Genomic DNA, 144,179 nt, shown 5'->3' with positions numbered 1-144,179 from the left:
TTTAATTATATCTCCTCTCGTGCTTGTGCTTACCCTCTTGTCCACCATAGGACTCAGTGTTGTGACCACTACTCAAACCTTCAGGTGCTAGAGTCTTTTTAAGCACGCGAGGGCTTATTTTCCTTTGCAAAACCTCTGCGTCCTTGGTATTATTTTTTTGAACATGGAACCACCTTCGTGGTGCTCTTTACCTAGGGAAATAATCCTATGCTCCTTTATACTCCACCAGAGTCTTCCTTACGGGATGAGTTATCCTAATGGGGTCCTCCTACTATAGTAAGAGCCAATAGAAAATATCTCTGAGATAAGTTGTATTTGACATGCCCAGGTCATCCCTGATGCCCAATCATATCATTGATCTTCCTTTGAGACACTCCAAGACCTTTCGGGGTCTTATCAGTGGGATAACATCACTTTTTCTACGTGTTAGCATATGATTCATGACATGTGTCACCCAAAAATGGAACATTTAGGTACCTAAAAATATCGAATATGACTGCCACATGTCATGCTCCTATTCACTAGTGCTAACATCATCATCCTTCATCCTCTAGGCCAATAATATGTTGCCATGTGTCCCACTATCATAGAGGAGAGAGAAGGGTCCCACAACCTTCTTTTACACCATATTTCCTTTATAAAAATTTAATGACTCCTAGCCTATTACCTTGTATTCTTTTCGGACTAGCTTTAGTGGGCTTTGTTGTCAATGTGGGGGGCTCCCACTTAAGTCTTCCGCCAATGGTTAAGCCTGACGCTATTTTTTCAGGCCACCTCCACACTTCTATATCATCCCACTTAACTTCTTATGGTTCTCCTTTCTAATTTCTGGGATGTATCTGAGGGGGTAACTATTACAGGCTTACCTATCATATGGGCTTTGCCTGCACCAATAGAAATGCTCTCTATTGTGTTGTTGCTCCAATGTTTTCCTACCTATTTCATAATGGAACTTTAACTTTGTGTGCCCTTTTCTTTCTCAGGGTGTTATCTCCAGGCTACATCCATTGGGTGGGATCTGCCATCGTCCAATAAAAAATGATCCCGTTGTTACCCTTGGATTACCACATTTGCTTGATCCTTTTATTTTGTAGTGCCCCTAAGGACTATACTACATTTTCTTGTGTTTCAAACTAACCATGTGCTCCAAAGCACCTCCAACTAACTTTACATTTGCAGAGTTTGAACTTGGAATTACTTGACTTTGACTAGCTCTATATTTCAAACCACGAGGCCATTTATAGACTTCTCCATACCAATGGAAAGATCTTTCAGAGCTCTTACATCTAGGTGGGATCCATCTACATTTGAGATGATCTACTACATAATAAATAACCCCAAAGTTTGTGCACCTTCTTCATCCATGTTGATCTTCACCCTTCTTCTTGTGCCTAAAACCTAACCTTCTGAGGCATCCTTTTGACACCTTAGCCATATGTTTCCATTTGATGTCATTAATGATAAACCATCATCAAATGAATTTATATTTTCCATGCTTTTCCTTTTCCAATAATCTTTTCCTTTGCCGTCAATGACAACATATTTCCAACATGATCAATAATAAAGCTATTTTTTACAATGTATTTTATTTTTTTAGCTTAATTTGGTTTAACTTTTTGGGAAATTTAAGCTTGAACCAAGAATCTACTACAACTAAGAATTCATTGATTATAGACATTTCCTTCTTTGATGGATAAGGTTAGAAGGTGTTTACTCCCTTGAGTTGAGTTAGAGGTTTTTCTTGATAAGTTCCTTGACACATCTTTCCAAGAGGAGTAGTGGTTCACAAAGGGACAAGAAATATCATGTTTATAGTCATAAAATGATTGACAAAATATACTCACTCCATTTGAGTATCATGAAAAAGATAATTCCAGTTAAATTATGGACTCAAAATTCAGTAGAAACTTTTGAAAGGAATGGTTTTACTAAGTGGGAACTCGATTAAACATAAGTATCTCATACCATCCAATGACAAATGGATAAAGTGGTAAACAAATTCCTTGAAGGGTACTTGAATAACTTTGTAAATCATTATGAATAGCAGTGACATAGATGGTTACACCTTGCATAATGGTGACACAACACCACCTATCACACTTCAACAAAAATGACTCATTTTAACACTTCATATGAATATCCAACATTAACAATAAAAAAAGTTGCTTTTGTAAATTTCAAAGTTCCTAATGTAAAAAGACTATTTAACCACTTGTGGTGAGATCCTTGGTATCCTAACGAATCATCTTGAACAAGATGGTATATTCATGAAAATCATCTATGCGAATGAAAAATGCTTTATCTTAGAATGCTTTGCTTACACTCACACTAATTCTCAATATTTCAATATTTATTATAGTATTTACTTTCATAAATTATTATTTTTTGTAAACTAAAGAGAGAGATACAAAAGTTTCTCCAAATTTGTTAATCATAAGCACAAAATGTTAAAGAAAATCACTCATTATTTTTTTTCTTAAAATTGAAAATTGATATAAATAAATAATAATTATTTACATCATTAGTATTAATATAGGAAAAAAACATCCCCTGATCATGGTGCGGGCCAGGTCATTGTCCTACTAGGGACTCATGTAATGGTGATTAGATGGAAGGCGTGGAGGATGGGTGACAACGATAGGTGCGATTGAGTGGAGGCAATGGGAGGCGTGAGAGGTAGTATGACATGCATTAAATGTTGTTGCGTTATAACATTCGAGGTGGTGGTAGTGGGTATCACATTACATGCATTTGTGTTGTGGTACAGAGAGGTTTCGAGAGATGTGAGGAAGCACTGTGGTTCTCATCCAGTAGCAAGCTTGGAAGGGAGGAAACGCTTGTGGGAGTTCACTCGGGTCGGTTCTATGGTGAGGGTAACATGGTATGTAGCATTTCTATCCACCCATTGTTTCTCACGACATACTGGTTCTCTAAATGTCTGTCATATTTTCGCCCCTCCCTTCGAATGGGATACCATGGGTCTTGACAATGTTTGTTCGTCTAAAGAGCGTATCTGTGTGGCTGATCTGAAATGGGGCACTAAATGCTTCTTTTCAACTTACAAGAACCTCTCCCACTCCAAAGATTATATATTCCCAAGATCTATGCTTATGATTGATAATTTTTGGAATTAAAAAGAACTTGAAGTAGGTGTATGTCTTTGTTTCCTTTTAAACTGTTTGAGTGCTTATGTTCATTTGTTTAAACTAAAATAAAACACATAATAGTAAAATAGTGCAACAAATAAGCAACTCACAAGACAACAATATAATATGGAGTTCACCCTGATATCTTGGGCTACGTCTCCTTGAGCACTAATCAATTCGACTAGGCTCTTTGCGATTATGGCTGAATTCTTTTACAAGTTTATCAATCAACTCCAATGGTTTACAACTGAACCAATGGGCTTAGAATGCCATCTTACCCCTGGCTGTCCTTTATTTGTAGATAGATCTAGGCTTTCCTGGACTTGACTCCTTCAGTCAGTGCTCTGAGCTTCTTGAGCTTCTGGCTTCTATGACTCCCTCATAATTCTACATTTGTCTCTGGAACTCCTTCTCCTATCTTCAGCACACCTCAGACACCAGCCACAGATCGATCATTCGATCTCTTGCTGTGCTGCAACTTCACTCAGCCTCATGGCTCTTTAGAAGTCTATTGGATCTCTCTGGCTCTGCGACTCTACCTCCAACCTCTGGTGGCTCTGCCCCTATCAACCTTCTGGCTCTGAAGCTCTCTGGCTTTTTCGAGCTCTCTATGTTATCTCTCGACCTCTGTGAATCACTACTAATTGTGTTCTCTATGTTTTTATAACACATTAGCAACCTTCCAAAAGCATGAAAAATCGATCATTTCATTAAAGAATCAATTCATAATTGAAAGAAGCAGTGGGCACAAGTAACCCAACCATTCAGCCTTCCTACTGCATAAATCCCGAAACCAGAACGGAATACACAGGAATTACAATGAAAATACGTAGTCGAGCCAAAAGTCAGATTTCAAAATAAATAAAGCTGCACCTATAATAATTTCGAGTCCATCCCTTTATCACAATATCGCAATCACATTGCATAACGCTTAAAAACCCAATACATAGAAATACAAAGAAAATCTGCTATCGAGCGCCAAACCGAATCTCAAATGAAATTATGCCCGTGTTTATAAACTTTCGGATCCGCGCATATCCCAAGTCACAATATCATGGCCCCTTTGTATTTTTGCGATCCCATTCCCCAATCGCCGATCATCGATCGACGCTATCGCTTATAAGCACCATCGCATTAATCGCAAGTCGCATGTGCATTGGCCCTTTGTATTTGGGATTCACCGATCGCCAATTGTCGATTAGCGCTATCGGCCCCTTTGTATATCGCATATCGCATATGTAACGGCCCTGGGGTCCAACCACTATTCAATGGTGTTTCACGATGTGATATCGTGGCGATCACATATCACAATCGCTCGGGGCTGCGGTACTGCACACTCCGCCCTTTATATGATTGCGATGCGATATGTGACAATCGCATATCACCATTGCTTTAGGCTTGAGGTCTGCGTTTTTCAATATTTGCAATGGGATATCTATATCTATATATATATATATATATATATATATATATATATATATATATATATATATATATATATATATATATATATATAGATATATATATATATATATTTGACAAGCCCCTTTAACGCACTGTCGATTGGTCCGCTGCCTTTATTAAGGTTTGTGTATAAAGCGTCCATCTCCATGATCCTCCGCTTTCAACCCTTATGCTTATTCGAATCAGATTTTACATGCATTTGTGCCATTTTAGCACCTTTTAACTTTTTACCTCTATAAGAAGATTTTTCTTGGACTTAGAGGTTTATGCTAGATCCATTTTGGATCGCGCCTTCCCACTAAAAAGCTTTTGGAGTCAAAAAGACTGATATATTGATCTGAATAGTATAAGAGAGTACGTCACCCTCTTCTTTTAGCCTTCATACACTTGCCTTGCATAGTGCCTCTGAACCAAAGCCTTTTAACACTTTCCTTCCTCGATGTGCTTGCTCTCCTGGGAAGAACTGTCTTCCTCCTGTTAAACTTGTCCTCCTTGATTTCATGCAGAACTCCTGCTGAGAAGGTTACAGAAGGTAGTTTGAATCTCTCTTCCTTGATCATTGATCCAAGGTGCCTCAAACAAATGTGAAGTTACATCTGCTTCACAAAATTTGACATTTGTACCTGTTTGACATATTATCAACAACAACAGAAATATAGACAACAACTGGATGGCATAAACTCTTGCTTCAACAAGAGAAATAGATTTTCACATCTTGTGAAAACCTCCATGTCTTACATCTGCATACAAATGATTGACTAGATCACAAGCCAACAAAACATGCCTTTAAAACAATTGACCCTTCAAGTCAAGCATCTAGAAAAAGAACTATAGGATTCTTTTTCAAAGATGAAACACTTCATCATTATCTCCATCTTGGAGACCAAATCAACTTTTCCCAAGTCAATATTACATGCATGTTTAAAAGTAAAGTAATCAACCCTTCAAGTTAATCACAGATACATGTTCAAATACAAGGAAATCATCAACATCCCTGTGTTCATGCATATCATGCTTATGCATGTATTTCATCCTTCAACTTTCGCTCAAGCACACTGTACTTTCGAAGCTGAAATGAATATAATGTTGCAGCAATAAAGTGAGTATCCTACTCAACTTTTCCATTCACCTTCTTGGTAAAAACCTGCAACTTGCATCTCATTAACAAAGAAATGCAAATAGATGTGATACATTTCCTTTCACATCAAAAGATATGCAACTTTAATTAGATAAGAACTCTAACCATTTCTTACCAATCCATTTCAAAGGTGCTACCTTTATCTGCACATCAGCATGAACATGTGAATCATCCTGAACACATCAATCATGGAATATTTCTTTCCATTCCTGCCATTCTCTCTTTCCACCTTCTTCAATTTTTGTGGAAGCATTGTTGGATCCAAATTCCAACACTTCTCAACAATGTGTCCTTTCTTATGGCAGTAAGTGCAATGCATGTGCATCTTCTTGACAACATGTTTTGCCTTGTCCAGTGGAGCTTTGGCTTCTTGCTTCCTTTCCTTCAAAAGTTTCCTGTATGTGGCCATTCTCTTCCAACATCTAGAAACACTATAGTTATCCAAACCACAAAAGAAACATGCAATTCGTTTCCCATGCTTATATGGAAATTTACCATGCTTAACATAATCAAAAGGAATATGAGATTTATACCTTTCCTTTTCACCTTTATTACCTTCATGAGGAGGTGAATTGAATGAAGAAGTAGCTCCCTTTGGAACACCATCAATCTCTTCATTGCTTTCAAAGTTTCCACAACTCTTTGGTTCAAGTGCATGCTTATGAACACCTTCTTCCTAAAAATGATGTTTCAAACCATTGCATTTCCCAAGAATACAATATTTACACTCTTGAGGTAGAAGACCTGCAATGAAACTCCTTCTTGGAACTATTTCAATGGTCTTCATGGAAGCTTTGGAACTTTCTCCATAAGACTGTCCATAGCCAGGACCCAAATACTTAGGCCTTTCCTCAACCATTATTGGCTGAACAATACCTTGTGCATGTTTTCCCAAGCCTTTTCCTTCATAGCCCATCATGGACATTAATTTGGAACCTATGCCTCTTGTATGTTTTTCAAAAGAACCAACATAAACATTCCTAAAGGAAATTGAAGACAAACTGGAATTATTTACCTCTTCTTCAAGCTGATACTTGACTAAGGCTTCTTTGGCAACAAAGAGCTGTGTCTCCAACTCATGCATCCTTTCCAGGTTCACATTGGCAATATGGAGTTGTCTCTCCATTTCCTGCAATTTGTCAGAAAGCAACTGCTTCTCTTCCTTCATGGCATTCAACTTCTCTCGTAGTATGATGCTCTTCCTTCCATCCTCATACATTTCTCTCACCATACCCATCATGGTGAACAAGTCTTACTTCATGTCTTCATCAAAAAAGCTTGTGAAGAAAGAAGAATTTGAGGACTCACTTGTAGAAGTTGCCATTATCAAAATGAACAAAAGAACTTCAAACAAGATTAATCAAAGAGCTTATTCTAGCAACCTTTTGCAACAAACCTCTTGTGCTTCAAGGATTGCTTTGAGGTCCTTTGGGATAAGAAGAATGCCTTCAACCCTTCTTCCTTCTCGTCCTCTCCTGGACTTAGCTATCAATAGCTTTCCCTTCACCTCTGCAAAATCAAACAATACTCAATTTACAACAATCAAACACCTTTCAAGTCAAACAAGCATCCTGCTTTGGTATAACAAAGCTTTGATACCACCTGATCTGAAATGGGTCACTAAAGGCTTCTTGCCAACTTACAAGAACCTCTCCCACTCCAAAGCTTATATATTCCCAAGATCTATGCTTATGATTGATAATTTGCGGAATTAAAAAGAACTTGAAGTAGGTGTATGTCTTTGTTTGCTTTTAAACTGTTTGAGTGCTTATGTTCATTTGCTTAAACTGAAATAAAACACATAAAAGTAAAATAGTGCAGCAAATAAGAAAATCACAAGACAACAATATAATATGGAGTTCATCTTGATATCTTGGGATACGTCTCCTTGAGCACTAATCAACTTGACTAGGCTCTTTGGGATTATGGCTGAATTCTTTTCCAAGTTTATCACTTAACTCTAATGGTTTACAACTAAACCAATGGGTTTAGAATGCCATCTTACCCCTGGCTGTCCTTTATTTGCAGACAGATCTAGGCTTCTCTGGATTTGACTCCTTCAATCAGTGCTCTGATCTTCTTGAGCTTCTGGCTTCTCTGACTCCCTCAGAATTTTGCATTTGTCTCTGGAACTCCTTCTCCTGTCTTCAGCACACCTCAGACACCAACCACAGCTCGATTCAATCTCTTGCTGTGCTTTAACTTCATTGTAGCCTCATGGCTCTTTAGAAGTATATTGGGGTTCTCTGGCTCTGTGGCTCTGCCTCCAACCTCTGGTGGCTTTGCCTCTATCAACCTTCTGGCTCTGAAGCTCTCTGGCTTTCTCGAGTTCTCTGTGTTATCTCTCAGACTCTGCGAATCCTTGCTAATTGTGTTCTCTGTGTTTTTATAACACATTAGCGACCTTCCAAAAGCATGGAAGACTGATCATTTCATTAAATAATTAGTACATAATTGAAAGAAACGGTGGGCATGGGTAACCCAACCGTTCGGCCTTCCTCTTGCATAAATCTTGAAACCAGAACGGAATACACAGGAATTACAATAAAAATCTGTAGTCGAGTCAAAAGCCGGATTTCAAAATAAATAAAGCAACATCTATAATCCTTTTGGGTCCATCCCTTTATTGCAATATCGCAATCGCATTGCGTAACGCTTTAAAACCCAATACACGTAAATACAAAGAAAATTCGCTATCAAGCACCAAACCGGATCTCAAATGAAATTATGCCTGCGTTTACAAACTTTCGGGTCCACGCATATCACAAGTCACAATGGATGGCCCCTTTGTATTGTTGTGATCCCATTCCCTGATCGCCGGTCGCTGATCGGCGCCGTCGCATTAATCGCAAGTCACATGTGCATTGGCCCTTTGTATTTGGGATTCACCGATTTCTGATCATCGATTGGCACTATCGACCCCTTTGTATATCTCATATCACATATGTAATGGCCCCAGGGTCCAACCACTATTCAATGGTGTTTCACGATGTGATATAGCGGCGATCGCATATCGCCATTGCTTTAGGCCTGAGGTCCGCTTTAACGCACCGTTAATTGGTCTGTTGCCTTTATTAAGGTTTGCGTATAAAGCGTCCATCTCCATGATCCTCTGCTTTCAACCCTTATGCTTATCCAAATAAGATTTTACATGCATTTGTGCCATTTTAGCACCTTTTAACTTTTTACCTCTATAAGAAGATTTTTATTGGACTTAGAGGTTTATGCTAGATCCATTTTGGATCAGTGGCTCAATTCTATTTTGAAATTTTTATTTCCAGGTCAATATTTGTTTCCTATGGTATCTTATTGCTACGTATGGGAATGTATCGTTTAATTTGGGCTTCTCTGTGTGGAAAGAATATACTGCCCGGGTGGAATGGTTGTTTCCATGTTTGGTTGAATTTGTTTGTGATTACTCTCTACTTGTCATCAGTGTTGGTTTTAAAATGTATAGGTGTTTTTATACATGTGAAGGGGCTTGAGCCATTGGTGGGTGGTTATGTCATATGGCGGAGACATACCCTCTCTGGCTTTAATTTACTCTATGAGATGAATGAGCAAAGACTGTGGGTAATGAGAAGACAGAACTACTAGAGGATGGTCGACACATCCCATTCCACTTTCACTTTTCTTGGGTTTAATGTTTCTTGTTTCTTTCTCCTGTTATTTGTAATTAGTCATGCGGTTAATAATTGGAGTGACTACCTAGTCGACGAGCCGTGGGTATTCGTGCATTCGGTGGTCTGGGTAGTTGATTATAGTATATCTCAAACAAGGTTGACAAATATGGCAAGACCATCTAAGGGCACCACACAGTTTGGAAATGGGGGTTGCAGAGGCAGTCGGAAGAGAGAGTCTCAGGGAGGTCGAGGAGCATCCTCATCAAGGTCGCCAATGAGAAGTGGAAGAAAATTAGATGGCCATCACATCACTGATGTGGCCCATACGTATACAAAAAGTACTTCTAAGCATTAAGACAGATGATAACAAGTTGGCAGGCAGACCTTAACCAACAAGCTGAGAAGGAAATCGAGGTGGAATATTTCCACCTGCTGATACCTGATCCTGGCCATACTCGTGGGCATATTACCCAGTAAAAGTAGAAAATTTACGTCTATTAGATGATGAAGAGCATAGTATCCAGAGTTATCATGCATGCAACAAGGTCTATCAAATTTGATCCTATATTCCAAGAAATTCAGAAATAATTCTAACTTGTTCATTTCCAAATTCAGCAACAAAATGTTTCTCTAGGTTGTATTGAGAAGCACATTTCATGCCTTCCTCAATCCGAATTACCAGGTTCCAGTGCAAAGGACCCAACTCTCGTAGAGTCCTCTGATGAATAGTTTTATTTTTTCCTTTTGTTACATTTTGAGTATGTATATGTCGAGTAGCAGTACTTCTGTTCGCATGTTAAGGGTGAACTAGTTTTTAGACATTGAGGCCTATAAGGTTAATTTTGGCAGGCTTACAAACCTCAAATTTTGGATGGCTTATAATGCGTTCCAATGGCCAACAGACTTTGTTTCCTAATGGGCAAGTTAAGGCCACGAAATGTCTTTTTTGGTTGTAACCTACTTTGAAAATGAATGAATGAAAGGTCCTACTAAGCTTACAAAAAAAATATGATAAAAACAAAAACTAAAAATAAATTAACATATTTTTTAAATTTACAATTTATGAAATACGAAGATAAATTTCATTTATAAAATTATATCTAATTTTTGTCAATATTTAATAGACTCAAAGTTAAAATAACTCTATATTATTTAGATTTTAATAAGAATCTTTGGAAAGTAAACTAATTGGAATGTAAGCAAGTGATATATAGTAGCTAGTACCTACCGCTTATTTTAAATATAGCTAAATTAAAGTAAAAAAAAAAAAAAGAACTAAAATTGCATATACATAATCTTGTAACAATGAGATAATTACATTAAGAAAAATAATGTAATAGTCTTTGATTCATTAATTATTTATTATCTTAGTTCTTTTATGCTTGCTTGATGTTAGTAAATAAAATATTTTAATAAATATGTGCTAAAGCGATGCTACATTTCAGTTGGTACCTATGATTAGTTTAAATATACATAAATTAAAGTAAAAAATAATAAAGACATAAATATTTCATCGATAGTTTATATTCCATTATCTTTAAAGTTAACTCCACGTTCACTTGTTTCTAGAGTCTTCAGTTCATTGTTACTATTATTGGTAGTTTCTCTTGTACGAAAAAGAGGCTTTTTATAATATTCTTCCAAAAATAATATGTTAGAGTCACAAACCAAATGTTTTACTTGTCTAGAGACCAAACACATATTAGTTAGAAAATAGTATGATGTTCTTAATGTTGAGAAGTATAGCAAGAAAGACACAATTTGACTTTAGCCATAGTCAAATTGAGAAAATTCGAATTTCCACATCAGCAAACAACTTGGAGGCAGTTAACTGAGGTCACATGGTTCTTTTCACTCTAGTTATTACACTAAATTTTGAGTTAGTGGGCTTGGAGTTCAATTTGCATGTGTTGATTGCTAAATTATAGCAATCTAGTCCAGTTATTTTTAGTTGTACTCAGTTAAACTAGTTCTAATAGTTATTAGAGCTAGTTGGAGATCAGTTGTGAAGTGGGGCAATAATTTAACTCAAAGATCATCTTGTTAACTGATCAATCAACCAAATAATAGATCATGCATGCAAGGAATTAAATAATTTTTTTCTTTTGGTAGAGGAGGAACAACCTCATGATTGATGCCTTGTCTTCTTCACGACGCTGAAACATGTCTCCTTTTTGCCCTTTATAAATACTCACTTCTCCACTCATACACACACCCACTGCATTTCTCCCCTCCCCTCCCCTCCCCTCCCCTCCTCGGTTCCATTTTTCCACAGGTTGCGATTTCAACCACCATGCCATCTCTTTCTTTTTCTTTTCATCTGTTATTTCTCCTCGTCTTTTCTTTCCACAATGATCACCAATCCTTGGTGGCATTCAGGAACCTCATTCCCAGTGATCCAGAACATTCCCTCATAGATTGGACTCCCGCCAACCCCTTCTACAATTGGACCAGTGTTACCTACAACCACCGCCATCCATACAGAGTGGCCTCCCTCAACCTCACTCTGATGGATCTGAGCAGTTCCATTTCTCCATCGCTTGACAATTTTTCGTTTCTCTGCACGCTCTATCTCAGGGGAAATAAGATCACTGGTCATATCCCGCCTCAATTAAGACCCCCCTTTCGTTTGAGATGCCACTTGTTGGACCACAATGACTTGGACGAAAATATCCCAACTCAACTCGACAGTTGTAGAAATTTGACTCTTCTAGCGCTCTCCTTCAGCAACCTAACCGGAAATATCCTGAGTGAGTTGAGTTCCCTCCAGAAATTGCAACAGTCTCATCGGTTCCATTCCGAGTCAACTCATCAGCTGCAAAAAATTGACTATTATGTTTCTTATTAGCAACCATCTAACTGGAAATATCCTGAGGGAGTTGGGTTCCCTCCCGCAATTACAACGCCTTAACCTGGGAGACACCGAGTTTACAGGTACCATTCCCTCTTCCTTGGGTCACTTCACCCATTTACAAGAACTTTATCTTTCCCTAAATGACTTGTCAGGTCACATTCCCACATCTTTGTCAGATATGTTAAACTTGCAATTTCTCGATTTAACGTGAAATAAACTTAGTGGAGATATTTGAAAGTTTATTGGAAATTTCTCTAACATGGTATTACTCAGTTTAAGTTATAACAAGCTGAGTGGGACCATGCCAAAAGAGTTGGCTAAGTTATCTTTTCTTGAATTATTACTTTTGAATAACAATCAACTAAATAGTGGCAATGCTATAAACATGCCTTTTCTTACTACTCTTACTAATTGTTCTCACTTGAAGTACTTATGGTTGCACAACAATAAATTAAGTGGTGTTTTTCCACTTGCCATAGGTAGACTTTCTACTAATTTATCTATGTTACTATTATCAAATAATAAAATACAAGGAAAATATCTCCACGTATAGGTAATCTTAGTAGCCTAACCTTCTTAAATTTAAGTGAAAATTTTATAAATGGCAATGTTCCACCATTAAGAAAACTTGTAAAAATAGAAATATTCTATTTAAGTAATAATAATTTACAGGGAAACATACCTGACGATTTTGAAAGCTTAGAACACCTTGGTCTCTTGGACCTTAGTGGAAATAGTCTCTTAGGAAATATTCCAAATTCCTTTTTACTCCTTAAACAACTATGAAGACTCCATCTTCATCACAATAAGTTATCAGGGACCATACCTTCCAGCTTAGCAGATTGTATAAATTTGGAATTGCTTGACATATCTCACAATAGGCTCTTCGGAAGTATACCACATGAAATTGGGAAAATTTCTAATCTACAGTTCTATTTTGCCATGGAATTTATTAGAAGGTTCCTTGCCCACATATATTGGTAAAAATGCAATGGCTCAAGCTATAGACATTTCTTTCAATCAATTGACTAGGGAAATCCCCCCTACACTTGGAAGTTGCAATGAACTATAATTATTAAACTTATCTCACAATTCCTTCCAAGGGTCTATTCCGGAGTCACTTGGAAATTTACAAAGCCTTGCAAGTCTAGACCTCTCTCTGAACAACTTATCACATATAATACCAGTGGTCACACTCAAGAATCTAAAAATGCCTCAAAGCTTGAATTTGTCTTTCAACAAATTCACAGGGGAAATTCCAGATGGAGGGTTTTTTGCAAATAGAACAATTGTCATGTCCTTAATTGGAAATCCCGGCCTCTGTGGACCACAAGTATTTCAATTGCCTACATTTCAAACACCAAGACATCATTTTTCACTTGTGAAAAGACTGATATTGCGAGTGAGTGGAGTTGCTAGGTTTATATTATGTTCTTTACTTTTGGGATTCCTTTGGAAAAGAAATATGCCTATGCAAAAATTTGATTCCTCACAAGCCATTTTGAAAATGTTGGAGCACAAAAGGATCTCATATCAAGAGCTTCATATAGCAACTAATGAATTTTCCGAGGCCAACTTGTTGGGAACATGGCATTTTGGTTCAATTTATAATGGAATTTTGAGTGATGGAACACTTGTTGCTGTAAAAGTTTTCCAGATGCTAAAGGACAAGGTTGAAAAGTGTTTTAAAGTAGAATGTAGCATCTTGCAAAAAGTTCGACATTGAAATATGGTGAAAATCATAACCTCATGTTGCAACATTGATTTATGTCTAATTGAAGCTTGGAGAAGCATTTGTATCCTAGTACAAATGACAACAATGGTGAAGATGCATGCGAAATGGGACTAGAGACATGATTCAACATTGTAATAGATGTGGCCCATGCCATTGAATATCTCCATCATGATTCTTTTGTGTAGGTAATTCATTGTGATTTAAAACCCAATAATGTGCTTATTGATGAAGACATGTTGGGGAATGTAACTGATTTTGGTATTGCAAGATTAATTGATGAAAACTCCACCGAGTCACTTACTTCAACACTTTCTCTGAAAGGATCTATTGGCTATATTGCACCAGGTATGACATTTAGAATGTTAAATGTTTACTTGGATTTCTAAATGTCTCATCAACATTTTTGTTTGGGGCAATAGAGTAAAATTTGATGAATGTTAACATGAATGCAGAGTATGGATTTGGTGAGCCAATGTCTACCAAAGGAGATATTTATAGCTATGGTATTTTCTATTGGAAATGCTTACCAGGAAACAACCAACTAATGATATGTTTTCTGGAGACCTGAACTTGTACACATGGGTAAATTTGGCCATTCCAAGCAGAGTAAAGGAGGTAATTGATCACAACCTTCTTAGGGAGGTGGATGGAAATGAATTTGAAGAAATCAATGTATTCAATTGCATATATTCTCTTATACATGTTGGTTTGGTTTGTTCGAAAGATTCACCCAATGAACGACCAACTACGAGAGGTGTGGTAATGGTATTGGAGAACCTTAGAAATGATTTGGGGGCAAATGTAGTTGATTCTAGGAGATTATGGCAAAGCATATCTAATTTTCTTAGCAATACAAATCCAACAAGGAGTGATACACATGCATCAAATGCCCATAGTTTTTCTTCATTTTAGTTTGTGAAAATTGCAATACGTGAAGATTTCAATATTTCCATTGTGCATACAATGACACTTGTTTTTTTTTTTTTTAAGTTATAATCGTTGAAGTAAACTTCTATTAGTATTTATATTTATATGTCAGTATTATCAAAATAAAAAAGTACACTCTTTTGTGACATAATATTATGTGGATTGCAACTGTACATTGGTTTATTTTATTGACCATTCATAATGACAATGTTTTTAATTGTCTCAAATTAATTCCATTATTTATTTGTCTATAAATGAAAAGATATAATTAAAAAATAACAATCATCTATAACTTATAAACACATTTTTTAGCTCAGTGAATTGATTTTATGAATTATATTGGATTTTAATTACACTTTTGATATTATTTTTAATTATTTGACCAAGATTTTGTTCATATTTACTATCTATTTATGATTATTATTAATGTGAAAATTAAATGCTTTAATAACACTTTATTAACCAAATGAAGAAATTATATCTTAATGTGATTTATTACTATTATCCACGATGTTAATATTCATATCTACAAAAAAGAACCTCTCTCACAAAAGGTGATATGAAACTAATTGTATTATCTTTAGAGCGCAAATTAACGATTAATATTTTAGATTCAACCATAACTAATTTGTTTATGTCATTACCAATAGTTTAAATGTTGAATTCCCATTTAGATGTGATTTTTTAAATTGTCATGTAAATCAAATTGATGAAACATCAATAACAATTCTATTCTTTTAAATATATAATTTGATCCATTTAAATTTCAGTTATATATAATTTTTTATATTATCAATAAAAATTTAAAAGTTAAATTCTAATCTTAAATATGATTTTTTAATTTTCTTATGAATGAGATTAGTGAGCCATTAATGGAACTTGATGGTGAACTGTGTACAATGCATGAATCTTTAAGTATACAATTTTGATCTAAAAATCATGTTGAAAGACATGAAAATTTATGTTACAAAACTATGACTTATTATAATTTTTAACAATTTAGAACTTTTTTTAGTTATATTATAATTATATCATCTATAAATTTTATATCCCCATACATTGTTGGAGACATGTCTGAGAGATTTCCCTACCCTTTCAACCCTTCTTTTCTTCAAAGGACTCTTGTTGACCATGTAAATATTTGGCTTCTTGTAATAGGGCTTCTTATACTCTAACGAACACTTCAATTTGATAGTTAATGTTATTAACAAAACAATGGCATATGGAAGACGTTTTATTCTATGCTCCTATTAATAAAGTAGAGAGTGATGAAAGTTAAGGTTTTATGCTAAGTTGGACTCTCTAGCTTCAAATGGATAGAGGTTTCTTGAATATGGTATAAATATGTTATTATTTCAAAATCATAAATCACATTGATTCCATTTCACAAATTTCTAAGTGGTATATTCATTGAATTTATCTCAAAATACCTTATTAGGATCTACTCCAAATTTAATTGGAAATTTGCAGAGTCTTATGAACTTAGATCTTTCTTCCAACTCCCTATTAAGGACAATTCCAATTACTCTGGAATTTGAAAATTTCCTAGTATTTGAAATTATCTTTCAACAATCTCATAGGGGGAATTCCAAAAGGAGGTTTTCTTTATCCCAAAAAGAACAATTTTCATGTCCTTCATTGGAAACCCTAGTTTTTTCAAACCACAAGCATTCCAAATACCTATCTCTCAAACAAGAAGAGGTCATTTTGCAATTGTGAAAGAGTATTATTGCTAATGAATGGAGTTATTGTTGTTGTATTATGTTGTCTACTTTTGGGATTCATTTGGAATGGAAATAAGTGTATGCAAAATGTTGATTCCTTGCAACATATTGTCTAAAGGTTAGAGTAGAAAAGGATCTCATATGATGAGCTTTGCGTAGCAATTAAAATATTTACCAAAGCCAAATTGTTAGTAATGAGGAGTTTTATTTAATTTATAAAGGACTTTCAGTGATGACACAGTTGTGGCTACAAAAGTTTTCCAGTTGCAAAAGACAAGGTTTTCAAGAGTTCTAGATTAGAATGTAGTGTTCTACAAAAGGTTCAAAATTGAAATATGGTGAGAATCATAAATTCATGTTCCAATGTCAATTGTAAAGGATTAATGTTCCAATATATGTCTAACAAAATCTTGGAGAAGCATTTGTAGGGATGAAAATAATGGTGAAGATGTATGTGAATTGGCATTGAAAACACAATTGGATATTGCCATAGATGTGGCCCATGCGATTGAGTAATTTCATCATGATTCTTTTGTTCAAGTGGTGCTTTTTTATTTGAAGGACAATAATCTGTTTTTGGATGAAGACTTGATGGTCCATATAGTGGATTTTGGTATCGAAAAATTAATGAATGCAATCCCTACTAACTCACTTCAACATTTGGTTTGAAAGAATCCATGGGATAAATTGTCCCAAGTATGACATTTTAGAACATTAATTTTACTTGTTGTTCCTCATCAACAATTTTTGTATACATTGGTTAAGTAAAATATAATGAAGGTTGACATCAATGTGGAGTATGGATTAATTGAGATAGTGTTTACCAAAGTAGATATATATAGTTATGACATTTTCTTTTAGTGGAAATGCTTATTAGGAAGCAACCATTTTTTTTTAGATGACATGTTATTTTGGAGATGTAAACTTGCACAAGTGAGTGAAGCTAGTGTTTCCAAACATAGTGAAGGAAGTATTTCTCTTAAGTATTTTTAGCGAGGTGGATAGAGATGGATTTGTAGACAATCATGTATACAATTACTTTATGTGCTATGATTTAGTTTGATTTTATCAAAAGATTAACCCAATGAATGAACAACTATGAAAGATGTGGTAATGATATTGGAGAACCTTAGAAATGATTTGGAGGGATATGTAGTTGCTTCTAGGAGATTGAGACAAAGAATATCTAATTTCCTTAGAAATACAAATGGAATAAGGAGTAATACACATGAATCAAATGTCCATATCTCTTTTATATTTTAGTTTATGAAAATTACATTACCATAGTTCTTCATGCTATTATTCATACAATGGAATTTTCCATTTAGCTTATACTTGTTGACGTAAAACTTTATTAGTATTTATATCTATGCAATTTATTTATTTTCCTACAAACCTAGCACTCGACACTTAATTCCTAACAATGTTAATATATCTATTGATTAAATACAAAATTGGGTTCATAAACATAATAAAATTTAGTGCAACATACATGGTACCTTAAACTTTTTTTTCTTCACAAGCTTAACAATTTTCTCTGGTACTACTTTTTAACACACCCAATCATTAATCCCACATGAGGGCTATGGGGTATCACATCTTCTCTAAGAATTTCATCAAACAATTCCCACACATTATCTAATCACCATTGATAAAAACCACATTTTGAAGGGCCATTTCATTAAATAGTTTATGTGCACTATTTATTTCTCTAAAACCAAAATATTCCATATATTATATTTTATAAATTATAGAGGACCAAATTAAAAAATTTCCACCACATATACCTTGAGATATTTTCTCTAAATCCTCCTAGTTTTATAGTTTGGAACATCCAAGAAAGAAAATCATGGCAATAATAACACATTGACTAATTTTAAGGTTTGATTTCAGGAGAATTCAAGAGACCCAAATTCCTCAAGGAATATGTTTGAAAATATAGAGAAAAAAGATTTAAAATATGTTAGAAATTAATTAACGGAACAATGAAATACACAAAATATTTTGGAAACACAAAATATAGAAACACGTAAAACAAGACAGATACGGATATAGGTGGTTCACCCAATTTGGGCTACGTCCACGGAGAAACAACCAATCCTTCCTTTTATATTATCCAGCAAAATGAAGAGGTACAATCTAAAAAAGATCCACTATAATTTCCTCTTCTCTCTCACATAGTATCCTCTCTCTGCCTCACTCAAAATAATAATACACATTTGCAATACAATTCCTTCATATAAATTGATGGGTTTCCTTCTAGGACAAAAAAATCTAAATTAAACATAACTTCTACCATCAGATCATCTGCCTAATGAATGAACCAGATTGAGTATGAAATTACAATATTATACAAGGAAAATTTTCATCTATTTTTAGCTTCGGGGGCGCTGCCCCTGACCCCCCCCAGGGGGATACAAATACATAGGCACCCCCCTTGGACCCTCAAGGCAATAATAGTGGGAGGGGGGGGATCGCTCCCACACCCCACCATCGAGGATTGGGATCCAAACACCATTGAAACATGACCTTTGAATTAGGAAGATAATCAAGCTCGATATCCAACAATCTCCTAATTGGAGACTAATTATATCAACTCCATCGATGCTTCAATTGTTGGACAATTCTTCCACTTTCAACCTACTTGTTTCTCATCTTCACCATCATACTTGAAGACCAATTGAAACTGATTAGAATCTTAGTTTCTCCCTAGTTACAACTTTTGTTAACATATTTGTAGGATTCTGGCTAGTGTGTATCATTTCCAACTTCAATTTTCCATCTTCCAACACTAACCATATAAAAATGGTACTTGAATTGTATATGTTTATTCTTGGAATGAAATCTTGAGTTCTTTTCAAGATGAAGACACTTTGGTTTTTCCTGTATAACCTACCCATCTCCATATTCTTTCCCAATTCATCCATAAACCTTTGTAACCAAATAATTTATTTACTAACCTCTGTAGCAGCAACATACTCTGCTTCCATTGTTGAAATTACAACAATGTTTTGCAATTTTGAAACCCAACTGATAGTTATTCTACCTATAGTAAACACATACCTTATGGTGCTCCTCCTGTTATCTCTATCACCAGCCATATTTGCATCAACATATCCTTGTAGAGAAATGTTTAAACCACCAAATCATAATGCTTGATTTGTGGTACCTCTCCCATACTTGAGAATCCACTTTACCACCAGCTAATGATCTTTTCCTAGATTGTTCATATAGCTGCTTACAACTCCCATTGCATGTGCAATATCAGGTCTTGTGCAGACCATTTCATACATTAATCTTCCAACTGTTGATGCATATGAAAATTTACACATATAATCAATCTCTTCCCGAGTCCTGGAACACATCTCCTTACTTAGTTTTAAATGGCTAGCCACAGGTGTACTAACTGGTTTTGCATTCTGCATATTAAATATTCCCAATACCTTTTCTATATGCTCTCTCTGAGACAATGTTAATTTGCGATTTTTTCTGTCTCTAGTTATTCTCATACCAAGGATTTGTTTTGCAACACCCAAATCCTTCATTGCAAATGAATTTGACAATTTTCCATCGAGAAATTTTATTTCCTACATGTTAGACCCTGCACCAATCATGTCATCTACATATACTAAAAATATAATATAGCTACCATTATTTTCCTTTTTAAGATAAACACAATGGTCAAAGTGACATATAGTATAACCTTGTTCAAATATAAACCTTTCAAATTTTAGATACCACTACCTTGGAGCCTGTTTTAAGCCATACAATCTCTTCTTCAATTTTTATACTAACGTCTCCTTCCATTTGACCTCATACCCTTGTGGCTGATGCATTTATAATTCGTCCTCCAAATCCCCATAGATAAAGGTTGTCTTTTCTTCTAACTTCTCAATATGTAAATCTTCTTGTGCCACTAGACTTAAAATAGTTTTGATTGAAGTAATTTTAGCAACAGGAGAAAAGATCTCATCAAATTCTATACATTTCTTTTATGCGAACCCCTTCACTACAAGTCTATCCTTATACCTCTATTTACCTCCATCTTCATCCTTCAACTTGTAAACCCATTTATTCTGCAATGTTGTTTTACCTGCAGGCAACTTGACTAAGTCCAAGTCTGGATACGAATCAAGGAATCCATCTCTTCTTCCATGGCTTGCTCCCTCTTCTTCCTGGTTTCTACCTGCATTGTTTTTTCATATATTTCTGGTTCACTAGAATCAGTCAACAATACATAATATAATGAAGGATAGTATCTTTCAGTGGGTCTACTTATCATGGTATATCTTCTAACACCACTTTTAAGTGTTTGAGGTGTATGTTATTGTTGTGGTTGTTGATCATTATGATTTTCAGGCACCTTTAATCTTTGTGTGATCTCATCAAGAACTGCATATTCCTTGTTTTCATTTTCCTATTTCTTTCCTTGCATTTAATCCTTATATAATACCTTTTCATTGAATATGACATCTCTGCTTCTAATGATTTTGTGATTTTCATAATCAGAAAAGTGATAACGAAAATCATCTACACCATATCCAATAAAAGGTATGATTTCTTTGATTTCACCTCAAGCTTTGTTCTATTTTCTTTATTAATGTGGACAAAGGCTTCACAACCAAAATTATTTAAAAATTAGTAGTTTACCTTTTTACGTGTCCATGCCTCCTCTAGAATACCACCATCCAAGGAACTTGAAGGCCCTCTATTTATTATATAAACAAAAATATCTACAACATCTGCCCAAAATTGTAAGAGAAGTATTGCATGAAATCTCATGCACCTTGCACACTCCATGATTTCCCTATTCATCCTTTATGACACACCATTTTCCTGTGGTGTTCCTGGAACTGTCTTCTCTATGCGAATTCCATGCTCTAAACAATAGTTATCAAACTACTTGCTGCAATAATCACCATTGTCTAATATGAGACACTTAAACTTCTTTCCTAATTCATTCTCAACCAAATATTTCCATTTCTTGAAAGTATCAAATACATCATATTTATTTCGAATACAATAAATCAAGGTTATCCTAGTTGCATCATCGATAAAAGTAACAAAATAGCGAGAGCCACCGAGAGATGATACCTGAGCACGTCCCCATACATCTGTATGCACAAGATCCAATTTTTTTCTCTTCTTTTCCTTCCCAACTTTAATAAATATGACTCTCTTCTATTTTCTATAAACACAATTTTCACATAAATCCAAATCAACATGCTTCCTTGGAAACAAATTTCTTGAGTGAAGAATTTGCATCCCCTTCTCACTCATGTGCCCGAGCCTATGATGTTAGAGTCTCGTATATGCTCCTGTCGAGGTTAAAGAATTAACAGAAGTAGAAATATTATTGCATAAATACAATGTACCAACTTTTTCTCCTTTTTCCATTACCAGGGCTCCTTTAGTGACCTTCCAGGTTTTGTCTATAAAAGTGGTTACACAAACTTCACCTCCCAATTGCCCTCTTGAAATTAGATTTTTCTTCAGATATGGAACATGACTTAGCTTCTTCAATAGCCATTGGTTTCCATTTTATTTCTTTATAAAAACTTTACCCATTCCAAAGATTTTACAGGGTTTATCATCACCTAGACAAACTTGTCCAAAATATCCTTGAACATAGTCATGAAAATGTTTCCTATTAGGTGTTGCATGGAGTGAGGCCACTGAATCTATAGGCATGAATCAATAATATTCTCTAATGAAACAATCAAAGAATCTTGCAAGACATCACCTATCACATTCGCATAATGATTTTTCTCTTGTTGTCCATATCCTTCTTTTCCCTTCTGAGATTTATAGTCTTTCTTCAGGCGTCCTTTCTTCCCAAATTTACAACACATTATCTCTAATTTTGATTTGGATCTACCTTTTCTTGACTTACTGCTATTTCCAAGGTTCCTTCCTCTTTCCATTTTTCTTCCCCTAGTCTCTGTAGTCAAAGCATTACCTGATTTCTTACAGGGGATTTTCTGTTGCATTTCCTCGCTAAGGATGGCACCAACAACATCATCAAACTTTCAAGTGCTAGATATAGAGACAAAGTTACTAATAGTCATAACCAAGCCATTCCAACTTTTTGGAAATGAGCACAAAAATAAAATATCCCTAACTTCATCATCAAAATTTACCACTAGATAACTTAATTGACTCGTAACCATGTTAAATTCATTTAAATAATCAACAACATATCCACCTTCTTACATATCCATATTAAATAGATGCTTCATAAGAAATACCTTATTTGAGGCCAAGGTTTTTTCATATAGTTTGGCCAATTCCTTCATTAAACCTTTTGCTTTCATTTCCTTTGAAATGTTGAATGTCAACGACACTGCCAGAAACAACTGTATTATTCCTAGTGCCTTTCTGTCAGGAATCTCCCATTCTACTCCTGCCATACTCATCAGCTTCCTTGATTTTCCACTCAATGGTAGGTACAAATCTTTCTGATAAAGATAATCTTCCATCTTCATCTTCCACAGCTGGTAGTTTTGGCCATTAAATTTCTTGACCCCAAACCTACCATGTTTCACCATTGCTCCCACTCAAACCATCAACCCTTCTCTACTGCGATTTTATATCCAAATAAACCTTCATCTCTAATATCCATTTTTAGAAATTAAATAATGGATCAATGAAATACACAAAATATTGTGGAAACACAAAATAAAAAAGCGCATAAAACAAGAGAGACACTGATATACGTGGTTCACCCAATTTGGGCTACGTCCATTGAGAAACATCTAATCCTTCCTTTTATATTATCCAACAAAATGAAGAGATAAAACCTACAACAGATCTTTTGTAATTTCCTCTTCCCTCTCACACAGTCTCCTCTCTTTGCCTCGCTCAGAATAATAATACACATCCGCAATATAATTCCATCATATAAACCAAGGGGTTTGCTTCTAGGGTGAAAAAACCCTAAATGAAACATAATTAAAATATTTTGCAAGACAATTTTTCATCTATTTTTAGCTTTGGGTGCACTTTCCACGAGCCCCCACTAGGGGGCTCCAAACTTGTAGTCGCCCCCCTGGACCCCCCAGGCAACAATAGTGGTGGGGGGAGCCCCCCAACACCCCCTCGCCGAGGATTGGGATCCAAATGCAGCTAAAACAAGACCTCTAAATCAGGAAGATAATCAAGCTCCACATCCAACAAAACATCTATTAGAATTTCCTTACGATTTATCCTAAGTATGATCTAATTTTTATCCTTTGAAAGCACCGAGAAGAAAATTTATCAAGAAAATGTCAAATTGACCTTATTTTAGGAGCATTCATGAAGTTTGAATTTCCTAGAGAATTAACTATGAAAATATGATGAATCAATATCTGAAAATTGAACCAGATGATTAGTGGTATTTCTCCTCAACTATGATCCAAGTTTCAGTCTCTAGAATGTCCCAAAAGAAAATTTATGGAAAGAATGCCAAGATGACCTATTTGATGAAGCATTTAGGAAGCTCACTTCCTCATATCATGCATTGAAAATACGGCAAACCAAGGTTTGAAAATTGGACCAGTCAATCATCAAGATATCCCCTCACTATGATCCAAGTTTCATCCATTGGAATTTCCCAGAAGAAAAGTTATAGTGAAAATTCCAAGAAGAGTTGTTTACCCCATAAATCGCATTTTGGGTTTCCACCAGTAAACTCCATGAAATCACTTATAGCCTATAAAGGAAATTAAAGAAAACAGAATATGTAATTAACAAGTAAATCATGCAATTAACAGGGAAGACATGCAATGACCCAAAATTATCATGTATTTCCCATGCATCTAGATTCATTTTAACCCACTGCTCCAGAATTTTCTATCACAACCAACATTATAATCATGAATAAAATAAGATAAAAACAAAAAAGTTTCTTTCATATCCCTAAATCATTCATGTAAGAAATATCAATAACACAAAAATAAACATATATATTATAACCATAAAAGATTGGGACAAAAGTAGGGTGAGCCATGTTCCACCTCACCTTAGGGTTAGTTGTGCTACAATTTTTCTCATAGTTGGCCACCCCAATGCCAAATCTTGATGCCTTGAGGGAAAAACTAAACTCAGGGATTTAACACATAGCTTATAGAACAAATTTAATGCAAAAAGTGATGGCCACTCTCCTTCATACATAGAAAAAATTGAGTCTCTGTCACTCACACCTCTTAACTAGTCATAGGGTCTAAACCTCTTTGGGTTCTGCCACCATTTCTCTTTCCAAATAAAATTTATGAGTGAGATAATATGAGAGAAAAGCTAAGGAAAAAATAAGAACCATGAACTCCTTGATTATTTCTCACTATTTTTATAATCACGCCTTGACCCTCCATCTTCCCAATCTTTAACTAGAAGCTTCTTGGGAATACCAACCATCACATCAAGGGAAAATATTATTTATTCAAGCAATGCTAGGATTTCTCCCACCCAGATTAGATATTTTTCTCCCTAGTCAAGCTCCCCCCCCACCCCAAGCCATCATGATTTGTTGGATGCTCCCTTCCTTTAACTCTAGATTTGTTATTAATAAAATAGAACAATACATCACATAATAAAGTTAAGTACATAATATATTTTTTGGTAACCCAAAATTACAATCATTTCAATATATCACAAATTTTGGGGAAATGGAAAGGGGGTGTAACAATCCCCTATGTCTCAAAGGAAGACCATCCTTGGTGTTCTCATCAATAATGGACCTTATTTGGTTGTAGCAACACTAATCTTGTTGTTATATTTCATTGCAACAATGGTCTTCATCCCTTAACTAAATCAAATATTTGGTTCTCTTCAATTTTTCTCCTTTTATCATTGTGTATGTTATGTTCAATTAGGCTACCTTTGGACCTTATATAATTTCCTTGTATAAGACCAAAATTTCTTGCAAAAAAATATTACCCACATTTAGTATTGCAGGCTAAAATCATAAGTTTTATATGTGAAAGCCATTGTTCTATTACTTATAGTCTTAGGCACACAATGTCTCTCTTCTCTTGCATATCAACCTACATACTTCCAACAATGTTCCATTTAGTACCTACAACAAAATATCAAAATTTGTCACATGATACAATTAATTTTCTTTCAAGTTGAATCTCAGAGTATCCATAGTATTAATCATACTTGTCAATGTTTCAAATCCCAACATGGATCCATCATTAGGACAATTTCTGAATGATGACAGAAGAAGAGCTTAGTGAGAGGGTAAATAGTAAAAAGATAATTTGATTTTAAGGAGATGAGGTTAGCTTAGGTTAATTTTTAATAATTATTAATCATGTTTTAAAGTTTCATTTTTATTTTTATTTTTATTTTTATTTTTAATAATTATTAATCTTGTTTTAAAGTTTTATTATAATCTAAATTGTATTTTATATATTTTCATTATTATTAAAAGATCCTTTAATGAATAGTTTTTTAATTAATTATTAATAGATTTCTTATTATTCTAATGTTATTATAATGTGACTAATTTCTATTACGAAATTTTAATTCATTAGTATACCTTAAATTTCAATTAGTTAATTAACTAGTTGATTAAAGAATATTATAATGATAATAATTAAATTCATATTTAATAAAGATAATTAATTCTTTTTAATTTTCTTATTAATAAAAGATAAATTTATTTTATTTATTATAATAATATAACTATTTTTTATTGGATTTAATTAATTAATATATGTTATAATTAAATAATAATTTTTATTGTAAATACTATAACTAATCTCAATAGATTAATACACTTTTATTTAATTAGAATAGTTAATTGATTAATTAATTAATAGGTATTGTAATGACTGATTATTGTTATGTGTTAATTCTAATTTTTTTTTTAATAAACTAAATGATTAATAGAAATTATAATAAATAATTATTGTTGTAAATAATTAATGATACTAATAATAATAATAATAATTATTATAAATAATGTTTAATTAATTATTATTATACATACCTAATAATAATCATGATAATTATTATTAAGAATTATAATTAATAACTATTTTTATTAATTCTGTTCGGGAGTATTTTAATTTTAATTTTATTTTTAATATAAGATCAAAATGTTATAATAGGAGAGAAGCAGTTACTTGATTACCTGAGATGTGCTGGTGGTCCTAATCCCTTTGATTAAAGGAAGCCAACTTCCACTTATCTCTATACCATTGTCTCTGTTGAGATTCTGTGGATGTTTTATAATTTCAAGAGCCTTCCTAATCTTCCGTTTTTGATAATGTTCTTCTCTTGTGATAATTGAGGTGCTCTCCAAACAAGCTTGGTGTTTCGTCTTTGAGGAATGCTCCACAAGGGCTGACGTACAAGACCTTCCATTCTTAATATCTGCTCCATGTTCTTTTAGTATTTTCTGCAAAGAACGACCTGTTTCACCAATGTAACATTTTCCACATGAACACTCAATTTTGTAAACTCCTTGAGCTGATGTCTATCAATATCGTCCTTGACAGACCTCATACCTTGTTTAATTGTTCCAGGTGCTGAGAATTGTGTGACTATGTCTTTCCTTTTTAGCATTTTGGCAATCTTATCAGTCACCCCTTGAATATATGGTAGGAAAACTCTACCACACTGAGACCTTAGGTTCTTGAGATAACACCCTCCTTTCCGCTCTTTCTATAGCTTTCCTAATTTATTTTTCTCTATAGCCTATACCCTTAAATACCGAGGATAAGTGCTTTATCTCTTCCTCGAGATGCTCAGAGTTAGAAATTCGAAGGGCTCTAATGGCAAGAGTGTTAAGGACACCAAGCTTCTGGGATGGGTAATGGTAGGATTCAACGTGGAGGTAGCTTTCTGTGTGAGTTGAATTTCTAAAAACTTTATGTCCTAAAGATCCATCCTCCTTCCTCACGATAAGAATGTCTAAGAATGGGATACTATTGTTCTCCTCTGCCAAAATCCTGAAAAGGAAAGGCATAGTCACACAATTCTCAGCACCTGGAACAATTAAACAAGGCATGAGTTCTGTCAAGGACAATATTGATAGACATCATCTCAATGGAGTTTACAAAATTGATTGTTCCTGTGGAAAAAGTTACAATGGTGAAACAGGTCGTTCTCTGTAGAAAAGACTAAAAGAAAATGGAGCAGATATTAAAAATGGAAGGTCTCATACGTCGGCCCTTGCGGAGCATTCCTCAAAGACAAAACAACGGGTTTGTTTGGAGAGCGCCTCAATTATCGCAAGAGAAGAACATTATCAAAAACAGAAGATTAGGGAGGCTCTTGAAATTATAAAACATCCACAAAATCTCAACAGAGACAATGGTACAGAGATAAGTGGAAGTTGGCTTCCTTTAATCAAAGGGATTAGGACCACCAGCACATCTCAGGTAATCAGGTAAGTGCTCCTCTCCTATTATAACTTTCTGATCTTCTATTAAAAATAAAAATACCCCCGAACAGAATTAATAAAAATAGTTATTAATTATAATTCTTAATAATAATTATCATGATTATTATTAGGTATTTATAATAATAATAATTATTATTAGTATCATTAATTATTTATAACGATAATTATTTATTATAATTTCTATTAATCATTTAGTTTATTAACAATTTTTTTTAGAATTAACACATAACAATAATTAGTCATTACAATACCTATTAATTGATTTATTAATTAATCAATTAACTATTCTAATTAAATAAAAGTGTATTAATATAATGAAATTAGTTATAGAATTTACCTAGAATAAGCGATCCTCCAGTAGAGGCATTGGGGGTATAGCTTGTTACATTAAGAATAACATCTCTCCCCATGCTAGGATTTAATAAAACGACCCTTATAACCAATATAGTTGGATAGAAGACTTGAATTTTGACTACGGAGCAAAAAGCTAGGTTTTCAGATTGTTGCAGGGGTTGATCTCTATGGAAGGACGCAGAGGAGGGAGCTCCACTCCCTCCTATAAGGAGGTCGTGGCCAACAAGGGCAAAAAACCTTTAGAAAATGTCAGAGGTACTGTTGACGAAGGAAGAAGAAATATGGAAAAGGAGATAGATGGTACCAAAATGCAGGAGAATAATAGCACAAAAGACAAGGAGCAAGATGACAAAAAACAGGGAACAAAAGACAAAAGACAAAAGGGGCCTTGTAAACCCAAAGCTGAAATAACACCCAGAGTAGTTTTAAATGATCCTGCGCTGCAGGTCCACAGGGATCACATGCGGACTTATGCTATCATCTGTAAATTCATGGGATTATGGCCCACTGAAAAAGCTTTACAAACGTGGATCAAATACTACTCGAAACCTAAAGGGAGCACTGACCTACATCTTGGGTCAAAGGGATTCTTCATTGTGGTGTTCACAAATATTGAAGATAAAGACAGAGTGTTTGAAGGAGGGCCCTACTTCTACGCGGCAGCAGGTCTCTATATGCGACCATGGATGATGAACTTTGTCCCGGAGCGTGAGACTTTTACTTCAGTCCCAGTCTGGGTAAGACTCTATTCTCTACCTCTTGATTACTGGCAAATTGAATCGTTAGCTGCCATAGGCAATAAATTAGGTCGTTTTGTCAAAGCTTCTGAAGCCACAAGAAGGGGAAAATATACTTCCTTTGCAAGGATATGTGTGGAGATGGATCTATCCGTAGCTCTTCTGGATGAGGTGATCTTGGAAGTTTTTGATGAAGAATGGGTGCAAACAGTAGACTACGAGCATATTCCATTCAGATGTTGTAGATGCCATGAACATGGGCACCTACTCAGAGACTGCCCTCTCAGTAAAGTAGAGAACAAGAGAAAAACTAATACAATGAAAGACACTGACAGCTTTCACAAAGTGGTACATAGAGGAAAAGGCAGAAAAAGAGGGCCAAAGCAACACCAAAATGAAGGACAACAGGTCAGTCAGAACCAGTTCCAAGTTCTTGAAGAAGATGAAGAAATAACAACAGAAGATCAAGCAATGGGAGGAAGTCCTGGGGAGAAGGAGAAAGAAGAAAACCATGAACAAACATAGGATATTGATAAACAGAAAGAGATTATGATGAGTGATACAGAACCAGAGATGGATCAGGAAATGACCCAGAGTGAGATGGAACTGGAGGACCATGAGCTACAGGAGATTCTTGACAGAGAACACCTAGATCTGGAAGGGTTCTTGATTCAAGGAAATACGGGGGGGGGGGGGGGTAGAATCGTTACCTCAAGAAGAGTTCAATAGAATACAACAGTTGTTTTTATGGAAAACTCAGGCTAAGGGTTTGGAGGGGGAAAAAACATTGACAGGTAGAGTAATGAAGGTGTGAAAACGATGAAAACTACTCCATATTAGCACCTAGAAACCCAGGAAAGAAAAGAGGAAGGAAAAAGCAGAACGAGCTATTGATGGAATGTGGAAAGCTTATGATAGATTCAGGTAAGATGAAAGATCTAGCTAGCTACTCCTTTACAAATATTTAATTATGAATTTCACATCTTGGAATATCAGAGGTCTAGGCAGTAAAAGAAAACAGAGAATGCTTAGTAATAGACTAAAGCAAGCAGCTCCAGATATAATTTTTATCCAGGAAATGAAATGCTCCATTCAAAAGTTAAGACAAATACATAGCAAATGGCTCAGTAGATTTGAGTTTCTAGAAGTTAAAGTAGAGAATACAGCAAGGGGCATACTCACTCTTTGGAACCCACAAAGAATTGGCATAATAGATGCTGAGGAATCTAGGAATTATTTATCAATGGTTATTCAGCTTGTACAAGATAGGGATACCTATCTAGTCACAAATGTTTATGGCCCTCAAAGAATAGATGATAAACTCAGGTTTATAGATTCCCTTGTGGATCTCAGGGACAAACATGCAAGGATACCCTGGATCATGGGAGGGGACTTCAACATGATCAAATCCATTTCGGAGAAAAAAGGGGGAACCAGAGCTCTAAGTAAAGACTCTTTAGCTTTTCAAATCTTTACAGATAATATGAAGCTAGTTGATATTGAAACAAACAATGGCCTCTTTACTTGGAACAATAAAAGAGGAGGAGAGTCTCATGTAGCCTCCAAGCTAGATAGATTGATTATCTCTAAGGACCTTATGCTCTTAGATAAGGAAATAATAGCGAGAGTTCTTCCATTTGGAGGCTCATATCACTGGCCAGTTCAAATGGAAATCTAGGGCATAGGTACCCCCAGGAATAGACCTTTCAGATTTGAGAATATCTGGCTTTCCCACCCAGAATTCATCAGCAATATTGAAAAATGGTGGGCAGAAGATTTGCAGATTTAGGGAACAAGAATGTTCCTTCTACACAAAAGATTAAAGCACATCAAGCTTAGGCTTAAAGATTGGAACAAGAATGATTTTGGCAATATTTTTGTTGGAAAGAAATCTGTTGAAAATAAAATGCAAGAACTCAATCAAGCCCTGATCAAGGAAGGCTTTGATAAAGACAAAAGTGATCAAGTTGAGAAACATCATCAAGACTGGGAAAATTTGTGTAAACAAGAGGAAATATTTTGGAGACAAAAATCTAGAGTTCAATGGCTAAAATAAGGAGAACGTAACACTAGATTTTTCCACAGATCCACCATGGCGAACAGAGCTCACAATAGGATCTCTTCGATCAAGGACGAGGATGGGCAGATTCATATCTCCCATGAGGACATAGAAGTTGTGTTAGTTCAGCACTTCCGAGGCATAGCTCAGGAAAACAATCCAGAAAGAGAACATTTCATCAGGGACTTAACCAGACATATACCTAAGCTGGTGTCTAGAGAGGAAAATTTCAATCTTAACAGGCCAGTGACTGAAGAGGAGGTCAGTGAGGTCCTCAAAGATATGTAGAATTGCAAAGCACTAGGCACAGATGGCTTCAATCTAAATTTCTTTAAAGCTTGCTGGAATATTGTTAAACAGGATATTTTGAATGTAGTGGAGGATTCCAGGTTGAACAGAACTATTTTGAAGGTGCTCAATACCTCCTTCATCTCCCTGATCCCTAAACAGGACAATGCTCAAACACCAGAAAGGTATAGACCCATAGCTTTATGCAATGTGGTATACAAGATAATATCCAAGGTAGTGGCCAACAGACTCAAACCTCTGCTTCCTACTCTAGTTTCGGGGGAACAATCTGGCTATGTAGAAGGCAGACAAATACTAAATAACATCATTCAAGCTCACGAGGTGGTTCACTCATTAACTAGCAAGAGGAAGGTTGGAATGATCATGCAACTGGACATAGCCAAAGCTTATGATAAAGTGAACTAGACCTATATCAGGAAAGTGCTTATTGCGTTTGGATTTGATCATAACTAGGTCAGATGGGTCATGGCCCTGGTGACTTCATCCAGCTTTTAAATATTGGTTAATGGCTCTCCCTCTGAGATTTTTATTCCTTCAAGAGGCCTCAGGTAGGGAGATTCACTCTCTCCCTTTCTCTTCATCCTCATGATGGAAGGACTTGGTTGGTCTATCAGGCATGCTAAAGTAACGGGTAAAATTAAGGGCCTTCAACTATTGGAGAATGGACAGGCATTGACTCATCAACAATTTGTTGATGATACCATGTTACAGGGAATCCCCACAATCAAGGAGGCTCTAGCATACAAAAAAATATTGAATGACTTTGCCAGGGCTATAGGTATGGAAGTTAATCTTGCCAAATCAAAAATCTTTTTCTTTAATACAAATATTGCTATTCAGAGAAATATCTCCAGAATTCTAGGCTTTCAAAGGGATTCCCTCCCTTCAAAGTATTTGGGAGTTCCTCTAACTGCTAAACCTTTGCGCAAGAGAATTTGGGAACCGTTGGTCAATAAGATGCAGGATAAAGTCAGAAAATGGACCATCAGATCTTTAAATCTGGCTGGTAGGTTGGTGCTGACAAAGGCTGTGTTCCAATCAATCCTAGTTTTCATGCTATCAGCACTCCCAGCACCAAAAGGAGTCTTTCAACAATTCAGAAACATCCAAAGAGACTTTTTTGGGGCAAGGAGGAGATAAGAAAGAATTGGGCCTTAGTTTCATGGGAAAAAATCTGTAAACCCAAGAACCACAGGGGCCTAGGATTGGATGATCAGGAGATTCTCGACAAAGTTTTAGGGGCCAAACTATGGTGGCGTTGGGTTAAAGATCCAAAGCCTCAATGGGCAAGTATCTGGAAAGAAAAATATGCGAGCTATTAGCAGACTACTGATCTCATAAGGATGTCTGGAAATATAAAGGGCTCATACATCTGGAACAAGGCCTAGGAGAACAGAGGCTTCGTACAAAAAATAGTTTCTGGGAAATCAGAGAGAGAGATCTAGCACTATTCTGGGAGGACAAATGGAAACAAGAACCAACACTGTTAAAAGAGGACTTTTTGGGCCTTAAGCACGAGATAGATACCCAAGGATTAATAAAGGTAAAAGATTTTTGGGATCATACTCACAATACAGGAAAGTGGAGAACCTGGAGAAACATAGATTGCAGGGATGATAGACCCCTGAAAACAAAAGCAGAGGCTCTTATGAGAATATTGGAACAAAGGATGATTTTAGTAACTAGGGGGCAGGACCAACTAAGATGGGGCAACAACAAAGAAGGCACCTTTAATCATAAGGAAGAAAAAGGTATTCTCCTTGAGCTGGATTCCCATGCTTCGGATAGGATCTAGCAGAACCTATGGAGACACCAAGGTTGGATGAAGATAAAAATATTCATGTGGCTGGTTCATCACAAAAAAATCTTGACTTGGGATAATATTAGGAAGAGGGGTGTGCTGGGGCCTTCCAGATGCTAGCTCTGTGAAGCTCAAGAGGAGATAATGGAACATCTTCTCAATAGCTGCATTTTCACCTCCAGGTTATGGGATACATTTGCCACCATTTTCCAATAGACCAATAGGGACAAAGGGAGTATCACTAACACCCTAAGCAGTTGGAGAAGAAATTTTTCGGATAATGAATTTCTTAGCTCTACTTGGGCTCTAATGCCAGGCTTCATCATATGGAATGTTTGGAAAGAAAGGAACAAGAGAATCTTCAAAAATGAAAAGAATCCCTCTCTTCGCCTGTTTGAGCAGATCCTAAAACAAATTAAGGAGACAGTCGGCACCACAATGCAGAATCACCCCAAAAATCCTCCCTCAGAGGCTGAAATGAGAATTCTCAGGCAGTTGGGTATGAAGGAGCTCATTCCACAAGGCTTGGATAGGAAAGTAATCAAAATGGAAACTGAGAAGGAGTTCTGGCATCCTCCCCTGAAAGGTTTTTTGAAATATAACATAGATGGAGCTTCAAAAGGCAACCTGGGAACTGCGGGTTTTGGAGGGGTTCTACTGAATGAAGAAGGAAGCATTCTCTTCCTCTTCCACTGTCATTTATTAAGAGCCACCAACAACATGGCGGAATTAATGGCTTTGGAGCAATGCTTAGAGTTTTTGAAGCAGGATAACTGCCTAAATGTGATTATAGAAGCTGAATTTGAGTTAGTCATTAACTCGGTTAAGAGAATTAGTTGTGGAACAGTGCCAGAGAAAGTATCAAAACACTGGAGGCTAATCTGAGCTTTCCAAAGAATTTAGGGTCACCTCCAAGGACTACGTATGGTAAGTTTCAACCATGTACATAGAAAGGCCAATAAACTGGCGGGTATTCTGGCCAACCAAGGTGTGAGCTGTAAGGAATGCAGAGTTTCGATGGGGTGGTAAGTAATGCCTCAGAGCAGCCTAAAAGAACTTTGTCAAAATGTTGTGGGGAAAAATGCCTATGCAGGACGATCCTATCCACCTAAGGTGTGACAGTGCCTTAGCAACAAATAGAAACAGCTATTCTAGTATTCTTCCTTTATGAATTAAGAATGAAGAGAGATGGATGGACTAACCGGTGTCTTCCATTTGTCCCTCGATCCAGTTTCTCTTCTCTTTGAGAGTTCCCAGCTACTTTCCTTCTCGCTCGCCCAGCTTCAACAGGTTCCTGCAAGATCACAAGAAGAGAACACTACACAAAGACATAGATTCATATTCATAACTAGTTCAGGATTAGAAATAAACTAAACATACTAATGCAATCATACATCAAAGATACATCAGTATATAGGAGAAACCAAGATAGCTTTATTGATGAATAACAAGGTTCAGGAGGAGATACAACCAAGAGGGCTCCAATCCAGCATCTCCTTCCCAACAAATGAAATTCCTATCTTCACCTCCCTTCAAAGCATTAAGCACCCAATGATTCCAATCTCAAACCAACAACAATTCTTTGCAATAACAAAATTCCAGCCTCCTGATCTCATGGAGAAGAGATCCATATATAGATGTTTGGAGTGAGGATGAGTCAGCTTGTGATCTGACTAGTGTCCTCTCTCTCTGTCAGTTCTTACTTCCACTTGGAGACTAAGAGCCTCTTACTCATCACTTAGTCGAACTCAGCAAGGCAAGTGTCATGGAGGAAGATTCTGGAAGCTTCCACAATCTTGACACCTCTCACAAGAGACCCTGACATTTTTCACTTCCCGCTCAGCGCACACTGGTAGTGCTTCCACCTGCGTTGCAATGCAACTAGCTAGTGTAGCCTCTGCACTTCAACGCAGGCAGCTAGTGGAGCTTCTGAATTGATCCTGAATTGACTTGTTTTTGAGCAGTTTCTGGTGGAGAACTTCTGTGAATTGCTGTGGTTTGTTAGCCTTGTTCCTCTAGGGGTAGGAACAACATGTTAAGGACTTTGGATCCCTTGGATTATGGACATTTCATGCTTATAGCTGTAAGGCACAAAAATGTCTATAACAATTGCCCCCTAAAGTATGAGGCCGTTTATCAGGTGAAATGCTTTATTAGGAGGATCTGAAGTTCTTTCATTGCTGGGAGGAGACCTGTAATACAATACAATACAATACATTATTTTCATACTTTTTCCATGATCTAGCTGAGGCGGGCATTCCCATGCTCAGCTTTATAAATTCATTTTCACGTACATATAATAGACAATCGTCTAATGGTAGACTGATGATTCTGAAAGAGCCATCATCCTTTTGGTAGGATGATTATCTGTGCTGCAAAGCTGTACATTTCCATGTCTTTATTTTCTGAATATATATCGCAGCCCGGATGGATGAAACTAGATCCGGGGTCTTCAATCTCGTCTGATCTTCACTCTAAGTACAAGTCGATCCATGTGAGAATTGCTCTGAAGTCGAACATGGAAAGACATCGCTTGATTACCAGTCAATGACGTAAACTGTTAACAAGCGCGAGAGGAATCACCGATAATGATGATGACCCTCAAGGTACTGCAGTACAATTCACGTGGTGTGAATAGAGGACTTGGCGTCGAACACCACGCAAAATCTTTCGGTCGAAGGTCATTGATGTATACCTGTCGCCGGAAGTGAGAAACTTGCCATTGAGGCATGCAAGCTTCAAAGTACTGAAGGGGGTGTTCCTAGATCAACTTCTTGGATAATGAGCTGATGTCGACAAGAAGCGATCCGTCAAAGGAGGGCCTTAATGAATCCCACATCAATGACACGGAACGGAGCTAATGATTTTGATGGAGGTGAAAATGATCTGATGACATATGATTCAGGGTGGCGGTCATGAAAGAGTATAATGTATGGTAGTGGATGGGACACAGGTGACTTCTCTGAACGACTTCTCTTGAACATATGGCGACATTGATGCGATGGATTGGTAGCATTACCCCAAGTATGGATGGTATGGCGAGACCATGGTGATGTGACCGGTGAATGAAACAACCCAACCCGATTGTGGTACGGAGGAAAAGTGTCATGTTCAAGAGCGACTTGCTACCATCAAAGTTTTCTTGAGTTTCTCCCAATTTTTCCCCAGTCATTGCTGACCAGTACCTCTTTATTTTTGTCAAGCTTGAGGAGGATAACATATGCTTATTCTATAACTTGCCCTTCGGGCAAGCCCATCGCTATGTTTTAACGAGCCTAGCGATAGGGAAACTCGTTCTCGTCTAAAGACAAGTTTGTCGCTATTTAATGCATTTAACGAGTCTAACGACAAGGATAACTCGGTCCTTTTCATTTTTAGAGAGTCTGAAAAGGTACATAAAGTTAACTCCAAAAGTCCTTTTTCGTCATCTAATCCCTTAAGTCCGAAAAAGTATAAAACAATACAGAAGGGATGGATTTTCGATATCTTTAACGAGCCGAATAAAACAAGCGCTCGATCGTTTTGTGCAATAATCCCTCAAGTCCAAAAAGATTAAAAATCTAGAGGAGGGATAACTCTTCCGGTCACTTTAACGAGCTGGAAGGCCATAACTCGGCAATCTTTTCATATTTTACGAGTCAGATGAAAAGAGCTTAAAGAAGACTTGTCTTTTGAGGAACGAGTGATAAAACGGGTTAGCAGTTGATTCCAGGTAAGGTTTGGAATTTCCAAATCACGACAGTGTCACAAGGATGGCTAGTGAAATCACTCTTTGCAGCTGTTCCTCAAAATGGGTAAACAATCATATGGAGGTGAATGATCGGCCAATGGAAAAGTGGAGGTGGTGGGCAAACACGACCAAGGCTTTAATGGCTGATGATATTACATTCACGGTGGTTATTTACTGGAATAGTTCATTTTTTAACGAGCTTAAACGCGGGTGGAAAAATTTGCTCGGTCTTATGTTTATTTTTTAACGAGCATGAACTATGCGCTAAAACTGCTCGGATCTTGCGTTTATTTTTTAAGGAGCATGAACTGTGTGCTAAAACTGCTCGATTAATCCAGTCATATGATAAGAATGTCTCATTGAAGATGCTATTTTTTATGGAGCTTAGATCTTACAAAGCTTTGCTCCGGATCCTTCCGTTATGCAAGTTTGGAAACGACTAATCCTACGAGTTTAAAGGGTTAGACCTACAGGTTTAAAGGGAGGACCCAAAAATTTAAAAAAATAAATAGTCGCCCCTCGCTTGCACTCCAAAAGGTTTGCATGCCCCCAGGTATAAAATATGATTTCAAGGTTACCCCTCAATTTGCAGACAAAACATTCGTTCTATCTGGAGAGGCCTACCTCTTTCAGGCTACCCAAAGATGGTTCTGTTATTCTTTCAACAAAACACTTCTTCGGCGGTGTCTACCAAGATAGAAAAAGGTGAGGCGCCAAACACGTAGCTTTGACAAGAGAATCATATTCTAGAATAACCCCTCTTCCAACCACGGACGGGGTACAGACTAGTCATATTCTCCCGCGGAAACCTACCCTATACCCAAAGTTTTCCTGCCGAAGCAGACCAGGACGCATGCCCCCTGGGTTCCAGTCATATCCTTCCGAATCACTCGCGCTCATCGGGAGGATGGACCGTGGGTTGAGACATTTCTTGCATGAAGAGACCATTTAGGGATGGTATATGACTATTTGCGATGCGTGATCCGGGAAATGAAAGTTGGTCCATGAGCTTGACCACTCTTCCTTCATGCGGAAAACACATTACTCTAAAGAGTGAGGAGACGATGGCTCACATGCAATATATATAGTCTCGTCCAAGGAGTAGGTTTTAATCCAAGGGTCCTTGAACGACCATCACGTTCATTTGAACGGTCTTCCCTTTCAATGCTATTGGCACATTAGGAAGAATCCCTAAAGGTCGACTGGTTCCTTTATCGAAGCCTGTCAGATTTCTCATTTTAGGCAAAAGTGCTGGCGAACCAAGCGCTTTCCAAGCAATAGAGGAAAGGATACTCACAGATGCCCCCTCATCAATGATGGTGCCAGCCATTACCATTTTGTATATTTGAACGATAATTCTGAATGGTATGCTTGCTAGCAACCGGGGTCTGCCTAGTTGGTTCCAGTCGAGGGATACAACTAGGTTGCTTGGTGGTGGGACCGAATAGACGGCCGGGTATGACTCTGACGAAGTTCCTTCCTGCGATAAAGGAATGGGCAAATTGCCCCCTTGTTCATCGGAGTCTGTGTTGATGAAGAGAATTTGGACGGTGTCGTCTTTATTCTCCTCTGTGATGGTATCATTCGAAGATAGAGCCTCTGAAGGCAAAACCAGGTCAACTGCCGCTTCAACATTTTGACTTTCGTCAGGTATGGATTCAGACGGTTCATCCTCAATGACAGGTGCTTCGGCTGACCACCTGAGTGGGCTAGCCAGGTTTTCAACTGGTGAAGGACTTGGCAGGAGTTTTTGATATCCAAGAGGAAGTTGCGCTCGTAAAATCAGGTGATCTTCCAAAACTCTTTTAGCCTCGTCTAAGAAGGGACAACGGTGGATGGCATGGTCGCCTTCACACAGTTTGCAGGGAAATCTAGCTTTCCCTCTCTATCCCGTGGCTTCACTTTCACTAGTTGACGGTGTGCTGTCAACATGGCTATCAGAGGTTGACGCCACCGAATTGTGCAAGCGGGGAGACCAGTCCCTTAGTATCCGAGGGATGCAAGGACAATCTCTGTGAAAGTGGTCTCCCTTGCATATGACACATGGCGATTTAGGCCTGGTCAGTGCAGTGTGTAGATTTTCATTAGACGCCATTCGCTTGCCCCCAGTCGCTTTTGGCTCCTTCTTCTTCTTCTCTTTCTTCTTCTTTTCCTTCTTCTCCTTAGGAGCTTGGCTTTTGGCTTGGCCAGCTCCATTAAGCGAAGAGGAAGGAGGAGAGGAAGAGTTAGAGGAAGTGGAAGGCTGGTGGGCAGTTCTGGACTGGTCTACCTGCTGATTTGATTGTTCAGGAATAGTGGTGTTTTGAACAACATTAGTTGAGAAGAGCCAGACAGGCAAGCCGATTGTCAGTCCTGGAAGCGACAATGTGGCCATATGGGGCGCTCCAACATCTCCCCAAGAGGAGAAGGGACTAGGACTTCCACCAAGGGGAATTCCTTGGTTGGAGGGCTCCATTTTCACAACTGAAAGATCAACGCAGGAATAAGGGTGATTTATTATTTCGTTAAAATAAATTTTAATGACGCTTTAGACACAACTTGCTTTTTCAATTTTAAAGAGTCGAGAAAAAGCTAAAGATGACTCTAGTCTCCTTCGATGTTTTAACGAGCCCGAAGTGACAAATGCTCGGATGGACTTTTTCCGTTATAGAGTCTGAAAAAGGTCAAAAGGAACTACTCTGGAGTTCTAGGCAGAGGGTGTGCCAAACTTTTCGCAAAACCGCAGAATACTTTTTAATGTACGGGCGGTCAATCTTCCTGAATGATGTGTTCAGTGCATTGCGATCAGTAGGGCGGCTGACACGGCTTCCTAAGGATAAAGGTTTTATGCCTATAGGGGTCTCCCAATATATACTCGACGGTACGTGGGAGCACAATCTGTACTGGCGCTATCGTCCCTCAGGAGGAATCACCCACCATCAGCGAGATCGACAGTCACCAGCCTTTACGACGCCGGAACACGTCTCTAGCCTAGACCTCTATGTTGTGCGTTATGTTACAAAGCGTTATTAAGTTCATTCAGTTTATTTTATGTTGATCTTTCTTAGAAGTTTGCCTTTTGAGGTTCACCACGAGATGTATAGACAATTTCCTAAATGCAATCTAAAAGATGATAAGCAAATTTTATCTCTTTTTCAACAATGAAAATCCTAGCTACAAAGGGAAAAGAAAGACACCATCTTTTCTCAGAGAGCAATCAGCACACTCTAAATGCACTTTTCCTAAATCAAACATGCAAACTATCAAGATGCAAATGCACAATGCAGGTGTTTGTTTTCCGCTCTCTTAATATTGATGCCTAAAAAGAAAGCTTTTTGTACAACTCTGAATTTGCTTTTAAATGACAAATACAAACAAGTTTACCTTTTCGAAATCAGAAAGGGTAGAAGAGATTACAACACTTAATGATTTTCAAAATGAATACTTGTTTTGACACTCAAAAGAGACAAACTCAAACCAAAAGCAAAAATGAATGTATAACCAACTGTAAATAGCCAATGAACTCTCTCCTAAGATCACAATCAACAGATCTGAATCAAGGGCTACAGGATGACTATTTCACTCTTGCAAAGGAAAACTGTAAATGATGCCACAAACACATAAAAACACTCACAGTATTTTTGTACAAAAGGAGGCGGAATTTAAGCAGAGAAAAGGAGTTATCAGACAGGTACCTATGCTGGTTACAGGCTGCAAAAATCAGAGATCAAAACAAGGCAAAACAGGGTAGAGAACCACAGCTGCACAAGGCCTAACTGGATCAACGCACCCTCAACACAGAGGTTTTGACATTCAGCGCAGGTAGCCTTCATGGGACCTGCGTTGAAATGTAGAACCTCTTCACAGAGTCTGCGCTGAAGGAGAAACGAGAGTTCCTCACTGGGTTCTGGGTCACGGTTTGCTATTTAATCTACAGTTTCAGGCCAAATCAAAGCAACAAGCAAGGTACAATCAAAGGGATGATTTGAGGGAGGACTAAGATCTATCACAAAGGATCATCAAATCATTTGTGAGTCCATTGTTCAGATCATAGACAAATCCAGTGATTGGATCAAAGCAGCAGCTGTCTACTTTGCATCTGAGAATAGCAGATGCAGTTCGATCATTGCTGTTGAGTCTATGAAACAAACAATGATAGAGACACAAATAAAATGACTAAACAGATCTCCCCAGCGGAGTCGCCAATTTTTTGTGGGGAAAATGCCTATGCAGGACGATCCTATCCACCTAAGGTGTGACAGCGCCTTAGCAACAAACAGAAACAACTATTCTAGTATTCTTCCTTTATGAATTAAGAATGAAGAGAGATGGATGTACTAACCAGTGTCTTCCGTTTGTCCCTCGATCCAGTTTCTCTTCTCTTTGAGAGTTCCCAGCTACTTGCCTTCTCGCTCGCCCAACTTCAACAGGTTCCTGCAAGATCACAAGAAGAGAACACTACACAAAGACATAGATTCATATTCATAACTAGTTCATGCTTAGAAATAAACTAAACATACTAGTGCAATCATACATCAAAGATACATCAGTATATAGGAGAAACCAAGATAGCTTTATTGATGAATGACAAGGTTCAGGAGGAGATACAACCAAGAGGGCTCCAATCCAGCATCTCCTTCCCAGCAAATGAAATTCCTATCTTCACCTCCCTTCAAAACTTTAAGAACCCAATGTTTCCAATCTCAAACCAACAACAATTCTTTGCAATAACAAAATTCCAGCCTCCTGATCTCATGGAGAAGAGATCCATATATAGATGTTTGGAGTGAGGATGAGTCAGCTTGTGATCTAACTAGTGTCCTCTCTCTCTGTCAGTTCTTACTTCCACTTGGAGACTAAGAGCCTCTTACTCATCACTTAGTCAAACTCAGCAAGGCAAGTGTCATGGAGGAAGATTCTGGAAGCTTCCACAGTCTTGACACCTCTCACAAGAGACCCTGACATTTGTCACTTCCCGCTCAGCGCACCCTGGTAGTGCTTCCACCTGCGTGGCAATGCAACTAGCCAGTGTAGCCTCTGCATTTCAACGCAGGCAGCTAGTGGAGCTTCTGAATTGATCCTGAATTGACTTGTTTTTGAGCAGTTTCTGGTGGAGAACTTCTGTGAATTTCTGTGGTTTGTTAGCCTTGTTCCTCCAGGGGTAGGAACAACATGTTTAGGGACTTTGGATCCCTTGGATTATGGACATTTCATGCTTATAGCTGTAAGGCACAAAAATGTCTATAACACACAACCAAGCGGAAGAGGATAGGGAAGTGTTTCAAAACAAAGCCAAGGAGGCAGGGTCTCAATGATTAGATCTCTGTTTGAATCACTATTTTTTTTCTGACTGGTCTTTGTTGGGAGGCAGGCCACTGTCAGCCTCAGCAGCCCTAGTGATTTCAACTTCAGAAATCCCCGGTGTATGTTGCTTAGATTTCTCAGTTTATCGGGTGGTCGACCTGAGGGAAGGATCAGTACATTCAAGGGTTTCGGGTTTAGAAGTAGAGGTAAGGAGGTGAAGGACAGGAATCCTGACTTTTCCGGCAGCCGTAATTCCTATAATTTCCCTTTTCGGGATGCAAAACCGCTTCCCAGGTGGTTTGTGGTTGATCGCATGCCTCTCAAGCAGGAAGTGGTATTAGAGATTTGGAAGCGATTCCATACAACTTCCTACACGTGGCAGGGGGACGGGATCGTATACCGCCCTCATTGCACACTAATGTTCGGTGCCCTTGAATTGTGCGATATTACTCTCAACCGTTGGATTTCACGGTGCGGATCAACGAACAGGAATGATCGTGCAATTTGGTGAGTCAGGGTGTTAAACAACGAGCGTCTTCGCGGGGCGATATCCTCCTCCACAATCGGATTGAGAAAGGAGAATGGACGGTCACGATTAAAGAGGCAAGTATGGTGAGAAAATGCGCGGGTAAATGCATGGATTTTCACACGTTATTTTGACCATATAGCACAAACATTGTTTGTATTCTAAAGGGTTCGGAGTTCACCTTTGTAGGATTGGGGGTTCATGCCTTAGGCGGTTAGCAATCAATTTTCCTGAGTCCATAGCGCCTGGTGGACGGTTGTACACTATGTAAAATATTTTATGGCTTAATGAAATAGAAGGAACGACTCTTGCTCCATAAAAAAAAAAATATAGTTGGATAGAAATTACTGACATTTATGATAAAAAGACCTACATAGCAATCTGTTATCCCCCCCCCCACATCAATTCTGACTTCTATAAGAAAAAGAATCTAGATAAAAATAGTCCTTACAATGGTTTAAATGATATTTCTAGCCTAAGGAATGAAGGCAATATCTTTTTAATGGGTGACTTTAATGCTCAAACTTCAAGCAACCAAGCTATTCTTCTAAGAAATCATTCCAACCCTAATCCTCTTTGGTTAGACGAAGACCTTCCTCTGGCTAGCTAGTACAAAAGGAGCTCTGAGGACCTCGGGGAGAATTTGTTTGGGTCGGAGCTAGTCAAGCTCTGTAGTGCTCAGGATCTCATGATTTGCAACGGTCTAAATAAGTGGCCAAATTCTAGCCAGATAAACTGCATCCATGGGCTTGTTAGCAGCACGGTAGACTATGTTGTCTTCAATCTCCCTCTATACAACGAAATAACAAATTTTGACATCTTAAACGACCACGAGCCTGACTCTGATCATAGGCCTTTAGTTATAACTCTCAATTTTTTCATGCATATAGATCCCATAGAAGATAATCCTTATAGCCAAAAGAAGTTAATCTTTGATAGAAATAAAAAATATCTCTTTCTAAATGAATTAAAAACTAATTTGCTTCCTTTATCTAGTAGAGACAACATAGAATATCTCTATCATAATTTTACTACAACCCTCTCATAGTTTATTAACAAGTTCTCAATTGAAGTTTCAGGTAATAAAAGAAATAGCAAAACCAACCCATGGTATGACAAAGATTGTAAAAGTGTGAGGAGAGCAATTAAGGAAGTTGTTGATGAATCTCTTAAAATTGGCAAGACAAAAATATATAAATCCCTAACTAAAAGGAAAAAAAGGCAGTATATTCGTAAAAGACACGAGAATCTCTTACACCTCTCTAAGGTAGCTCCTAAGAAATTCTGGAGGCAGATTCTAACTAGGAAAACTAAAGATAATAATAAAATTTCTTTACACGACTGGAATTCCTATCTTAAAAAGCTTTATGAATCTCCAAATGTCATGGATAACTTTGAAACCCTTCTTACAACAAAAGAAGTTTTCTCATTAGAAGACGTTGATTTTGGGGTTAATCACTTGGCTAATGGGAAAGCTAAGGACATTGAAGGTTACCGGGTGGAAATATTAAAAATAAGAGGTCCTGTCCTCATCCCCCACATTCACAAGCTTTTCAATCAAGCAGTCAAGTAAGGGTTCCCTAAACCATGGACTCAAAGCCTCATTATCCCTATTTTTAAAAGTGGGGATACAAATAACCCCTCTAATTATTGGACAATTATGATCAGCCCTCTCCTAGCCAAGTTAGATGGTATTATTTTGGAAAGGAAGTTGAGCATATGGCTTGAAAGTGAAGGTAAGTGGGCTAAAGGCCAAGCTGGTTTTAGAAAGCAACACTCAACAACAGACCACCTCATTACGCTTAGGATCATTTTGGAGGAATGCTCCAATGATAAACCTAATCTCTTTTGTTGCTTTGTGGACTTTAGAAATGCTTTCGATATGGTTCCTAGAAACAACCTTTGGAACAGATTAGAAGAGCTAAAGGTTCCTTTTGAGTTGAGAGTTTCCACTATAAGGTTATACGAGAATGTAATTTCCAAGTTAAAGAGCAATGAGGGGTGGTCAAAAGATATTAAGTGTAATATTGGAGTTAAACAATGTTGCCCCCTTTCCCCTACCTTATTTGGCATTTACATCGACAAGCTAGAAGGTTGTTTAGAGGAAGAAGGATGTGCTGGCACGAACTTAGCTGGGATAGTCATCATCCTTCTTCTCTATGCTGACGATATTGTTCTTCTCGCAAGGTGCCCATCTGATCTTGATAAGTAACTTAGACTTCTTAAGGATTTCTGCTCTACCCTGGGTATGATTGTTAACAATGACAAAACAAAATTTATGATTATCAAATCCAAGAAGAACACTTACGCTAATTTTATGTATGATAATAGTAACTTGGAGGAAGTGTCTTCCTACAAGTTCCTAGGAATTGATATTCATCACAAGCTCAATTGGAACTATAGCATTGAGAAAAGGATTAATGGGGGATGGAAAGATTATTTTGGTCTTGAAAATAATTGTAGAACGAAAAACCTCGTAATGTGGGATATAAAGAAGTTCCTCTTTGAAACTTTAGTCACTCCGGTTATCTTATATGGATGTGAGGTTTGGGGTTGTAGCATCTCTAGAGAATCCTGGAGAAAGATTGAGAAAATCCAAAAGCGTTTTATAATGTATAACCTCAAAATTAAAAGCAACACACCCTATCCCATTCTCCTTATAGAAGTGGATCTTTCCCCTATCGAGAGCCTAGCTATGACTAGGATTTTGTTGTACAAGCATGAAATCAATAACATAGGAGACCATAGACTTCCTAAGCTAGCTTTAAATTCCAACCAAAACCACCTAACGCTCAAACGAGATTGGTATAAAGACACTAGGGCCTGGTTAAACCATTGGGAGATCGACGAGAATGTTGCATTGCAAAACATTAATAACATTAAAAATATTGTTACTTCTAAGTTCAAAGAAAAAAAGTGATGTGAGAAAGATTTAGTAGCTAAAAGAAAATTAAGATATTATAAGGAGGTCATCAACCCCACCCTAGAAGATCAAAAGTATCTCACTGTTTTAACTAGCTCAAATAAGAAAATTAATATAGCCAAGATTAGAACGAACTCTCATGAGCTACATAGTGAAACGGGTCGTTGGGCAGTTCCTAAAACACCATGGATGGAAAGGTTCCACCATCTCTGTGAGAATACAAACATCGAGGATGAAAATCACTTCCTCTTAGAGTGCCCCCCGTACAACCACATTAGATCTCAGTTTCAAAATCTTTGTTGCAACACTAACCTCCCTAGCCTTTTACGATGTCAAAATTACAGTGAGCTTGGGAGGCTTCTCTCCAAGCTTTTTGAGCACAGGAATAAAATCTTAAATCAAACTAAATAATTCGTTTCATTAGGTCCGATAGACCAAAGTTTGGTCTTAGTGGACGTTAACCACCATCATCATCATTAATAACAATTAGTATTTAATTCCAATATCTTTTAATTAATTAAATCCAATAAAAATTAGTTATATTATATAATAAATAAAATAAATTTATCTTTTATTAATAACAAAATTAAAAAGAATTAATTATCTTTATTAAATATGAATTTAATTATTATCATTATAATATTCTTTAATCAACTAGTTAATTAACTAATTGGAATTTAAGGTATAATAATGAATTAAAATTTAGTAACAGAAATTAGTCACGTTATAATAACATTAAAATAATAAGAAATCTATTAATAATTAATTTAAAAACCATTCATTAAAGGACCTTTTGATAATAATGAAAATATATAAAATACAATTTAGATTATAATAAAACTTTAAAACAAGATTAATAATTATTAAAAAAAAAAATAAAAAGAAAACTTTAAAACATGATTAATAATTATTAAAAATTAAAATTAAAATTAAAAATAAAAAATAGAAATAAAAAATTTTAAGCCGACCTCATCTCCTTAAAATCAAATTATCTTTTTAATATTTATCCTCTCACTAAGCTCTTCTTATATCATCATTAAGAAATTTTCCTGATGATGGATCCCTGTTGGGATTTGAAATGTTGACAAGTATGATTATTACTGTGGATACTCTGAGATTCAACTTGAAAGAAATGAACCACAGATGCGTCAAATCCAAAATTAATTTTCTTATTTAGCTAGTAATCCTTCTATAAGAAGATTTGATTTTCTCCAAAATAATATGAATCTCTAATAGATAAGGGTTTAAACCAATACTTGGTATGGTTATTCTTTGCCTCCTTTCCCTCCACAAGTAGCAAGTTTATCTCATTGTCTGCATTGTATAGGCCCTCTTATATTCACATCCTAGTAAGCATGTGACAAATTTATTCTCCCACTACTTACTCACCCATCTAGGTAGAGGAAACCCCCATCCTTAAGTGGTATACCTATCCTATGGATTTTCTATATGATATTGTTGAAGATATTATTAAATTATTATAGTCAAGTTCCCTTCTAGTGTGCTCTAACATAAATTACACTCATTTCTCATGGAGTTTTATAATCAATGTGCCCTTTATGATTTTCTCCCATGAGGTAATCAAACTGTGTCACAAGGTTGCGATGTTACCACAATGACCTTGTTCCTATTAGCTTTGCTTCATTATTTTACATATATCACAAAATTCAATACCCATGAGATATGCTCAAAATTTTCAAATTATAAATTTTACTTGCCCAAATTTTGTTCATTCAGAAACTAGATCTCACAAACACAAGAATTTCAGTTATGATGTTGGGCTCCTTAAATGAAGGTGGTGATATTTTTATTTCTCATAGTCGCTTCTTTCTCACAAACATTCCAACACTCTACCTACATTATGAACTTTTAATTAGCCAAATAGTGGTAAGTGTTCATACATAAAGGAATTTCAATTGATTTTAGATAGATTGAATGGTATTATAATTACATTATATATTTTCATCACAATCATTCTAAGCATTTATTAATGCAATTAAACATTTATTCCAACAACCCAAAGGGTCAAAACCAAGAGTTATACAACCACTTTCTCCATTAAGATACATATCTTTAAATTCACAAGTAATTAGTTTCCACTTTGTTTTGCAGGATGATTTATTCATGCCCCTCATTTCACTACTCAACAATTCCTTAATATTGTTTGGTTATGTCCTTTCATGGCATTCAATTATGCAATTGAATTTTCCAAACAAGCAAGCATGCACTCAATGCACCTAACATTTGTATAATCATGATTCATAATGTGAGTGTCATGACCAAATCATATCATAGTAATTCATATATGCATCACAAAGATTCTAGTAATATTGACGAATTAGAGGCTTCTTAACATTTTCATAACCCATTAGGTATTAATGAAAAACTTCCTTTCATATATCAACAATTTCATACAATTCTCACATTGACTAGGAAAAAGCAATCCTTCCACCACATGTTCCTTATAGACGAACTTAATATTATATGATTTAATCACATGTCTTAAGCTTAGAAACTATTGTTCCAATACTCATCAACTCATGAACAAAATGAAGTCCCTACAGTTACTTCATACCTCCCACATTTTAATGTAATCTCTCAATGCATTACCAAACATATTTTATATCATGAGTGTATTGTTCATTCATTTAATTTTTGTTCAACATGGAAACTTTATGCATGCACATATTTGTATGATTTTACTAAATATTTATGTTCTCACAATTTTTTTCCTTAAGTGCACCGCTTCTTGGGCATCCAGATAATACATGTATTAAATTGAATAAGCAAGAGATATAAAATTCAACTATAAATAATTCTTGCCCAATTCCTTTACATTTTTATTTTAACTTGTTGTTTTCCTTCTTACTTGTAAGGGAGATTGCTAGAGGAAGCTGGTATATTCAATTTCAACATGGAGGTTGAAATATCTTCCTTTAATAGGTTGATTTTGTTTTATTTGGGCTAGAATACAAGACGAAAAATACCATACCTCCTTGGGTGAACCCACAAGGTAAAGAGGCCGAAATTAAATACAAGAGTGGGTTGTTCTAGTGGGGGCAGAGTGGGACAAGGTCAATAGGCTAAGAAGTGGCATAGGGAATTGTTGTAACAACATCCCCATGAACATGCAAACAAAAAAGAACCACTAGCCATAGACTAAAAAACAAGAGGAAGAGTGAAGGGCACATGATTTAACAATCAACATATGGTTGTGATAGTGGAAGTGGAGGCCACAAATCGACTTAATGAAGAGATAAAATTGGGGCAGAGCAAGTTTCTCAGTAGCAGACTAGTTGAAGAATCCCAAGAGGGTTTTATGGTCGAAAATAAAGAGCGGTGGCTTGCCAAGAACTTGCAAAGCCACTGATAGTGGTTTGCATTGGGACTAAAGAACCCACTTGTAATCTTATGGATTGAGGAACCTACTAGCTAGGGTATAGAGATACTCAAGTACTTGGAGGTTGCAGAAACACCAGATGTGGCCCTAAGCTAGGAACACTAGTGTTTTCTTCTCTGAATAACTACATAACAAGGGTGAAATTTATGCTTCCATGGTAGTTTATCTAGCTGAATAACCTTCCCATATTAAGCTCTACTCCTCCTGTGACTAATTGGTGGTTTTCCCAAGGATTGAAGAATCCACTATGTGGAAGTTGTGGATTAATGAATTTACTATCTTCTCAATAGTTTTTCCAGCTAAAGAAACTTTCCATATTTGCATAAAGAGTCTCCTCATGTGACTAAGAGTGGCTTGTCTTGGGACTAAAGAAACCACTAGGAAACATGTGGACTTATGAATCTACTATTCTATCAGTAGTTTGTTTAGCTGAGGAACCTTCCCATGTTATGATGAAAATATTCCCTTTGATTATAGATGTGATTCTGTGTGCTTACAAAGGATACTTGTGTTGTATTTAAATGAGTTAAGGCTCTGTGACATCATTATGGAGAACATTTGAAGGAAAATAATTCCCCGTGTATTTGATTGCCTGAATAGTTAGTGGATGGAGATGTTGCAACCTTAGGGACATTGTTTTGGCTGATAACATTGAGTTTACATGGGTAATAAATCCTCCTTAAGCTTTATAATTTGAATAAGGGGTGATAGTTGCAAGAAATATTGGTTGTAGATAATTTGAGGTTGGGTGGTGTGTTGAAGCTCCAAATCGGTTTAAAGACTTCTCTTATAAGATAAGTGTTTGCTCAAGCTCTTGCATATTGAATGTCATGCATATTCTTATTATGTAGATTTAACGACTTCTTTTAATGATGGTTGAATGTGTTGGTTTAATGCTTCTATTGAGCCGAGGAAGATAAATTGCTTTGTAAATGAATAATGCCAAGTTTTTTACTACTGATGAGCAATGGTTGATTCTTGTATGTATAATAAGTTAATGTTTTCTTATGCTTCCATGTATTGAATTTCTACATATCATCCACTAAGATTTTAAATTGTTTACATTAAGATGAAAACATGAGGTTCCTTGATAAAAGAGGGATAATGTTACTAATGAATATCCTCTAAGGAATGTGATTATTATTGTGTCCATTATATGTATGTATTTTGGTTTAAATGACATGAGTAATGAAAGAGAGCCCCTCTCTATTAATTTAATTGAATGCTTCAATTGAAATAACTTCGCTATCAGGGTTTGGTTTTTTATCGAAAAACTCTGGAGGTCACTGTTGGGATGGACTCAGTTTGTATTAAGATCAAGAGGGATAGGCCTTGTGCCTTGTAGCATCATAATTGAGAGGCACCATGATTGTATGTTGAGGGCTCGATAGATTCATGAATGGCATCATAGAAATACTTATGTATCTACATTTATATGTGTAGGGTTAAATTCAAGAAGGGTAGCAAAAACCAGCTAATTGTTAATGGCCACACTCATGTGTTTTTTTTGTGTGTGTGTGTGTGTGTGTGTAACATGACTTGGAATTGTCAAGTGATAGGAGTTATCATCCTAAGGAATTGTCAAGTGATAGGAGTTATCATCCTAAGGCCTTGGGGCACCAGGCCACTGGAGGGTTCAATAATGTGCATATGTGTCCTAGGGAGATGGGGCCAGGATGGATGGTAGGTCTGACAATTGATGGTCGAGGCATCGCTTAGGGCCATGGGGCCAATAAATTGTGAGAACGCTAAGAACACCAAATTTTATTAAAATGGAGAATCAAATTTACAAGGGGTCGAGAAGATAGTGGGGCAAAGGATTCATGGTGTGTGACATGGAAAGAGGAGTTTGACATGGTGCCTTCATGGCATGGAAGATGACAATCAAAATTGACCTTTTTGCAGGGCTAAGAGGGAGTAAATTGAGTAACGCATGGAAATTCGATAGAGGCCATGTGGAGGTTATGATGTTAGAATGATGTTAAGTCAGAGGGCATCATAAAAGTGATAGTAGAGTGGGCCAACAAATAGAGGCTAGTGGAAGGGAAAGTGTACAACACGTTATGGGAAAATTGTCGTCTCAAACACCAGCCATCGGGTAGTGCACATATGTCCCAAGTGTTGTCAAGGGAAATGGATGGATGCCAATTGATGGAGGGAGTAACTAGAACTAAACGGGAATGTCACAATGCTAGATTATTGGGCACCAAACCTAGAGTGTAGGGGTTAAGTGTGAAGGGGGGTGAAGGGTCGGTGTTGATAGTCTGTGGTAAACGAAGAGTCCTCCATTGAGTAATGTGAATTTTAATATCTCATCATTCTTGGGTTGTTAATAGGGTCTATGCAGAAAATGCATTATAATGGGGAATGGTAAATTGCAACCCATGGGTGGGGGTCCGATGGGGGCCACAAGGGGGTGACATGGACCATGCAAGTATGACTTAGTCAAGGATGCCATATGATGTGGAATTTCTGAGAGTGATACATGGCATGTCATGGATTTCCAAATGGGCACTACGTGGGTTCCACATGGGTGCCACAAGGCACAACCAAGTGACATAGCAAACAATCACTAGGTAAATGTTTAATCAACCATATATTTCAATCCATAAGTCATATTGGGGTAAAATTTATATCTTCAGAAAGGTATTGATGAGAAAGACATGATGGTGATGCTTATTTTGTACTTTGAGAAGTTTAAAAAAGATCAAAAAATTTAGCTCCCATTTCCATAATAGGAATTTGGAGATCAAGTCATCATGTTAACTCCCTCATATTAGCCTTAATGTGGGCTATGGTTGGTAAGGGGGTATGTTAAAAAGTCATATCAAAGAAATGTTCAACACTATACCTTTCAGAATAATTTGGTGCCTTATTCCATAATTAACAGAGTAGTAGGTCAATGCTTAGATCATTGGAGATGGAGTGGAGCTCTAGCTCTGAGTGCAACAACAGAATGGAATATGATTGTATACTACTTGTAACATTTGATTTTGGATTGTATGCTTACTACAAGGATGTTATGGCATGATTAATTTTATTGAAAAATGAAAGGGTATTGCATGTGTTTTCTAATAGGATTTTGGAGGTGTGGATAATTTATTGTTGTGACCATGGATGCTTGTTATTTCCTTATTTTTGTAGAAATTCCTCCATGATTTTGGTGCATAAATGTTATAGTGTACCAACACTATTGGCTAAGTGGTATGTTCTTACACACTTGTGATGAATGTGCATGTGAAATCTCTCGACATAAGAGGGATTGGGGAAATCCTGTGTTGCTTGTATTGCATAGTATAGCTATTTCTAATTGGATACATACACACACACACACACACACACACACACACACACACACACACACACACACACACACACACACACACACACACACATATATATATATATATATATATGTATGTATGTATGGGGAATTTTTGTTCTCGATATTATAAATATCTTGTATGATATAGGAAGTTTTTTAAATTTTAAAATTGTATGACTAGTATCTGTGTGTTTGTGCAAATGCATTCTTGTATTAGGATGCAGTGAAGGAACAATGATGTTTCCTGGTATGACACAATTTTAGTAAAGCACCATAATAGTAGTAGGATAAGCAAGTTATACTTAAATGTATGACTATGTAAGTGACAAGAATTGCAATTGGCATGTTTGGGTAACCCAATAAGGCTACCTAATGAGTTTCAAGGAACTTGGAGTAGCCAAGTGGGTTGGTATAATCCATGGGATAATGGAAAGTGATATGGCAACCATGAAAATGTCACAAATGATCTTCTATAAACCTTTATCTTACCTGATATATGTGAATATATATATATATATATATATATATATATATATATATATATATATATATATATATATATATATATATATATATATGTGCCATTTTGACTGATAGGTTCTTGTCAGGAATCATTCTTGTGGAAGAATGGTGGTTTAAAATTTTATATGAGGCATATGTGAATGGTTGATTGGGATAATATAAATAAGTTGTCTAATGAGATTCCCAATTATGTGAGGAATCAATAGGGAAAGGGAAATACTGAGCTAATTGATGATTTTAATTATCATGTGATTATGAATTTTATCTGCCCATGTTGTATCATGATTAATGACAAGGAAATTTTGATGGTTTTGGTAGTAGGTATATGAACTACTAATTAAAGTCCTTGACCATAAGATTGAGCATGTACTTCACTAAGTGTTGTGCTCATGTCAGAAGGGAGTTTGGTGGAGCAGAGATGCTTAGATGACAATCAGGATGAGAAACCTAGAAGGCTTGTTGGCTGAGAATCATAGAGCACTAGTTGTGCACTCAAGTCTAATAAACTGACTAGAAGCTATGCCAGTTGAGTACTTCTGAGACATTAACGTACCCTAGGGCTAGTGGGTTGATAACACCTTATGTCACCTAGGGGGCAGGCTAAGAACACGGGTGGAAGCACCATTGAGAAGTTGTTGGAAAATTTCACTCTTATTCCAATAAAGGGAAACATAACTAAAAAACCTCATACAGACACACACACACACACACATATATACATCTCTCTCCAAAAATTGAATTAAGACTCTTTGTTCTCTACCTGAATCCCTACATTAGATAGTTTTGTGTAACATTGAGAATCTGTTGAGAACAAATGATAAGTGGGATTTGACAATAACATGTGTGTGAATGGTTGAGTAACCATCGACCGGACTAGATTAGAAGATGGTGTTGACTTAATACTATGTGGAGTGGGATAACCACAATAAGTATTGTGCCTTGGGTCTAAGAAAACACTGATTGTTGGAAACCACACTAAGTGGTTAAATTGGAGCGATACTAAATGTAGTACCTTGGGGGATGAGAAGATATTCAAATGGGCTAGGCCTAAAAGACAAGGAGGGAAAGAGTTAAGATTTAAATTATTTCAATTTCTTTATGACGAATCTCATGAAAGATTATATGGAATGGTGTAGGAATGTATGGGAGCTACCCAACTAGGGTGAATAAATCTCGTTGAAAATATGAACAATAAAAACTTGAAGATATTAGAGTGTCCAAAAAAAGTACTATAAATTGCAAAAAGAGTGATTGAAATATGGTTGATTTAATGGATTCTATATCCATTGATTTGTTAGGCAAGAAATGATGTATGTGAAATATTAATTTAAATGAGCTGGAAATATAAATCTCATTGTGATTTATGTTGTAATTAAGCATGTTTTGTTTTGTGTTCAGGAATCAAAACACCAAGGATGGTGTTCCTCCAAAGGGGTGTGGTTTTTGACAACCCATGGTTTATTCTCCTATCATAAACACTTTAATTATTTTTATTAAAATTATAATGGTTAAGAAATTAGGACTCATATTCCACAACTTAGGGAAGGAAGATTGCTTGAGGAAGATGAAATATTTAATTTCAACATGCAGGTTGAACTATTTTACTTTAATAGGATGACATGCTTTAATTAGGTTGGAAGAGAAGACGACAACAACCATACCTCCTAGGGTGAACCCATGAGGAAAATAGGACAAAATTAAATACAGAAGTGGGATATGTTGACAAGGGCAGAGTAGGTAGAGGATGATAGGTTGAGGATTGATGTAGGTATTTATTGTAAGGACGTCTCCAAAACCACACAAACACAAAATAACCAATAGCTAGACATTGACATACAAGACGAAGAGTTCAGGGTGAATGATTCAACAACTAACATATGGTTGTGACAATGGAAATGGAGGTTGTGAAGGGATTTCTTGATAAGGAGAAGGAAAAGAATGAGGGGATTTCACGTAAGAGGATTATATGGATGATGAATAAGGCTTAGATTTAGCCAGGGGAATGAAACAAAAATTACTCATGAAGAGGAAGGAAAAAAATAAAGAAAATTGGGACAAAGGGAGTCACTCAGTAATAGATCAGCTGAAGAAGCCCAATAGCATTTGTTGGTTGAGGATAGAGAGAAGTGGCTTGCCATGAACTAATGATGTCACCTAGAGTGCTTTGACTAGGGACTGAAGAACCCACTAGGAAGCTTGTGGATTAAGGAAACTACTAGATAGGGAAAGAGATATTCAAGTACTTGGAGGCTAAGGAAACACTAAGTGTGTCCCTGGGCTGGGAACACTAGTGCTTACTTCTCTAAAGAACTATGTAAAAAGGATCATATCTATGCTTCCATAATACTTTTTCCACCTGAAGAACCTTTCCATATTGAGCTCTCCTCCTCTCATGACTGAGTGATGGTTTGTTTAAGGACTAAATAATCCATAAAGTGTGGCTTGCCTTAGGAAACCATTGGGAAGTTATTGACTGATGAATCTACTATACTATCAATAGTTTTTCTAGTTGAAGAAACTTCCCATATTTGCATAAAGGCTCTCCTCATGTGATTAAGAGTGGCTTGTCTTGGGACTGACAAAACTAGTGGGATACTTATGGATTGGTGAATCTACTATTCCATTAGTAGTTTTCTAGTTGAGGAACCCTCCCATGCTAGGATGAAACTAATACCTTAGATTGGAGATGTTGTAACTTGGAAGACAACCTCCGACTAAGGAGAGGTCACCTCAAACTGAGGAGAGGTCAGTGCCCAAGACATTTAGTAAAAATAATGAAAAGATGGATTGGTTGTCTCGTTGTTCAAACCCCAAAGATTATTTTTAAAGGAAATGTTTCTTAATCTTTAATGGAAAGGAAGAATTTGTATGAACTGGCCTTTTGATGTTGGTTACAACTTAAATTAAAGAATAAAGATAGTGAAAAGTCTCCAACAAGGATGATATCTATGCTTCCATAATACTTTTTCCACCTGAAGAACCTTCCCATATTGAGTTATCCTTCTGTGACTGAGTGATGGTTTGCCTAAGGACTGAAGAATCCATAATGTGTAGCTTGCCTTAGGAAACCACTGGTAATTTATGGAATGATGAACCTACTATCATGTTAATAGTTTTTCTAGTTGAAGAACCTTCCCATATTTGAATAAAGGCTCTCCTCATGTGACTAAGAGTGGCTTGCCTTGGGATTCATTGATGGTTTGCCTAAGGACTGAAGAATCCATAAAGTGTGGCTTGCCTTAGGAAACCACTGGGAAGTTATGGACTGATGAATCTACTATCTTATTAATAGTTTTTCTAGTTGAAAAAACTTCCTATATTTGCATAAAGTCTCTCCTCATGTGACTAAGAATGGCTTGTCCTGGGAATGACAAAACCAGTGGGATACTTATAGACTGATAAATCTACTGTTCCATTAGTAGTTTGTCCAGTTGAAGAACCTTCCCATGTTAGGATGAAACTAATCCCTTAGATTGGAGATGATGTACCTTGGAGGACAACCTCCGATTAAGGAGAGGTCAGTGCCCAAGACATTTATTCAAAATAATGAAAAGATGGATTGGTTGTCCAGTTGTTTAAACCCCAGAGATTATTTTTAAAGGAAACACTTCTTAATATTTAATGGAAATAAACACTTTGTCTAAAGTGCCCTTTTGATGTTGGTTACAAATTAAATGAAAGAAGAAAGATAATGGAAAGTCTCCAACAAGGATGTTATCTATGCTTCCATAATACTTTTTCCACCTAAAGAACCTTCCCATATTGAGTTCTCCTCCTCCCGTGACTGAGTGATGGTTTGCTGAAGGATTGAAGAATCCATAAAGTGTGGCTTGCCTTGCGAAACCACTCGAAAGTTATGGACTGATGAATCTACTATCTTATCAATAGTATTTCTAGTTGAAGAACCTTCCCATATTTGCATAAAGGCTCTCCTCATGTGAGTAAGAGTGGCTTGTCTTGGGACTGAGTGATGGTTTGCCTAATGACTAAAGAATCCATAAAGTGTGGCTTGCCTTAGAAAACCACTGGGAAGTTATGGACTGGTGAATCTACTATCCTATCAATAGTTTTTCTAGTTGAAGAACCTTCCCATATTTGCATAAAGGCTCCCCTCATGTGACTAAGAGTGTCTTATCTTGGGACTGATGAAACGAGTGGGATACTTATGGACTGATGAATCTACTGTTCCATTAGTAGTTTTTCTAGTTGAGGAACTTTCCCATGTTAGGATGAAACTAATCCCTTAGATTGGAGATGTTTTACCTTGGAAGACAAAGACAACCTCCGACTAAGGAGAGATCATTTCCCAAGACATTTATTCAAAATAATGAAAAGATAGATTGGTTGTCCCATTGTTCAAACCCCAAAGATTATTTTTAAAGGAAATGCTTCTTAATCTTTAATGGAAAGAAACATTTTGTCTGAAGTGGCCTTCTGATGTTTGTTAAAACTTAAATGAAAGAAGAAAGATAGTGGAAAGTCTCCAACATAGGTTTCTTAGTTCAAGATCTGTGTTTTCAACTTTAGAAGAAAATATAATTAACAAAATAGAAAAGATGAGCACATCATTAAGGAATTTTAACTTTAAATTACATAGAACTAGTTTTCATAATTGTAATATTAAAGACCAGCCACTTCATTACTCTTTATTATGAAGAAAACATTAAATGAAACAAAGAGAAAATACATTTGTACTCAACAGGTGTCTGGAATCACTAAAATGTCTTCATTGCATTCCATATAAAGATGAAAAGATACAAGTGTTTTCTGCTTTCGAGGTCCAAAACTTAGAACCCTCATTTTTCTTTCTTAAAAGATTTATACAAAATCTCAAAAGATAGTTATAAAGTTGTCAACTACCCAAAATTTCATAACTTCCTAACTACTTCAAAACTAATAGTTCTTTCAAACTCTATAATAGTTCTTTAGAACTTTAAAATAGTTATTTCGAAAATATTACAATAGTGGAAAAGCAAAATATTAATATGATCGAAAAATGTATGACATGATCTTGCATGACAAGTGGTGTTGTTCTATTTGGTGATTTGAGATTGGGTTGCAGATGAAGGTCCTACATCTGTAGTAGTTGCTGATGGTGACATCCATTCCCTGCACTTTCTCCATATGGTTGTATTAGGAGTAGGATTTTTGTCAAAATTTGAATGTGCCATCTTGAAATTTATAATTTTGCTATATGTTGGCTTGTCCACAAAAAGAGTTCTCATCAACCATGACAATTGAAAATCCATCTCCAAATAGTTTACAATAGTTATTCCTTTTAGCATTGTTGTTCTTTCATGAGTTGATCCAATTTTTCTTTTTGCCTCCACCCGAATAGTCTCATAAGTTTCCTAGGGCAATAAATTACCTTCTTGGGCCCAGTATGAAGGCAAACCTGCTCTTGTTCTCTTACAAAATCAGTGTTGAATTTCATTACAATTGCCTTGACCTCTATTGTCTATATTGTTTTCTTGTAGAGGTTCTTCATAATCATTTTGTTTATCTCTAATACATATTCAGTTCTATATTGAACGCCTAATTCCCTTAACTGCTGAGAAGATCATGTTGGGTTGTGTAATATTCTTTCCACGTAGTTAACAGGGGGTTTGAGGGGTACTCGTAACCCCACTTTATGGGGATTTTGGACCCTATGTTAGGTTGGGTGGACCCACCTATGGTTTTGTGCATGATTTTCGCACATGTTTTTTGGATGCGATGGTTTTTTGGTCCATGGTATTGGACGCGATGGTTTTCGGTCCATGGTATTGGATGCGATGGTTTTCGGTCTATGGTATTGGATGCTTCGGCATGTATAAATATGTATTATAACATTGAAAGGAACATAATGAAAAATCAAGCTGGTAGTCCCGGTTTTGGGATCCAGTGGGAAAATCTCTGTGTATATGTGTTTTATGTGTTATGCTCTCGCATTGTTTATTTTTCTGTGTTTTAGAATTCATATGCAGGTAATTTCTATATAGGGTTAAAACCCACATTTGGTATCAGAGCTGTTTTGGCTTCAAGGGGACGCCTTTGTTGCTGAAGGGTTTCGCTCAGGTCTATGGTAGACCTTGTTCAGTGGGAGATCTGCGAGATTGATTCTGGTGGTGATAGAAGATGGTGAGCAGTGGAAAGATAGAGATTGAGAAATTTAATTGTCAGAGTTTTGAGTTGTGGAAACTTAAGATGGAGGATCTGTTGGTGGATAAAGACCAGTGGATCCTGGTAGATCTGGGTACTAAACCAACCAGCGTGTCTGATGAAGAATGGAAGAAGTTGGATCAGAAGGTAAAGAGCACAATACGATTGTGTGTCTCAGATTTAGTATTGTTGAATGTATCAGGGGAAGTTACGGCAAAGGCTTTGTGGGACAAGTTAGGGACTTTGTACCAATCTAAGTCTCTGGTGAATAAACTATTCCTGTGGAAAAAGCTGTATAACCTGAGGATGAAAGATGGAGACTCAATGAAAGAGCATCTGAATGCATTTAATACTGTGGTAAGTCAGTTAGCATCTGTTGATATTAAAATTTCAGATGAAGATAAGTGCATTAGTTTGTTGTGTTCTCTACCAGATTCATGGGATAGTCTGGTTATTGCAATAGGTAGCAATGCAACTGCCTTGCATTTTTATGAAATAGTCTCATCCTTGTTGACGGAGGAGATGAGACGGAAAAATATGGAGAGCCAAAATGGTGATGCATTTTCTGTACGAGGGCGGACCCAGAACAGAAACAAAAATAAGTCATCGATTGGGAGATCTAAATCTCCAGGAAAACCTGTAAAGGTGGTGTGCTGGAAATGTGGAAAGGAAGGGCACTACAAAAGGGACTATAAATCTAAAGCTCCTGACAAAGGAAATGGATCTGATGAGTCTCCTTCTGCAAAGGTGAAAACCACCTCAGATGAAGGTGGGGATGTGTACTTGGCTTCTTCAAGTACACATGTAGATCATGAGGCATGGTTGATTGACTCATGTGAATCCTTTCACTTCACTCCCCATAGAGAGTGGTTCTGCGAGTATGAGAAATATGATGGTGGTGATGTCTTCTTGGGGGATGACAGGAAGGCTAGAACCGTTGGTCGCAGAAAAGTAAAGTTGAAGTTGCAAGGGGGAAGGGTTAGAACACTTCCAGGTGTTCTACATATTCCCGCATTAGCCAGAAATATGATTTCTGTTAGCAAGCTGGATGATGCAAGTGTAAAAATAATGTTCGAGAAGGATACCTGCAAGATGGTTCAGGGAGAACTAGTATTGATGCGAGGAGTTTGGATTGGAACTCTGTACAAGCTGCAAGGTAGCACTATTATTGATGGGTGCAATAGTTTTGTGGTTCCTGAAAGTGGAGCAGAAAATCTAGTGGTCTCTAGAGAGAAGACCATGTTGTGGCATCAAAGCTTGGACATATTGGAGAAAAGGGCCTTCGGATACTTCATGATAAAGTTATGGTAGAAGGTATGAGTAATAGCTCTCTAGATTTTGATTTCTGTGAAAATTGTGTATATGGGAAGCAGAATCAGGTGAGTTTCCCCTCTTGTAGTAAGAGGGTGAAACATATATTAGAACTTGTGCACAGTAATGTGTTTGGACCTATGAAGGTTCCATCACTTGGTAAGTCTGTGTACTATGTATCATTTATAGATGACTTCTCAAGGAATCCATGGATATATTTCCTTAAGAAGAAATCTAAAGTCTTTGACAGGTTTAAAGAATTTAAGGATTTGGTGGAAAACAAGACAGAGAAGAAGATAAAGGTACCGAGGACAAATAATGGTGGAGAGTTTTGCAGTAAGGAATTTGAAGAATTCTGTAAGAATTGTGGTATAGCACGGTAGAAGGCTACTCCATATACACCTCAGCAAAATGGAGTTGCAGAAAGAATGAATAAGACATTGATGGAAAGGGCAAGAAGCATGCTCAGTGGTGCTAGGTTAGGACAGGAATTCTGGGCAGAGGTGGTGGATACTGCATGTTACCTGGTCACAGGTCACCTTCATCAGTGTTGGAGGATAAGACTCCACAAGAGGTATGGACTGGTAAGAAACCCTCTCTTTCACATCTGAGGGTATTTGGATGTGATGCATATGTACATGTTCCAAAGGAGAAATGAACCAAGTTGGATAGTAAATCTGAAAAGTGCATCTTTATTGGGTATAATGATGGTTTAAAGGGTTATAAGCTTTGGAACCCAGTCACACGGAAGGTTGTGTACAACCGAGATGTGGTGTTCGAGAGGTGAAAGATGTTATTAAACATGAAGTCCAACGAAAGGAACCTAAGAAGATAGAGTTTGAGCTAAAGGAGGAAGAATAAGACTCTATAGCAGAGGAGGAATCAGAAGATGAAGAGCCACAAACTCCGGCTGTTAGAAGATCAGTTCGAGAAAGAAGGTAGCCTGAAAGGTATAGTCCATCTGATTTCTGTTCAAATTTTTCTTTATCTATTACTGATGATGATCCCATAACTGTGAAGGAAGATATTATGAAACCAGCTCACAAAAAGATAGAAAAGATAGATCAATGCCTTAGAATTCAGCCTCTTCGAGGGGGAAACCTCCTTTACATTACACAAATGAACAATTCTTGGATGATACAAATTAAAAGACCTCCTTTCTATATATAGGAGTCTAAGGGGTCATAATATAATCAGAACCAACATAACAATAATAATGTAAGGGCACAATAATAACAATAGTGGGCTTCTATGGGGCACAATAGTAACAATATGGGCACTACATGGGTACATCAATATAATAAGGGGGTTGTACTAATAACAATAAGGGGTTACCCTAGTAGTATAGGGGCCTAACATGCCCCTCTCCTTCAAAAAGTGTTGTCCTCAACGCTTGAGTACTTCTTGATGATTCTGTATAAAATTCTTGTCCTCCCATGTGGAATCTTCAGCGGGTAAGTTCTTCCACTTGATGAGATACTCTGAAATTGATCGATTTCGTAGTTGTTGGGTTCTTGTTTCTGTGACTGCTCCAGGTTCCAATATGATTTTCCCTTCCTCTTCAATTTTTGGCAATATTGTTTGAATTGGGATATTTGGCAACTTTTGAATAAGTGGCCATACTTCTTTGTCCTTCTTCCATTCATCCCTTGCTTCATTTATGCAATCTGGTTGGATGATAGAAATAGCACAAAATAATGCTTCCACATCCTCATCCTTTCTTGAGAGTGCATCTGCCACCACATTTTGGTTCCCCTTTTTGTAGATGATTTCAAAGTCATAACCCAACATCTTTGTGACCCACTTTTGTTGCTCTTCAGAGGATAATCTTTGTTCTAAAAAGTGTTTAAGGCTATCATGATCCATTTTTACCTTAAAGTGTCTTCCCATTAAGTAGGGTCGCCATTTCTTAAGTGCATGTAGTATTGCCAACATTTCCTTCTCATAAATAGCTTTGTTTAAAAACTTTCCCTTGATTGGACAACTTTCAAAAGCAATGGGTCTTTCATCTTGCATTAAAACAACACCAAATCCATTTCCTGAAGCATCACATTCCACAATAAAGGTTTTTGTGAAGTCCGGTGTAGCTAAGACTGGTGCTTGGCACATTGCCTCTTTAAGATGTTCGAAGGCCTTTGTTGCTTCTAGAGTCCATGAAAATGCATCTTTCTTCAATAATGTTGTTAGAGGTGCTGCTATTCTCCCATAATTCTTAACAAACTTTCGATAATACCCTGTCAACCCAAGAAATCCTCATAGATGCTTTATGGATGTGGGGATTTTCCATTCCTTAATGGCTTTGATTTTGCTAGGGTCTACCTTAACTCCTTCATGAGATACAATATGACCTAGATATTCCACCTCTTGTACACATTTGGATCTTTTTGCATATAATTGTTTCTCCTCCAATAGTTGTAGCACCTTGTCAACATGTTCAACATGATCCTTCCAAGACTTGTTGTAGATTAGTATATCATCAAAAAACACTAACACAAATTCTCTAAGGAAGGGTTTGAAAGTGGAATTCATCAAACCTTGAAATGTAGAAGGTGCATTGGTAAGGCCAAAAGGCATGACCAAAAATTCATAATGACCCTCATGAGTTCTAAATGTTGTTTTCAGAATGTTTTCAATATTCATTCTGATTTAATGATATCCTGAACGAAGATCCAACTTGGTGGAGTAAATTGATCCATGCAATTCATCTAGTAATTCATCAATGACAGGAATGGGAAACTTATCTTTAATAGTGAGCTTGTTGAGCTCCCTATAATCTGGACACATGCGCCATGATCCATCCTTCTTGTGCACCAATACTACTGGAGCAGAGAAAGAAATTTGACTAGGTTGAATTATACCAGCCTCTAGCATTTCTGCAACCATACATTCAATTTCACTCTTTTGGGCATAGGGATATTTGTATGGCCTGATGTTTGGAGGAACACTTCCTGGAATCAGATGGATAGCATGATCATGATCATAAATAGGTGGGAGACCTTTGGGAGTCTCAAATACCTTGGAATGATTGTCCAAGACTTTTTCGAGATCTAGAGAAATAGATGATTTCGATGTGGAAACATCTAATGAACATAATTGTGCAATTACACCTCTTTGTTCCTTTTTTAGAAGCTTTGTCATACCGTTAGAGCTGATTATCTTTCCTGGTTTCCCTGTAATACCCCTTAGTTCAACTTCCTTTCCTTCCACAGAAAATTTCATGAAAAGTTCTTGAAAATTAAAAGTTATTGTACCCAAGGATTGTAGCCATTAGACTCCTAGTACAACATCGACATCTCCCATTGGAATGGAAAGCATTGGGCCAGTCAATACATATTCTCCCATGGATAGCTTGATATTATGACACTTTCCAGAGCAATTTATTGTTCCTCCATTTGCAACCATCACTTGACACTCTGGTGCTGGATATAGGAAGCAATTCAATTCTTTTGCTACCTTATAATGAATAAAATTGTGGGTACTTCCTGAATCAATCAACACTATTACCTTTTTCTTCTTGATTTGTCCTTCTATCTTGATGGTTTGAGGAGTGGTAATTCCCGCCAATGCATTACAAGATATGGTCAGATTCATTTCTTCTTTATCTAGGCTTTGTTCCTGGAGTATATCCTCTTCTTTTGACCTTTCTTGCTCCTTTTCTTCTTCCTCTTCACAATCTATGTAGAATAATTTCTTCTCAGCACACTTATGACCTTTAGTGTATTTGCTATCACAACTGTAACAAAGCCCTTTTGCTCTTTTTCCTTCCAATTGTTTTGGTGTCAACATTATAGGTTGTGGAAGACTAGGGGCAACAACACTTCCATATTTATAGTTGTGAGTGGTATGCTTCCTGGTTGCCATAATTTTGCTTTCCATTTTTCTTGCTAACCTAAATGCCTTCTCTAATGAATCAGGTTCCCAAAGGTGAAAATCATGTTGGATATTATCCTTTAAACTCCCTATGAACACATCAATCCTATGCTCCTCTGGAATATTTTTTACCCTTATGTTCAATTTTTGGAACTCCTCAATGTGCTCCATTATTGAACCCTTTTGTTTGAGACTTATCAATTGGCTAAAAAAAGTGTTGCTTTTTGTATCCTCAAATTGTGTTGTCAATTCTTTCGTAAAAATTGCCCAAGTGATAATTTGGTTACGAGAGTAAAGCCATTGATACCATACAAACTGATTTGGTTCCAAATATAAGGTTTCAATATGTACCTTTTGTGTGTTTTGCACATTATTGAGATCGAAAAATTGCTCCATCTGTAATATCCATGTTGCGGGATCCTTGCCATCAAACTTCCTCATATCGATTTTTAGAATATGGTGGGTCTTCAATCCAACATTAGAGTCTATGAAATCATGATTAACATTTCTTTTGTTCGCATCATGAGTTTCCTTTACTACCCTTTCACCATTAGTAAGTATTTCTTGTAGTAAATTTGTCATATCTGTCTTCAAATCTGCCATGTCTGTCTTCAAATCTTCCATGTCTATCTACAAATATGTCTTCAAATTATCCATCTTAGCTTCCACACCATTCATCTTAGATTCCACGTCATTTATCTTAGCTTCTGTTAGCTTTTGTGAGAGTGACATTTGTTGCACTTGGTCTTGTAATTTTGATATATCATGTAGCATTTCTTCCTCTTATTTATGAGTCATGCTAGAGCTTTCAGGTTGCTTACTAGGTGTTTTCATTTTATTTTCTCGGGGCATCAGTTACCGATAATAATGCTCTACTATTCCCTTTGAATTCCTTCAAAATAATTTTTCAAACCAAGCTTAAGCAAAAATTTAAAAAAATCTACACACATTTTTTCACTTTGTAGGAGCTCGATATTGCCTTTGATGTATCTCTGTAATTTCGAATCATCCAGTTTTGAAATTGTGATCTGCAGTAGCCTTCTATGTCCTCTTTCCAATGCCACCAGTCTGATCCAAATTGGATTCTCCAATGAAGAGTTATGCAAAATCTCCCACAGTGACCTGATTATAGACTAGTTCAGTAGAGCAAAGTTGTACGACATGCCACGTGTCCCTGTTTCGACCTTTGGCTATGAAAAATATATACAAGAAACTACAGTCCATCCTCTTTCTGTACCTTCCTACGAAATTGCAATCTGATGCTCAGAGAGAAAGTTATGATGATTTTCCCTAGGTCACCTGTTTGGAATGTAATTCAGGAGTCTGCAAAAAGACCAACTTCCTCAGATCATATCTCCGCAAATATAGCGCGAAAAGTTCTGAAATTCGGAATTGAGGTTCAGTGTGGTTTCGTCTCAAATGGGGTTTTTTTTTCACTTCTGAAACATCGTAGAAATTTTTTATAGCGAAAATTCCATGATGACCTATTTGGAGCAGCGAAACCCTAGAATCCAAAGCTCTGATACCAAATGTTATGAAACCAACTCACAAAAAGATAGAAAAGATAGATCAACGCCTTAGAATTCAGCCCCTTCGAGGGGGAAACCTCCTTTAAATTACACAAATGAACAATTCTTGGATGATACAAATGAAAAGACCTCCTTTCTATATATAGGAGTATAAGGGGTCATAATATAATCAGAGCCGACATAACAATAATAATGTAAGGGCACAATAATAACAATAGTGGGCTTCTATGGGGCACAATAGTAACAATATGGGCACTACATGGGTACATCAATATAATAAGGGGGTTGTACTAATAACAATAAGGGGTTACCGTAGTAGTATAGGGGCCTAACAGAAGCAGTAGATTCAGAGGATGGAAAACTCTAGAAAGAGGCCATGGTTGATGAAATGGCATCTTTGCACAAAAATGAGGCTTGGGATCTGGTGGAGTTGCCAGCTGGAAGGAAACCTATTGGAAGCAAATGGGTGTTAAAAAAGAAGACAGATGCAGAAGGAAAAGTGGAGAAATACAAAGCTCGGTTGGTAGCAAAAGGTTATTCCCAGGTGTCGGGAATTGATTTTGGTGATATTTTTTCTCTTGTTGCCAAGGTAACTTCTATTAGATTAATTTTATTTGTTGCTGCTGCTTTTGATTTTGAGGTAGAATAGATGGATGTGAAGACAGAATTTCTTCACGGGGATCTGGAAGAGGAAATCTACATGAAGCAACCTGAAGGCTTTGCAGTGAAGGTTAAGAAAGAACTGGTATGCAAGTTAAAGAAGTCTCTGTATGGGTTAAAACAGTCACCAAGGATGTGGTATCAGAAATTTGATACATTTATACGGGGACTTGGCTTCACCAAAAGCAAAGCAGATCACTGTGTGTATTTTAAATTAATTGGTGACCGTGTTATTTATTTGGTCTTGTATGTGGATGACATGTTGCTAGTTGGAAATGACAAAGAAATTATCCAGGATTTGAAGACCCAATTGTCCTCCAAATTCGACATGAAAGATCTTGGTGCCGCAAACTATATTTTGGGCATGGAAATTAAAAGAGATTTGGCAAAGAGGAAGCTCTAGTTAAACCAGAGGAAGTATGTCAAGACAATACTGCAGAGGTTTAATATGCAGGATAGTAAACCGGTGAAGGTTCCTATTCCTGTAGGTGTGAGGTTATCTGCTGAACAATGTCCCAAGACACAAGAAGAGGAAGAGGACATGTCCCGTGTTCCATATGCAAGTGCAGTCGGTAGCCTGATGTATGCAATGGTCTGTACTAGACCAAACATTGCACATGCAGTGGGAGTATTGAGCAGGTTTATGTCAAAACCAGGAAAGGAGCATTAGACAACAGTGAAGTGGGTTTTTAGGTACTTGCGTGGCACTAATGATTATGGTCTGTGCTACCAAGGAAGACTATGATTAGACAGAGTGTTGGATATTCGTGGCTTTGTTGATGCAGACTCGGCTAGAGATCTGGATCAGAGAAGATCTACAAGTGGGTATGTGTTTAACCTATTTGGAGGTGCAGTCAGTTGGATGAGTAAGAAACAATTTGTAGTGGCACTATCAACTACAGAGGCAGAATACATGGCAGCCACTCATGCAAGCAAGGAAGCAGTTTGGTTGCAGAGATTATGTTCAAGTATGGGGTTAGTACAGGAAGCTATAAGGATAGACTGTGACAGCCAAAATGTAATTTTCTTGGCAAAGAACCCTGCATATCATTCAAAGACAAAGCACATTGATGTTCAGTATCACTTTGTGAGGGATATGATAGAAGACAAAAAGGTGTTACTAGTAAAGGTGGAAACTTTGAAGAATACTGCAGATGCATTGACAAAATCTGTGAGCTCTGAGAAGTCCTCTTGGTGTAGAGAGAAAATGGGCATTTTAGGGCTGGGAAAATGACTAAGCTCTCTTTTGGCCCCTTGTGGAAAGAAAACAACAAGTGGGAGAATGTTGGGTTGTGTTATATTCTTTCCACGTAGTTAATAGGGGGTTTGAGGGGTACCCGTAACCCCACTTTATGGGGTCCGGGGCAGCGCCCCGGAAAATTTTTATTTTGGACCCTATGTTAGGTTGGGCGGACCCACCTATGGTTTTGTGCATGATTTTCGCACATGTTTTTTGGACGCGGTGGTTTTTTGGTCGATGGTATTGGACACGATGGTTTTCGGTCCATGGTATTGGATGCGATGGTTTTCAGTCCATGGTATTAGATGCTTCGGCATGTATAAATATGTATTATAACATTGAAATGAACATAATGAAAAATCAAGCTGGTAGTCCCGATTTTGGGATCCAGTGGGAAAATCTATAAGTATATGTGTTTTATGTGTTATGCTCTCGCATTGTTTATTTTTCTGTGTTTTAGAATTCATATGCAAGTAATTTCTGTACAGGGTTAAAACCCACAGATCATGAATTAAGGAAATCTATCATTTTCTTTACGAAATGAGCTCTTTGTTGTGACTTTTGTTTATTTGCAACAATCAGATTTTCTAGATCCCTGATGATGATCTTTTCTTCTTCCACTATGGATAATTATTCCTAGATATCTCTAACAGTACGAATGATGCCATTCCATAGAATCTCCCTAGCTTGAATAAGGGTAATGTTTCCCTTCACCTTCTCTTTCAATTCTTTGATCTCCTTGGAAGCAACTTCAAAATCATCTATGTATTTTTCTGCAGTCTCCTTAGCCATGGCTATTTACCTTTCATTACCTTTTATGATTTTAAATTCAGTTTCATAGTCTCTCTATGCTTTTTTCATTTCATTCTCAGAAATATTCATTTCAGTCATGACCCTGGTTAGTTTATTAGTTGGGTCTTCCGAATCAGCTGGTATTACAATAGTGCAAACATGTCAGTCAATATTTTGTTGCAGAACAATGTTTATTTCTTTCACCTTAGCAATTTCATCATTTATTTTAATCAACTCCCCAGTCAAAGCTTCTTTCTCCTTTTCTTCCTGTGTTACTTCTGGTGCCATTACGTGTTCTATTGCAGGCATCACCAATTTCTTTCTCAATACCTGAGCCTATGTTTCTGCTCCCTGCAACAACTTATGAACAACTCTTTTATCTTCTGGATTCACCCCAATTTTAATTATCATCTTCTTCAATTCTTCATTTTGAGGGACTAAGGCTCTTGAATTATCCTTTTCCAACTTTAATTGTCTCACCACCTTTTCCAATAAATTTTCTGCTCTGTTGACAACCAAGGAGGTTTTCTTCAACTCACTGTAAATTAATTCCCCATTTTGACTATGTAAATTAATTTTACCAAGCAAAGGAATTTCTCTAGCATCCACTATCAAATTAAGAGTCTTGAAACCAGAAGAAGAAGATACACTTAAAGTATAAGGGTGAAAGAAAGCTAAATTAAGTTGGTTTCTTTCCAAATCCATAGCTGAAAGCAATCTGGTTTGATAGTCGGAAGCAAATTGTGCTTCCACCTATGACTCCATATTTTCTTTGACTTTTTTGTTTATTTCTTCAATCTAGGAGTACATCTATTTGATCATGGAGACAAAACTTTTGTCAGCTTATTCTAGAATAGGATAAGAACGTGTGTAGACAGCTTCTCCTAATTGTAGGTGAAATAATGATGAGCTACTGCCTTTAGATAACTTAGCCTTCTTTGAACTTCTCTTAGTTTCTTCTTCTAATTCTATGACATCCTCACTGGCTCTTTTCAAACTTTTCTCATTCTGATGAGGAATCTTAATTTCCATATCTCTTGATAAGCTAGATTGGCCTCCATTAGCCAATTTATGTATTTCTAGTTTAGCTTCATGAATAAAAGGAGCATAATAATATTCCACCCTTCTATTTGAAATAATGTGGTGTGGGTCATATGCATATTTTTCACCTAGTTGTAAATCCATCTCCTCAAGTATTTTATGTACTTCTTCTATAGCTTGTCTGTTGTTTACAATGAAAGGTCCCATTATCTTTGGAAATTTAAATAAATACACCTTTGCTGGGACAAAGTGTATCTGGTCTACATTCAAGCTATACCTGATGAACTCTAGTGCAAAAAACTCATAGGTACAAAAAATGGAAGTATAAAAGGGGAAACTTTTGCTCCATATAATCTGATTTCTGAATAATATTCAAATTGAAAGCAAGCACCCACTTTGACATCTTTGCTGAGTTAAAGTATAGATTGAGCCTTTGGCAAGAAACAGGGTGAAGGAGAACTATTCAAAATTGAATAAACAACTGATAGGAAAGAAGCGGAAAAATACATCAATCCTTGGCCATTATCAGTGTCTCTTATCACATCAGTCCAAAACACTACAAATTGTTTGTTTTGAATAGGGTACATGATATTCATCCCTAAATGCGTGAACCTTTCCACATGAGTATATAAAAAGAGATATGTGACAAGAGATGGAAATCTAAAACAAGGAGTGAGAGGAAGATCTGATAATTGAGAATTTATCATTTTTTCCCAGAAAGAAGGTATATCAAAAAATATATATGGGTTCATCATTAGACTGAACATTCCTAAGATGGCCTTATCCACAGTGTTGGTGTCTTCCTTTCCTAAGATTTTCGCCAGAACTTGTAGCACAGGTCTGACTTCTTCAACAAAAGTATCTAGAGGAAATTGAGGAGGTTCCATAGGGAAATTTTTTCCAACAGGCATTAAAAAGAAACCGAGTTGAGCATAGTTAGAAGAATACAAGTCTTGAAATGTGGAAATCGAAGATTCTTCAGAGAATGTAGTGTGAGAATTTTTAACTAGGAAGCATAGGGCTTGCTAAATTAACAAAGTTGACACTTGAAAGACATTTTCCCCTAATTTAGTCATGACAAAACATTTCTGTGGGTAAAGGGCACACCAACATGCATTGCCATTCATGAAGAGTATGGCTAGGAGCTTGAGCATCAACACTCAGTGAAGGATGACTCCCTTCTGTCCGAGCCTCTTCCGTTATTTCCTGACATTTTTGGTGAATTTTTCATCCATGATTTCACATGTGTTATTCATCCACAGATGCACCCATTGTTTATCACTCGTAAGACACACCAAATGTGGGTCCATCATCCGACAATGGAGAGGATAAGTTATTCATTGAAAATCTAGTTGATCTTTTATCTGCCTTTTCCAGAAACACAGAGGATGAGTTTGCTCGCTTTTCATCTACCCCTCTGTTTGATTTATCAAATCATGAGGATGTCGATGAAATCATTGATTTTTCTGATCGTGGTTGTCGTGATCCATTTACTCCTATATTTGATCATGATCATGTTTCTATCGCAATTGATTTTTCGAAGCCATCGATTTATTATGATCTATCTGACGATGAAGTCGAAACACCCCAGACTATCGAGGCACTTCAACCCAAGATAATGGTTATGTCAGGCCCTCGCTGTCATGAGGTTGGTTTTACTTCCAATCAAGAAATTGTTCAATCACCTGAGGCTCCTCAACACTCATCTGTATGCATTGAAGATAAATCTCACACACATATCATGCTTCCTCCACTCAAACTACACAATCCCATCACTCATGCATTGGAGGAATCTTACATTGCAAGCGCACATGCATGATGCAAGTTGTCTTTTTTTCTTTCATTTTCTTGCATGTCATAGTCAAGAGTGTGTGTATGCTTCACAGCTACACACAGTGTCGCACAACACCATGACAGGTGCACATACCACATGTCATGTACTTGCACTCACTTATGTCCGGTGGACACTTTTAAACATGAAGTGCATTTGTCTTCATTGTTATATCTTTCTTTCTTGTTGGCTCGCACAACCGGGTTGCTCGCAGACCAAGCCTTCACCAACATGGGTCAACCAATGCGCCAATGGCTGCATTGGAAATATCACTTCACATGATCAAGCCCATGCACCATTAGCTTAGGATTATGAGTAGTATTTTATTTTAGTCTGTTTTCTTGCATGCTTGTTTACTTACTTGCTTTGTTTGTTTGTTTGTTTTCTTTCTTGTTTTCTTACTCACTTTGCCTTCACATTTACTTCTGCTTCTGCTTTTCTTTGTTGTTTTTTTGCTTGTTTTTGTTTGTAGGTTAGTTTCTCATGGAACCATGTCTGACTCTTGAAACAATATGGGTAAAGTACAAGAGGCCTTGTGCAGCTATCACTACTTGGTTATCTATCATCTTGCCTCTGTATGAAGAACTTGTTACTTTTATTCCATGATACGTCGATGGAAAATACGTAATATTCGAAATGAACCTTGGTGAAAACATAACGCTTGTGCGCTAGATAGTGTCACCTACTCTAGTCGGTTGTTTTTGGGATAACCTTTGTCAGCTCAGTCAAGTAGAGTAAGGTGAGGGGGAAAACCTTAATAAGCATGTCAAAGATATATAATAAACTACTTCTCTGAAGGAACAACCTCTTCTGCTCTCAATAAGTCGGGATCCCTCTTCTGCCTATGAAATGAATAAGTATTATGCATAGTTATGAAAAATGAAAAAAATGAAAAGTGAAAAATGAAATAAAAAAAAAAATGAATAAGGCGAAAGAAGAGATTAGCTTCCTGCACAGAGAGGTGATGCAAGTAACTCCGCCGGGGTACTAACCAGGTTCATTAGCAGTGGAGGGATGCTTGTGTTCTTGCGTAACTCCACTGGGGCACTGTCCAGGCCTGCTAGCAGTGGAGCAACACCAGAGATGAAACTAAGACTCTGACAACTATACTACTTGTGCACCAATATACCTCTCAACCCCAATCGAAAAAAATGTGTTGACTTGGCTTGGAATGTGTGTCAATCGACCAAGAGCTTGGCAGACGCTACATCTTATAATCAAGCAAGTGTGAAAACCAAGACAAACTGAGAACTGAACAATACTTCTGGAGGTGTTAGACTTATTTTTCACAAACAAGGTCCATTCAGAGAGTTGGAGTTCTACCAGTGTGTCGCCAAGTGTTGTAGCACTATGACCACCCTCCAAAATGTTTCCTTAGCTTCGATGTGGAGCCTCCCTACCAACCTTTCATAACATCATGTCTTTCCTTGTGAAGTACACAAGCTTTAATGTTTTCCTTGCAAAATGATAGTATGTGCATCAGAGCTTGTTGCGTCCCCCTCACAGGTTGTTTATCCAGACTTAGTCCAACTATATGTTCAGCATATCCCTCAAGAAATTGCACAATTCTGGAGGGGAACCATCCTTCCCTCCAAAAATTGCACAATTATGTTTGGCAGCCTACTGGGCTCCAGAATTGCGCAAATTTGCCTGTCACTGTTCACTAGAAAAATTATGCAATTCCTCCTAGTAGGACTACTCAGCCCATAAATTACACGTTCTAGGCAACAGTCAGCTTCTCTGCCCAGAAATTGCACAATCCCTCTGGGCAGACAACCCAGCTCCCTCCCAGAAATGCGCATTTTTTCCTCCCAACTGAGCAGACTGTTGCATGTGCAGTTGAGTTGACAAACTAATTTGCATGCATGCACTACCCCCAAGGTAGCATACAAAGGCATCCCTTGATTCAGGGATCTACTTTTAGTAGCTGGAGATTGCATGAAAGGATCATTTCAGAAACCTCCCACCAAGTGTCGCTCTTCCTAGATTTGTGGCATGCACGTCACATCTTCGATTTTATCAAAACTCATGAACCAGAAACTGCAGAGATCATTCCTCACATCGACCTTGCAGCTCTAACATCCCACATTGCATCTAGGAGTCGTCGGCACATTCAACTCAGTTATTTTGGGGTAAGCCTACCTTCCATGTCTTGTGTTGCATTTTTATCGCTTTTTATGTTTCTAATTGTGTGATTGTTGTCTGCTTGATTTCAGTGAGTGCTTACTGTCGTTTGATGTATGTTAGCTTGTAGAAGCACCATTTTAGTTTTCGTTCACATCTCACTATTGTTGCATGCATGACACTGTTTTGTATGGACGGTCTGTTAGAAAATTATATATTACGGAGCAATGGAACACATAAAATATTGCAGAAATATAAACACAGAAAACGCACAAAACAAGAAAGACACAGATATACGTGGTTCACCCAGTTTGGGCTACGTCCACCCCGAACAGCCAATCCTTCCTTTCTATTATCTAGCAAAATGAAGAGATACAACCTACAGCAAAACCGCTGTAATATCCTCTGTTTTCTCTCACAGTCTCACCTCTATGTTTCTCGCTCATCGAATACACATCTATCTCACAACCTCAAATACAATGCCCTCATATAAAGAGAGGGGTTGCCTTCTAGGGCAAAAAACCCTAAACTAAACATAAGTTCTACCGTCAAATCATCTGCCTAATGAACGGCCCAGATTGACTAGAAATTACTATACTTTTACAAGGCAATTTTACAGCTGTTTTTAGCTTCGGGGGCGCTGCCCCCGAAACCGCAGCGCAACGATTATTTTACGGGCGGCGTTGCCACCCCATTTTGAACTGGGGTCCAATATGCCGGTACTATAGAAGATAATCAGGCTCCATACCCAACAATCTCCCACTTGGAGACTGATTGTAGCAACTCCACTGCTGCTCCATTTGCTGGACAATGACTCCTCTTTGGACCTGTCTGTTTCTCATCTTCATCGTCATCCTTGAAGACCAACTAAAACTGAGCATATTCTCAGTTTCTCCCTGGTTACAACTTTTGTTAGCATATCTGCAGGGTTCTGGCTAGTGTGTATCTTTTCCAGCTTCAACTCTCCATCTTCCAACACTAATCGTATGAAATGGTACTTGAGCTGTATGTGTTTTGTCCTGGAATGAAATGCTGAGTTCTTTGCAAGATGAATGGCACTTTGACTATCACTGTATAACGTGCCCATATCATGATCCTTACCTAATTCACCCATAAACCTTTGTAACCAAATCATTTCTTTACTAGCCTCTGTAGCAGCAACATACTCTGCTTCTGTTGTTGAGAGTGCAACAACACTTTGGATTTTTGAAACCCAACTGACAGTTGTTCCTCCGACAGTAAATACATATCCTGTAGTGCTCCTCCTATTATCTCTGTCACCTGCCATATCTGCATCAACATATCCTTGTAGGGATATGTTTGAACCACCAAAGCATAATGCCTGATTTGTGGTACCTCTCAAATATCTGAGAATCCATTTCACTGCCATCCAATGTTCCTTTCCTGGATTGTTCATGTACCTGCTTACAACTCCCACTGCATGTGCAATATCAGGCCTTGTGCAGACCATTGCATACATTAAACTTCCAACTGCTGATGCATATGGAACTTTAGACATATAATCCATGTCTTCTTGGGTCTTTGGGCACATTTCTTTGCTAAGTTTGAAATGGCTAGCAAAAGGTGTACTAACTGGTTTTGCATTTTGCATGTTAAATCTTTTCAACACCTTTTGTATGTACTCATTCTGAGACAATGTTAATTTTCTATTTTTCCTGTCTCTAGTTATTCTCATACCAAGGATTTGTTTTGCAGCACCCAAATCCTTCATTGCAAATGAATTTCCAATTTTCTTTTGAGCACATTTATTTCCTGCATGTTAGATCCTGCAACAAGCATGTCATCTACATACAATAACAATATAATATAGCTGCCATCATTTTGCTTTTTCAGATAAACACAATGATCAAAGTGACATCTAGTATAACCTTGTTCAGACATAAACTTGTCAAATTTTAGATACTACTGCCTTGGAGCCTGTTTTAAACCATACAAGCTCTTCTTCAACCTGCACACAAGTTTCTCCTTCCCTTTCACCTCATATCCTTATGGCTGCTGCATATATATCTCTTCCTCCAAATCCCCATGGAGAAAGGTTGTCTTTACATCTAATTGCTCAAGATGCAAATCTTCAGCTGCTACAAGACTTAAAATAGTTCTGATTGAAGTCATTTTAACAACAGGAGAAAATATTTCATCAAAATCAATACCTTTCTTATGTGCAAACCCCTTCACCACAAGTCTAGCTTTGTACCTTTGCTTTCCTCCATCTTCTTCCTTCAGCCTGTAAACCCATTTATTCTTCAATGTAGTTTTTCCTGCAGGCAACCTGACTAAATCCCAAGTCTGGTTATGCATTAAGGAGTCCATCTCTTCTTCCATGGCTACCTCCCACTTCTTCTTGCTTTCAACCTGCATTGCTTCTTCATAACATTCAGGTTCACCGGAATCAGTCAACAATAAATAATATAATGAAGGAGAGTATCGTTCAGGAGGTCTACTTGTCCTGGTAGATCTTATAACACCACTTTCAGGTGTTTGGGGTGCCTGTTGTTGTTGTGATGGTTGCTGTTGTTGTGGTTGTTGATTATTATTATTTTCAGGCACCTTTACTTTTTCAGTAATTTCATCAAGAACTGCGTATTCCTTGTTTTCTTTTTCTTGTTTCTTTTCCTGCAACTGATTCTTATACAAGACCTTTTCATTGAATATTACATCTCTGCTCCTAATGATTTTGTGATTTTCATAATCATATAAGCGATAACCAAAATCATTAACACCATATCCAATAAAGGTACATTTCTTTGACTTTGCCTCAAGCTTTGTTCTATTTTCTTTATCAATATGGACAAAGGCCTCACAACCAAAAGGTTTTAAAATAGAGTAGTTTACCTTTTTCCCTGTCCATGCTTCCTCTGGAACACCACCATCCAAGGAACTTGAAGGTCCTCTGTTTATTAAATAAACAGTAGTATTTACAGCATCTGCCCAAAACTGTAAAGGCAATCCTGCATGCAATCTCATGCACCTTGCACGCTCCATGATTGTTCTGTTCATCCTTTCTGACACACCATTTTCTTGTGGTGTTCTTGGAACTGTCTTCTCTCTGCGAATTCCATGCTCTGAACAGTACCTATCAAACTCTTTGCTGCAATATTCACCTCCATTGTCTGATCTAAGACACTTCAATTTCTTTCCTGTCTCAATCTCAACCAAAGCTTTCCATTTCTTGAAAGTATCAAATACATCAGATTTATTCTTAATACAATAAATCCAAGTTTTTCTAGTTGCATCATCAATAAAAGTAACATAATAACGAGAGCCACCGAGAGATGATACCTGAGCAGGTCCCCATATGTCTGTATGCACAAGCTCTAATTTTTCGTTCTTCTTTTCTTTCCCAACTCTGAGAAATCTGACTCTCTTCTGTTTTCCATAAATGCAGTTCTCACAGAAATCCAAATCAACATTCTTCAAACCTGGCAACAAATTCCTTGAGTGAAGAATCTTCATCCCTTTTTCACTCATGTGTCCGAGCCTATGATGCCATAATGCTGCATCTTCTCCTCTGGAAGTTAAAGCATTAACAGAGTTAGAAATACCATTGCATAAATACAATGTACCAACCTTTTCACCTTTTGCTATTACCAGGGCTCCTTTAGCGATCTTGCAAGCTTTATCTGTGAAATTTGTCACACAACCTTCACTGCCTAACTGCCCTGTTGAAATCAGATTTTTCTTTAGATCTGGAACATGCCTTACCTCCTTTAGTAGCCATTGGTTTCCATTCTGCTGTTTTACAAGAACCTTACCCATTCCAACGATTTTACAGGGTTTATCATCACCTAGACGAACTTGTCCAAAATATCCTTGAACATAGTCATGAAAGTATTTCTTATCAGGTGTGGCATGGAATGAAGCCCCTGAATCTACCACCCAGGAATCAGTAATATTTTCGAAAGAAAGAATCAAAGCATCTTGTAACACCTCATCTGTCACATTTGCTTCATGATTGTTTTCTTGCTGTGCATATCCTTCTTTTCCCTTCCGATATCTACAGTCTTTCTTTAGGTGTCCTTTCTTTCCACATTTCCAGCACACTATCCCCGATCTGGACTTGGATCTGCCTTTCCTTGATTTACTGTGATATCCTGAGCTCTTTCCTCTTTCCATTTTTCTTCCTCTAAACTCTGCACTCAAAGCATTTCCCGATGTCTCACCGGAGCTTTTCCGTCGCATTTCCTCGCTAAGGATAGCATCGAAAACATCATCAAACTTTAAAGTACTAGATCCAGAGACAGAGTTACTGATGGCCATTACCAAACCATTCCAGCTTTCTGGTAACAAGCATAAGAATAACAGAGCTCTAATTTCATCATCAAAGTTTACCCCTACAGAACTTAACTGACTTGTAACTATATTAAAATCATTTAAATGGTCTGCAACAGATCCACCTTCCGACATCTTCATATTAAATAACCGTTTCATAAGAAATACCTTGTTCGAGGCCGAGGGTTTTTCATATAGTTTCGACAACGCCTCCATCAAACCTGTTGTCGTGGTTTCCTTCGAAATGTTGAAAGCGACTGACGCAGCAAGGCACAACCGTATTGTTCCGAGTGCCTTTCTATCGAGAAGGTTCCATTCTTCGTCTTTCATACCCGTCGGCATCTTTGTTTTTCCGCCCAATGGTAGGTATAGATCTTTCTGATACAGATAATCTTCCATCTGCATCTTCCACAGTGAGAAGTTTTGGCTGTTAAATTTCTCGACCCTAAACTTACCATCTTCTGCCATTGCTCCCACTCGAACCAGGAACCCTTCTTTCCTGTGAGTTTATCAGCCAAATAGACCTTCGGCTTTGGTACCAGTTGTTAGAAAATTATATATTACGGAGCAATGGAACACATAAAATATTGCAGAAATATAAACACAGAAAATGCACAAAACAAGAAAGACACAGATATACGTGGTTCACCCAGTTTGGGCTACGTCCACCTCGAACAGCCAGTCCTTCCTTTCTATTATCCAACAAAATGAAGAGATACAACCTACAGCAAAACCGTTGTAATATCCTCTGTTTTCTCTCACAGTCTCACCTCTATGTTTCTCGCTCACCGAATACACATCTATCTCACAGCCTCAAATACAATGCCCTCATATAAAGAGAGGGGTTGCCTTCTAGGGAAAAAAACCCTAAACTAAACATAAGTTCTACCGTCAGATCATCTGCCTAATGAACAACCCAGATTGACTAGAAATTACTATACTTTTACAAGGCAATTTTTCCGCCCCGCCTGGACCCCCCACGACAGCGATTATTTTACGGGCGGCGTTGCCGCCCCATTTTGAACTGGGGTCCAATATGCCGGTACTATAGAAGATAATCAAGCTCCACACCCAACACGGTCGTCATTGAAGTGACTCGCTTCACACACAAGCATGCTTTCCCGTTTTCTGAATCCTGCACTTGTTGTTTGCACGAATGATCATTCACTCTTGTTTACACTCATCTCATCATGCATTCACACTTCTAATGTTTTCAGTCGCCATTCGGCCAGACTGGGCTGTCTTGGCTCAAACCGTGCCTTTCTCGGCTAGCACTGTGCATTTCCGGAAGCGAAGGCTCTCCCTTCCCTCCCAAAATTGTGCTAGTATAGCTAGGCACTGACCTCTAGGCATGCATTGTGTAATTATGGGAGGGAATGTCCTATTGGCCCCAGAACCTCCGTAATGTAGTTTGTTGGTTGCATGTCACTACTGACTGAAATTGTGCATTGCATAGTTTCAGTCCTCAGTAGGCTAGGTTGGAATGTGCATTGTGCAGTTCCAACAGTCAGTTAGACTATTGATAGCCCAGAATGTGCCTTGCACAGTTTTTGCAGTTAGTCTCCTGACCTCCTAGCAAAACTTGTGCAACCTTCATGATCAGTCACACAGGTATGTTACAAATCATTTCTCAAGTTTGTTTTGGTTTTTTTACTGACATATTACTTTCCATGAGTGTTGCTACGTCTCCAGGTATCGCAGGTGTTCATTTGCTTCTCAGCAGCATAGGTACAATGGTTTCCAAGAGAGCAGAGTTGAAGACACCGTTCAGAGCACACTTGGGGATGCAGTCGAACAAGTGTCTATGAACTTGCCTACCCATGAATACATCGAGTTGTTTGTAGAAAAAACACATCAAGATATGACGGAAGCAGCATCACAGCAAGCAACACCATCAACAGCAACTGAAGGCAGCATATCAGACGCAACAAACGTAAGAGGAATTTTGTTGACAACACAGAGGTGGAACAAAGTTGCAAGCTCAAGAAGATCCACTTATGATGAAAGAAACTTTGGAGACTCAGGATATGAGGTGATGTTGTGACAAGAAGATCACGCGAAGGCATAGAACGGAACATAGAAGGAGTTTCATGTGCTGAAGCTGCAACTCAAGGAAGAATAAGAGCTGCATAGATGAGAGAATGAGTTGCAATAGGAACATGTACAACAGGGGGCGCAACATGCACTCACATATGAAACTGTGCCCATACAAGTCATAGATCCATCCCAGCAGCTGGCACAGAGCAAAAAAAGTGAGCAGTGTGGTTGATCGTATGTAAGGGAATGCAAAAACATGCATGTCATTGTGTGCACTCACCGAGGTGAAGACAAGAAGCAAGTCCGACTGGAGCTGAACATGTACCTCGACAAGTTGATGTGCACAACCACCAACACATGCTTGGAGAGCAGCGTAGACACTATGCATCAATATTTTTTCAGTCCGATTGCACTAAGACATCCATGCGCATGCTATTAGATGAGTTGGACAGAATATCCATATCAGTGCGCCCGGATGCAACGAGGGCAATAGTTCGCTTCAGCAAGATGTCACCATTGAGCACATGGAAAACCAAGCTTGGCATCAGCTCATTGCCTTCGACCATCACAAGCATGTCAAAGAGTTGGTCTCACCACAATGGTCTGAGTGTCAGTGATGTCTTGCATGTCTTGCTCAAGCCATTTTGTCTCACATGGGAACATGTTCATTGTAATGTAACATCTTGTCAAATGGAAGTTCAAGTGTCGATATTTGAATGTAACAATCATAGAGTAGTTGAAGAGTCATGAGGGTAGATGAACAGTCTCAAAGGGGAATGTCAAGGGTCACCCTACCCTTTGCTATAAATACTACCTCATAACTCACTGTATAGGCTTTTTGTAAGCCAGTCTTCAATAGGAATATCTTAGAGAAAGCTTGGACAGTATTGTAACGCACCTTGGCTTCTCCATTGCGTAGAGATAGTATATCTCTTTGGAGGAGAAGGTGGTTGGGGTTGTAACGTTCCGTTATCTGAACTAGTGGTTGGACATGGATGTATTGAACTTATACTTCTTAATATTACAGAGCCATCACGTTTTCATGCATATGTTGTTATTGTAGTTGGACTATTCTAGTTGCTGTAGCAATGTATGTTATTTAACTTACACATTTGTGTATGAACTATTTTGTGTGCAATTGTATGAATCTTGTTGTAGGCATGTTGTTGTTTTAACCATCAATTTGGATTTCTCACTAACTTTCTTTCCAGCTAGTGATGCATCTTCGCTCGTGTGTTCCCTTCCAAGTCAAGTACCATTATAGGTTTCCAAGGGGCACATTCACCTCACCCTCTATGTGTTAGAACCTCTCATGCACCTTCCTTGACTCACTGCAGTTGTCACACCCTTGCTGCCAATGGGAACATTTTACTTGCCTCTGTGCGAAATTGCGGTCAAGGAATTATCGTACGACCCACTGCTGGGACTCCTAAACCAAATGATCTGAGGTCTAATTAGGACTTCTTAACGGGAAGATCCCTTGATATGTTGGCAGGTCCAACACCATCAACAGGTTCCAAACCTATCCTTCACATGGCTCCAACCTTATTTTTAGAGGCTACAACCCCTAGGGCACCAAAACCAACCCTTTAACGTTTTTAATAAAATGAATAAGTAACTTACATTAATTGCTACACAAGTCTATTACAAACTTCCAATTTGTTCACTGAAGAATCTTGACTATCCAATACTTCACTTATCAAAGATTCTAAATTTGCTAATGCTTCACTGCCCAAGTATGCTTTCAAGACTCCTAATGCTTCACTTTCCAAATATGCTTCCAAGACTATCCAAGACTCCTAGTACTTAAATATCCAAGAATTTTCACTTTACTGTTTAGAATCATAAATTATTTACTAATTCATGCCTCCAAACTTATCATTGTTCCAACCTTCAATTCTTCATGGGTTCGTTACTGTCCATATGTTTTAAGTATAAATGATAGGTGACTGTTGATGTCAGATTTATAAACAACTGTCACAGGTGAAGTCCTTGTCATAGGTCTAAAGGTATAAATACTTCACCAAAAACATCAAGCTACAGGATGTCTACTCCTTTACAAAGGTCCTAAACCCTCAGAAAAAACATATCCTTTAATTCTAATGAGATCCAAGCCTATAATCCTAGTCTGAAGTTCTGGGCTTCAATCCGAAATAGAAATCTTAGATTTGTTGTAGGTATACTCAGGTTCGAGGTTTACGACTGAGATAGGAAGCTATCTATCCATGTTTAAATGTCCTCCACATGTTCAAGCTTCAGGTATCCTCTACTGTCAACAGTCCAAACTATCAGCTGATCCAAGTTGTCCAAAAGGGAGTTGTCACAGGTCTGTCCAGGCTTCAGTTCAAAGTTATCACCACAAAAGAATACATCGAAGGTTATGTTGCTCAAACGTAGATCTGAGGCATTGCAGTCAATCAGTCTGAAATAAGGAGGCTTGACCCAACAAGTCTGAGGAGGTATTCAATCTTTTTAGGCCAAAGTCTTCACAGGTTACCCACTCTTCAGTTTTGACCTTAAACACTATCTTTTTGGCCTCCTATAGTTAACAGGCCATGAAATTATCTTCTTGTCTTATCCTATGAATTAATTTTCATTGAATGATGGATGAAAAATGAAGTATTAAACTTATATTTATACATATTTTTGATTTGAATGAAGGGACATGTCTTTTGGAGGGAAGATGACTAGGATAACTGAGCTTAGGTCGGCTAGGGTAGAGAATAAGATATATTATCTTAAAAAATCGATTTCTCTTAGACTACTAGGAGTTAGAAGCTGAGTGAGGTCCCATTGGAAAGAGGAAGAGTCCTCTACAAGGTAGTGGAGGATTCATTGTAACATGATGTGTTCAATATGTTAAAAAGTAATTTTCTTTATGACTGTTCATAAATTTATAGTACAAATCTTGGGGTTTTTAGGATTCTTTATGCATAAGGACATTTGAACTAGGATAAGGGTTATGGAATCTTCATTAGGGCTCCAAGTGTGATCTTCAACAATCATCCATGTCACGACCTTCAATAGTGCTCATATTGACATCAATGACAATTATTGACCAACAATAGTTTGTTGTGGTATTTCAATTGGTAGTGTCAGAGATTCTAAGACCTTAACCTAGATTCCAGTTCCTTGGAAAACACAACAAGAAGTATATGGGACAAGCATTCCCACTTTCATCAACTATTTTTAGCATATGATTATGAATCACCTTAATTTTATTTGCAATTTTAGCGATGACACTATCAGATTTAATTTTGAATCTCTACTGCCACGAATAAATGAAACATGATGATGTGTATCAAGAATATATTTTTCCTCTGAAACACATGTTTTAAATATAGTTAGCTTCAAACCAAATCTTTTTAAAATTTCCTTGATCAACCCATATGGCACTTCTCTGCCATGGGATATTTGATGATGCTTGTTTTCATGAAGCGAGACCAATTCATGTGTTAGATCTTTAATAGATTTATCACTTTTGTTAACTAGACTAGAAAATCCCTTCAGGAGTAAAAAATAGTTGTATATATGTGGGATTTAGCTTATATTTTGCTACAACATTTACTTTCAATAGTCATTCCAGTGAGGATCTACATTTTACAACAACATTCATTGTGTTAAAATATATCTTCACTCTGTAGAATCCATACTCTATGTTATTGGCATGTAGCATAACATATGGAGGGCATGTCCAACAAGAATTTTGCAGTCACAATGAGAGATTTTTTTCTATTCCAAACCATCAAGAATATGGAGCAACTACCAATGCATGCAATAGAATGTGCCAATATGAACATAGGAAAATTCAGAGGATGTTCCATGAGTGTTTCATTCAATTGATAACTCCTTGGGTTGTTTTCACTAATTAAGAGTTAAACATCTCTTTCATAAATGAACTCTAAAGAGGAATCATTTTCATACTCAAACAAAATCTCAATTAGTTAAAATTGCAATCCTTTCCAAACATAAGATGTTATTTTACAAATGATGAATGTTGAAGCTTTGAATGTACAATAGATGAAAAGATTACAAGAAAAAGCTAGTTAACCAAGCCATTTCCATAAAAATGGGTTTCATAAAATCTTTGAGAGAGACTTTTTAATGGTTTTGCAAATGCAAGTGATAAATATGTTTCCAATGTCTCTTAATAAAATAATTATATGAAATGCAATTCCTACCATGACGACGCCATTACCATGATTGCAAACTACCATGAAATGCTCATTAGAATTCAAATTTGGAGATACAAATTAGGGGATGAGGATCAAAGAAACAAAAGGCTAGAATCTTCATTTATACAATACGAAATCCATACTTGAATATTTCAATACATAACATGATAGTATGAAACTTCAAGGTGCATGCGTGAAGCAACAATTCTACAAACCCTAATATATTGAGAAGAATCAAAATCAAAATGAAGCAAAGGTGAGCATAGGAAATGTGCCTTGTGAAAACATGAGAAACCATAGCCCTCAATGATAGCTAGCTCATATAGGATTTAACCAACTCAAGACATAATAATACCTATTAAAACCTTCAAAAGCAAAGGGGGACCCATAATTTAAGTATATTGGATAAAATGTTTGGGGCAAGGGGTTGTAGTAGCTAGAACAAGTTCCTTTGCTTATTTCTTGTTTTTTATTGTGCATTTTGCACTCCCATTATTGGGTGGAATCACTGTGCTTCTATCACTAATGGTGGAGGTATTGGAGCCTCTAGATTCCCTTGTAGAATTGAGGTCAGAGACATAAGTCTCTGGATTCCCTCATGAAATTGATGGTGGATACATAAGTCTCTAGATTCCCTCATATAATTGAGGGTGGATATATAAGTCTCTAGGTTCCCTCATATAATTGAGGGTGGAGACATAAGTCTATGGATTCCCTTGTATAATTAAGGTTGGAGGTGGAGGATCTATGGATTCCCTTGTTTGGATGGTTGGTGGAGGTTGGGGGCCTCCAGATTGCCTATTACAACCTAAGTTTTGAAGAGCTATTGGTTTCATGGAGCAGATGAAGGGTGGAGGTGGTAGAACTATGGATTCCCTATGAAAGGTTGACTGAAATAATTCAACTGGAAGGTGGAGGTGGTTGGTCCTCTAGATTCCTTATTTTAGCTAGTAGCATTAGTTCTATCCCTTGAACAAACCTCCTTAGGCTTTGGAATCTAGATTGGGGACGATTAACTACAAGAAAGGGCCACAATGAAGTCCAATTCTAGTATGGGTGGAGATTTGAAACGCCATACTCAGTAGCCTAACTCATAATATAAGATATCTATTTACTCAAGCTATTACACTTTTACTACTATGTATATGTTTAATGTGTGGATTGAATGCCTGTAATGATAGTAGTTCAATATGTTCATTTAACGATTATGAGGTGATGAAGAGTGTGAATTCTTGTACTATGCTAAAGTTATGTATGGATGAGGGATGGTTCATTCCTACAGGATTGATGTATCCTCGTTTACTTATGCTTCATGTGTTATGATTATAGGTCAACACAGGGTTGTTATTTGACTAGATTAATGATTAGGGATATGAATCTAGAATGAAAAATGTATTGAATATGTTTTGAATACCTTCATTGTAGTGGAATTATTCCTGTGTTCATATTGGGTTAGTTTGATTTGACTGATTCTATCCAATAGATGTGAGTCAACTGGTTTGAGTCATTTCAATGGGTCTTAGCCAGTTAAGGTAAGTCGATTGGTGTGGGTTGTCAGGCCAGGCAGTAACTCCATAAAGAAAAAATGATTCAACTGTCCTATTCCATCAAGTAGGTCTTCATTATATACATGAGGGAGAGACTGTTCAGTTCGTCTCCCGATGAATGTTCATATTTCCTATTTATCTATTTACATAAATTCACCCAATCACAAGGATTAGGTGTCAACATTCCCCCCCTTAATCTGAAGGGATGTTGGTGAGTCCAAGCATTGTTTTGAGTCATTCAAGCTTTTCTCTTCCAAGTGCTTTGGTGAAGATGTTTGCAATTTACTCATTTGTGGAACAATGACAGAGATGGATTATTTTGGCCTCAACATGATGTAGAATTAGATGATATTTAGTATTGTGCTTCGTTCAATCATGGAACTTTGGGTTCTTGGCCAACTTTATTGCAGAGGTATTTTCAATCATGAGTTGAGTTGATTGTACTTGTTTTACCTACAAATCTTCAAGAATTTTCCTGAGCCACACAATTTCTTTTGTTGCTTCAGCTGCTGCCACGTATTCTGCTTCTGTTGTGGAATCTGCTGGAACTGATTGCTTGCGTGATCTCCAGGAGACAGCTCCTGATCCAAGACTCATAGCATATCCTGAAGTTGATACCCTAGTTTCTTTGTCTCCATCGAAGTCTGAATCATAGTATCCAATCAAACTGAAGTCGTCCACCTGTGTATACTTGATTCCAAAGTCTTGAGTTCCCTTCAAGTACCTTAGAACTCTTTTTGCAGTAGACCAATGTCCCTCACAAGGCTTTTTCATAAACCTGGAGAGAATTCCAACAACAAACGAAATGTCTGGTCTGGTAGTAGTTAGGTAGTTGAGACTTCCTACAAGCTGTTTGTACTTTGTTGCATCCTCAAATTCTTTTCCTTCAATAGATGTGAGCTTTAAGTTTTGTTCCATTGGAGTAGTAAGAGGATTGCACTTTGTCATGCCAAACCTGTTCAACAGATCTCCAATGTATTTCTTTTGAGAAATAAATATGGACTTTGGATGTTGGGTTACTTCAATGTCAAGATAGTAACGAACATAGCCCAAATCAGTCATTTCAAAACTTTTCCCCAATTCCTTCTTTATGGATGCAATGTAGCTTTCATTGTTCCCTGTCATCAAAAGATCATCTACATATACCACAAGATATACAACTGTTTTTCCAACTTTCTTGGCAAATAAAGTTGCATCATCAAGATCAAAATGTTTGAAACTGAGTTTCAGAAGATGCTCAGTTAGTTTTTCATACCAGGCTCACGGTGCTTATTTGAGGCCATACAAGGACTTCACAAGTTTGCAAACTTTATGTTCATGTCCTTTCACAGCAAATCCTTAAGGCTGGGACATAAAAACATTCTCTTTTAGATCTCCATTCAAGAAAGCAGTTTTTACATCCATTTGATGGACTTTCCAACCGTTCTGAGCTGCTAGTGCAAAAAGTGTCCAGATGGTAGCTCATTTTGCTGTGGGGGCAAAAGTTTCCTCATAATTGACCCTTTACTTCTTTGTAAAACCTTTTTCCACAAGCCTAGCTTTGTGCTTGTCAAGTGAGCCATCAACTTTATACTTGTTCTTGTAGACCCACTTGCATCCAATTGGTTTGGTTCCTAATGGAGGATCAACCAGCTTCCAAGTGCCGTTCTTTATGAGGGAATCATACTCCTTTTGCATCGCTTCTTTCCATTCATCATGAGAAGCAGCTTCTTTGAAGGAAGTTGGTTCAAAATGTGTAGACAAGTTCAATTCACAATCATAAGAAACATCCATATCAACAGGTGAATTAGAGTCATCTACATCACCTTCATTTTTCCGGTTTGAATTTTTGGTTCCTGTCTTTCCAACTTCATCAGGATGAAAAATTTCAAGTGTCTTTGTAAGCCACTTTGGGGGACCTTTCTCAGATGGTCCAGGATGCTCCGTTGATTGAGATGGGACTGAATCAAGATTGAGTCTCCCAATTCTATCAATCACATCACTTAAAGCATCATCCGTTGTTGGAGTTTCATGCGGGGGAGAGTGTTCTTCAGAAGAAGATTCCACATGTTGGTCTAATATAGGAATCCCCCCTTCAAGATGTGGAATCTGATTATCAAGTTCTTGAAATGATTTTGCTTTTGCGAATCTATCCAAGCGATCAAGTTGCTACTCAACAACATTGTCAGTTTTGGATGATTCAAGAAAAATTAAATCTCTAGATAGAACAAACTTTTTATTTACTTCATCATAAAGACGGTATGCTTTGGAGGTGTTTGAATATCCCAGAAAGATACACTTACGACTTCTAGCACCAAGTTTGTTTCTATGTACCTTTGGTATCAAGGTATAACAGGTGGAACCAAAGACCCTGAGATGCTTTACCGAAGGAACATGTCCATACCACATTTCATATGGAGTCTTGTTTCTTATAGCATTAGATGGACATCTATTCTTTATATATGCAGCACATAGAACAACATCAGCCCAAAACATTGTCTTTACATTTTTGAAGAAGAGCATGGATCGTACCATATTTAAGATTGTCCTATTCATTCTTTCAGCTACACCATTCTGTTGGGGATTATAAGGCACAGTTGTTTGATGTTTGATCCCATGTTGGCGAAGATAGTTTTCAAATTCATTTGATGTGTATTCTTTTCCATTATCAGTGCGAATAGACCCAATATGAGATTGTGCATCATTTTCAATCCATTTATGAAAATTCTTGAATGTTTGAAAAGTATCATATTTGTTCTTCAATAAATAAACCCAACACATTCTGGTGTAGTCATCAATAAATGTCATGATATATTTATTTCCATTTGCAGAAGGAACATGCATTGGACCACATAAATCTGAATGAATGAGTTCAAGTTTTCTATGTGCTCTTGAATGTGAATCATGAAAGGACTGTTTGCTATGCTTTCCTAGAATGCAAGCATCACATTGCTTAAGTTTCCTAGGAATTGTAGGCAAACCAGCAACACCATTTTTCTTCAACAAGCAGAGACTGTCATAGTTCAAATGTCTAAATCTAGCATGCCATAATAAACTTGATGGAAGTGTACCTTCTTCACGATGAGAATTGTATGAGAAATGTTGTGCATGAGCAGAGGTTCCTTGCAGTTTGAGAAGCCTTTCTTCTTCTATTCCCCTCATGACAAGTGAGTGGTCAGATGCTCTTCTTACCTCAAGCTTGCCATCAAACATATGAATGGAGTGACCTTGCTGGCGGATGTGGACCAAGGACAACAAGTTTCTCTTGAGCTGTGGGAGATATAGAACATGATGCAGAAGAAAGTCTGGAAGACCAAGCAGTTTAAGCCTCATTGTGCCAAGCCCCGATGGCTTGATTTTTGATTGATCTGCAAAGTATACTGATCCATCAACATTGTCAGTGAAATATTCAAAAAAATCTTTTCTATGAGTCATGTAGCAGGTTGCTCCTGAATCAAGCAACCAATCATTTTTCCAAGAAGCAAGTGAAGCATTAAATAAATCTTCATTTACTCCAATGTTACATTGTGCCACAACATAGTGAGCGGATTCAGGTGCTTTACCTTTGTCTGTGTCATCAGTTTTACCTTTCTGTTGGTTTCTTTTCTGCTCAATTTTGTCCCATGGTAGCTTGCATGTAGAGGCATCATGTGATCCATTTCTTTTGCAGCGAATGCAGTGCAAATCTACCTTTTCTCCTTGAGAATGTCTGCCCCCCCTGGCTCTGAAATATCTTCCTCTTCCTCTTGTAGAATCTTGAGCAGGATGCTTTTCTTTATGAGCAAGGCACACAACCTCTTCAGAATATTCAAGGGCTATCTTCTTTCCAAAAGATTTCTCTCTTTCAGCAAACTTTTTCACAAGAGAGTCAAAGGTTATATATTTGAGATTTCCATTTGCTTGTAATGACTCAAGATAATTGGAGTAAGTAGGATAAAGTGCCTTGAGAAAAGCGATAAGAGGAATATCTAATTCAACCTTAGTGGATTTGATATCATGCATTATAGACTTTACTTCAGATGCAAGAGCAAGAGGATCATTATTTTACAGTTCAAGAGTGAAGAGTTTAATCATGAGTTGAACAACTTCGAGTGCAGAATGTGAGTCATAGAGTTCTTTCAGCTTTTGTAAGGCTTCAAAGGCAGTGAATATGACAAAATATGGCGACTCACCTCTTCATTTATAGATGTTGCGATTAATGCATAAGATTTGCTGTTCTTGTTTTCCCAAATGACGAGCTCTTTTTCTGAGGTAGGCTGTACTGGTTCATTGTCTCCGTCTCTGACACACACTCCTTTCCACAACTCATTGAAAATGAGGGTGTGTTTTATCATCCGGGACCATTCAGGATAGTTCTCCTTGCCAGTGAGAACTATTCCCACCATGGATATGATTGAATGCATACTGTAACAAAAAACTTTTGCTGCAAAACTTTTACTCTTAATGGAAAAAAATATAGTTCTGATGTGACTAGACAACAAACTCAAATGTCAATTCACATTCATCTGCACAACGTTAAAGTATAGAATATGGCAGTCTACTAAGTCCAAAAAAGAATACCCTCAACAGCATAAAGCACTGTGTCCACTGAAAGGCCAAAGAACGTAGTCCAGACGTATTTGGACTCTTAATATCACAAGTTACAAACCCTCTTAGAGATATATGAAGTCATCCCTTTGTCCATATCCATGCAGTTATACTTAAAATTAACCAAAAAAAATGTTGGTTTTCAAATAAGACTTTACTAGTCGACTTTCAATTGTTGACTGTGCTAAAACTAGTCTATTAACATTTTTTTTTTAAACTTCTCATGCTCCTTAGGTGCACAACAATATGGGCTTTGAATGTATAATGCTGTCAGGTGCATTACTTAATACAGAACCAGAGCTGAAGAGTTTCCATTCTCCCTGATCGTGTCGATCATGCCATTTCAATAGCCAGCACCGCGTTAACCTTCGAGGACGGAGGAGCATATGGTGGAGTTTTAGAAAACCCGAAAAGCTGCCGCTAGGTTACCATCCATCGACATCTGTGGAGACTTGCGTTCGAACACCATTGGTGGTCTTCTGTAGAGAATTGCCGAATGTTGTGCACTGCAACGAACTTCGAGTTTGCGAAATCATCAGTTCGAAGCACACAGGGAGTGCATGTTTTGGTGTACGCTGACTGTGTGAAAACCATAGCGAGAATAACCGTGGAGAGGACGCTTTCTGAGCAAAAACTGTGGCTGCAAGCAAAGATGTGCGAAAACCCTAGCTGCAAGGAAAATGGAGAAACAAAATCGCCGGAGAGTAGAATCGTAGGATCTTCAAAAAAAAATTAATGCACATGGACGGCATGGACAACACTGGATAGTGGGGTAGTATGGACAGTATGGACAGCACTAGATAGTGGGGCAGTATGGACAGTATGGACAACGCCTTTTATGAAACGTTTAAAGCAGCGTTTAGACCTGGCAGCAACAGCGGAGGGGCCAGCTACCATGTCAGGAGCAGTTAATTATACGGAGGAGTAGCTCAGCTATATGAAGAGCAGACTAGGGAGTTACAAGGGACATAAGAGCTAAAAAAAGGAGCTGGCTCTGATACCATGTCAGGCTAGGCAGTAACTCCATAAAGAAAAAATGATTCGACTGTCCTATTCCATCAGGTAGGTCTTCATTATATACATGAGGGAGAGACTGTTCAGTTCGTCTCCCGATGACTGTTCATATTTCCTATTTATCTATTTACATAAATTCACCCAATCACAAGGATTAGGTGTCAACATGGGTTTTCTTCGACTGACGTTGCTTGATCGTGCTATGTTGATTGGTTGTAGTCGACATTCCATTGGTTCTATGTAGAGAGATAAGTATATTGTCTAAGTATAAGAGATAGGTGAATCTCTGTTCTTATTTCATTATGTTGATGCACACAATTTTCTAGAATGAAATGCTTCTAAATTCCATCATATGCTCTGTGTATGTGAGCTTTGGTGATTTGAAAGGAATGCATATTTATGTTGTGATTGGGTTCTAGTTAAGTTCCTTGTGATTTTTTGAAGTGCACTTAGATGTATAGTTTTATGTGTTTTCTAGGCATGTTATTGGCCCAAGATTTATTGTTGTCCTAGTGGCACTAGGGGTAGATTAATATTCATGTGCCTCAAACATATTTTTTTAATAGCATGAAAGCATTGAGCCATGAATTTCACAATAATGGATTTCAAAATATATATATGAAGTCACAAGTTTCATATCTTGGCACATAGTTGAATCTTGAGTGGTTCCATCCACATAAATGCAGAAAGAAACACCAAATTTTTTTCGTGTAAACGACCATAGAATAGGTTGAGAATCACTATGAAGGCCCCATGCCAGAGAAAAGGCAGACATGTAGATTCTTTGCTTCGATGGTCCGAGAATCGGTGAGCTTACTATAGGTCAGGCTTAGGAGAGGTTATCTTAGTCAAGTAGAGTTGTTGGTTGGGAGGTTTTCTAGGTTAGAGGTTGAGGCTCCGGATGAAAATTACATAATGTTTCTCTTAACAGGTCGACTAATGACTATATGTGAAGAGAGACCTTTCCACGTGAATATTCCATGGTGGAAGTGTTTCCATGCAAGAACCACATAATGTGCTACATGGGTGACATGAATGGACCACTGTTGACGTGGTAAGGCTCTAATGGACTATCTTAAAATGGTCATATATATCAATCTATAAGTCAGATCGAGATAAAATTTGTATCATTGGAAAGGTTTCAATGAGATGAATGCAATGGTGTTGTCTATTTTTGTTGTTGGGGAGTTCAACAACGGTAAATTTTTTTATACCCCATCTCCATAACATAACATTGGAGGTCAGGTCAACTTAATAAAGGCACCAAAAGTGGAGGTCAGGTCAACATCCATGGGAAGGAAGCTTTTATATTAAAGGCACCAAAATTACAGAGCATGTGCACATTGTGTACTATCTATTATGCATATCTTGAGAGTACACATTTATATAAGAAAAAGGGGAATATACATCTCGACAATGGCTCAAGATACCATTCATAATCTACGAATGGTAACTAACTTTGCTGATATAATTTTGTCAGATGTAAAATATGGTGCCTAAATAAAGAGGTAGCTTAAAAATTTACTCCAATCGAAAATAACTACTTCATCCTCAACAACATAAATAATGTTATGCACCAATGAATCTCATGTCTGCTTCGGTTGGCTACATAATGATCCATGTGATAATTAGACAACATAGCATCCAACTCGAGGTCAGATTGAATCTATCCATAATGATTAGACTACAAATAAAATTAAATGTAGCATTTCCCACAATGGTATGCAAGTGGTTGCGGCATTGTGTACTATGCTTCTCGCCATATGCTAAATCTGCCATTGCTCCTCTCCATGTGGAAGATCTGTGAGTTCTCCCAATACAAACATCATGCCACCTATTTCTTAGCTAAGTTATTATTGCATTGTTGGTCCCTTGATTCAAAACATGGCACCTAGTAATAATTGACGATTCTATATATGTGATCACTTAAGTTAGCACACCTTTTATTCCATACATACCTAATATATTAAAACAACTCTTAAAACATCCCTTATTCTAGTTTAAAAATGATAATAAGATAAATATTAATATCAATCATACCTTGAGCTTCTCTATATGCATATACAAGGCTTTATGATAATTTAAGGTGGAAAATGGATGGTTTGATCAAAATAAAGTAGGGTAATTTCTTAGCAAAAAGTCATAATTTCACAGCTCATCAGAAATGTAATTTTCATAAAATAAAATGTAGAAGAATTATGAGCATTTGATGCACGTGTATTACTCCTTGTTGCATTTGTATTGCTAAGGAAATTAGATATATTTTGTCTCAATCTCCTAGTACAACTACATTTCCCCCCAAATCATTTCTAAGGTTCTTGAATACCATTACCACACATTTCATAGTTGTTCATTCATTAGGTGATTTTTTCGAGAAAGAAAACAAACTCATAGAAAATAAGGTATTTGTATACATTATTTTCTTCAAATTCATCTCCATCCACCTCACTAAAAACGCTTAAGTGAAATACTTCCTTCACTATGTTTTGAAACACTAGCATCACTTGTGCAAGTTTACTTCTCCAAAAAACATGTCACTATTTGGTTGCTTCCTAGTAAGTGTTTCCAATAACAAAATGTCATAGCTATTTATATCTACTTTGGTAGACAATATCTCACTTAATCCATACTCTGCATTGAATTTAACCTTCATTAAATTTTACTTGACTAATGTGTAAAAAAAAAAAAAAAACTAATGTTCTAAAATGTTGTATTTGGGACAGTTTATCCCATGGATTTTTTCAGAGTAAGTGTTGAAATGTGTTATTAGGGTTTACATCAATTAATTTTATATGGCCCAACATTTCTTCATATAAAATAACATTATTGAGTTTTAAATAAAAATGCATTACTTGAACAAAAGAATCATGATGAAAGTATTCCATGGAATGGGCCACATCTGCGATGATATCTAATCTTTTTTCAATATCAGTTCACATACATCTTCATCATTGTTTTCATCTCTACAAATGCTTCTCAAAGCATATGTTAGACATAGGTTGGAACACTAATATTTAAAATGGAGGTTGGAACATGAAGTTATGATTCTCACCGGATTCCAACTTTAAACCTTTTGTAGAATGTTACATTCTAATCGAGGACTCTTTTCAACTGTGCCTTTTGCAACTAGAAAAATTCCATAGCCACATCTATGTTATCACTCAAAGTTCCTTTATAAATTAACAAAAATTTCGGATTCCTAACCAGTTGGCTTTTGTAACCCATTAATTGTTGTGTGAAGCCCCTTATATGAGATCCTTTTTCTACTCTAGCTTAATATGTTGCAAGGAATCAACATTTTGCATACATTTATTTCCTTTCCAAATGAATTTAAAAAGTAGACAATGGAATATAACAACAATAACTCCACTCATTAGCAATAATATCCTTTCACATATGAAAAATAACCTCTTGTTGTTTGAGAGATAGGTAATTGGAATGCTTGTGGTTTGAAAAGATAGGATTTCTAATGGACATGAAAATTGTTATTTTTTGGGAAAAAAAAACCCTCCTTTTGGAATCCCCCAATGAGATTGTTGAAAAATAATTTCAAATATTGAAGAATTTTTAAATTCTTGAGTAAACGAAATTATCCTTAATAGGGAGTTGGAAGAAATATCTAAGTTCATAAGACTGTAATTTTCCAACTGAATTTGGAATATATCCTAATAAGGTGTTTTGAGATAAATTCAATGAACATGCTACTTAGAAATTTGAGAAATGAAATATATGTGACTTACGATTTTGAAATAATAGCATATTTATACCATATTCAACAAACCTCTATCCATTTGAAACTATAGAGGATAAACTTAGCATAAAAACTTAGCTATCATCAATCACTACTTTATCAATAGGAGCATAGCATAAAATGCCAATTTCCATATCTCATTGTTTTATCAATAAGATTAACTATCAAAATGAAGTGTTCACTAGAATATAAGAAGCCCTACTAGAAGAAGACAAATATTTGCATGGTCAACAAGTGTCCTTTGAAGACAAGAATGGTTGAAAGGGTAAGGACATCTCTTAAGCATGTCTCGAACAATTTATGGGGATAGAAATTTATATATGATATAGATATAATATAATTGAAAAAGTTGAAATTATTAAAATTATAATAATTCATAGTTTCATAATATAAATTTTCACATCTTTCAACATGATTTTATATCAAAATTGTATACTTAAAAAATACATTTTATATAATACAACATCAACTTCCATGAGTGGCTCACTAATCTTATTTATAAAGAATTAAAAATCATATTTAAAATTAGAATTCAACTTTTAAAATTTGATTGACAATTTAAACAAATTATATACAACTAAAATTTAAATTGATCAAATTAAATATTTAAAAGAATAAAATTGTTAATGATGTTTCATCATTTTGATTTACATGAAAATTAAAAAAATCACATTTAATTGGGAATTTAACATTTGAACTATTGTTAATGACATAAACAAGTTACTTATAGTTGAATTTAAAATATTAATCCATTCATTTGAGCTCTAAAGATAATGAAATTAATTGCATATGGCTTTTTGTGAGAGAGGATTTTATTTTGTAGATATGAATATTGATAATAATAAATCACATTAGGATATAGATGAATTTCATCTAGTTAATAAAGTGTTATTAAAGAATTTAAGTTTTAGATTAATAATCACAAATAGATAGTAAACGCTAACAAAAGTTTGGTCAATCAATTAAAAATAATATTAAAAGTATAATTAAACTCCAACACAATTCCTAAAATCAATTCATTATGCTAAAAAATGTGTTTATAAGTTATAAATGATTTTTTTTATAATTATATCCTTTCATATATAAACAAATAAATAATGGAATTAATTTTTAGAGAATTAAAAAAATTAATATTATCATGTGTAATAAAATAAACCAATGTACAATTGCAATTCACATACTATTGTGTCACAAAAACATATACTTTCTATTTTGACAACACTTCCATATAGATATAAATACTAATAGAAGTTTACTTCGACATTTATAAGTTAAAAAAAAATGTCATTATATGAATAATGACGATATAAATACTAATAGAAGTTTCTTTCAACAAATATAAGTTAAAAAATAAAATAAGTGTAACTATATCAATAAAGACAATATCTAAATCTTCTGGTATTGCAATTTTGACAAACTAAAATGAAGAAGAACTATGAGCATTTGATGCATGTGTATCACTCCTTGTTGCATTTGTATTGCTAAGCAAATTAGATATGCTTTGTTTTAATCTCCTAGAAGGAACTACATTTTCCCCCAAATCATTTCTGAGATTCTCTAATACCATTACTACATCTCTCATAGTTGGTCGTTCATTGGGTGAATCTTTCGAACAAAGCAAACCAACCCGTATAAGAGAGAAAATGCAATTGAATACATTATTTTCCTCAAATTCGTCTCCATCCACCTCCCTAAGAAGGTTGTGGTCGATTACCTCCTTAACTCTACTTGGAAAGGCTAAATTTACCCACTTGTGCAAGTTTAGGTCTCCAGAAAACATATCATTAGTTGGTCATTTCTTGGTAAGCATTTACAATAACAAAATGCCATAGCTGTAAACATCTCCTTTGGTAGACATTGATTCATCGATTCCATACTCTACATTCAAGATAACGTTCATCAGATTTTACTCTATTGTTACAAACAAAAATGTTGATGAGACATTTAGAAATGACAAGTAAACATTTAAAAATCAAAATGTCATACCTGGTGCAATATAGCCCATAGATCCTTTCAAACAAATTGTTGAAGTAAGTGACTGAGTAGAGGTTTCACCAATTAATCTTGCAATACCAAAATCTGTTACATGCCCTGACATGTCTTCATTAATAAGAACATTATTGGGTTTTAAATCACAATGCACTACTTGCACAAAAGAATCATGATGAAGATATTCCATGGCATGGGCCACGTCTATTGCAATGTCCAATCTTGTTTTAGTCCCATTTCACATGCATCTTCACCATTGTTGTCATTTGTATTAGTATAAAAATGCTTCTCCAAGCTTCCATTAGACATAAATTTGAACACCAATCCTTTGAAATCAATGTTGTAACATGAGGTTATGATTTTGACCAGATTTCGATGTCGAACCTTTTGCAAGACGCTACATTCAGCTCTAAAACTCTTTTCAACATTGTCTTTTAGCAATTGGAAAACTTTCACAGTAACAGTTGTGCCATCACTCAAAATTCCTTTATAAACCGAGCCAAAATTCCCTGTTCCCAACAAGTTGGCCTGTGGAAAATCCATTAGTTTCTATGTGAAGCTCTTGATATGATATGCGTTTGTGTTCTAACTTTCACAAAATGTCTTGTGAGAAATCAAAGTTTTGCATAGGCATATTCCTTTTCAAAAGGAATCCCAAAAGTAAGCAACATAGTATAAAAGCAGTAGCTCCACTCACTCGAAGTATCACTCTTTTCACAAATGAAAAATGACCTCTTATGGTTTGACATGCAAGTAATTTGTGGTCCACAGAGGCTAGGATTTCCAATTAAGGAAATGGAAATTGTTCTATTTGCAAATAACCATCCTTTTGGAATTTCCCTAGTGAAATTGTTGAAAGACAAATTCAACCTTTGAAGCATTTTCAAATTCTTGAGAGTGGCCAATGGTATTGCACCTGATAAGGAGTTGGAAGAGAGATCCAGGTTTGTAAGACTTTTTACATTTCCAAGTGAATCTGTAATAGACCCTTGGAAGGAATTATAAGATAAGTTCAATAATTGTAGTTCGCTGCAACTTCCAAGTGTAGGAGGGATTGCCCCAGTCAATTATTGACATAAATGTCTATAGCTTGAGCCATTGCAATTTTACCAATCTCCATGGGCAAGGAACCTTCTAATAAATTCCAGGACAAATTCATATAGAACTGTAGATTAGAAAGTTTCCCAATTTCATGTGGTATACTTCCAGAGAGTCTATTGTGAGATAGGTCAAGCAATTCCAAATTTATGCAATCTACAAAGTTGGAAGGTATGCTCCCTGATAACTTGTTGTGATGGAGATGGAGTCTTCTTAGTTGTTTAAGGTGTGAAATGGAATTTGGAATATTTCCAAAGAGACTATTACCGCTAATGTCCAAGAGACCAAGGTGGTGTAAGCTTTCAAAATCATCAGGATGTTTGCTTCTAATTTATTGTTTTTTTTTTTTGTAAGCTGCGGTAGTTCTTATTATTTACATCCAAGAAGTACTAGTACAAAACTCAGGAGTCTCAACCTGCCCCGTAGGGAAACCAGATCTGTTGACTCCTGTGATCCACGAGTTCAAAATCATAACAGTCGGAATGGATTTTACTGACATACTTAAACAGTCTGATACTACCTAAATTGTTCCACCCATCTATCAACCCATCAGTACTATAGATTAACAACCTAGAGTAATGATTCCTAGGGTCCATCTCACTAAATCTTTCAAAAACTAACAAGGCAAAACAGAGAGGACAGAGGAACCTGGACATTTATATTTCTGCATGAGCTTTACCAGCGTGGTCTGCTTTGCTGGTCTGCATCGTTTTCAGCATGTCCTTAATTTCCATGAGATGAATGTTCTGTTGTTTGACCAGATCTTCTAACTTGGCTGTCCCCTGTTTCGCCGCAGCCGTTTCCTGAGCCATCTCGACCATTTCTGCCGCCACCTGCTCCATCGCCTTGGCCAGGAGATGTTTCAGCACCCAATACGTATGGAGAGCCCGGCGGTACAAGGTGAGCCTCCCTCTTGTGTTCCCAGGGTCAGGAAGTTGAACCGACCATTCATTCATTTCGGGATCAGACGGCTCCTCGCGAACCTGATCTTCCATAGCCTCTATTATATTCCGAAAGTGCGGATGAGAGTCATAATTATAAGCTTGCTCTGCTTCATTTAGTGCCGAGTCGATGGTGCGCTGTCTGCGTCTCCTCCTTGCCTGCCTACTAGTTCCTTCCCCCATGTCAGCCGATTTTCTGGGCCTTCCTCTGCCCCTCTTCTTCCTCCTATTCTGAATTACATTCTCCCTTTCATGCTGAGGGTGAACGCTGCTCTGTCCTTTTTCGCTGCGCTTCCCTCTGTTTCCCTTTGCCTGACTGTAATCCATTTCCTCAGAACTCTCAACTTCAATTTCTACTCTACCTTGAGCCATATTGCGCTCTTGTGCTGTCCCTTTCCCCTGAAAGCCAGAGTTGCCCTGACTCTCGTTCATGTTTGCACTTTGAACTCTCTGATTCCTGATACTTTGCCAAACTGGCTCTGCCCGCTCGTCTTTTCTACTGCTGGTTATTCCTCCTCCGCCTCGACTTTTATCCCTCTCGTCTCCTGTTGTTTGATAGCGGGTTACCTGTCCACCTCTCTTGTCACGTCGCCTCCCCCTATTACGAATTGATTGTGAAATCAATTTTTGCTTTGGGCCTCGTCCTTGCCATACCTTCAAGACAATAATTACTCCTGTCATGGTACTACGATCACCTGTCTCCTGACCTTTCTTACTTGCCGTCGTTGCGAGCCTATCTCGCCTGTTGCTTCTCCACGCGAGAATGTAATTACCTCTGTTCGTCATGATGATTGTCATTAACAATCAGTTGCCTGAGACCGTCCCATCTCGCCAGCTCCGCCTGAGTTTGCCAGCTGTCATCAATGCGTTCTGTGGTGTCTTTACACCCCCAGTTCGCAAGGCAGTCAGCAGGTTGATTTCCTTCCCTTCTGATATGCGAAACTATTTTGTAGTCAATTTCTTTTAGTAGTTCAGCTATATCCTGGATTATACTTGCACTTCTCCAGCTTGTGGCAACCTTGTCCCAATTCTTCCCTTGAATTAGTTTTTTTAACGTATCTACAACTAGGGTGGAGTCCCCTTCAATTTCTAGCTTCCTGTAACCAAGTCTTCTGGCAGTTTTTATCCCTTGGTAAGCTGCCATGAACTCTGCCTCGTTGTTGGTCATTGTACCCCCATAGTCCGCGTATATCCATTCTGCTACTCCCTGTCCATTTCGAAAAATGCCGCCATACCCCGCTGGACCTGGGTTTCCCTTAGCAGCCCCGTCGAAATTTAGTTTCATAAATCCCTCCGAAGGTTTTTGGAACTTAACTGGGCTCTGAGTCGCCATATGTTGTTGTGATTGCTTTGTTTGCTGATAGGTCATCCCTTGCTCTAAGTTCAGTCTCTTTAAAACTGTCATCTCTGATTCAGATGTTTTCCAATCTTCCTCATTCCAGTGTTCTGCTAAGATTGATTCCCTGACTTGCTTTACGGTCATCTCCCATATATCCTCAGGGTTAGAGGCTTTGCCCTTGAAGATACGACTGTTTCTCTCCTTCCACAGGTTCCAGACATTAAACCCTGCCACAAGGCTCCAAGCCCGTCCTACGATTTTGCTGTTAAATTTGCCTTCTCCTCGTTCTATCAGGGTTTGGATGATATCTCGTTGATTCCTTTCTGCAGACGAGAAAAGATTTCTTGTGTTTTCCCATTGGAATTGGGCAATCTGGCAGCTAATGAGGAGATGTTCTTGATCTTCCTCTCCCGCATTACAAAGACAGCATCTTGAGGGTCCGGAGAAACCTCGTTTTTGAATTCTGTCCCAGGTTAATATCCGTTTTCTCCCTATCAACCAAGCAAACATTTTTATTTTAGGCCACCATTTTGTTTTCCATAGCTTTTTCCATTGTAGGTCTTCCTCCTCTTGCTCCACCCGCGTTTGTATTTTATAGGCTTCTTTTATATTAAATGTTCCTTTTGTTTCTTTGCCCCAGCGGAGGATGTCTCTACCTTCTCTCCTCTTTATCCGTCTCGAATCCATTTCTTTTATAAAGCTGGATCTTTGTTCTTCTGTGGAGTTCTCTGCCCATACCTCCATCGATTTCCATCTTCTCCATTCCCCGTCTCCTTGTTCTTCATCCCAGTAATCTGTCACTGTAGTGAGGTTACTTGCATCTCCTTCTCTATGTAGTCCTCTCAGATTTTGATTGTTTATGAGCTTTTCCCTCTGCTGCCAGGCTTCTTTCCAAAATTTCGCTACCTGCCCCCCTCTGATTTCCCAGAAGATATACTGATCAATTAAATCCCTGTTTTGAATGGTTAAATTCCAGATATCCGAGCCTCGGGGCATCTCTTGCTTTCTAAGGATTCCTTCCGGAGTGCGAGGCATATTATATTTGGAAGACCAGATTTCTTTCCAGAGGTCTGACCCCCCCTGTATCCACCTCCATCTTAGCTTGGCCGCAAGCACCTGATTTAAGATCCAAGGGTCCCTGAGATCAAGGCCTCCTTTCTCCTTTGGTTGGGTAAGGCTGCTCCAGGAGCAAAGGGCCCATTTTCTCTGTTGCTTCGGACCACCCCATAAGAATTTTCTATATATCTCAACCAGTTTATTACAAGTTCCCTTCGGGGCTGCCATTACTGATAAAGAGTAAATAGGGATTGCTTGGATGGTGGCTTTCAGAAGCACTACCCGAGCAGCCAGATTTAGAGTTCGAAAGGTCCAGTTGTCCAGTCTTTTTGATATCTTCTCCAATATATGCTTCCAATTCCCAAGTTTTCTTGAGGATGAGTCTAACATTGTTCCTAAATATTTGGTAGGGAGGTCTCCTTTCCTGTAACCTAAAACATGAGTTAGGTGATTTTTAATCGGCTCCACTGTGTTGAAAAAGAAAGTTCTAGATTTTTCTTTGTTGATTTCCATCCCTGTTCCCTCCATAAATGTTTCAAGAATTTTTTTGATCCTTTTCACCTCTTTCCACGTTGCTCTGCAGTAGATCATTATATCATCAACGAATTGTTGATGGGTTACAGTTGTTTGGTTTCCCCATAATTTAAGGCCTTGAATTTTCCCATCTTCTAGTTCCTTTTTGAAGAGTCGACCTAATCCTTCGGCCGCTATTATAAAGAGGAAAGGGGATAGGGGATCCCCTTGTCGAAGACCTCTTGAGGCATTAAAAGTGGGTGTTGGCGTCCCGTTCAGGAGGATAGAGAAATTTGGCGAGGAAACCATACTCATGACCCAATTAACCCATCTATCACTGAAACCAAAAGCTTTGAGTATCGTTTCTAGATACTTCCAACTAAGCCTGTCATAAGCTTTTGAGAGGTCGAGTTTGATGAGCATTCCTCTCTCTTTTTTCGTCTTCAAAGTGTGAATCACTTCCTGAGCAACAACTAGTCCATCTAAGATCTGCCTCCCCTCCACAAAACCAGTTTGCTCTGGTGAGATGATACTCGGCAGTATCGATTTCAACCTCTGTGCAACAACTGAGGAAATAATTTTGTATATGACATTGCATAGTGCTATAGGGCGGAAGCCTTCTGCCTGCTCTGTCTGGTGAGTTTTAGGGATGAGGGTCAGTAGGGTTGCGTTGACCCCTGGCCAGATTTTTTGATTTATTCTGGCCTCCTCAACCACTTCCACCACTTCTTCAGCTAAGAAATGCCATCCAGCATGAAAAAACTCCACTGTGAATCCATCCGGGCCAGGAGCTTTGTTCTTTTTCATATTTTTGACTATGTCTTCCACTTCTGCCTTTGTTATTCTTCTCATTAGGGCCAAGTTTTGGTCTCTGGTCACCATATTCGGTATTTCCCTTCTTATCTTGGATATTGCTTCTGCTCTGTCTACTTGTGGCTCTTTCAAAATTGTCTTAAAATGATTTAACAATTCTTTTTCAATATCTTCATGTTGGACAATTCTATCTCCTTCCTGATTTCTTAAAGAGAAGATTCTATTCCTCTGTCTGTGATGGACCATTGCCCTATGGAAGAATTTAGTGTTCCTTTCTCCCTCCCTGAGCCATTGGACTCTTGATTTTTGTTTCCAGAGAATTTCTTCTTGTTTTCTTCTTTCCTCTAACTGGGATAATATTCTACCTTCTTCTTTTGATCTTTCCCCTTGTATGCCATCTATTATATCTAGTTGTTGCAATTCTGCCATTTTTTGTTCTAGCTTGGTTTTCTCTTCCATAATGTTGCCAAATTCTTCTTTGTTCCATTTCTTTAGCTGAGTCTTTATTTCCTTCAGCTTTAGTTGGAAAGTATGAGTCTTGTTCTTTCCTTGTACCGTGCTGTCCTTCCACCAACCCTCTAATTTTTCTATCAGATCTTCATGTCTTAGCCAAAAGGCCTCGAATCTGAAAGGCTTTTTATTTGGTCTCTGTTTCATATCGATTTCTAGTTTGATCGGCCAGTGATCCGAACCTGCTACCGGGAGAATGGTTGCTTCAATAAAAACATCCTTCATCATTACTTGTTCTGAGATTAAGAATCTATCAAGACGGGATGCTATTTGGTTCTCCCCACCTCTTCTGTTATTCCAAGTGTGCATTCCATTATTGGTTGGTATGTCAATCAACTTTTGTTCTCTTATCATGTCTCTAAATTGCTCTCCTTCCTTGTCCATTCTTCTGACTCCTCCTCTTTTTTCCCCTAACTCTTTGATTAGGTTGAAATCTCCTCCTATGATCCATTGTTTGCCTGGGATTAGGCCTCGAAGTGCCTTTAAATTTTGAAGAAAGTTTTCCTTTTCATTTGGTACGTGAGGTCCATATACCCCTGATATAAAGACCTCCTCTTTCGTTCCTAGAATACTTGCTTTACCTGTTAGAATTCGGTGGAAGCTCATCCAGTTACTGAACAGAACTTCTTCTGGGTTCCATAAAATGACTAGTCCCCCTGCACACCCAGTGGCATCCTGTCCCATTATTTCATATCTAATTTTATTTCTATTCAGAATTTCCTGCATCTTCTCTGTACTAATTTTTGTTTCCTGTAAGATCATAATACTTGGCTTTTCTTTTTTCAGTCTCTCCTTCAGATATCGTTGTTTGCCTCTACTGTTGAGGCCTCTTATGTTCCAGGTTGTGATTATCATCTTAACAATTTTGTGGGGGAAAGGAATACCTCCGAGAGGGGGATTACTCTTCCAGAGCTGACCAGTTCTTCTCCCACTTCTTGGAGCACTTCACCCAATGTTTTCCGTCCTCTTTTTTTTCCAGCCTTGCCAGAGCTGCTCACTCCTATTGTCTGTAACCCCTGTTTTTCCGGATGTTGGTTCTCTTTCTCTTCTGTGTCTCCTTTTCTTTTTTTTTTCTCCTTGTACCTTTGAAAGGCTTCCTTATACCTCTGTTTTTGTTCCTCTGGTATGAATCGTTCATCGATTCTTTTCCATTCTTGTAATAGTTTTGCCATTACCCGTTCCTCTTCTTCCCCTTTTGCCTTCGGGGGATCCATCTCCATTCCTCCTGTCTCTTCCTGAGTTACTTCTTCTGAATCAACTCTCTGCTCTCCTTCCATCTTTTCTGTTTCTTTATCCGCTTGTTCCTCTCCTACCTCCATTTCCTCGACTTCTTCTTCTTCACTTACTTCTGTTTCCTGTCCTTCTTCCTGCAGAATTTTGAACTTGTTTGGGGATTCGTTATTCTGATCTCCTCTCGGAGTTCTCCTTTGTCCTTGATTGTTTCCTCTTCTGTTCCTTCTGTGGACTGTTTGGAAGGTCTCTTCTTCTTTTTCTGCGGTTCTCCCTCCCCGTCTCCTTTCATTTTCCTCTTCCCTTTCCTTTTCTGCTAACGTGATGGGGCAATCTCTGAGCAGGTGACCATATTCATGGCATCGTCTGCATCGGAAGGGAATGTGTTCATAATCCAGGGTTTGGTTCCATATTTCATCATGGTACTCCAGTTCTATTGAATCTGGCAAGGGTTCAGTGATATTCATGTACACACAGATTCTGGCGAATGTGGTGTATTTTCCTCGCTTAGTAGATTCCGCCACTTTCACAAAGGATCCTATGGAGTTTCCAATCCCTTGAAGGATATCTGGTTTCCAAAATTCTGAAGGAAGGCCGAACAGTCTGATCCACACCGGTGCCGCTAGTATTTTTTCCTTGTCTGGATTATAGCATTCTACCCAGTCTCTCATGAACAGGCCAGCATTGTTCATGAAGTGAGGCTGCTCCTCAAAGACTCTATTCTTATCTTCTAGATTTGAAAATATGACCGTGAAGAAACCTTTCGCCCCCAACTTAACATCTACATGTCCTTTTGGTTTCCATTTCTGCTGGATCCATCTCATGAGGTTTTTCTCATTCGGCCAGTATCCTATGAACTTACAGATCAAAGCATAATCTCTCATATAGCTTCTATAATCTTCTAGTGAGTTTGACGGAATAACAAACCTGGGTCTGTTCGTCGCCCTCGGAAGGCATTTGCTTGGTATGCCAGTTCTCCTTTGAGCTCCATCAGCTGAGGATTCTCCTTCGTTCTTGCTTTCTTCCGCTTTCTGTCTTTCCTTTCGGGCTCCTCCTGTTGTAACTTCTTTGTAGGAGGGGATCTCTCCCCCCCCGTGTTCTGTACCCATCGGTTCCGAGCAGCTCGCACCCGCTTTAGAATCTGAAACAAGACCGTCAGAAATCGTAAACCCTTTGTTAGTCCGTTGGGGATGGCCGCCTGCCACCCCTGGGGACCTTTCCACTCTGCGAAAGCCTGCACCTGTCAGGGCTTATTCAGGCCTGCAGCCTGAAAGCTTCAGGGCTGCCATCGAAACCCTAACCTTCCGCCGTTCTCAAAGTTCTTTGTTGCTGAGAGAACACATCGCTATTTTAATTATGTGAGTTTCTTATACACTGATGGGCCTTCTCCTTCTAATTTATTGTTACTTAAATACAATCTTTGTATTTTTTCAAGTTTTCCTAATCGTGGAACATTACCATTTAGAATATTTTCACTTAAATGTAATAAGGTTAGGCAGCTAAGATTTCCTATAGGTGGAAGGATGTTTCCTTGTATTTTATTTTGTGATGATAACATAGACAAATTGGTAGAAAATATGCCTATGGCATGTGGCAAAACACCACTTAATTTATTGTGGTGCAACCATAATCTATTTAAGTGAGAACAATTAGTAAGAGCTATAAGAAAAGGCATGTTTGTAGCATTGCCACTATTAAGTTGATTGTTATTCAATAATAAATCTTTGAGATGAGATAACTTACCTAACTATATATGAATACTTCCACTCAACTTGTTAACACTTAACTTAACACTTAACCAAGGTTAAGTTCTACTAGATTAGAATGATTTCCAATAAACTTTGTGATCCGTCCACTAAGTTGATTTGCCCCTAAATTGAGAAGTTCCAAGTTAAACATATTTGAAAAATATGTATGTGGGAATGCAACCTGACAAATCATTTTCGGAAAGAGCAAGTCCTTGCAAACGGGTGAGGTGACCCAATTCTTGTGGAATAGAAAAACTCAAACGAACCAACGATGAAAGGTTTCCTATGGAAGAAGGAATAGTCCCTGTGAGGTTGTTTCCGATGTTTTCATTAAAATATTGAAATTATTGAAATAATAATTTGTTTCCGATGTTTTCATTAAAATATTGAAAATATTATTTAATAATAAAAATAGGCATTTTAATCTCACAACTTTCATTAGTCAAAAAGCCTTCCATCCTTGCTGAGTATTGAAAATATTGTTTAATAATAAAGATAGGCATTTCAATCTCAAAACTTTAATTAGTCAAAAAGTTTTCCAGCCTTGTTGAGAAAATTTGTTTCCGATGTTTTCGTTCAAATATTGAAAATATTATTTAATAATAAATATAGGCATTTTAATCTCACAACTTTCGTGAGTCAAAAAGTCTTCCAGCCTTGCCGATAAAATTTGTGTCCGATGTTTTTGTTCAAATATTGAAAATATTATTTAATAATAAAGTCTCGAGAAAATTTGTTTCTGATGTTTTTGTGAGTTAAAAAGTCTCAAGAAAATTTGTTTCCGATGTTTTCGGTCAATTTTTGTAGGAATGGTTTACCATTCAACACAAATTATAATTTGTTGATATTAAAAATAAGCATGAAATCGATGTCTCACCAATATGCAAACCACAAAATATAATGTAATCTCCCATCACTTTTCACTGTACTCTATTTAATAATTGAAGTTGCTTTAATTTAATCAAATTCGATTTGTAAATTAATATAATAATGATTTTATAAAATGTTTTTTATTTTGAAAACATTTTCATTCCATATCGTTGCATGATAAAAGATTTATTGTTTAAGAAGAAAGGTGCACTTAGCAAAGATTTCGTGACTTTTAAAACTTTTGTAAACTTTCTTGCGTTAATTTCGGTATTGTGGAGTTGAGTTGTCTTACAATTTGATGGATTTTTTTTTCCCATAAGGAAAATATCGTAACTTCTATTATGGAGAAATTACATTTTACAGATGGAGTTGCATTCAAGATTGTGGAACGGTTACCGTCTGGTATGGAGTCTTAACAGCTAATGCTGTAATATGCCTGTATAGGACTTTCACATTCCGGCTCTGCGCAGAGAGCCCAGCAGTTTCTGGTACAGCTACAAAAATGTTGTACAAAAAAAAATATAACAGCTGATCATGTAAGCTACAAAATAACATAGATTATGTGTGGGACCAAACCCAGACCTATGGTATATCGTGAAATGGTCTGTGGTAGTATTGATGGGATGATCCATCAATGTCCTCTTGAATTAGCCAGCCGTCCCTTTGAATTTGAGTTGCTGCTTTGGAAAGCTGGTCCGCCTCAGTGTTCTGTTCCCTGTATATGTGGCTGCAGTTGAAGGATTCAAATGATGCTATCAGCCTTTTTGTCTCTAGGAGAATGTGGCTCAGAGAGTATGTATGGCAGTGTGCTGTATCGTTCAACCAATTGCAGACAATTTGTGAATCTCCGAATAACTGAAGATGGCTGCAATGTTTCTGTATGGCAAAGTGGATGATATGCTTTGCTGTACATAATTCAGCAAAGTTGTTGGTACCACGACCTAGATTTATCTGAATTTTATAGAAATGGGTATCGCTGAGATAAAGGAGCGCTCCTCCACCACAGCCTATTTCTTGTGCAGAGTCGTTAAAAAAAGCCCAGGGCTTCGATTTATCCAGGTTGATTTGTCTGAAGGTACGCCTGGTATTTTTTGGTACAGCTGTGGGAAGTAAATCAAAATCTGCTATAGTGTGTCTCAGAATGACAGGCCACTGTGGCTCCCTGTTTTGAAAAATAACCTGGTTTCGGGCAATCCATATAGCCCAGCAAACAAGTAAGGGCATGTTGACGGATTTGCCTGTGTGGGATCGACACCAATCGCTCCATGTATCCATGAGATTCTGTCCCTACCAGGTCTTGAGGGATGGATAATGTGTAACGATGCTCTGCCAGAATGCTAATGTGGCCTGACAAAAGAGGAACAAATGTGCAGTGCTTTCCTCACCTGAACGGCACAAATGACATCTGAACGGGCCGTGGAATGCACGCTTCATGAGGTTGGTACCAGTTGGTATTTTATCAGCAAGGATGTTCCACATAAGGAGGCGAGTACGGGGAGCCGCGTCCAATTTCCAGAGCGATTTCCAAACAGGGAGAATAATCGTGGGCTTATATGGATCCATTAGAGTAATATATCCCAGCTTGGGCGAATAGGTGCCATGGGGTGCGATTGCCCAGATCAATTCGTCGTGGCCTTCAGTTAGTCGAATATGGGCCTGCGACAGAGCATCGGTATAGTCACGCCATACTAGATGCCATTGATCAGGTAATTCTAATGAACGGGGAGAAGCCCACGCTTGATGCAGGAGGGTGGTGTTCGCCCTGTCCCCAATTTGCCTGATATGTGAGATGCCATTGGCATGGAGGTGCACTAATAGCTCGTTTGGTAACCTGTGCGAATTACCGCACCCGACCCACGGATCCACTCCGATCCTGACACTGTTACCCTCTTTGATGCGCCAGGTGATTCCATCCCTCAACAGCGGCAACGAATGGAGGACTGCTTTCCAGATATTTGAAGTATTTCTGCCCGGGATGTGTTGTAGACGTAACCAGTCCATGAGGTGCATTGGTTTAATGTATTTTGCCTGAGCGACTCGAGCCCATAGGCTGTCCGTGGTCAAGAGGCACCACCCAAGTTTGGCAGCCAACGCCTTTGCAAAGTAATCGAGGTTTTTAATGCCCCAGCCTCCCCAGCGCTTGGGTTTTGCTATGGTAGCCCAATTCACCCAGGCAAAATACTTCCCTGTATGATGCCCATTCCATAAAAATTTTGCACATATGGTTTGTAATCTGTTCAGGATGCCCCGAGGTATCCATGCCAAGGTCATCCAGTATACAGGGGTGGCCTCAATGACTGCTTTGATAAGAGTCAATCTACCGGCTCTGGAAAGATATCGGTGATACCAAACCTGTAATCTTTTCTCCACCTTCGCTATTAACCACGACCAATCTGCAATCCGATAGCCAACAGGTTTTAATCTGTACCCCAGGTATTTGATGCCTTCAGATAATGATAAAGAGATGAAGGGGAAGCGCTAAAGAGCAAAGGTATATTCATGTTGTGAGCAGCCAACTACCGTAATTGTGGATTTGGTCTCATTGATCTGCATTACTGTGGCCTGTTGAAAGAGAGCAAAAATGTTCTGGAGAGTTGTGGTGTCACCTGTGCAACCATTAAGAAAGATGAGTATGTCATCGACAAACAAGAGGTGCGTAAGATGAAAATACTCTGAGATGTTGATGCCATTGAGTTGATTCCTGTCTCGGGCAGATATGATAAGCCGACTCAAACCTTCCATGATGAGGAGGAAAAGAAGCGGTGATAATGGGCATCCTTGCCTGAGCCCTCGTTCAGAGGTAAAGAAGGATGTGGCTTCACCATTAAGAAGAATGCTGTAGGGCACATCAGAGATGCAGCCCATTATCCATTTTGTGTAGCTATAGGGAAAGCCGAGATGAGTCAGGAGAAGCCTGATGAAGAGCCAGTTGGCTCTATCGAATGCTTTTGACAGGTCAACCTTTAAAATCAGGCCCTTTTGTTTTTTTGTATGGAGAGTATGTAGGAGATCTTGTGCGGTGGCGATGGCCTCATGAATCTGCCGATGATGGAGGAATGCAAACTATTCAGGGGATATGTGGCGAGATAAAATGGGCTTAAGACGATTGGCGATGATCTTAGCGATGATTTTGTATAGGCAGTTGCAGAGGGAGATGGGGCGGAAGTCGTTGTAGGATGAAGGGAGATTGGCTTTCGGGATGAGAGCGATGAAGGTGGATTTAATAGCTGATGGAATCCTGCCAGATCTTCTACTTTGCTCAATAATATTGAGGAGATCATTTCCCAGCAGATCAAGGAATGCGATGTAGAATTCGATGGTCCAGCCATCAGGACCGGGGCTTCTATCCTTCTTGAACCACTTAATGGTGGATTCTAGCTCCTCCATGGTGAATGCCTTAGTGAGCTCCTCTGTATCATCTTGAAGGACATATCTGGGAAAATGCTCTGCCACTCGCATGATCTCCAGGATGTTTTCCACTCTGGGGGCCTTATAAATGCCTTTAAAGTGATTGATCGCTAAGTTGGCCAGGTTCCTCTGAGATGTAATTGACTGATTTTGTTCATCCTTGAGCTCCCAAATAGAATTGATAGCTTTTCGACCATTGGTGAACTTGTGATAGAAAGTTGTGTTAGCATCTCCCTCGTTAAGCCAAATGGCCCTGCTGCGCAACCGCCAGCTTTCCTCTCTGCATTTCAGAATCTGTGTGCGCTTGGTAACGAGGGAATTGAACTATTCTTTGGATCCTGTAGTAGTGTAGATGCCATCAGTAGAGATCTCATATGCTGCAATGGCTTTTTCAGCTTCTTTTAAAGTGTGATCGTCCCAGATCCACTTCTGGTGTGCCCATTGCTTGGATAAGCGCTTTAATTCAGCTAGTTTCCTCACAAATCCGGCCGAGAGCTCCTCCTGATCACAAATTGGATTGTTCTGCCAATATTCCGTGACCAAGTATATATAGGAGGGATCCTTTAACCAAGTATAATTGAATTTAAAAGGGCTCTTGATTTTGTCATAGAAGTCAGCTGTCTCTAGTAAGATAGGGCGATGATCGGAGATGCCGCTGGAGCCTACCCACTGCCTAGTGCGCGGGAGATGGTTATAGAGGGTTTCTTTAAGCAGGAACCTGTCTAATCTTATAGACAAGCTTTGATTCCCACTTCTGTTATTCGTCCAGGTGTGCTGTAGTCTGGCAGAGGGTATGTCTACCCAGTGATGCTCCTCCAACAGGTTGGATATGGTGTCCGCGAAAGGGTCTGTCAGGGCAGAGTGACCCCATGAATCACACTGACCCATTGTGAAGTTTAAGTCGCCACCAAGCATAATATTGTCCTCCTTCAATAGGTTAGATTCAAGTAGCGCACTCCAGAAGGGAGCCCTGCTAGAACATGGACCATAAACGTTGACAATACGCAGGTTCATTTCCATGGAGAGAACATAGATGTCCAGGCCTATGAAGCCCCTGCCGCCCCAAATGTTACAGATCTTGATGGCTTTGTTGAGGATCCCAATAGCTAATCTGCCCGATCTCCCTGATGTGTCAATAGCATGAAATTTCCAGTATGGCATCCAAGATTTGAAGGACTGGATGAGAGTGTCTGCAGAACAAAGGGTCTCTTGTAGTAGTATGATATCTGGTTGAGATATGGAGAGCAATCTCCTGAGCGCTAATTTTTTGGGGGAACTAGCAAACCCCCTGCAGTTGAAAGAGAGTACCTTCATGAGGGAAGAGGGACAGGGCCATGCTTTGCTCTAAGGGCCCAGGGGATGGTTTGTTGTCGCCCAATGGCAACTTCAGCGTCGGCAGTGTGTCTGGCTTTAGAAATACGCGATGGTCGACCACAAGATTGCTTAAAAGGAGCTGATATTATGTCAAGGCCGAAAGCATCGCCGCCTCTGCCTTTAGATCTCGATCTGAGGGCATATCGAGGGGAAATTGGGGGGGATGGAGCAAGGGAGGCGTATATGGATGGAGTGATCAAGGAGGGCGAACTTGGGGGAAAAACAGGAGCCAGAGGCGGAATGGGGCAATTGAGGGAGGGAGGGGGAACCCCCAAAAGAGGGTTAGATCCATGAGGGCAAGGGTTCAGATGCGGAGCAGTATCTACAGAGGGAGATGTATGAACCAGAGGGGAGGAGGGATGAGGGATCGATGAAATATCACCCATCTGCTGAGGAAACTCTTGCGCTTGGTCAGGCCATGGACAAGAAGTGGGATCAATAGCGCAGCCTGGAGGGTCATGTGTACCATCAGTAGCCTGGTTATGCTCCGTTGAAGGCGCCTCCGATCCTTGCAGATCAGGGAAGTGAGGGGGAAGTTCAGTAGCCTCATCCTGTGGTCGCTGCTTACCCTTGTGAAGGAGAGGGCAGTCCCGGTATAGATGTCCAACTTGGTGACATCGACAACATCTATACGGGATCCCTTCGTAATCAATAATCTGTTTACGTGCCAAGTCCCGCCAGTGAATAGTAATGTGTTCTTGAAGGCCACCCCTGGTGTCCAGATTGATGAGAAGACGAGCATAAGTCATCACACCTGTATGGAGGAAGGATCGATCATAATCCAAGTAAGAGCCCAATGCATTCCCAATTCTTCTGAAGATGTCTTCAGACCAATACTGTATAGGGAGGCCTGGGAGCCGAATCCATATAGGCCCAGTGCCGATCAGCTCCGATTCGGGGTCAAACATGGGAGTCCAACGTTTAAGGAGGACTGGGGCATGTTGAAAATGCCAATGAGCAGATAAGACCCAGTCTGTGTGTTCGGCAAGGACAAATTTTATTGCAAACCATCCTCTAGCTAATATCTGTACTAAGGGGGGATCCCTCAGATGGTGTCCCCAAATATCAGATATCCAGGCCTTCAATCGAGAAACCGAGTATTTCCGACCCCTTATTCGGCCCACCAAGACTTTGTCGGAATGATCCATTATCTCACCCCACTGGACATCCTCCTCAAGTCTGAGAAATACTTCCTCTGCTTTGGATTTAAAACATCTGTTATTCCTTTTTGGTTTTGGATCCAGAGGTGAACTCCACGCTCGATGCGGTGGCGAGGGGGCTCCTGAGCCAGAAGGAGGGACAGAGGAGGATGTGGGGATAGCGAGGCCGCCGGAAGAGCAAATCGGATCAGAGGGAGAAGGTTGACTAGGGTGACCTCCATGGAGGGGATCTGAAGACAGTGAAACGGAGAAAGTGATGGGAGGTGGTTCAGTATGAGCGAGATCCGGGACTGAAGTAGAGAAGGAAGGGGGGTGAGGGAAAATGGGAGCGCATTCCCCCTCAGATCCGAGGGTCGCCGGAGAAAAGAGGTCATGCTGGGAAGGTGTAAGGATCGGATGAGCTGCCGGACGAGAGAGCGATGGATCCCCATTAGAAAAAGAAGCCTGGTTATACATACCTCGTAAAGCATTTGGGGTACGCCAGATAGGTATGCCTTCCAGAGGGTCGGCAGTGTAATCTACAGCTTCATAATCTCCCATGAGAACAGCAGGTTCCAGTGACAGTAGAGCAGAGAGCAGGTGTCAGGGGGCTGTAGTTACAGGACGAGATCGTCCACCAGATGTAAGGGCAGATGCGTCCAGTTGGTGGCGGGTCAGGGATATCTCGCAAGCTTAGAAACCTGCAGAAAATGTCAAACCCTAGCTAGCCATATCCATCGTCATCGATGCCCCTGCGCTCCATCGCTCCCTTATTTCTACAATTTGATGGATTAAAAGTCATGTTATTTAATTTATATTTTACTCAATTTATTTTTGTAAAGATTCTCAATAAAATATAAGTAAAAAGATTTGAATGTATTAAATATTAAGAGATTATAATAAGGAGTTGTTTTTAGTGTGATTTTTTGGATTTTCCGGTGCTAAAATATCGCTGAAATTTTTGAATTGTGTTACTTAAACTGGTTTTTTTGACTGTATATATGGATTCAACATCCTAAAAAACTCTTAGATCACTTCGATTATGCAGGGATTATCCATCAAGCTTGTGATGGCAATAAATTCTCACTGGATTTTAGAGAAATGAGATTGGAAAAACCCACCTGAAAAGCTTCCAAAAAATCTCACCAAATACAACTCGTTATAATAATATATTAATGTTAATTTAATTTGTATCCATGTTATTATTATATATAATAATGATGATGATGTAAATAATTATTATCTATTTATATCAATTTTGAATAATTGAATTTTAAGAAAATTCAAAAAAATATTTAATAAGTCAGTTATTTTAACATTTTGTGTTTATGATTAATAAGTTGGGAGAGATTTTGGTGACTTTTTCTTTAGTTTTCAAAAATTAAGAATTTATGCAAATCAATGTTATTACCAATATTGTTATATGTTAGTACCTATGGTATGATAATGAGATATTTGTATATATAGGGGTGTGAGTAAAATGTATGAAGATTTTCATGGTGATAATAAAAATTTATTAAACCTTTTCGTGATGGTTTTTTCCCAATATTTGTATATATAGGGGTGTGAGTGAAATGTATGAAGGTTTTCATGGTGATAATAAAAATTTTCTAAACCCTTTCCTGATGGTTTTTTCCAAAAATGGGGTTTTCCAAGTAAACCCCATTTTGCCTGACTAGTTTTTTTATATTAAATCTTATTTTCTCTATGGTGAATATTTTATTGTTCATTTATGGAGGACATATTGATTTTAAAAGATCAATATTTGTCTGTTGAAGGTGTAGTGAAGAAGTCCTCATCCATGATGGACGAATAATGGAATAAGTTGGACAGAAAAGCCATCGCCATAATATGTCCGTATTTGCCGAAGAACGTATATTTTAACGTTGCTGGAGAGAAGACAACAAAAATATTATGGAAAACGTTGCATGATCTATATGATAAGAACACGGCATCGAACAAAGTTTTCGTAATGAAGAAGTTGTACAATCTCAAGATGAAGGAAGGTGCTTCAGTGGGGGAGCATTTGAACATGTTTAATATAATCACAAGTTAGCTTGCCTTTCTCAAAATTATTTTGGATGATGAGATTAGAGCCATCTTATTATTGTGCTCTATGCCGGATAGGGAGAATTTAATAGTAGTTATCAACACTTCAACACCCTACAGGGACCCTAAAGTGTGTTGAAGTTTGATGATATCAGTGGCAGTTTAATGAACGAGGAGTTGCGTCACAAACCAATTGCGGAAAACCAGGGAGAAGAAGCTCTCGTATTAGCTGATCATGAAAGGAAAATTGAACGTGGTAGATGAGCATTCAAAATCAAGAGGTATATTGAAATCAAGAACAAGAAGACTCACTTGTTTTCACTGTGGAAGAGTGGGACACAAGAAAAAGGATTTTTGGTTTTGGAAGAAGGAACAGAAGGAGCATAAGGAACATAAATCAATCAACACAAATAAAAAATCAAGCAATACAAAGGAAGGTGAGAATAAGAAGAAGAAGAAGTTTATTGTTTCAGTAGAAGAAGTTTGTTTATATATTTCTAGCAGTAGCATTGATTGGGTACTTGACTTTGGAGCATTTAACCATGTGACCCCTTGTAAAAATAATTTTGTTACATACAAAGAAGTTGATCATGGTAGAGTACATTTAGGAAATAATAATTTTTGTAATATTGTTGGAGTGGGAGATGTCTGAATCAAGACAAATGATGGATAAGGTATCTTGATGAAATAGGTTAGGCATGTCCTCAGAGATGCGTATGATTTTGATCTCTATGGGACGATTGGATGATGAAGGCTACTTCACAACCTTTGGGAAAGGTGGCTAGAAAATTACTAAAGGGTAATTGATGTTGGCTAAAGGATCCAAGACAAGAACCTTATATGCAATGAGGGAAACAATAGAGATATCGGATGCAGTTGTTGTTGTAAAAGAAGAAAACTCGATGGAGTTATGGCATAAGCTCTTGGGCTACATGAGTGAAAAGGGCCTAAAAGTTATTGTTGGTATAAATATAGTTATAGGTTTGAAATCCTATGAAATTGATCTTTGTGAACATTGTATTTGCAGTAGGAAAAGAAGGGCTTCTTTTATGAGAGGTGGTCATGAAACGAAAATAAATTTGTTAGAATTAGTACACTCTGATGTGTTTGGGCCTCTGAATCTTAAGTCTTTAGGAGGAGCCTCATATTTTGTTACATTCATCGATGATGAATCCAAGAAGGTTTGGGCTACCTTATGAAAATTAAAGGTGATGTATTTGAGATATTTTAGAAATTTCATGTTGTTGTTAAAAGGGAGACTAATAAATTTCTCAAACATTTGAGAACCGATAATGGTGGGGAGTATTGCTATAATGCATTCAAGAATTATTGTAATAAGTTTGGCATTAAACATGAGAAGATTGTGCCTAGTACTCCACAACAAAATGGTACTGCAAAAAGGATGAATCACACTATTATGGAGAAGGTGAGCAGTATGTTGTCAAATTCCAAATTGGAAAAGCATTTTTGGGCAAAAGAAGTAAGGACAACTTGTTACCTCATCAAGCACTCATCTTCTACAGTCCTAAACGATGGTATTTGTGAAGTTTGGACAAGTAAAAAGGTAGATTATTCTCACCCTTTTTTTTTTATGTGAAGTAGCTATGCATATTCCCAAATAGAATAGAAGAAAATCAGAGAATTCAAGTGTGTTTTTCTAGGATATGTGGATGGTGAGTTTGGTTACCAGTTATGGGATCTAGTTAATCACAAAATTGTTAGAAGAAGGCATGTAATATTTAATTAATTTGAGGTGCATAAAAGCCTTGCGGGTGAAACAAAGGTTAAGAAAATTGTTGACAGGTTTATAGAACAATAAGAAAATATTCCACCATTGGAAGAATCCGGCAAAAAAAATCAAGAACACGATGGACCACAAGAAGAAGAAAACTTGCCACAACCATTACAAGATATTCAAGTGGAAAATACACCACCACAGTAGGTTCACAAGCCTACTAGACCTCAAATCCCTCACAAAGGTATCCACCCTCAAATTATATTTTGCTTACAAATGAAGGAGAACCTAATTGTTTTTAGGAATCTTGTGAAGTGGAAAGTAGTGAAAAGTGAAAGAAAGCAATGGAGGAGGAAATGGATTCTTTGTTGAAAAATAAGACTTGGGAGTTAGTGAAGCTTCCAAAAGGAATAAATTCCCTACAAAACATGGGGGATTTATTGGGGGAGAAATACCATACCACGTGGGTTCATATTAGGGGATATATATTGAGTAAAAATGACATAATATATTGGGGGGATATATATTGAGGAAGCAAGATGTAATACCCTCCTCCCACATTTACCCAAGTTACCGGCCTACCAAGGTAAACATGTCACAAAGAGTTAATATGATATGATTCGACCTCCTAGATCACCTTAAGGAAGTGGAACCGGTGGAAAACCACTTTACGGACCTTCCTCAGGTGCTACAGGACCCCCAAGAGCCAACCAACCACTCCAGGTGCTCAACCCTTGAACCAACTTATCTTTTTAGTGAACTAGACCCCCAGTCGCTCCCATGACAAGCCCTCCAAGTGACTGAAAGCATCAATCTGCTCCCATGACAAGCGACCCATGCGACGACATTATTTTTTAGACATTTTTGTGCTAGTCACCTGGGATTCTAAGTCACTTTTTTAGGGCTAGGGATCAGGCCTCTGCCTAGAAGTCCACGAAACTTCCATAAAATGATAAATAACAATGAAACAAGGCTACAATTTTGATGATGACTTTAAAATGATTCAAAATTTAAATATTAAAGACATTCATTATGGTGATAATATTAAATTGATTCAAACTTCATTTATTAAAGACATTCTTGATAATGAGGATAATAAGTTTTATTTTAAAAGAAATGATATCATAAATGACCATTATAATATTGGAAATAATATTCATAAAAGTAATTTCACTAATAAAAAGAATTTGAATGAGAACAATACTAGAAGCAAAGTTTGTAACTCTTATAATAATACTCTTTTTCATAATAATAATAATAATTCCTTACAGAGCATTTTTAAAAATGTTATTAACCTTTAGGGTGTAATTTTGGATCCATTTGTTTTTTGCCTCTTGAATAAAGGGCTCAATTTCTCCCTTTCTCCTAAAAAGATTCCATTTGAGGACATTATTTGCAACATTGAATATGGAATTGGAGACCTTCCTGACAATGTTAAGAAGCTTATTAGGCAAGATTGTGTTATTGTGCTTAGGAAGGAAAAGCCTCCTAAAAGAAACATTAGCAAAAATGAGTTTCTTGCCCTTAAAGTCCTAAGGGACAACCTTAACATTGCTATCCTAAGTGCGGATAAAGGTGGGGCTGTTGTTATTTTAGATAAAGTCGATTATGTTAACAAAAGGAATGACCATCTCTATAACAATGGTAGTTACATTAAGCTTAATAAGAATCCTATTAAGAAAGTTTCTAAAGAAGTTGCTTTTGCCATAAAATCTAATAATGCTCTTAATCATCTGAGAAAAAAGGTTATCGAAAGCATCCCTCTCACCCCCAGAATTTATGGCCTTCTGAAGATTCATAAGGACAGGATCCCCCTGAGACCTATTGTTAACACAATAGGTGAGCCCACTTATCTTCTTGCTAAATTCCTAGCTCAAAAACTTAACCCTCTTGTTGGTCGCAACGATTCCTTTGTTAAATATTTTGCTTCCTTTATTAAAGAGTTGAAAGATATAAGGCTAGAGCTTGGGGATCTATTTGTAAGCTTTGACATTGTTTCCATTTATACTAATATCCCTATTCAAGAAGCCATCGATGTCATTAATCGTGTTACTGATGAGAACACAGCCAAATTGGTTGGTCTATGCCTTACATCTACATTTTTCAACTTCCAGGGTGAGTTTTATGAATAGACTTGTGGGGTTGCGATGGGTTTTCCTCTTTCCCCTATAGTTGCCAACTTATTCATGGAAGATTTTTAGAGCATATCTTTAGCCTCTGCTCCACTCCGCCCCAAGCGATGGAAGAGGTTTGTTGACAATACTTGTGTCGTGTAGCCCCATGGTCATGAAAAATTAAATTTGTTTCTCAACCATCTTAATTCCAATTCTGACTCCATCAAATTCACGATGGAAATTGAGGTAGATGGTTGTCTCCCTTTTCTTGATATTCTCCTCTCTAGAATGGATGATGGTACTGTCTCTCACTGGGTTTTTCGCAAAAAAGCACACACGAAACAGTATCTTCATGCCAATTCTCATCATTTTCTAGCACAAAAACTCAGGGTTCTCAACACCCTTGCGACCCGTGCTCTAATAATTTCTAATGAGAATCACTTAGAAGAGGAAAAACCTCATCTTCAGAAAGTCTTTTAAAATAACAGCTATGACAGGAAGCAAGGCCTCAAAGCTTTTCTAAGGGCTAGTAAAGAATCAAGGATTAAACCTTCTCGTGACGATACAATCTCTAGTGTTCAACTTCCTTTTATTCAAGGGACCACCAATAAGATTTCTTGTATCCTCAAAAAGAACAAAATTTCTGCTACCTTCAAACCCCTTAATACCATTAGAAATTCTCTTAGATCTGTTAAATACCCTATAAACCCTAAAGACATGAAAGGGGTCTACTCCATCCCATGTTCTTGTGGGATTCCCTACATTGGGGAAACTAGTCGCTACATTAACCAGAGAATCCAAGAACATGCAACAGATATTAAGCACAACCGCTCTCATTCCTCGACTTTAGTTGAACATGTAGTGAAATCCAATCACCATGTCTGCATCCAGGATTCCTGGGTCATCACCAAGTTTGATCACTTCCATCATAGGAAGCTTCGAGAATCCATTGAAATTGAAAAATGTGCTATTAATCTTAACAGGGACGATGGTTGGAAGTAAAGTAGAAGTTGGATCCCCACCCTCTTCTCGTAAGTTTTTTTTAATAAATATAATAATTAATAATTGATTATTTTTACTTTTATATTGCAATTTATATCCTCTTTGACCTCCCTATTAAAATATTATCCAATCTTTTAATATAATAATATTTAAATATAATTGTTGAATATTATTCGTTTTTAATAATAACCATATTAAACTTATTTTTAATTATATATATACAAATATTCAATTCTTATTATATTATTAAATTAATCTAACTAATTTGAATTCAATATTATTTTAATTAAAATAAAACATAACAAAATAATAATAAATCTATTCAACTAATTTTTTAACGACTAATTCATAACAGCTAGTTCCTAACGGCTAACTCTGGAACAGATGCATCCTTGATATTTAAACATTGTGACTGACTGATTTTTTCACCTTTTTCCTAATGATGAACCACATTAGATGGTTCGAAACGTCGACCAAAAACTCATGATGTGATTAATCTGAAAGAATTTATCAAAATCCGCATGGGTCACAAAAGTATAAAATCAAGCAAGGCTACAATTGTAAAAACTTGAATAAGGACTTGACTTGACCCCTAATAACCTTGTTAGGCCTTCCTTGAAACACATCATGGATATGTAATCTACAGGTCATAAAAACATATATGAACATAGGGTTCTCATAATTATCTTAGAATCGTTAAGAAGGACTAATGCCCCCTCATAATAGTTGCAATATCATCTATTAGGTCGTACATTCATCATTCATTCATTTACTAATCAAAACATTATGAGAGACATGACTAAGAAATGTCATAAACCATGTGTATAACCAACAAAATAATAAAAATAGAACAACCATTTAAGCCACATAATAACAAGTACTTTTACACATAGAACACAAGAGGAAAATATATCTTATTATCATATGCAAATCCAACAAAGTCAGGGACTTCCACATACCACCCAACCATAGATTGGGATGAACCAAATCTTTTTTTCAGCCAATCACCCCTGTGCCATATTCTAAGCATGAATGTGGGACTGACAACAAAACCCACCAAGGCTTCCTCAGGATTTATCGTGTATCCTGCCAAGGGATTCCTAGGTCCAAACAATAAACATACATTACAAGATTTACCGCAATCCCACCATATACCAGTCAAGGGATCACCAGGGCTAAACAAGCATGAATGCCTCCAGATCTCTCCACCTAAACCATGAGGATTTTTTCATCTCTACCCTCTAGGCTTTACCATGTATCCTACCATTACTGGTCAAGGGATTCTTAGGCCCAAAGAAAGAATTGACAATTAGGCTTTATCGTGTATCTCGCCATTACCATTCAAGGCATTCCTAGGCATTGTCATTTCCTAAGACCACCCCACTCAATTTGAAAACCATTCGGAAATCTAGCTCAACCAAGTAAGAAAAACCCCATCATACCATGATTATCTAGAAATGGCAAGGCAACGTTGAAAACCATTGTCACACCTAGAAAAACCCATTGCCATGACAACAAGAGAACTAAGAACACACATGCATGTACCATGCATGCCAGAACTAGCAAGAAAATCATACATGCAACTCGATACCTGCAAGTAATCCCACTGTAGTTGCTTGATATTGCTCTTCCTTGCTTGATCTTTTCTTCCCTATGCTTTCTTGTTCTTCATTTTCCTTCCTTTATCCACTGCTAGAGTTCTCCAAGAATACTCTAAGTGTACAAGAGAATAAGAGAGTAGAGAGAATAAAGAGAATGAGGAGAGAGCTCTAAAACTAAACTGACAAAAAGGTTGTGAATTGATCCTCAAAAGCCTTTTTATTAATGAGGCCTCTATTTTCTTCAATTTCCATGATTTTTCCTTCATTTTCCTCCTCACATGCAATCTGTGACCTTTCACCTTCCTTTTCTCTTATTTTCCATTATTTTCATAAATAAAATGTCAATTAATGCTTCTTTCCTTTCCAAAGACTTTTCCAATTTCCTTAGCCATAATAAACCAAATGAACACCCACACTAGGATGTTTTTCCCAACATTCATCTTGGAATATGTGTCCCGTGACCTTGGTTATTATTCTTCCTTTATCAACATTATTAAATGGATTTTTGACCAGGGTTGTTACAGAACCCTCCCCCTTAGAGGAACACTATCCTCAGTGTTCAATGACACCTATAACCAGTAAAATCGTTGAGAAGCAAAATATACTACCCATGGAGATTTATAACTTAGCTCTTCATAGTATTTACAATGATCAACCTACTGAAAAGTAAACCAACACAAAAATCATAACAACGTAACACCCATAGCCACATCAAACCCATACTACCTATTGGAGCTTTATAACACATGTCATGGCGGTATTTACATCCATATACATATATACACATACTGAAACACCACACCAAAAAATATACCAAAAGACATCCACTCAACTAGCGAATAGAGAAGGATACATAGCCCACATCTAATCAACCATCTCCCATGTAGCTTCATCAATCCCAAAGTGTTTCCACTGCACTTTAACCTGCTCGATTGCCCAATTTTGGAGCATGAGAATCTTTCTTTGCAAAATACACTAAGGTTCTGACTGAAATTTCCTTCTGGCCACCTACAATACAGGTGAGTCAATCACATGATCAACATATTTAACATACTTCTTAAGCAATGACACATGGAAAACATCACGGGATTTCACTGTCAGAGGCACTGCAAGTTGATAGGCTATTGGTCCAATCCTCTCAAGAATATCAAAAGGCCCACAAAACTGAAGTACCAGCTTGTCACATGATCCAATCCTTAAGGATCTCTTCTTGAGCTTAATGCTCTAGTACACCTATTCCCTAACCTAAAACTCCTTAAACATAATCTGCATAACTCTTTTGTATATCCTATGCTACCTCTAAATATTTCTTGATAACTTGCATTTCCGATTCCATCTCTGCCAATATGTCTGGTCCTATCAATACCCTATGCACTAGATCACTCCAACTGATGGGAGTGTTACAACTCTGCCAATAAAATGGCTCAAATATACTCATCCTCAGAGACTCCTGATACCCATTATTGTAAGCGAACTCAACCAGTGGAATATATTCTTCCCAGTTTTACTGCTGATGAATCACATACATCCTTAATATGTAACCTTTAGTATCCTGTTGACCCTCTCTGTTTTTTCATCTATCTACGGATGATAAGCTGTGTTGAAGGCCAACTCTGTACCCAAACCCGCAAATAACCCTTTCCAGAATCTAGAGGTAAACTTAGCAACCCTGTTTCACACAATCTTCTTTGGAACACCATGTAATATCACCACATCTTAGATGAATACATGTGCTACACCATTAGTAGACTAGGTAGACTTTATTAGAATTAAGTGTGCTACCTTTGTCAACCACAACCATAATAGAAACATGTTGTTTGGATGTCCTCGGAAAACTTGTAATGAAATCCATGGAAATGACCTCCCATTTCCACTTTGGAATCAGAATCGATTGTAGTAATCCACCTGTATGCATACAATAGACTGCTTTTACCTATTGACAATCCAAGCATTAGCCACAAACTCTACCACTTCCTTCTTCAAATTCGGTCAATAGTATAACTTCTTCACCGCTCTCAATGTCTTCTGACATCCGGGGTGACCTAAATATGACTTAGCCTAAAATTCCCTCAAGATAAGCTTATTGAGCTCATTATTGTTTGGCACATACATCTTGTCCATAAATCTGACCAAACTATTTGCTGTGAGATGATATTCCACATCCTCATCACCTGTACCCTTCTGTAACGTATGCATAAGCTCATGGAGAAGAGCATGGAGAATATGGGGACTAGCAGAAATATGGCACAAGGGCAGCAAGGTATGAATCAAGGGATGATGGACGTGTAGAAGATGGATGGCGAACCTCGTTCTCAGGAGGATGTGTTTGGGAGCGACCCACAAGTAATTGATAGGGCTTCCAGCTCTTCGTCGCCGATATCAGGTACCTCCTCTCCTCATGCTATTTATAATGTTGTAACTAAAATTTCATTGCTTGCACAATTATCTGTATGAAATATGGTCTCCATGCTAGGTACGGTTTCTCTGTCACATGTGGGATTTATCCACTTTCTGATTTGGACTTTCTAATTATACTTTTAAATAATTATGGACTTATAATTTTTACTTCAATTCTTTTCTTGTATACTTGCATGAATCCTTATTTTTTCCTTTGTCATGTTCATTCCAGTCTTCTGTATGTTCGATTAACTTCTCAATCTTTGATCTGCAGTTTTGTGCTCAATCTGTGAGATTTTCTTCTAATTTTTCTCATTCGGGCATTTTACAGAATTTAGTTGGGACTTTCTATTTCTGGAAAACCTTCAGTTTTACCAGAACTGCTAACTCTTCCTATTAACTACTTCCAACTCATTCATGCATTTAGCATTTTGTTCTTATGTTTGGCTTAACTACCAAATAGTGCCACTAAACTGTCACCTGTTTCTAAATCATTCATATGTTAGCCCAAAGGATCTATTAATCATAACACACTATCAAAATAACTGTCAACTCAATCGACCATGCAAGATATTGTCACACTGCCAAACCAAGATGCTAAATCATTCATCCAAGGCCTTTGGTTATGGTCCAAAGGCTTTACTCCAAAGAATTTCCAGACATATAGCTGTCGAGTATTCATTCCATAATACTTTAAACATAGGACCCGAGCCTTTTAATACACCATCACTACTAAACATTGGTGTCATATAACTCTTGGACCCAAGTTCTTACACTTTCCAAAATAACTCTGGAGCCATTTTTAATTATATCTCCTCTCGTGCTTGTGCTTAGCCTCTTGTCCACCATAGGACTCAGTGTTGTGACCGCTACTCAAACCTTAAGGTGTTAGAGTCTTTTTAAGCATGCGAGGGCTTATTTTCCTATGTAAAACCTCTGTGCCCTTGGTATTCTTTTTCCGAACATGGAACCACCTTCATGGTTCTCTTTACCAAGCACAATAAGCTTACGCCCCTTTATAATCCACCAAGGTCTTCCTTACAAGATGAGTTATCCCGATGGGGTCCTCCTGCAATAGCAAGAGCCAATAGAAAATATCACTGGGATAGGTTAACTCTGACATGCCTAGGTCATCCCTGATGCCCAATCATGTCGTTGATCTTCCTTTGTGCCACTCCAAGACCTTTCAGGGTCTTATCAATGGGATGACGTCATGATGACATCACTTGTGCTATGTGTCAGCCTATGATTCGTGACATGTGTCACCTAGAAATGGGCCATTCAGGTACCCAAAAACACCAAATATGACTGCCACATGTCATGCTCCCATTCACTAGTTCTAACTTCATAATACTTCGTCATCTGGGCCAATAATGTGCTACCATGTGTCCCATTTTCAGAGAGGAGAGAGAAGGGTCCTGCAATGTTGTTTTGCACCATATTTCCTTTATAAAAATTTAATGACTCCTAGCTTATTCCTATACAAACCCTCTCTCAGTCAACGCTCCTCTAGTCGTTGCCTTGTATTATTTTCGGGCTAGCTTTAGTGGGCTATGATGTCAATATGGGGGCCTCCCAATTAAGTCTTTCACCAATGGTTAACCCTGCTGTTGTTTTTTTCAGTCCACCTCCATACTTCTACGTCATCCCGCTTAACTTCTTAAGGCTATCTTTTCTAATTTCTGGGATACACCCATCGGGGTAATTGTTGCGGGCTTACCTGCCATATGGGCTCCGCCTGCACCAATAGAAATTATGTCCGTTGTGTTATTGCTCCAATGTTTTCCCGCCTGTTGTATAATTCCACTTTAACTTTGTGTGCCCTTTTGTTTCTTCGGGGTGTTATCTCTAGGCTAAATCTGTTGGGTGGGATCTGCTATCGTCCAATAAAAAACGATCTTGTTGCTACGATTGGATTACCACATTTGGTCAATCCTTTTTCTTTTGCGGTGCTACTATGAAATCTGCTACATTTTCTTGTGTTTCAAACTAACCATGTGCTCCAAAGCACCTCCAACTAACTTTACATCTGCATAGTTTAACCTTGGAATTACTTGACTTTGATTGGCTCTATATTTCAAACCAGGAGGCCATTTCCAAACTTCTGCATACCAATGGAAATCTCTTTTGGAGCTCTTACATCTAGGTGGGATCCATCTACATCTGACATGATCTACTACATAAGAAATAAACCCAAATTTTGTGCACCTTCTTCATCCATGTTGATATTCACCCTTCTTCTTGTGCCTGAAACCTAATCTTCTAAGGCATCCTTTGACACCTTCGTCATATGTTTCCATCTGATGTAATTAATGATAACACCATCATCAAATGAATTTAAAGTTTCCATGCTTTTCCTTTTACAACAATCTTTGCCTTTGCCGTGAATGACAACATATTTCCAACATGATCAATAGTAAAACTATTTGTTACAATGTCTTTTCTTTTTTTAGCTTAATTTGATTTAACTTTTTGGAAAATTTAAGCTTGAATCAAGAATCTACTACAACCAAGAATTCATGATAATAGACGTTTCCTTCTTTGATGGATAAGGTTAGAAGGTGTTTACTCTCTTGAGTTGAGTTAGAGGTTTTGCTCGATAAGTTCCTTGACACATCTTTCTAAGAAGAGTGGTGGTCCACAAAGGGATAACACATATCATATTTATAGTCATAAATTGATTGAAAAAATATACTCACTCCATTTGATTATCATGAAAAAGATAAATCCAGTTAAATTATGGACTCAAAATTTAGTAGCAAATTTGAAAGGAATGGTTTTATTAAGTAGGAACTCGATTAACCATAAGTATCTCATACCATCCAATGACAAATGGATAAAGTGGTAAAAAAATGCCTTGAAGGGTACTTGAAGAACTTTGTCAATGATTATGAATTGCAGTGACACAAATGGTTATACCTTACATAATGGTGACACAACACTACCTATCACACTTCAACAAAAATGACTCATTTTAACACTTTATATGAATACCCAACATTGTCAATAAAAAAAATGTTGTTCTCAATTTCAAATTTCCTAATGTAAAAATACTATTTAACCACTTGTGATGAGATCCTTCGCATCCTAAAGAATCATCTTGAACAAGAAGGTAATGATATTCATGAAAATCGTCTATGCTAATGAAAAATGATTTATCTTAGAATGCTTTGCTTACACTCACACTAAGTCTCAATCTTTCAATATTTCTTATAATATTGATTTTCATAAATTATTGATTTTTTGTAAACTAAAGAGATAGCTACAAAAGTTTCTCCAAATTTGTTAATCATAAGCACAAAATGTTAAAGAAAATCAATCATTATTTTTTTTCCTTAAATTCAAAATTGATATAAATAAATAATTATTATTTACATCATTATTAATAATATATGATAAAAACATCCCCCTATCGGGGTGTGGGCTAGGTCATTGTCCTACTCAGGACTCACGTAATGGTTGATTAGATGGAAGGCATGGAAGAGGGGCGACTACGACAGTATGATCGAGTGGAGGTGATGGGAGGTGTGGGAGGTAGTGCAACATGCGTTAAATGTTGATGCATTATAACATCCCAAGTGGTGGTAGTGGGTATCACATTACATGCATTTGCGTTGCGATACAGAGAGGTTCCGATAGATGTGAGGAAGCACTGTGGTTCTTGTTCAATAGAAAGCTTGGCAGAGAGGCAAGAGTTGCGGGAGATCACTCAGGTCAGCTCGATGGCAGGGGTAATAGGGTATGTATCATTTCTCTCCACCCATTCTTGCTTGTGACATACTAGTTCTCTAAATTCCTGTCAGATTTTCGCCCCTCCGTGTGAATGGGAGAATGTGGGTCTTGTTAATGTGTGTTCATATCTGTGTGGCTCAATTCTATTTTAAAATTGTTGTTTCCAAGTCGATATCCATTTCCTATGGTATCTTATTGCTATGGATGGGAATGTATGGTTTAATTTGAGCTTCTCTATGTGGAAAGAATATGCTGCCCGGGTGGAATGGTTGTTTCCATGTTTGGTTGAATTGGTTTGTGATTACTCTCTACTTATCGTCGGTGTTGGTTTTAAAATGTATAGGTGCTTGTATACATGGGAAGGGGGTTGAGGCATTGGTGGGTGGTTATGTCATATGGCAAAGACATACCCTCTCTGTATTTAATTTACACTATGAGATGACTGAGAAAAGACTGTGGGTAATGAGAAGAAAGAACTATTGGAGGATGGTCGACACATCCTGTTTTGCTTTCACTTTGTTTGGGTTTAATGTTTCTTGTTTCTTTCTCATGTTATTTGTAATTCTTCATGGGGTTTATAATTGGAGGGACCGCTTAGTCGACGACCCGAGGGTATTCACTCATTCAGTGATTTCGATAGTCGATTATAGTATATCTCAAAAATTATTGACGGAGATGGAAAGAACATCCATGGGCACCAGCCAGTCTGGAAATGGGGGTTGCAGACGCAGTCAGAAGAGAGTCTCGGGGAGGTCGAGGAGTATCCTCCTTGAGGCCATCGACGAGAAGTGGAAGAAAATTAGATGCCCAACACATCACTGATGTGGCCCATACATATACAACAGGTAGTCCTAAGCAGGTAAGACAGATGATAACAGGTTGGGAGGTAGGCCTTAACCAACGAGCTAAGCAAGAAATCGAGGTGGAAGATTGTCACCTACTGGTACATGATCTTGGCCATACCTGTGGTCATCTCACCCAGTACAAGTAGACAATTTACCTCTATTGGATGATGAATAGCATAGTAGCCAGAGCTATCATGAATGCAACAGGGTCTATCAAAGTTGATCCTATATTCCAAGAAATTCAGAAAGAATTTCAACTTGTTCAATTCCAAATTCAACAATAGAATGTCTATCTGGGTCATTTTGAGAAGCACATTTTGTGCCTTCTTTAATATGAATTACCAAGTTCCAGTGAAAAGCACCCAATTCCCATGGAGTCCTCTGATGAATAGTTTTAGTTGTTTCCTTTTGTTACATTTTGAGTATGTATATGTCGAGTAGCAGTACTTATGTTAGCATGTTAAGAGTGAACTAGTTTTTAGACATTCAGGCCTATAAGGCTAATTTTGACAGACTTAAGAATCTTAGATTTTGGATGGCTTATAATGCGTTCTGATAGCCAACATACATGGTTTCCCAATGGGCAGATTGAGGCCACGGAATGTATTTTCTGGTTGTAATCTGCTTTGAAAATGAATGAATGAAAGGCCCTACTAAGCTTACAAGAAAAATATATGATAAAAACATAAATAAATACAAAATTAACATATTTTTTTAATTTACAATTTATGAAATACGGAGATAAATTTCATTTCTAAAATTATGTCTAATCTTTGTCAATATTTAATAGACTCAAAGTTGAAATAACTCTATATTATTTAGATTTTAATAAGAATCTTTGGAAAGTAAACTGATTGGAATGTAAACAATTGCTATATAGTATCTAGTACATACCACTTAGTTTAAATAGAGCTAAATTAAAGTAAAAAAATAAAGAACTAAAATTGCATATACCTAATCTTGTAACAACGAGATAATTACATTAGGAAAAATGATGTAATAGCCTTTGATGCATTAATTATTTATTATCTGTGTTCTTTTATGCTAGCTTGATGTTAGTAAATTAAATATTTTAATAAAGATGTGCTCAAGTGATGCTACATTGTAGTTGGTACCTATGCTCAGTTTAAATATACAAAATTAAAGTAAAAAATAATAAAGACATAAATATTTCATCGATAGTTTATATTCCATTATCTTTAAAGTTAACTCCATGTTAACTTGTTTCTAGAGTCTTCAATTCATTGTTACTATTATTTGTATTTTCTCTTGTACAAAAAGAGGCCTTTTATAATATTCTTCCAAAAATAATATGTTAGAGTCACAAACCAAATGTTTTACTTGTCTAGAGACGAAACACATATTAATTAGAAAATACTATGATGTTCTTAATGTTGAGAAGTGTAGCAAGAAAGACACAATTTGACTTTAGGCATAGTCACATTGAGAAAATTCGAATTTCCACATCAGCAGACAACTTGGAGGCAATTAACTAAGGTGACATGGCTCGTTTCACTCCAGTTAGAACACTAAATTTGAGTTAGTGGGATTGGAGTCCAGTTTGCATGTGTTGATTGCTAAATTATAGCAATCTAGTCCAATTATTTTTAGTTGTACTCAGTTAAACTAGTTCTAACAATTATTAGAGCGAGTTGGAGATCAATTGTGAAGTGGGATAATAGTCTAACTCAGGGATCATCTAGTTAACTGGTCAATCAACAAAAAAATAGCTCATGCATGCAAGGAATTCAAATTTCTCGGTTATGGTGTAGATTCCAAGGTAGTGTACAATTAATTATATACTAGATTGAGTGTACAGTTTAGAGTATTGGTCAGGTGATCAATCCTCAGGAATTGCGCTCGGTTATAGGAGCAAGTGCGGGCAGTGCGAGTGCAGGTAGAGAAAGTGTAGACAATGTGATTTCAGGCAGCATGAATACGGGAAGAATGAGTGCACGCAGAGTGAGAACAAGTTCACTCTTGTCGTTTATCCTAAGAGCAAGAGATCTGAATTGTAATTGTTTCTCAATTTACTTGATTAATGGAAAATGAGCTTAAGGGGTTTTTAACAATTTCTTTCCCTTAGAAACATTTGTGTACCTATGTATTTGATGATGTTTGTTTGTGCATGTTGTTCTAAATTGTGAATTACTTTCCCAAGAGCAGTATAGTAGAATTGTGTCTCTTGATTTAGATTTAATTTCTTGAGCAGTTGCATTTCTATCACCAAAATTTCTACATGGTTTTAGAGCCCTGAAATCACATTAGAACCAGTCCTTGAATTCCTCATGTATATTGATCATTGAATAATTAATGAGTTGTTAGGAGGCAGAGTTATGGAGCCCTAATTCATGGCAAATCCAGAAGACCCTATGTCTAGACTTCTTAATGGAGCTAGAAGGCAGCTAGTGGGCAGATCAATGAGCCAATGTTTAGTGACACAAAAAGTACCTATGACCATTGATATTGGTAGATTGAGGAGCAGAGATATTTCCCACAGGGAGATCAAGACTCAGAGGGAGTCTAGTTTCAGAGGGAGCATCCCTATGGAAGTTAGTACTTCAGGATATGTGGATATCAGACACATTATTATAGTAGTTGCAGCAACAGTGCAAAAGCATCAACAAATCAAAAGTACCAACAATATGAGTAGATCATATTTCACCATGCATGCGGCTATACCTCCAAGAGTGAGGTATGGTGATGTAGATCCTTAGTCTTAGAGTTCCAAAAATTTGGGTAGGGTCCATTGAGGTGTTCTCCTCATGGATCATTACATTGCTATAGAGGCTCACAATATTCAATAGCAGGAGGATTAGTTTCATTCATATATCGAGGAGTTCATAGAAGTGTTGACAACAGAGCAGTAGGCTCAGTAGCAGAGTAAGCAACAACATAATTTTCCCAATAGATAGTTACAACGACACAGTTGATTCAATGTTTTTTGGATGCTTCTTAGCTGTAGGTGTTGCACTAGTAACAATAACAGTGAGAGGTGATGCTACAGTACATTCCAGAGGTGATGAAAAGGGGTGGAAAATCCCTTTCTTACTAAGAGGGAGTGTTGAGAAGTGTATCAAGAAAGGCTCAATTTGACTTTAGCCTTAGTCAAATTAAGAAATTTGAATTTCCACATCATAAGACAACTTGGAGGAAGTCAACTGAGGTGACATGGATCTTGTCACTCTGTTAGAACAGTAAATTTGAGTTAGTGGGCTTGGAATTCCGTTTGTATGTGTTGATTTCTAAATTATAGCAATCTAGTCCAGTTATTTTCAGTTGCACTTAGTTCAACTAGTTCTAACAGTGATCAATTGTGTAGTGGGACAATAGCCTAACTCAGAGATCATCGAGTTAACTGATCAATCAGCCAAAAAATAGCTCATGCATGTAAGGAATTTGAGTTGATCAGCTGTGGTGTAGATTCCAAGGCAATGTATAATTAATTATATGCTAGATTGAGTGTACATTTTAGATTATTGGTCAGGTGATCAATCCTTAGGAATTGCGTAAGGAAATAGGAGCGAGTGCGGACAGTGTGAGTCTAGGAAGAATGAGTGCATGTAGCGCGAGTGCACATAGAGTGAGAATAAATTTACTCTTGGAGTTTTCCCTCTCAGCGAGAGATCACAATTGTAATTGTTCTCAATTCACTTGATTAATGCAAAATGGGCTTAAGGGTCTTTTAGCAATTTATTTCCCCTAGAAACATCTGTGTACTTATTTGTTTGATGATGCATGTTGTTCTAAATTGTGAATTACTTTTCTCAAAGTAGTAGAGTATAATTATGTATCTTGATTTAGATTTAATTTCTTGAGTAGTTGCAATTCTATCACTAAAATTTTTGCATAGTATTAGAGACCTGAAATCACATTAGAACTATTCCTTGAAGTTCTCATGTACAGTGATCATTGAAGAACTAATGAGCTGTTAGGAGGCAAATTTATGGAGCCCTAGTTCAAGGTAGATCTAGAAGACCCTATGTGCAGACTTATTAATGGAGCTAAAAGGTTGCTAGTGGGAAGATCATTGAGCTAATCTTTAGTGACACAAAAAGGACATGTAACCATAGATATTGGCATATTGAGGAGTAGAGATATTTCCCACAGGGAAATCGAGACTTAGAGGGAGTCTAGTTTTAGAGTGAGAATCCGTATGGAAGCTAGGACTTCAGGATATGGGGAGATCAAACTCATTATTTTAGTAGTTGTAACAACAATGCAGAATAAAAAATAGAGCAACAATAGAAACAATATCAGTAGATCATATTTCACCATCCATGCAACTATATCTCCAAGAGTGAGTTGGGGTGATGTAGATCCTTAGTCCCAGAGTTGTACAAATTTGGGCAAGGTCTATTAAGATGTTCTCCTCATGGATCATTACCTTGCTACAAGGGCCCACATTATTCAGTAGCAGGAAGATTAATGTCAGTCAGATACTGAGGAGTGCAGATAAATTTTGACAACAGAGCAGGAGGCTCAATAGTAGAGTCAACAACAACACAATCTTCCCAGTAGACAGTTGCGGAGACACTGTTGATTCAATGTTCTTTTTGGATGCTTCTTAGTTGCAGTTGTTGCAGTAGCAGCAACAAAAGTGAGAGGTAGTGCTATAGTACATTCCATAGGTGTTGGATAGAGGTGGCAGAAAATTCCTTTCTTGCTAAGAGGGAGTGTTGAGAAGTGTAGAAAGAAAGGTTCAATCTGAGTTTAGCCTTAGTCAAATTGAGAAAAATTGAATTTCCACATTAGCAAACAACTTGGAGGAAGTTAACTGAGGTGACATGGCTCTTGTTACTCAGTTAGAACACTAAATTTGAGTTGGTGGGCTTGGAATTTAGCTTGGATGTGTTGATTGCTAAATTATAACAATCTAGTCGAGTTATTTTCAGTTGTACTCAGTTAAACTAGTTCTAACAATTATTAGAGCCAATTGGAGATCAATTGTGTAGTGGGACAATAGTCTAACTCAAAGATCATCCAGTTAACTGATCAATCAACCAACCAAAAAATAGATCATGCATGCAAGGAATTAGAATTGATCAGCTGTGGTGTAGATTCCAAGTCAGTGTACAATTAATTATATACTAGATTAAGTGTACAGTTTAGAGTATTGGTCAGGTGATCAATCCTCAATAATTGCGCAAGGAAGTGCGGGTAGTGCGATTGTAAGCAGAGAGAGTGCGGGCAGCGTGAGTGCAGGAAATGCAAGTGTGGGCAACGTGAGTGCAGGCAGAATGAGAATACGTTTACTCTTGCAGTTTGTCCTCAGAGCAAGAGATCATAATCGTAATTGTTTCTCAATTCACTAGATTAATGAAAAATGAGCTTAAGGGGTTTTTAGCAATTGGTTTCCCCTAGAAACATCTGTGTACCTGTGTATTTGATGATGCATGTTTGCACATGTTGTTCTAAACTATGAATTACTTTTCAGAGAGCAGTAGAGTAGAATTGTGTCTCTTGATTTAGATTTAATTTCTTGGGTATTTGTAATCCCATCACCAAAATTTCTGCACTTAAATAATATAATTCAATGTTGAATCCTCAATGCATATGAGAGCTCTTTTACTAATATCAACACCTTCAAGAAAGAAATATATAATTGTTCAATATGTTCAAGTGAAAACTATAAAATGCTTCAATACTCAATAAGATAATCATACTTGTTTGCATAAGAAATTAACATAATACTACATACAAGAACAATTAATTACTCATGTTACTTATACAATCGTTTATTGGGTGCAAAGTAATTATTATCTTGATGCTTGAATCGTCAATGCATATGGGAGCTATTTTATTAATATCAACACTCTCAAGAAAAAATATCAAATTGTTTGATACATTCAAGTGAAAAACATAAAATGCTTCAATACTCAATAAGATAATCATGCTTGTTTGCACGAGAAAATAACCTAATACTACATATGAGAACAATTAATCACTCATGTTACTTATACAATCACTTGTTGGGTGCAAAGTAACTGCTATCTTGGTGCTTGAAAGCTAATGTATTAGCCAAAGAATATTCTCTGCAAAAAATGTAAACATGCATAAGTTAGAAAGTATCAAAAAAGTTCTTCAACGAGAAGTGTTTGCTAGCTCATTTGACGTTACTCACTGAAGTTGAATCTCACTTTTGGATAAAATGCTACCATTACTATTTTTATGGTGCATCATATTTGGATGCAAAAACGCTACAATGAAAAGATTCTTCAATTAGGAACTTTTCATGGTGGCATTTGTGCATTGAAATGAGATGGACGCTAGTTCAATTGGTGTGAATGAGCGAAATTGGAATTCGCGACCAACTTGGCTAGACACATAACCACAATATGTATTATGCAAAGTGACATTTTTAGTGCCTACCACTTACTTTAAATATTGCCAAATTAAATTAAAAACAATAAAAATTTGTTGATGGATAGATGGATAAACTATAAATGGCACCACCATTTTTGTAACGTTTTAAATTTTCAACGAATTGTATTTGCCAAAGTGAAAAGTTAGTAAAAAAAAAGTTGGAAATGTCCATTTTTTGCAACAGTAACATTATGATAATCAATACTTAGCGGGTGATTTGATGCACCAAATAAGACACTAACCCCAATGGAAAAAGAAAATAGTGCAACTATAGTAATGATAAAAAACAAATGAAATTCACAAAATCTCATCACAATTTACAACATGTTGCCCCATACAATTTCCAACATAAACAATATGATTTCCAGCTAAAAGCACATGCAAAAGATAAAAAATATTTGAAGAAATATATGGTTGGAATTTCTGCAATTAAAACCCTGCTATACCATACTACTAAAGCACATTTTCTAGTTGAAAAAATATGCATAATTTCACCAATGTATAATGAATATGATGGCTAGAAAAATATGCAATCAACCCATGGTTGTCCCATGAATTTGCCATCTTTCAAATGAGAGCTACACTTTTCTATGAAATAAACTACTTTGAAGGCAAATAACTATACAAATAATTATTATGTAAATTAATAATAATACTTATATTAATGCCCAATACATAGGGGTAGCTTGCATAATATTAAGAGGAGAGCTTGTTGAGGTTGACTTGTGCAGTATAAAATGATATCAGATTAATCTCTAATGCACAACGATATCAGATTGATTTGTAATGCATAATGTGCGTATGAGACAATTTCTGCAGGAATTTACTACTTCACAATTTTGCAACTATAGATGGGGAGACATTTCCGCCGAAATATAAATAACCACACGAGGACACTACTAAATCCTCATCATTAGAGATGAAAATATGAATATATTAAATTTTTTTAAAACATACAACATAGAGATATAAATAAAAATATGAATATATTAAATATTTAGTTCTAAATAAAAATGAAAATCTTCACCTGTATCAGTTATAACAACTATAACAACTATTTTGAATAATAATAACACAATAATCATAGGAATCACATTGCCAATTTCAACTTCACAAATTGTCATTTTCCAAATCTTTGATATTTGAGTGTAGACAATAATGACAAAAGGTCTTTAAGCGTTAAGTAGAATTAAGAATGAGATGTATATGTATAAGACAATCAGAAAATATTACACTCAAATTATCTTTTAACTTTATTAATTTCTCAGTTTTAGAATTAATTTTTAGTAATTTAACTATATTCATTGAAATGAAAGTTTTATTGTATATTTGTCAATGCTTCTAGGAAAAAAATTATAGAAAAGTGAAGAGAAAAGATAAAGTCAAATTAAAAAGTAATAAAATTAAAAAAAAAATTATTAATTTTTTTAAATTATTTTTTCCTCTTTAAAATTTGTGAGGAAAAACTATAATTCATGAAAATGGTAAAAAATAAAATAAAAATTAAAAGCAAAAAAATTAATAAAAAATAAAAGTTACTAAACACTCTGTAGTAAAACCTCAATCAATCACTTTACAAATAAATAAATTTAAATAATAATAAAAAATAACAAAATTAAATTCACAATATTAAACTATAAATAAATAATTTCTTTTCATAAAAACAAAATAATACAATGTCAAAAACAAATTTTTTAATAAAATAACTTTTAAATCATCTCACCCTAAAAACAATACCGAAATTAACGTAATAAAGTTTACAAAAGTTTAAAAATTGCGAAATCTCTGTTAGCCTCATCTTTCTTAAATAATAAATTTAAAAATGTTTTATCAAATCATTGCTAAATTAAAGCAACTTATATTTTAAGGATGGGAGATTACATGAGATTACACGGAGTTCGTGCTTCTATTGGTAATCGATTTTAGTTTTCATTTTATAACCATTCACACCAAACTTTATAATTATATATGTTTTAATGACAACATTGGGAACCACCTTTCTCAACAGTGGAAGACTTTTGAAAGAATTCTTTTGGCAGAGGAGGAACGACCTCATCATTCATGCCTTCATTATTAATAAATCGTTATCATGTAACCATACGGAATCAGCGAATTGATTTTATGAATTATATTGGATTTTAATTACACTTTTGATATTATTTTTAATTATTTCACCAAATTTTTGTTCATATTTACTATCTATTTATGATTATTATTAATGTGAAAATTAAATTCTTTAATAACACTTTATTAACCAAATGAAAAAAATTATATCTTAATGTGATTTATTACTATTATCCATGATGTCAATATTCATATCTACAAAATAAAAACCTCTCTCACAAAAGGTGATATGAAACTAATTGTATTATCTTTAGAGCGCAAATTACTGGATTAATATATTAAATTTAACCATAACTAATTTGTTTATGTCATTAACAATAATTTAAATGTTGAATTCCCGTTTAGATGTGATTTTTTAAATTTTCATGTAAATCAAATTGATGAAACATCAAGAACAATTCTATTATTTTAAATATATCATTTGATCCATTTAAATTTCAGTTATATATAATTTGTTTATACTATCAATAAAAATTCAAAAGTTAAGTTCTAATCTTAAATATGATTTTTTAATTTTCTTATTAATGAGATTAGTGAGCCATTAATGGAACTTGATGGTGAACTGTATACAATGCACAAATATTTAAGTATACCATTTTGATCTAAAAATCATGTTGAAAGACATGAAAATATATGTTACAAAACTATGACTTATTAGAATTTTTAACAATTTAGACCTTTTTTTAGTTATATTATAATTATATCATATATAAATTTTATAGCCCCATACATTGTTGGAGACATGTCTGAGAGATTTCCTTACCCTTTCAACCCTTCTTTTCTTCAAAGGACTCTTGTTGACCATGTAGATATTTGGCTTCTTTTATTAGGGCTTCTTATATTCTAGCGAATACTTCAATTTGATAGTTAATGCTATTGAAAAAACAATGGGATATGGAAGACATTTTATTCTATGCTCCTATTAATAAAGTAGCAAGTGATGAAAGTTAAGGATTTATGCTAAGTTGGCCTCTCTAGCTTCCAATGGATAGAGGTTTGTTGAATATGGTATAAATATGTTATTATTTCAAAACCATAAATCACATAGATTTCGTTTCACAATTTTCTAAGTGGTATGTTCATTGAATTTATCTCAAACTACCTTATTAGGATCTACTCCAAATTCAATTGGAAATTTACAGAGTCTTATGAACGTAGATCTTTCTTCCAACTCGCTATTAAGGACAATTCCAATTACTCTTTCATTTGAAAATGTTTTAGTATTTGAAATTATCTTTCAACAATCTCATTGGGGAAATTCCAAAAGGAGGGTTTTTTTTTAATTAAAAAAAAAAAAAAATTTTCATGTCCTTTATTGGAAACCCTATCTTTTTCAAACCACAAGCATTCCAATTACCTATCTCTCAAACAACAAGAGATCATTTTGCATTTGTGAAAGAGTATTATTGCTAATGAATGTAGTTATTGTTGTTGTACTATGTTGTCTACTTTTGGGATTCATTTGGAAAGGAAATACGTGTATGCAAAATGTTAATTCTTTGCAACATATTGTCTAAAGGTTAGATTAGAAAAGGATCTCATATGATGAGCTTCACATAGAAATTAATAGATTTACCAAAGCCAACTTGTTAGTAATGAGGAGTTTTGGTTAATTTATAAAGGAATTTTAGCGATGACACAGTTGTGGCTACATAAGTTTTCTAGTTGCAAAAGACAAGGTTTTCAAGAGTTCTAGATTAGAATGTAGTGTTCTACAAAAGGTTCAAAATTGAAATCTGGTGAGAATCATAACTTCATGTTCCAACCTCCATTTTAAAGGATTAATGTTCCAATATATGTCTAACAAAAGCTTGGAGAAGCATTTGTAGGGATGACAATAATGGTGAAGATGTATGTGAATTGGCTTTGAAAACACAATTGGATATTGCCATAGATGTGGCCCATGCGATGGAGTACTTTCATCATGATTATTTTGTTCAAGTGGTACTTTTTTATTTGAAATCCGATAATGCGTTTTTCGATGAAGACATGATGGTCCATATAGTGGACTTTGGTATCGAAAAATTAATGAATGCAACCCGTACTAACTAAATTCAACATTTGGTTTGAAAGAATCCATGGGATAAATTGTCCCAAGTATGACATTTTAGAACATTAATTTTACTTGTTTTTCCTCATCAACAGTTTTTGTACACAGTGGTAAAGTAAAATATAATGAAGGTTGACTTCAATATGGAGTATGGATTAATTGAGATAGTGTTTACCAAAGTAGATATATATAGTTATGATATTTTTTTTAGTGGAAATGCTTACTAGGAAGCAACCAATTTTTTTTGAGATGACATGTTTTTCTGGAAATGTAAACTTGCACAAGTGAGTGAAGCTAGTGTTTCCAAACAAAGTGAAGGAAGTATTTCTCTCAAGTATTTTTAGCGAGGTGGATGGAGATGGATTTGTAGAAAATAATGTATACAATTACTTTATGTGCTATGAGTTAGTTTGTTTTTCTCAAAACATTAAACCAATGAATGAACAACTATGAAAGATGTGGTAACGATATTGGAGAACCTTAGAAATGATTTGGGGGGGCTATGTAGTTGCTTCTAGGAGATTGAGACAAAGCATATCTAATTTCCTTAGAAATACAAATGGAATAAGGAGTAATACACATGAATCAAATTCCCATATTTCTTCTACATTTTAGTTTATGAAAATTACGTTACCATAGTTATTCATGCTATTATTCATACAATGGAATTTTCCATTTAGCTTATACTTGTTGACGTAAAATTTTATTAGTATTTATATCCATGTAATTTATTTATTTTCCTGCAAACCTAGCAATCAACACTTAATTCCTAACAAAGTTAATATATCTATTGATTAAATATGAAATTGGGTTCATAAACATAATAAAATTTAGTGCAACATACGTGGTACCTTAAACGTTTTCTTCTTCAAAAGCTTAACAATTATCTATGGTACCACTTTGTAACACACCCAACCCTTAATCCCACATGAGGGCTATGGGGTATCACATTTTATCTAAGAATTTTATCAAACAATTCCCACACATTATCTAATCACCATCGATAAAAACCACATTTTGAAGGGGCGTTTCATTAATTAGTTTATGTGCACTATTTATTTTTCTAAAACCAAAATATTCCATATAGTATATCTTGTAAATTATAGAGGACCAAATTCAAAAATTTCTACCACATATACCTTGAGATATTTTCTCTAAATCCTCCAAGTTTCATAGTCTGGAACATCCAAGAAAGAAAATTATGGCAATAATAACACATTGACTATTTTTGAGGTTTGATTTTAGGAGAATTTAAGAGACCCAACTTCCTCAAGGAATATCTTTGAAAATATAGAGAAAAAAGATCTGAATTATGTTAGAAATTAATTAACGAAGAAATGAAATACATAAAATATTGTGGAAACACAAAATACAGAAACACGTAAAACAAGAGAGACACAGATATAGGTAGTTCACCCAATTTGGGCTATGTCAAAGAAGAAACAACCAGTCCTTCCTTTTATATTATCCAGCAAAATGAAGAGATACAATATACAAAAGATCCACTGTAATTTCCTCTTCTCTCTCACATAATTTCCTCTCTCTGTCTGATTCAACATAATAATACACATTTGCAATACAATTCCTTCATATAAACCGATGGGTTTCCTTCTAGGACAAAAAACCCTAAATTAAACATAACTTCTACCATTAGATCATCTGCTTAATGAACGACCCAGATTGACTATGAAATTACAATATTATACAAGGAAAATTTTCATCTATTTTTAGCTTCGGGGGTGCTTCCCTTGAACCCCCGCCAGGGGGGGATCAAAATATGTAGGAGCCCCCCCATGCACCCTCCAGGCAACAATAGTGGGTGGAGGGGGGGGGGAGACAATTGCTTCCACACCCCACCATCAGGAATTGGGATCCAAACGTCGCTGAAACATGATCTCTGAATTAGGAAGATAATTAGGCTCCGCATCCAACAATCTCCTACTTGGGGACTGATTATATCAACTCCATCGATGCTTCAATTGTTGGACAATTATTCCACTTTCAACCTGGTTTTTTCTCATCTTCACCATCATACTTGAAGACCAATTGAAACTGAGTAGAATCTCAGTTTCTCCCTAGTTACAACTTTTGTTAACATATCTGAAGGATTCTGGCTAGTGTGTATCATTTCCAACTTCAACTGTCCATCTTCCAACACTGACCGTATGAAATGGTACTTGAATTGTATATGTTTAGCCTTGGAATGAAATCCTGAGTTCTTTGCAAGATGAAGACACTCTGGTTGTCACTGTATAACCATCCCATCTCCATCTTCTTTACCAATTCATCTATAAACCTTTGTAACCAAATAATTTATTTACTAGCCTCTATAGCAGCAACGTATTCTGCTTCCGTTGTTGAAAGTGCAACAATGTTTTACAATTTTGAAACCCAACTGATAGTTATTCCACCTACAGTAACACATACCTTATGGTGCTCCTTCTGTTATCTCTATCACCTGCCATATTTTCGTCAACATATCCTTGTAGAGCAATGTTTAAACCACCAAATCATAATGCTTGATTTGTGGTACCTCTCCAATACCTGAGAATCCACTTTACTACCAGCTAATGCTCTTTTCACGGATTGTTCATATACCTGCTTACAACTCCCATTGCATGTGCAATATCAGGCCTTATGCAGACCATTTCATACATTAATCTTCCAACTTTTGATGCATATGGAACTTTACACATATAATCCATCTCTTCCCGAGTCTTGGAACACATCTCCTTACTTAGTTTGAAATGGCTAGCCACAGGTGTACTAACTATTTTTGTATTCTGCATATTAAATATTCCCAATACCTTTTCTATGTACTCACTCCGATACAATGTTAATTTGCGATTTTTCCTATCTCTAGTTATTCTCATACCAAGGATTTGTTTTGCAACACCCAAATCCTTCATTGCAAATGAATTTGCCAATTTTCCTTTGAGAAAATTTATTTCCTACATGTTAGACCCTGCACCAAGCATGTCATCTACATATAATATAGTATAACCTTGTTCAAATATAAACCTTTCAAATTTTAGATACCACTACCTTGGAGCCTGTTTTAAGCCATACAATATCTTCTTCAATTTTCATACTAACTTCTCCTTCCATTTGGCCTCATACCCTTGGGCTGATGCATGTATATTTCTTCCTCCAAATCCCCATAGATAAAGGTTGAATTTTCATCTAACTACTCAAGATGTAAATCTTCTGCTGCCAATAGACTTAAAATAGTTCTGATTGAAGTCATTTTAACAACAGGAGAAAAAATCTCATCAAATTCTATACATTTATTTTACGCAAACCCCTTCACTACAAGTCTATCCTTATACCTCTATTTATCTCCATCTTCATCCTTCAACTTGTAAACCCATTTATTTTGCAATGTTGTTTTACCTGCAAGAAACTTGACTAAGTCCCAAGTCTGGTTATGCATCAAGGAATCCATCTCTTCTTCCATGGCTTGCTCCCACTTCTTCCTGGTTTCTACCTGCATTTCTTCTTCATATCTTTCTGGTTCACCAGAATCAGTCAACAATACACAATATAATGAAGGATAATATTGTTCAGTGGGTCTACTTATTGTGGTATATCTTCTAACACCACTTTCAGGTGTTTGAGGTGTCTGTTATTGTTGTGGTTGTTATGGTTGTTGATCATTATGATTTTCAAGCACCTTTAATTTTTGTGTGATCTCATCAAGCATTGCATATTCCTTGTTTTCATTTTCCTATTTCTTTCCTTGCATTTAATCCTTATACAAGACCTTTTCATTGAATATGACATCTCTGCTCCTAATGATTTTGTGATTTTCATAATCATAAGAGTCATAACCAAAATCATCTACACCATATCCAATAAAAGGTATGATTTCTTTGATTTTTCCTCAAGCTTTGTTATATTTTCTTTATTCATGTGGACAAAGGCTTCACAACCGAAAATATTTAAAAATGAGTAGTTTACCTTTTTACCTATCCATGCCTCCTCTAGTATACCACCATCCAAGGAACTTGAAGGCCCTTTGTTTATTAGATAAACAACAATATCTACAACATTTGCCCAAAATTGTAAGGGAAGTCTTGCATGAAATCTCATGCACCTTGCACACTCCATGATTGTCCTGTTCATCCTTTATGACACACCATTTTCCTGTGGTGTTCCTGGAACTATCTTCTCTATGCAAATTCCATGCTCCGAACAATAATTATCAAACTATTTGCTGTAGTATTCACCTCCATTGTCTAATCTAAGAAACTTAAACTTATTTCCTAACTCATTCTCAACCAAATATTTCCATTTCTTGAAAGTATCAAATACATCATATTTATTTCGAATACAATAAATCTAGGTTCTCCTAGTTGCATCATAAATAAAAGTAACAAAATAGCGAGAGCCACCGAGAGATGATACCTGAGCAGGTCCTAATACATCTATATGCACAAGTTATAATTTATTTCTCTTCTTTTCCTTCCCAACTTTAATAAATATGACTCTCTTCTATTTTCCATAAACACAATTTTCACATAAATCCAAATCAACATGCTTCCTTGGCAACAAATTTCTTGAGTGAAGAATTTGCATCCCCTTCTCACTCATGTGCCCGAGCCTATGATGCCAACGTCTCGTATATGCTCCCATGGAGGTTAAAGAATTAACATAATTAGAAATACTATTGCATAAATACAATGTACCAACCTTTTCTCCTTTTGCTATTACCAGGGCTCCTTTAGTGACCTTCCAGGTTTTGTCTGTGAAGTAGTTACACAACCTTCACCTCCCAACTACCCTGTTGAAATTAGATTTTTCTTCAGATATGGAAAATGCCTTAGCTTCTTCAATAGCCATTGGTTTCCATTTTATTTCTTTATAAAAACTTTACCCATTCCAACAATTTTTACAGGGTTTATCATCACCTAGACGAACTTGTCTAAAATCTCCTTAAACATAGTCATGAAAATGTTTCCTATCGGGTGTGGCATGGAGTGAGGCCCCTGAATCTATAGGCAGGTATCAAATATTCTCTAATGAAACAATCAAAGAATGTTGCAACACATCACCTGTCACATTCACTTCATGATTTTTCTCTTGTTGTCCATCTCCTTCTTTTCCCTTCTGAGATTTCCCATGCATCCAGATTCATTTAAACCCACTGCTTCGAAATTTACTATCACAACCAACACTATAATCATGAATAAAATAATATAAAACTGAAAAAGTTTCTTTCATATCACTATATCATTCATGT

Source organism: Pinus tabuliformis, chromosome 3_2 (assembly GCF_031772625.1).
Source record: "Pinus tabuliformis cultivar Carrire ecotype Pingquan chromosome 3_2, CPIR1, whole genome shotgun sequence".
Classification (NCBI taxonomy): Eukaryota; Viridiplantae; Streptophyta; class Pinopsida; order Pinales; family Pinaceae; genus Pinus; species Pinus tabuliformis.
The sequence above is the reverse complement of the archived record's forward strand: the minus strand, read 5'-3'. Positions refer to the sequence as shown.